At 46.0% G+C, this 134957-nt stretch overlaps 4 protein-coding genes, 3 long non-coding RNA genes and 3 pseudogenes across 22 annotated transcripts; 7 read left to right on the top strand and 3 right to left on the bottom strand.

Moving 5' to 3' along the window:
- The first annotated feature begins 3087 nt into the window (after positions 1–3087).
- On the top strand, positions 3088–3825 carry LOC136468988 (BTB/POZ and MATH domain-containing protein 4-like). The gene has a single exon (XM_066467360.1). The coding sequence runs from the start codon at positions 3088–3090 to the stop codon at positions 3823–3825; it is 738 nt and encodes a 245-aa protein (XP_066323457.1).
- A 3927-nt stretch (positions 3826–7752) lies between these two features.
- LOC136468987 (BTB/POZ and MATH domain-containing protein 4-like) lies at positions 7753–8490 on the top strand. Its single transcript, XM_066467359.1, has one exon. The coding sequence runs from the start codon at positions 7753–7755 to the stop codon at positions 8488–8490; it is 738 nt and encodes a 245-aa protein (XP_066323456.1).
- A 4851-nt stretch (positions 8491–13341) lies between these two features.
- LOC136468986 (putative disease resistance protein RGA4) lies at positions 13342–43891 on the bottom strand (annotated as a pseudogene).
- LOC136476280 (uncharacterized) lies at positions 19753–21594 on the top strand. Of its 2 annotated transcripts, XR_010763513.1 has the most exons (4): positions 19753–19847; positions 20611–20682; positions 21233–21310; positions 21459–21594. It is a non-coding gene; the product is annotated as an uncharacterized lncRNA (long non-coding RNA). The 2 variants fall into 2 exon arrangements; XR_010763512.1 differs by lacking the exon at positions 21459–21594 and having other exon boundaries at positions 21233–21362.
- On the top strand, positions 32587–41564 carry LOC136468985 (small ribosomal subunit protein eS8-like). The gene is made up of 5 exons (XM_066467358.1): positions 32587–32603; positions 40335–40395; positions 40500–40613; positions 41035–41210; positions 41486–41564. The coding sequence occupies exons 1-5, from the start codon at positions 32587–32589 to the stop codon at positions 41562–41564; spliced, it is 447 nt and encodes a 148-aa protein (XP_066323455.1).
- Positions 43892–62822: 18931 nt separating the features above from the next.
- Positions 62823–78316, top strand: LOC136476279 (putative disease resistance RPP13-like protein 1; annotated as a pseudogene).
- Positions 65442–68104, bottom strand: LOC136471850 (uncharacterized). The gene is made up of 2 exons (XR_010762131.1): positions 67553–68104; positions 65442–66673 (listed from the first exon to the last, which is right to left on the bottom strand). It is a non-coding gene; the product is annotated as an uncharacterized lncRNA (long non-coding RNA).
- A 2107-nt stretch (positions 78317–80423) lies between the features above and the next one.
- On the top strand, positions 80424–84555 carry LOC136476277 (uncharacterized). Of its 15 annotated transcripts, none has more exons than XR_010763507.1 (6): positions 80424–80863; positions 81155–81221; positions 81999–82150; positions 82635–82746; positions 83660–83874; positions 83973–84555. It is a non-coding gene; the product is annotated as an uncharacterized lncRNA (long non-coding RNA). The 15 variants fall into 15 exon arrangements; XR_010763502.1 differs by having other exon boundaries at positions 82635–83441; XR_010763506.1 differs by adding an exon at positions 81723–81823 and having other exon boundaries at positions 82635–83874.
- Positions 84556–93961: 9406 nt separating this feature from the next.
- On the bottom strand, positions 93962–94441 carry LOC136468984 (cold shock-induced protein TIR1-like). The gene has a single exon (XM_066467357.1). The coding sequence runs from the start codon at positions 94439–94441 to the stop codon at positions 93962–93964; it is 480 nt and encodes a 159-aa protein (XP_066323454.1).
- Positions 94442–121174: 26733 nt separating this feature from the next.
- LOC136468983 (uncharacterized) lies at positions 121175–126316 on the top strand (annotated as a pseudogene).
- Positions 126317–134957: the final 8641 nt, after the last annotated feature.

Below are 134957 nucleotides of genomic sequence, written 5' to 3'. Positions count from 1 at the left end.
GCGTGGAGAAGAGTGAGAGAGGACGGAGAAGAGAGGAGGGGAAGGAGAGGAGAGAGAGGAAGGGGAGGAGAGGAAGCGATGAGGCAGAGGAAGGAGAACGAAGGGACAGGAGGAAGGAGAAAGGAGAGCGGAAGGAGGGAAGCGAGGAAGGAGAGGGGAAAGAAGCGAGAGGAGGAGGGCGAGAAGAGAAGGGGGAAGGGGGGTGGGAGCGGAGAGATAGGAATGAGAAGAGGGGGAAGAAGAAGGAGAGGAAAGAGGAGGAGCGAAGGGAAGGGGAAGGAGAGGGGAGGGGTAGGAGAGAAGGGGATGGGGAAGGGAGGGAGGAAAGGGGAAGGGAGGGGAAAAGAAGGGGGGGAAAGCGAAGGGGGGGGAAGAGAGAGGGGCGGGCAAAAGAGAGGGGGGGCGGGCGAGAGGGGGGAGGGGGGAGGAAGAAGCTGCAGTGCAGGGGATGGGAAAAGAGAGGGCGGTGGGGCGGAAGAACAGGCGGAGGGAAGAGAAGAGAGGGGCTGAGGGAGAAGAAAAGAAGGGGAGGCGGGGGGGGAGAGAGGAAGAAAGGAGGGCGAGAGAGAAGAAGGGGACGGCGGGGCAGAGAGGAAGAAGGGCAGGCGAGGAGACGAGCGGAAGAAGGGAAGGGGAGAGAGGAAGAAGGGGAGGGAGAGAACTGAGGAAGAAGGGGAAGGGGAGACCCGAGGACGATGGGAGGAGAGATGGGGAGAAGGGGAGGAGAGAGCAGAGCGGAAGCGGGGAGGGAGGGAGAGGATGAAGGGGAGGGATAGAGAGGAAAGGGGCGGGGAGGCAAGGACGAAGGGGAGGGAGAGAGGGGAGAAGGGGAGGGGGAGAGGAGGGGCAGGGAGGGAGAAGAGGAAGAAGGGAGGGGGCGAGAGGAAGAAGGGGAGGGGGAGCGAGGCAGAAGGGGCAGGGCGAGAGGGGCCGAAGGGGAGGGGGAGCGCGGAACGCCGGGAGGGCTGAGACTGCAGGCCGAAGGGGAGGGGCGCGGGGGAGGGGGAGGGCGCGGGACGGCGTCGACGGCGGGGGCGGCCTGGGTGGCGGCGGCGGGCGAGCGGGATTTTGGGGGAGGGGAGGGCGGGCCGAGCGGATAAGGCGATGTTTTCCTTTTTTTATTATTTTTTTCCCTTTGCCGACTGCCAGCATGTGACGCAGTCGGCAAAGGTCTATTATTTTTTTTTTCAAAAATTTTTTTTTTTAATTTTTTTTAAAAAATACTTTGCCGACTGCTCTGCTCCCTGGCAGTCGGCAAAGGTTATTTTTGATTTTTTTCTCAGAAATTCTTTGCCGACTGCCATCCTCCCTGGCAGTGGGCAAAGGCTCTTTGCCAACTGCCACTGATGGCAGTCGGCAAAGAATTAATTTTTTTTTTCGATTTTCGATCCCAGTTTTTTTGTGTTGCCTTGCTACAGTAAGTACATGATATATTCCAAGTTTGGGGTCATTTCGATTTATTTTGCTATATTCCGTAGATTTTTTCTGTTTCTTTGATTTTTTCCGACAGCTCCAGATTTGAACTGCAGGTACATGAAATAATGGAATCCGGCCATTCAGAAAATGATATTCATGATGTTTGGAGCATGTTGAGGCCGTGTGCAGGGCCTCACGTGAAATTTCGACCGTGTTGGTGTCGGAACACGCCGAGCCACGCGCGTGAAAAGTGTTTTTAAATTTTATAAAATCGAAACGGAGTCCGAAAATGACGAAACTTGACGACGTGTCTTGTCATCGCATGCGGAGGCTGTGATAAAAATTTGAGAAAGTTTCGAGCAAGTGGCGACGTCGGGTGGCTAAAACCTGGACATCTCCACATGTGACGTCGCCACTTGCTCGAAACTTTCTCAAATTTTTATCACAGCCTCCGCATGCGATGACAAGACACGTCGTCAAGTTTCGTCATTTTCGGACTCCGTTTCGATTTTATAAAATTTAAAAACACTTTTCACGCGCGTGGCTCGGCGTGTTCCGACACCAACACGGTCGAAATTTCACGTGAGGCCCTGCACACGGCCTCAACATGCTCCAAACATCATGAATATCATTTTCTGAATGGCCGGATTCCATTATTTCATGTACCTGCAGTTCAAATCTGGAGCTGTCGGAAAAAATCAAAGAAACAGAAAAAATCTACGGAATATAGCAAAATAAATCAAAATGACCCCAAACTTGGAATATATCATGTACTTACTGTATCAAGGCAACACAAAAAAACTGGGATCGAAAATCGAAAAAAAAAATTAATTCTTTGCCGACTGCCATCAGTGGCAGTTGGCAAAGAGCCTTTGCCCACTGCCAGGGAGGATGGCAGTCGGCAAAGCCTGCGCCTTTGCCGACTGCTGACGGAGTGGCAGTCGGCAAAGGTGACGGCGTGGATGGCGTCACTCATGGCCTGCCTTTGCCGACTGCAATTCTTTGCCAACTGCCTGGCAGTCGGCAAAGCCATGGCTTTGCCAACTGCCTGGCAGTCGGCAAATCCAGGCAGTCGGCAAATCCTGCTTTGCCGACTGCAGGAAATTCCAGTTGGCAAAGGGACCTCTTTGCCGAGTGTCGAAAAAAAACAGTTGGCAAATAAAATTGCAGTCGGCAAAGAGCCAGTTTTCTGTAGTCATCCTGCAGAACCGGCTGGTTCGCTCCGGACTCCGGGCACCGTCAAGGCCGCTGCTCCTACAAACCGGCCCAGCAGCCAACACTGAAGCGTCGGCGCGAGGTTGCAGGAAGTTATTGGCGCGCGCGTTGCCGGCGCGCGTTGTTACGGTCCGATGATCGGACCCTAACACGCCCCGGGTATTTCCTCTGGTTGTAAAGCAGACATGTATTTATTTGTCAATTTTTTTAGAAACATGTATTTATTTGTTATTAGTTTTTTTGAGAGAAATTTATTTGTTATTAGTACAACTGTAGAGTGAAGATACACGCATTCTCGACATCCTGGGCCCATCTGTTGGCATCTCGGGTGGCCCCGGCCTCCAGCATAGAGTTTCCCAAGGACACGGGAAAAGACAACCGGGACATTGAACCGACGCCCTCTGCAGCTGTGCAGCAAAACCCTAGCGTCATATCTCTCTACGTGAGTCCACGGCCATGGCGGCGTCGACGGTGCCAGAAGGAAGGAAGACGACGTCGAGTTGCACCCCAGAGATTGAGCAATGCTCCCACGTGTTTGAGATCCACGGGTACAAACTCCACGAGGGCCTCGGCGTCGCCAGAGCCCTCTGCTCGGCTGCCTCCGCCGTCGGCGGCTACGAGTGGACCATCTCCTACTACTCCGACGGGTACTGGGGGCAAGAATCGAGTGGGTATGCCTCCGTATTCGTCGACTTCAGGAGCAACAAAGCCTGCCCTAAAGGGGCTAAGGTGAGGGCTTTCGTCCGCTTCGGTGTCGTCGACCCGGCCACCGGCGCGTGCGAGTACATCACCCGCGGCTTCCACATTAAGCACACCGTGCTGGACCCTACTATTGCAAGCCATTCCTGGGGCTTTGGAAAGTTCATCAAGAAGCTGCATGTTGTGTACCCGAAGTACCTCACGTTCGATGATCGCCTCACCATCGTGTGCAACCTTAGTGTTGTGGTGGGCGATCGGGTGTCGGGACCGGAGACGACAGCATGCGAGAATGAGATCATCGAGGTGCCCCCATCGAACTTGTCAGATAATCTTGGGAAGCTGCTGGACACGAAGGAGGGGGTGGACGTGACATTCCAGGTTAAAGGAGTGGTTTTCCACGCCCACAAGGTTGTTCTTGCAGCCAGGTCGCCGGTCTTCAAGGCAGAGCGCTTTATGGGCTCATCGGTGAGAGGAAGACCAGGCATGGCCACATAACCATCCAAGATATGGAGCCCGGTGTTTTCAAGGCATTGCTTCACTTCATCTACACCGACTCACTCTCACTACCAGCTGCCAACGATGATTGTGATCTTGATGATGAGGGAGTCACTACTGGAAACAGAGACTTTGCCGAGTGTAAATTTCTTTGCCGAGTGTCAAAAATCGGACACTCGGCAAAGTCCTTCTTTGCCGAGTGCTGCACTCAGCAAAGAATTGCACTCGGCAAAGATTTCTTTGCCGAGTGCCGGGCACTTGGCAAACACAGGCACTCGGCAAAGGACTTCTTTGCCGAGCGCCAAACTCTCGGCAAAATATATACACTCGGCATAGGCTGCCCGTGAAACGGCGCCGTGCCACGTTCTTCTTTGCCGAGCGCCTGCGGTTAGGCACTCGGCAAAGAATTTTTTTTAATTTCTTTGCCGAGTGCCCCAGATCTGGCACTCGGCAAAGATTTATTTTTATTTTTTTAAAATTCTTTGCCGAGCGTCTCAGATCTGGCGCTCGGCAAATAAAATTTTTTTATTTTTAAAATACTTTGCCGAGTGCTCCCTGGACGGCGCTCGGCAAAGATTTAAATTTTTTTTTTAATTATTTCTTTGCCGAGTGCTCCTGTGTATGCACTCGGCAAAGAGAAAATTTTAAAAAAAAAATTAAAACATTCTTTGCCGAGTGCCTGATGGCTGGCACTCGGCAAAGACACCCTTTGCCGAGTGCCATGCCCCGGCACTCGGCAAAGTTTTTTTGTTTTTTTTTTGTTTTTGGCCTCCAATTTTTTTGTGCAGCCTTTTTAAAGCACCAGGAACTCCTAGTTACAATTTGGAGATTTTTTGTGGCTTTTTGTTATATTTAGTTACTTTATTTCGTTTACTTGAATTTTTCCGGAAATTAGAAATTTGAACTGCACGTGGTACGAATAATGGAGTTTAATGATTCGAAAATTGATAGTCATGTTAGTGTGTGTTATGAGAGGCCGTATCCAGGAACGGACCCGAAATTTCAGACATCTCGTTCACGAAACATGTCCGCGAAATTGCGTGTGAAGTGTTTATAAATTCTATAAAATGCAAACGAAGTCCGAAAATCATGAAACATGTTGAGATGTCGTGATATCATATGTGGAGGCTATGATAAAAATTTCAGAAGATTTCGTGCACGTTGTCACGTACGATGCTTACAAATCAGGACATCTCCACATGTGATATCAGAGTAGGAAACGAATTGATGTTACCAGTCCTTCACTGAAATAGGTGAGGTTGCCTGCGCTTGTTTGGATCTCACAGTAGGAAACGAATTGATGTTACCAGTCCTTCACTGAAATAGGAAAGCTGGGCAGATGTCTGGTTAAATTCCATCGCAGGGATGCACCCTTTGTGGTTCTTACTTACGTATAAGATGGCATCCTCCCTGTCTCTTGATGCACACAAGATTTAATGGTACAATAGGATAACTTGCATGATTCATACTTCGAAATATGCAGTTCCACTTTCATAAAATAATTCTGGATGTAGATTTTACTATTTCAGCCTATGTACCCTGCTTTATTTGCTCCTGTTTACTAATTATTCAAAATGAGGGCGTTTGTTGATTGACCATGTAAATTTATTATTTTATAAATTTGGATATTATACATATTATTGTGGGCACATTAGGAGTTGTCGAATCTCTCTAGATCATATGTTTCTTGCATACATCTGAGGGTGAACTATTTTACGTCGATCTGAGCATGCCATCTTTAGTTCAGACAAGGGAATAGTTAATTTAGCATGAACTGTGATGATTTGAGTAGACAAATGATTCAAAGTTGGATGCATTACTGCTACTGGCACACACACAGTGTACTCACATGGTTGAGTTAATTCTTTGTCATTATTGCTTAAATAGTTCACCCATGTAATACCTAATGGTTGTCCCGTTGCAAAGCACGGGCACAACCCTATATGGGTAGTTCTAATGCATAGTGTTTTCAATGCTCAGGAAACTATAAATATGATGTAGACCTTGCTAAGTAGCTGGTGAACTCATTTTCTAGGAGAACACTGCGACACGTTGAGAGGTATAGGACTACTAGGGCCTCTGATATTTCTTTTCCTTTATTTTTATGAAGTGTTTCCACTTAATTTCTAAACCATTTATTGACAGATGTCTGATGTTATATTGAAAAGTTCAGTCCGTACACAATCTAAAATTTATATTTGGGACGGTGAAGGTACATTTGCTGATTCAGCATTGATTTAACCATGTGTCTAACACAACTGTATATTGTGCTCATGAAGGGTGGCTTCTAAAGACCACGCTGAATTCTACTTGCAGACATTTGGTAGACATTTGCAGATAGGGTAAATAACTCATCCTTTGTCACATAGCTGCAGTATGCGACAAGTATCATGTAAAATTTATACTGTCTAATTGCTATCTGTTTCATGGCTAAGAAATCAGAAGTGTGAACTGCTATGGGACAGATAGGCCTGATCTTTGGTTGGATTTGGAGCTAAAATATGCGAGGACTTGTGATCTTTCTGAAGACATTTTAAATTGTGATTTTAGCGATTTGATCAGTTAACTTATCTCCATAATTCGCATTAGCACTGCTTGTACTGTACTGATATATATATATATATATATATATATATATATATATATATATATATATATATATATATAGTCAGTGGCATGTTATTTTGATGTTATGCTGCTTTTGCCGTGTAGCATCCAACATATATGTTTAACCTATGCTAAAAATTCCTTTCCTTGTTTATTGGTCACAAAATTGATCCCCTCATTTCTTATTCGGTCAAGTGGTGTATTTGTGGGCAGTAACTTCAAGGTTTTTGTTGATGCATTGGAAAATTAGGTGTAATATATAGGCACTATGTGTTCCGGGTTGTGCCAGTGTTATCAAACACTGACCTGAAAAAAGGAACTGTTTACAATAAACTTCCAAATCTGGAGCCAAGAGCCAAAGTTTCCTAAAATTTTATGGAGAATGGTAAAAAATACAGAAGTCTTTGCTCTTCTCTTATCTTATACTGTTTGCGCCGGGTGAACAATCATCATCTAACCAGATTCTTAGTAAGAACACTTGTGATTTTTCCGTTTCCATAAAAATATGAAGAATGAAGATGGATCTAGCTAAGAACGGAATGTTGCAGTTATCTTGCTCAAAATATCATTTTATTGGTAATATAGTATCACACGTTTAAACCTAATAAATTACAGTAGTATTATTTTTTTCCCCATTGCAAGGCATGGGCATGGCCCTGATAAAGAGAAAGAAGAAAAGAAGGAATCAAGCAATGCAATGGACACTTAGACAGAACTACCTTCTTCCTATATGTTAAAAAAACTACTTTCTTCTTGTTGTTAATACGTATTTTTAAGATTCTCGTAGCAACGCAGGCATAGCAGCACGATCCGCTGTTCTATTCTAGGCATGCGGACTGCAAGCCCATCCTGCAGAACCGGCTGGTTCGCTCCGGACTCCGGGCACCGTCAAGGCCGCTGCTCCTACAAACCGGCCCAGCAGCCAACACTGAAGCGTCGGCGCGAGGTTGCAGGAAGTTATTGGCGCGCGCGTTGCCGGCGCGCGTTGTTACGGTCCGATGATCGGACCCTAACACGCCCCGGGTATTTCCTCTGGTTGTAAAGCAGACATGTATTTATTTGTCAATTTTTTTAGAAACATGTATTTATTTGTTATTAGTTTTTTTGAGAGAAATTTATTTGTTATTAGTACAACTGTAGAGTGAAGATACACGCATTCTCGACATCCTGGGCCCATCTGTTGGCATCTCGGGTGGCCCCGGCCTCCAGCATAGAGTTTCCCAAGGACACGGGAAAAGACAACCGGGACATTGAACCGACGCCCTCTGCAGCTGTGCAGCAAAACCCTAGCGTCATATCTCTCTACGTGAGTCCACGGCCATGGCGGCGTCGACGGTGCCAGAAGGAAGGAAGACGACGTCGAGTTGCACCCCAGAGATTGAGCAATGCTCCCACGTGTTTGAGATCCACGGGTACAAACTCCACGAGGGCCTCGGCGTCGCCAGAGCCCTCTGCTCGGCTGCCTCCGCCGTCGGCGGCTACGAGTGGACCATCTCCTACTACTCCGACGGGTACTGGGGGCAAGAATCGAGTGGGTATGCCTCCGTATTCGTCGACTTCAGGAGCAACAAAGCCTGCCCTAAAGGGGCTAAGGTGAGGGCTTTCGTCCGCTTCGGTGTCGTCGACCCGGCCACCGGCGCGTGCGAGTACATCACCCGCGGCTTCCACATTAAGCACACCGTGCTGGACCCTACTATTGCAAGCCATTCCTGGGGCTTTGGAAAGTTCATCAAGAAGCTGCATGTTGTGTACCCGAAGTACCTCACGTTCGATGATCGCCTCACCATCGTGTGCAACCTTAGTGTTGTGGTGGGCGATCGGGTGTCGGGACCGGAGACGACAGCATGCGAGAATGAGATCATCGAGGTGCCCCCATCGAACTTGTCAGATAATCTTGGGAAGCTGCTGGACACGAAGGAGGGGGCGGACGTGACATTCCAGGTTAAAGGAGTGGTTTTCCACGCCCACAAGGTTGTTCTTGCAGCCAGGTCGCCGGTCTTCAAGGCAGAGCGCTTTATGGGCTCATCGGTGAGAGGAAGACCAGGCATGGCCACATAACCATCCAAGATATGGAGCCCGGTGTTTTCAAGGCATTGCTTCACTTCATCTACACCGACTCACTCTCACTACCAGCTGCCAACGATGATTGTGATCTTGATGATGAGGGAGTACGTAGTCAATCATTTGCTCGTGGCTGCAGATAGGTATGCCATGGTCGATCAGGATGGGGTTGATGTGCGAGAGTATGCTCTGCAGGAGGCTTCACGTTGAGAATGTTGCTGCCACTTTAGCTCTAGCTGACCAGCATTATTGTTGCAAGCTGAAATAAGCCTGCATTAGCTTTATCAGCTCACGAAATAGGATCAAGGATGTTATAGCAACCAAAGGATATGAGCACCTCAAAAAAGCATGCCCTTCTATTGCCATGAATTTATTGGAGGAAGCTGTTAAGTCTTCAGTGTGCTGAGGTACGGTCATCGTCGGTAAATTAGCTTAGTTTGGACTACTGAATAGTTTTGACTTCCCTTATTTTACAGCTTGCATAGATATATTTTGTGTGACGAACTCTATATATCTAGTTGTTTCAGTTGATACGAATTCCTTTTCATTTGTACAAATTTCTTCTTCAGCATATTTGACAAAGTCATGTCCCAAAAAAATCATCTACATTAATCTAATGTGCTTCTTCCGGCTTCAGTTTAGCAATAGCAAGAGCCACTTTGATGGAGATACTTTAGAGGCCAGTTTGGAGCTTTAGAGGCTTGTTAGTGGCTTAATGCAGATACTTTAGAGCCCTGTTTGGAACAGGGTGATTTGCATGAGATTTTTTAAGATTTTTTTTAGAATTACACAGTACAATCATGTATGAGCTGCGGTTTCAGCCCATAAATAAACACGAATATACTGTGCCACAACATAAAAAAAAAACTTGACCTGCGGGTAAGACAGCCCCCGGGTATTGAATTAAGAAGAACACCTTCTCATGTAGGTCAAGAAAACCGCTGAACCTCTGTTCTACCCATACACAGCAGCACCGTAACCAATGTGAGAACAACCACGGCCGGCCGGGCCTTAAACTGGTTGGTGGGCATGGTTCTAATGGCGGCACTAGTGAGGAGGGTCCGTGCTTGGAGGTGCCGGTCGAGAGCCATCGGGGGCACCAATGGGGAGGCCGTTGGGAAGGAGAGGGCGGTGCCGATCGAGGGCCATGGTTGGGCAGTGCAGATCGAGGGCCGTTGGGTGGACCGGCTGGTGAGGACGAGGAACGGCTAGGGAGGAGGAGGTGGGCTTCGACCGGAGAAGACGATGAGTAGCTGGGGACCCGCTCGATGTTCACGAAATGAGGAGAATGTCAACGGGCGGCTGGATCTGACCGCGGCCAAGTTCGACACGCCGGCGACGATGGTGGAAGGGCACGGCAACGACCTTGCTTGTGGCGGCAGCTGGGGAATTTCCGCGCACAGGCTCAGGCCGGCGAGCACGGAGGGTGGAAATGACCCAAAAGATTTTCGGGTAGCTATCGCTTGGGTCAACGGAAGTGGGTAGTGGGAGGGAAAAAGGAGGGGCCCAACAAAGTTTGCTGGCCTTGTAGGTAGTCTGCTTGAGTGGGTGTTTTTTTTTTTGCCTCCACTGCTCAAAAATAAGATAGTTTGTTGGAGATGCTAGGATGGCTGCGGAGCTAGAAGGTCTTTTGCGCTGCCCGTCCTCGCTCCGCTGCAGTTAATATAATTGAAGGTCGCGATTTTTAAGGTACTAACTGTCATTGGAAGTCCAGTGTCTTTTGTCCTTGCGTCATGCATGGCAGCTTAAAGTTTCCGAATCTCTTCTGAAAACCCAAATCTTGAAAGATGAAATCCACATTGGTAGTTTGTAATTCGAATCGACAAGATTCGAGATGAATGGAAGGACCCGTCAAGTCACATGAGTGGCATGGTCTGTCAACGAAAACGCGTGGTTGCGTGGGTTGATTTGCTTGCCTCACTTCCCCAGGTCGTGCTTCACAGTTTCCGTAGGCTCTGCATCTACTCAACCTGCTCCTGCTCGTTAGTAAAACATTTTGTTTGAGCAATGCTCGTTAGTAACAACTCGGCTTCCTCGGAAGCCCACTCCCCAATCCACGTTACGTTGGCGTTGAGGGCACCAAGGGGCGAGTGAGCCCAATGGGCTTTTTTTTATCAAGGGAGGCCCACCTACTCAGGCACATTCAATTTGTAGTTGAAAACCTACTGCTCCCTCCGTCCCAGAAGGAAAGTCGTTATGTGATGTGTGCAGGTCAATTTTTTTTAAATTTAACTAGTTTATAGAAAATGCGTGCAGCATTTATATCTTCAAATAAGTTTATTATAAAAGTATATTCAAGACCAAGAGGGAGCACAAAAGGGGACGGAGAACCCCCAGCCCCCGCGTCGCTCTCTCAGAGTGTGACTTGGGCGGCGCCACCCCCTCCTAACCCCGAGCTCCTCCCTCAGCTCTCCATCCCCGGCCACCGTCGGAGCCCGATGCCGGCGGTCCGGCCGAAGGCAAGGACGGCGGTGGCTGGGACTTTCTCCCCTCCCTTCCTCCTCTATCTTCCCTCCCTCCCGGTGCTCCTATGGTGGGTCGTGGCTAGGGGGCGGCAGCCGGCAGCCGGATCTCTGGCCTGCTGCGCCGGATCCGGTGTCCCCTCGGCCAGATCCGATCGGCTGGGGTGCAGATCCGCGGTGGAGGCACATGCTCTCCCTCCTCCCTGTCTCCAGCCGATCTCCACCAAACCCTAGCCCTGACCTAACCGTCGACGGGTGGGCCGGACGGAGACGGAGTCGTAGCTACGGTGACGTAGTGGTGCGGTAGTCGTGTTGGTCCCTGGTCATCGGTGCTGTGTGCGCGGAAGCGGTGGTGGTGCGGTTTCTTCGGCGATGTCGTGGTGGAGTGGCCGGCCGTGGCTTTGGCCAGGTGTGCTCCAGCGATGCCAGGCCATGGTGAGGTTGCAGTTCCGCCTCTGCCGATGTTGGTTCTGTATGTCCCTAGGCCGGAGCTGCTCCGGTGGTGCTCGCTGGCGATGGTTGATGTGGGGCCAATGTAGAACGACAGCTCGGCGCGGAGGTTGCTGGAGGCCTTGCGCGGCGTGGTTGAAGCGGGGCTTGCTCGGCAGGGGTTGGGACGACGGTGGGCTGGGCGACTAGGGCTTCTTCTGATCCTGGCCCTCTTATCCCCGTCATCTGCCTTTCTCCTTCCTCGGGCTGGATCCCATGACGGAGCTGGCCGGATCTGCGTGCTGCTAGCCGGTTTTGCCGGTTCCGGCAGGGGCGGACTCCCCGACGGGCTTCTCCCGACACTTCTCCTGGACGGCGTCCCTAGGGGCTGCGGTCGGGCGGGGCTGCTGTTGAACCATTGCCGTAGGGTCTCTAGCGGCAACGGTGTGGAGTTTGCTTGAGGTAGGGGTGAAAGCTTTGGACGACGACGATGACTGCAGACGTCATTTCCTTCTTGGAGGCGTCCTTCGCCCTACCTCTACTCTTGCCATGCTGGATGTTGTAGGTAAAAACCTTCCTTTGGTGGGCTACCTTGTCGGTGCTTGTTAGTGTCATTTCCTCCTTGGAGGCATTGTTAGGCTTTTCAGTTCCACGGTTGCTCATGGTGGTGCCCCAAATCGCTCGGTAGGTCATTGTTTTTCTTCAGCCCTTATAGTTGTTAGTTGAGTTGTTAGTGGGGTCAGTTCGACCAAGTTGGAGCAAGTAGTGGTGTGAGTTGTGATAGTTGCTCCGGAGTTGTACCAAAGTTGTGTAAGTTGAGTGGTGCACTCTCCTCAGTTGTATAGTTTTTGGGCCTAGTTTCCATTAAAAACTAGATGGGCACTTGCCTTTTTTCTTTCTTCATCTAATAGAAATTGTAGCAAAGCTTTTGCCGTCCTTTCTAAAAAAATGAAAGTATATTCAACGATCTATCTAATGATATAAATTATGTATTATAAATATTAATATTCTTTTATATATAATTGGTCAAAGTTAAAAAAAAGTTGATTTCTCAGGAAGCGAGAACGACTTCTATTTTGGGATGGTCCTACGGTTCTTCCTCACCATTTTAACTGGAATTTTGATCCTCTAAGAAAAACCCAATTGAAAGCTTGATGAAAAATTTCTTATTCATCTCCTTGAACTGGTTTGTAGCCCCATCCTAATTCTAACTTCTCTGACTTCAATCAAATTTAAGAAATGAAGCATGCAAGGTCAGGAACTGACCAACACTCCAAGTCTCCAACAGTAATAGCAGTTCTTAATGGTACATGTTCACAAACTACAAGCAAAGCACGTACTCCTTCCATATTAGTAATTCAAGTCGTTTTGATAGCGATACGGTCTCCAAAGCATAACTTTGAATTCTTATTTTTATAAAAATATTTATTGGAAAGTGATATATGTATATTTTTGTGAAAGTACTTTTCAAAACAAATCTATTCATATGGTTTTCACATTTGCAAACTCAACAACTTAAAAATTATTCAAAATTTATATTTCCAATGTTTGACCCAAACCTTGTTCAAAACAGCTTTAATTACCAGTATGGAGGGAGCAAGGAATAACGGCAGATGTAGTTCTTGGCATTACAAGCAAAGGAAATCTCATCATATATGTATAAACGTCATTACAGAGACAAGATACCCGAGTAGCATACGCTTCAATTAAAAGGCCACATAAGCATGCATGCTTGCTGCTACCAGGTACGTCATGGATCATTGCAGCATAATGTAGACTTTCCTGCATGCATGCTCCTGCAATATTATGAATATAGCTAGTCAATGACTTGTGACAAGAAACAAAAAGTGGACAAACCGAGAGCATGCATGGGAGAGAGAATATGAAACAAAATTTCAGACATGGAGCCTACCGTCGTCATCTTGCATGTCAGTAGCTAATGATATTATTGCAAAAGCTATATATCATCATGTCCTATTATGACATCCAGATCTTGGCCATGAAGTTCTCTGCACTGTTGCTGAAGCCCTGGCAGCCACAATGAGAATGAGGAGACCTCTTGCATGCCCTCGTGTAGTCCCAGAAGCCGCAAGTTGACCAACTTCTCAACGCACGTCAAGCTTGGACAGCCCACCACACGCAGTTCTTGTGCTTGGGGACAATCAGTGAGGAATGGGAAGTCCTCCACTGACTTAATGCTTCCTGCACTTGTTAAATGGAGCTGCTTCAAGCTGGTGGCTATGTGTCCAAGCTGTTGTGGGAGAGCTCTCAACTTGGGGCATTCGTTAAGTTTGAACTCCTTCAAACGAGACAGTTGCATCCTTAAACCTGGGGCTTCTTCAGCATGTTGTATTTCAGCAGCTCCATCCTCTGATCCCCTTTCTTTACTACATGCTGTTGTTGCTTCTTCTCCTTCAGCAGCAAAGGTCCACTCCTCCCAGTTGGGCATATCCCAGATGATCAATGTTTCAAGCTTGGGGAAAGTTACTGCCTCTGTAGATCTATGATTACCCACCCCCTGTAGCCAGCAAATTCTGGTCCAACCTTGGAAACTGCAGTTGCTCCTTCGATTTTCAGATATTTCAGGTTGGGGAGCAGTCCAATTGGTGGAAGTTGGACACATGATTTACAACCTCTGAGCTGCATGTATTTCAGTGCAGATAAATGAGTAGTAGCTTTAGCTTCTAGTCACGGGGGATAATTTCGACCAAAGAATTGATTAATAACTAGCTCTTCCAGGTTCGGTGGAGGAGCTAGCTTCTCAAAGATCTTCTCAACGTTGCTTACATCCTCTTCAGAATATGGTTCATCTGTACGTTCAGTACACTCTAAATTTAATTCCTTAAGATAATATTTGTGTAGCAATGGATATGTACTACAAGGAGCTGATCTTTCCAATTTAATTATATGAAGCCTTCTTATCTTCGAAAGAGGACTCAGCTCTTCGAGGTTCCATCCATCTTGCATTTTAGTTTCATTATTATCACCACCACCACCAATCGGAAATCCACTTAAATCATTGAGAAACTTTAATCCACCAATCCCTTTTGGAACTTGTCTTATTGGTGTGTCCTGAAGGCCAAGGCGCCTCAAGTTCCATAACCGAGCGATTCCATAAGGAAGACTATGCAAAGCATAACACATCTGCAAGTTCAATATTTGAAGGTTCACTAGACAATAGATGGACTCCGGGAGACAAGATATGTCAGTCCCGTCAAGATCTAGTAGTCGTAGATGGATCAAATGTCTAATACAATGTGGAATACATCGTATAGTTGAACCACTCAGGTCCAAAACTCGCACCTTTTTGAGTCTTCGGAAAATTGTATTGTCAACTTCTGATGCCTCATGGCAAATAAAAGTCCTTACTCCAACCAGCTCCTTCTGCACACCTATGAACTCATTGCTTGGAACAATCAAAATATGTCGTAGCTTCGACACATATTTACCCTCCAATGAATATGGATCTCCATAAAAGAACCCTTCACCAGATAAATGTTGGGCGAGCTTCCTGAAAAGATCATGCATTTTACACCTAGAGTAATCAGCCAAAAAGCGAGGGTCTGGTTGAAGGAGATTCCTATATATTAGTTCATAGTAATATTCTTCGACTGTCTCCTCTAGAACTTGGTCCTCTTGCTCTTGCACAAAACCTCGAGCAATCCAGAACCTAACAATGTCATCACGATGGATGCCAAAATCTTCGGGATACAAGGCGCAAAATAAAAAACATTGCTTCAAATGCTGTGGTAGCTCATCATAACTCAAATATAAAGCACCACTCAGCTCATCAGGAAAATTGCTCATAGACCAAGCACTTTTGCTCATAACCTTTCTCCACTCGTTTTCATTTCTCCCTTTAGTTTCTAGGACACTAGCAGTAGCAGTAACCTTCATTGCAAGAGGAAGGCGGCCACATAAGTGAACAATCTCTAACCCAGTATTCCGTATAGGTGTTGTACTTCAAAATCTTCACTAATGTTCATACTCTTCCAATGTAGCTCCCATCCTACTTCTGGTGACATCAAATCAACTTGATGCTTATATTCCACCGAAATTGCATCCGCAACCATATTCTTCCGAGTCGTTACCAAAACTATTGCTGTAGCTGCAGTTCTAAACAGAGTTCTCAGGAGATTGGTCCATACCTCATGCTGCCAAACATCATCTAACACAAAGAAAAAACTTTTATTCTGAATGGCTATTTCTAGCTTTCCACCGAGTTCTCCAGGAGTTTCATCATTCTGATATTGCACATCAAGGTTTCGAAGAAGTTCTTAAAAGATCAATTTCATAGTACTTCTGAGAAACACAAATCCACACCCTTTTTCTGAAGTTTCTTACTATTTTTTCATCATTATATATTTTTTGACCCAAAGTTGTTTTTCCAACCCCTGCTGTTCCAATAATACCAAGCTTGTATGTTGTCTTCCCCATATTTTCCAGAATTAATTCTGTTAATCTTCTGCAAGCATGTGAAATTTCCTTTCCAACAATGTTTGGCTCCACAAGCTGCCAAGTTTTCACTCGCCACTACTGGAAACAGAGACTTTGCCGAGTGTCAAAAATCGGGCACTCGGCAAAGACCTTCTTTGCCGAGTGCTGCACTCGACAAAGAATTGCACTCGGCAAAGAGTTCTTTGCCGAGTGCCGGGCACTCGGCAAACAAGGGCACTCGGCAAAGGACTTCTTTGCTGAGTGCCAGACTCTCGGCAAAATCTCTACACTCGGCATAGGCTGCCCGCGAAACGACGTTCGGTCACGGCCTTCTTTGCCGAGTGCCTGCTGTTAGGCACTCGGCAAAGATTTGATTTTTTTTTAAAAAAATTTCTTTGCCGAGTGTCCCAGATCTCGCACTCGGCAAAGATTTAATTTTTTTTAAAAAAATTCTTTGCCGAGTGTCTCAGATCTGGCACTCGGCAAAGAATTTTTTTTAAAAAAAAAATACTTTGCCGAGTGCCCCTAACACGGCACTCGGCAAAGATTTAATTTTTTTTTTATAATTTCTTTGCCGAGTGCTCCTGTGGATGCACTCGGCAAAGAGGAAATTTTTAAAAAAAATTTAAAACACTCTTTGCCGAGTGCCTTATGCCTGGCACTCGGCAAAGACACCCTTTGCCGAGTGCCATACCCCGGCACTCGGCAAAGTTTTTTTTGTTTTTTTGTTTTTGGCCTCCAATTTTTTTGTGCAGCCCTTTTAAAGCACCAGGAACTCATAGTTACAATTTGGGGATTTTTTGTGGCTTTTTGATATATTTAGTTACTTTATTTCGTTTACTTGAATTTTTCCGAAAAATAGAAATTTGAACTGCACGTGGTACGAATAATGGAGTTTAATGATTGAAAAATTGATAGTCATGTTAGTGAGTGTTGTGAGAGGCCGTATCCAGGAACGGACCTGAAATTTTGGACATCTTCTTCACGAAACATGTCCGCGAAATTGAGTGTGAAGTGTTTTTAAATTCTATAAAAAGCAAACGAAGTCCGAAAATCATGAAACTTGTTGGGATGTCGTGATATCATATGTGGAGGCTATAATAAAAATTTCAGAAGATTTCATGCACGTTGTCATGTACGATGCTTACAAACCAGGACATCTCTCATTGTGATATCAGATCTCACATGTAGAGATGTCCTACTTTGTAAGCATCGTACATGATAACGTGCACGAAATTTTCTGAAATTTTTATCATAGCCTACATATATGATATCACGATATCTCAACAAGTTTCATGATTTTCGGACTTCGTTTGCTTTTTATAGAATTTAAAAACACTTCGCACGCAAGTTCGCGATCATGTTTCGTGAACAAGATGTCCGAAATTTTGAGTCCGTTCCTGGATACGGCCTCACACTACACTCAGTAACATGACTATCATTTTTTGAATCATTAAATTCCATTATTCGTACCACATGCAGTTCAAAATTATATTTTTCGAAAAAATTCAAGTAAATGAAATAAAGTAACTAAATATATCAAAAGTCATAAAAAATCACCAAATTCTAACTAGGAGTTCCTGTTGCTTTAAAAGGGCTGCACAAAAAATTTTGAGGCCAAAAACAAAAATAAAATAAAAAAACTTTGCCGAGTGCCGGGACATGGCACTCGGCAAAGGGGGTCTTTGCCGAGTGCCACGGATAAGGCACTCGTCAAAGAGGGTTTTAATTTTTTTTAAAATTTTCTCTTTGCCGAGTGCCTCCACTGGGCACTCGGCAAAGACATTTTTTAAAAAAAAATTAAATCTTTGCCGAGTGCCGTACCAGGGGCACTCGGCAAAGTATTTTTCCAAAAAAAAGACATTTTTTTAAAAACATCTTTGCCGAGTGTCGTGCCAAGGACACTCGGCAAAGTATTTTTCAAAAAAAAAATTTACCGAGTGCCATATCTAGGACACTCAGCAAAGAAATTTTAAAAAAAAATTTAAATCTTTGCCGAGTGCCAGATCTATAACACTCGACAAAGAATTTTTTTTAAAAAAAATAAATCTTTGCCGAGTGCCTCCTGATCTGGCACTCGGCAAAGAGCCGGTTCTGGGACTTAAGCAACTTCGGCCGGCCGGGCAGTCAAACAGACAGCCAGCCAGCCCAAGCGCCCACGCCCACGCCCACGCCTGCGCCGCCCCTGCCCCCGCGCCGCGCCCACGCTGCCACCGCCCGCGCGCCCGAGCCGCCCGCGCTGCCCGACCGAGCGCTGCTTTGACCGAGCGGGGGAAAAAGGCCCTATGGAGGAGGGCGCCGCCGACGCCGGCTAGGGGCCGCAGCCGGCGTGTCTGCCGCCGGATCCACGAATCCACGACTGGACGGCCCCCCTGCCATCCTCGGCCGGCGTCCTTCGCGAGGGGGAGGCGCCGCCGCCCGCCTGGTCCAGCGCGCGCGACCGAGGTTGGTCCGGCGCGGCAACAGGCGGCCCCTCCCGCGCCCATCCCGGCCTTTGCAGCGGCCATCGTGGCTTTTCCAGCGGCGCGGAGGAGGAGCCCGGCGCGGCCGACCTTTCCAGCGACACGGAGGGGCAGCCCGGCGCGGATGGCGCCTCCAGCTGCTCGCGTCGTAAGGTTCTCCATTCATTATGTAAAAAGCAGTGCACATCAAATAGAAGCTCGTAGATTTACATTTCTGTACGATTCACAGTTCACCTGATATCTTGATGTAGATGATTTTCTAAAATTTGCATCGGGCCATTACGAAACTATGTTTGTGGAGTTAGTACGGCATGTCTGTGACCATGTTGTTCTAGACAAGTTTATCTATTTCTCAGAAAACTGCATGACGGACAACTGTTGCCTATTATTTCAGAAAAAATGCATGCCGTTGCAGTTCTGAAAATGCTGCTGACAATTGAGTGTGCAGGAGTGCTTACCAGTGTTTGTAAAACTCTAGCATGGTGAATTTTACTTGCTGTTTTCTTTTCAGTAATATTCCTGTTAGTTAGCTAAGAATTTTACCATGTCTGTTGCTGCCATGAAGTGTTACTTGCTATTTTACCTTTCCAGACAATAAAGTTATGTTACTTAGCATGGTGAATTTTACATGGTCCTATTTCTTGCAGTTATGGCTACCTAGATAAAATGTGAACTATTTTCTCTCAAATGAACTTGATTTCAGAACTGTAGCTATTGTTCTCTGAACCTGATTTTAGAACACACGATGCCTGCCTGCAGCCAGCAGCCTCGACGATCACGTACTGATCGATGAACTTGTGTGTATGTATGTGATACCGACCAACAGTCCAACACCAGGTGGAGGCGAACATAGGCACCGGCCAGCCAGGCACAACCGTGGCTTCCCCGGCTTCCTCTTGTACTCTTGGTACATACATGCTCTTTAATCTCTCCTCTGAAGTGTTAGACTTTCTGAGAAAGCATCCTTTGATAATTGATAGCGCAAACTTTTTTCGACAGAAAAGAGAATAATAGTTCGACAGAAATGTGGGCATTCGAAATCCAAAGATATATTAATCTGAATATCACACTTTAAATGGATAGAAAAGAAAGATAGTTCACTCAAAATTCTTACTCATAATTTTTAACTTTACTGGTTTTTTTTAGTTGTATGCTTTTATCCGTGACTATGATAGCTTTAGGGGGATGTTCCTGTACAGTTCGTGGTAGAATTAGTATCCTATGTTGTCATAGTCAGAAAGGCCCCCATCAAATAAATTGTGCAAATGCATAACTACATAGTTTTCAAGACAATAATTATCGCAATAATGGCGCAATTGATGCCACAATAGGGAGAGCTGGTCAGGTCAGCGTGCATCATGCAGGTTATTGAAGGCCAGTATTCATCGGCAATCTTGATTTGTTGGTAGATCGATCAAGCACATATAGCTAATTAGCTAGCATATATAGTCAGCCAAGAGAAGAGATAGGTTCTATTCTAAAGCAGCAGGCACCTGACAACCATAGAGCTGTGTCCGTAGCGGTGGCAAGCTCCTGCAAGTGCCAAAAACCAAGCTACTATTGAGTAAGTTCTTCAATATGATGTACATAATATTCTGAACTTGACTGAATTTTTTATACCCAAATGTCTGACCAGCTGCACTTATCTTCAGTGGCCATTTATAATGGTTTTGCAGAACGTCAAGAACATGCCTTACTCAATGTAGTCACCTATAGTATGATAACAGTTGCACTTATCTTCAGCTGCAAGTACCTATAGTATGATAATTGTTCTAAAAAATATTGTCTGATCATAAAAAATTAAATATTAGTGAACTGATAGTAAATTCAGACCACTCTAACTCTTAAAATTATCTTGCAAAAGCAATGATATTTAAGATAGTAGCTGTAATCTGGAGACTACAACACAGAAAAATTAAGAATACACCTTCCATGCAAACTTCTGTACAAAAGAAGGAACTCTATGTTACTTGCTTGCTACCAATAGTGCTAGGGACATTCTGATTCAGATTATCATCGGGTTCTAATTATTGGCCTGAGCCAGATTGGTTTTTTTGGTGCCAAATTTGACAGAGAGGGACATAAATATGGTAACATATACCTGATTACTAACTGGCGAGCCAATATATGTTCTATTCCAGAAAACATCTCTTCTCTAGAATTGAGATCTCTTGGTCCAATTATTATTATTAATCCAGTAAACATGCATCCTTAGAAAGATCTATATAAATATTTGTGTACTTTACTCATTGTTTCTATTATATAAAAAAATCATCAGTTCAGTTAGTTTCTTCTTATTTCACTAACTTTATATGTGTATATATCAGGTGCTTTCTTGACCACTCTGAATACGCAACTAGGCTATCAAAGATTGCTAAAGAAAATATCCTGGTTGGCAGGTAAACTTTCTTTTTTCTCGCAAAAAATCGCACAATGTTTGTCCTTCTAGTGCCAATGCAGGCCGTGGGTTTCACATATTGAAGAACCTTGAAATCTTGCATATTCTACTGCCAGCTTTGTGTGCAGCAGTGGTTCTGACCACAAGTTGCAGGTTGAAATTTAAGCATACTTTTTGATAAATGAGCACCCTAGAACTTTCTCAATCATGATTTATGCCCCTCTTTTGGCAAAAAAACAAAAGATCACGTACTATTTACTGACACAGTGTATCACTTTGACACTTTCAATTGCATTTAGATTGTAATTGAATTTTTATTCAGGATAAATCTCATGTGTGAGTTGACACAGAGCAAGAACTATTGTTCTGTACATGCGAATTTGTGTAGGATACAATCCAAATGGAACCAGTTTATATATCAATTGTATTTCATTTTGTAATACTTTTCTGTATAGAGTGGCCTTCTATGTTAGAAAGGCCACATTTTGGATTGCATACCAAATTGTTATTTTCTATATCGAGTAAGGTAGGTCTTATTCCTTGCATTTCAGGTATGATTGAGCATGTTGGCTGAGACCTGGTGCCTTAAATATCTTAGGATGCGCTGCTGCTTCACTCTCTATGTCTAAGTAAGTTTGGTTGATTGATGGTGCAAGAGAGCTGCTGCATACTGCCCTTCTTTCCAAACATTGCCAGCTGCAAACCTTATTGCTTATTACAGTATTCTCTGTTGTTGGCACTTTTAAATTTGTACTTTGGTTTATAATGGTTTTGCAGGATCTCAAGAACAACCCTCATACTCAATGTAGTCACAGCTTATGTAGTGTTAAAAATCTTCTATGTTGCTGCTCATGTATTTGTCATGATGGAATGTAAAAAAAATTACATTTTTCCAGCTTTGCCGAGTGCTGTGACCATGGCACTCGGCAAAGAATTTTTTTTTAAAAAAAAAAATTAAACTTTGCCGAGTGCCGGTCAGAGGGCACTCGGCAAAGAAATTTTTTTTTAAAAAAAATTCCAAACTTTGCCGAGCGCCGGACAGGGGGCACTCGGCAAATAATTTTTTTAAAAATAATAAAAAATCTTTGCCGAGTGTATGAAGCGTTAGCACTCGGCAAAGAAATTTTGTAAAAAAAATAAAAAATCTTTGCCGAGTGCCTGCAGGGTTGGCACTCGGCAAAGAATTTTTTTTTAAATTTTTTTTTTTTGCCGAGTGCCTGAAGGGTTGGCACTCGGCAAAGTTTTTTTTTAAAAAAATAAAAAATCTTTGCCGAGTGCCTGCAGGGTTGGCACTCGGCAAAGAATTTTTTTTAAAAAAAATAAAAAAATCTTTGCCGAGTGCCTGCAGGGTTGGCACTCGGCAAAGAAATTTTTTTAAAAAAAATAAAAAATCTTTGCCGAGTGTCTGTAGGGTTGGCACTCGGCAAAGAAAATTTTAAAATAAAAATAAAAAAATCTTTGCCGAGTGCCTGCAGGGTTGGCACTCGGCAAAGCCACCGTCAACGGGGCTGGCGTCGTGATTGTCGCTTTTCTTTGCCGAGTGTCCCCGGGGCACTCGGCAAAGCCTTTGCCGAGTGCCCGATAAAAGACACTCGGCAAAGAAGGCTTTGCCGGTCAATTTTTTGCCGTGTGTTCTTTGCCGAGTGCCACACTCGGCAAAGGCTTTGCCGGGTGTAATTTGACATTTGCCGAGTGCCTTAGGCACTCGGCAAAGAACCTGAATCCAGTTGTGCGCTCTGCTGACACTTCCGTATTAAGTTGCATTTTCTGAAGATTTAAGATAATCTCACCATGCTTCCAAATCGTGTCAAGTTCAGTATTGAAGTTCTTGATATGGACAGCAATATGATGACGTCTTTGAATATTAGGTAGGCAACGGAAAAATGAAGAACATATAAATGATTCAGAGCATATATATGATAATGGATGATCTGGTAGCAACTTTGTTTCCTTCTAATCTTGTCAGGTCAATAATATCATCAGCTTCATACGGAGCATCTTTTAGATCAGAAAGCCAATTGTTAACCACAGATTCTGTTGTTCTCCTTTTATCAGCATCATTAAGAATAGATTTTGCCAGCTCTTCTTTTACCCCAATAATCAGATTAGCCTCCTCCAAAATTATTTCTTGAATTTTCCTTGCACATGATACAACCAGATGTTCTAGTACTGTTGTCATTGGATAGTCTTGTGGGAGATGCAGCAAATATACCAGCTTATATGGGAGAATGGACAACTTGTAGGACTGCAAGCGGCAATGCATAACATGTGTTAATATGGTTTCAAATTAGACAACACTGTGGGAAACAATATGAATAGTGATGTGCACCAGCTTGATAGAGTCATGGGCAATAATGGGCTTGTTAGCGCGACATGTCAGTATTGATACGTTAAGGGCGATGGGTACTCTCATTTTTATAAAAACTCATAACACAAGTACCACAACTTATTCATCAAATTTATGCACAACTCTCTAATGCTTACTAACCCAAGCTGGAACATGAGTTGATGAACTAGTAACCATAACAACAGTGGCTACCTTAGCGGATAACAAGAAACATATCATTGTACCAGAAAACCAGATAGTGGTCAACTGATATGGGAAAGAAAAGGTGTAAATAATTTTTTAATTAAGGATATTTCTTTTTCCCTACCCAGTTTATATAATTGCTAGCTTACAATACGCTGGAGGGAAATTAGCTACAGGGATATTTGGCAACCTAGCTAATGATACATCAATGCCCTTAGCTGCTTGTTGTGCACAACATAATGCTGCTTGTTGTGCACAACATAATGCAAGTCCCCAAGTCTAAGCAAAAATATAAGTTGAAATGAGCTCTCTATTTGGAGTTATGTATAGCATAATCCTGCTCTACTAAACCTGCAAGGGGTGCAGGTCGAACTGGCAGCGAGCACACTCCGCTCCTAAAAATTTGCCAAGGGTCGGAGCGGATCGACCCCAGACAAGAGGATATGCTAGGGTCACGAGGCCATCGACCCTAGGTCGACCCAAACCGAACCTACTGTCGCTTCAAGGTCTTGGCTGCAACGCGCACCATGAGGTTGACAAGTACCTCCGCGAAATCGTCGTCAGCTTCCTCCTCGCCGGTAGTGGACATTATTGGTGCCAGCAAGAGAGGGGTCAGCCTTGGCGATGATCTTGTTTACACCAAAATTTGGAAAAAGATGTTGCAGGGACTCGAAAGCTCCCAAGATCATGTCACCAAGGAATCAATTGCGTGCAGATCGGAACCAGCTGATTCAGATGCAGAAACTGGAATCGGCTTTCCACAGATAGCGCCAGCGGATAACAACAAAGGCTACGTTCGGCGCCAGGACGAAACATGCCGGGCTCTACAAAAAGGTAAAGATTAGAGTCTAAGTTATCTTAAATTAGGAATGTTTTCTCTAGGGTCAAAAATTATAATGAGTCGTGCTTAGACAGGAGTCATGCACAGGGCCCGGGTATAAGTACCAAACCCCGACTATTGTAAAGAGGACAACAATCAATCCAATATACACGTTATTTACTTTTTTTTTTGGCTCCGGCCACCCCTTAGGAGTAGGAGTAGAGTAGATCTCGGTGAGTTTTTCAGCAAGTACGGCTGCATCGATCCGGTCGACCTCCACTGCTTGTTGTAAGTATCGTCATGGCTTATACCTCTGTTCGTACGGCTGCATCGATCCGATCGACCTCCACCGTGACTCTGGTATAAGTTAGTTATCGACTCTTGCCTAGTTCAAGTATGGCTGCATCGATCCGGTCGACCCCCACTGCATGAACTAGATCAAGGTCAAGTTATCGGCTCTACCTTAGGATGGCAGCCTTCGGTAGATTCATTAAGTTACCGATATTGCTTATTGCTTTCATTATTTATCTAATTACAGCAATATCACTCTGCCCGATTGGGATTGATCTAGATCAGCCTTATATCTTGTTCAGTCCATCGTTTGCTAATCTCAAATTGATCTAATCTACACCTTAAACGATGAGTTATATTTTATCGGCTGTTTTATGTCAATCCTGATCGTGCATAGCGTGCGGTTAAGGCGTGTTGTGTCTTGAGTAGGTTTATTGGCTAGCGAGAACCATTCCATGGCCCGTTATCATGGCTTGTGTGATTCTGCCTCACACCCCACTGTTAGCACCGTGGAGTGGGGACCGTTATCTAATAGATTTGTTCCTGATAAGGCATGACTTTAGCTGTGCGCTATGCCTGAATCGGCTATTTTACTCGATATCGAGTGCTTTCACGAACAGTTCGCATCACGAGACCATTGAAGTAAAGATAGGTTGAAAGATATGTTAGCCCCATGACCTTATTATTGTATTACGGCCTGCATGATTCTGCCTCATGCCCCACTGATATTAGTAATGAGTTAGAGTCATCGAGTCTATTGTTATTTCTACGGCCTGTATGATTCTGCCTCATGCCTAACTGGTCATAGTGATAGATGAGATCTAACATGTTCATTAGATTTATCTTTATTAAACGGTTAAGTGATGTTGAACTATTTCTTTATATAAAAAGGGGTTCAGTTACTTATAATCATTGGCTCAGCACAAACCGATCGTTGTTGACATCTTATTGCCATTGATTAATATCTGTTCGATTAATGATATTTGCCCTGAATGATAACCGATTCTTCTTACACAACCCAATGAGCTTTAATCGATTTATTCTCATGAATATGTTGGAATCGACTATTTAGTTGATCTCGTTTCATATCGGCTCTCATAGCCGCACATTCGGGACTATCTGGCAACACCAGCAAGTTCCACCCTTAATTACTGATGAACTTTCTCTCATTGTCAATTATAGGGTCAAATTGTCTGGCACGTCTCGGGAGAAGAGTGCAGGATCGACCATCCCTGCGCTGAAGCTAGGCGGAACTATAGCTCTATCGAGCAGACCCTTCCGGCTTGCTGCGTGTGTCCTCGGCACGGAACAAAAATTATGTGTCGACACACGTTTCTGGCACGCCCGGTGGGACCCCACAATCATCATGGCAGTTCACAACAACAACGACATCCTTATGCTGCATTATGAAGATCTGCCTGATGGGGATAAGGGTATCATCACCAAAGCTATAGAAGAGTTTTAGAACAAATGTTTGTTGTCCTACACCAAAACATGTGACAATACAATTGTTCAGAAATTTCCACTACCAAGAGTTCTGTTACACGGGCAGACAGACACAACTGAAGCCAAAGACAGGCGTTTCTTTAAAGAAGTTGTGGACAGATCTATTCGTGATGCCATATCAAGCCATAACGAAGCTTTCGTGGACGTATTCCGCAACGCCATGAAAGAGGCGATTCATAGATTTCTAGTTGGTCAAGGCGGACCGGCTTATTACAACATTCCAGATCCGTCGACCCAAAGGACCAATCAAGTCGGTACCAGCCATCAAGAAGTAGCACCAGCTGGCAGTGGTGATGTCCAGACAGTTCAGGGTTCATCTAAACAAACTCAAGCAATTATTGCAAATCAGACACAGTACAATCCTGGACCATCAGTACAGCATGTGCAACAGCCGTCGGGGCAAAGTCAGAACCAGGTGATCAATTTTGGCACATCAGGCCACATACCATCGTCGGCTCAAAAAATAGCACCATCAATTCAAAGGATCCGTAGGGATATAGATCCTTATATCTATAATCAGAGACTTCAAGCAGCAAGCCAGCAAAGGACCCAGCAGATTGAGATTCCACAAGGGTATCACTATGGCACAGATTATAATACCCTCCACATGATGCCAAATCCAGGATATTAAGGCACGCGAGATTTCAATCTACAGATGGGTCAGCAGGTGCAGAGGAATCCAAATCCGCAAGCTGATGAATTATTGCTAAGGTGACCGAGATGATGAAGAATCAGTTCGGTCTGAAACCAAAAGGGCTGACCTTTTCGTACAAACACCCATATCCAGAATGGTATGATTTGGTCGCTCTTCCAACAAATTATAGGCTCCTAGAATTGGCTAAGTTCACTAGCCAAGATAGTACAAGCATGATAGAACATATCAGTCGGTATCTTACATAATTGGGTGAAGCGTCAGTTGAGGATGCCCATCGAGTTTTTTTCTTCTCTCTGTCCTTATCGGGGCCAGCCTTCACTTGGTTTTCATCATTGCCAGTCAATTTCATTGCCAATTGGGCTGACCTAGAGAAGAAGTTTCATACATATTTTTACACTAGGACTGGAGAAAAGAAGATTACCGATCTGACAACTATAAGACAGAAGACTAATGAATCGGGCACCGAATTTCTTCAGAGGTTCTAAGAAACCAGGAAATTGTGCTTCTCCTTAAACTTGGCTGATGATCAACTAGCTGCTTTAGCTATTCAAGGAATGCTGCTGATGTGGAAAGAAAAGATGCTGGGACAAGAGTTTGACAACTTGGGTCAATTGGCTCAACGAGTAGCAACGCTCAATAGCCAATTCTAGAGTATGCGCAGAGATACTCGATTTCAGAAGAGTACCACACTAGCCGAAGCTTATGATCCATACTCAATCGATGACGACTATGAAGATGAAGAAGAAGAGGTTATTGCGGCTGAATGGAATTGGGGCAAGAAGACAGTGATGGTGCCCAATCCTTGGGGAAGAGGAGTCGAGGAAAGCTATGACTTCGATGTCACCAAATCAGATAAACTCTTCGATTTCTTGCTGGAGAAAGGGTAGATCAAGTTGCCTGATGGTCATGTCATGTTGCCCCCTAATCAGTTGAAGAATAAGAAGTTCTGCAAATTCCATAATGCTACTTCTCATTCTACTAATGAATGTAGAATCTTCAGGCAGCATATACAGAGAGCTAATCAGTAGGGGAGGCTCAAATTTGATATGCCTCGGAAAATAAAAGTTGATGATAATCCTTTCCTAGGAGATCAGAACATGGTTGATGCTGGGCTATTCAAAGGAAAAACTAAGGTCCTAACATCAACCAAATCAAAAGAAGATGGAACAGTCGATCCCGAGATGCAAATATCGGTTGACGAGTACAGAGAGATTAGAAGACGTCGTGCTGAGCAAAAAAAATGATACGAGCAGGGGAAGATGTCAAAAGCAGAGACGACAAAGCCGCAGGTCACATCTCGGATTCTGTTGAATAAATGGCAGCGGCAGAAGGAAAAGGATTATTAGCGTTGGTTAAAAGATCAAGCGTACCAGCATCAACTGAAAGAAGAGAGGTATCAAAGGGAACAGGCCGAATTACATTGGAATTGTCCCTTCTTCACACATTGCTGGAATGAAGGTTTGAAGTTGCCTACCAGACATGACTGTCCAGAATACAGCAATCAATATCAGGAGTATAGGCAGTCTCAAACCAACCGCCAGTCTATCCATGCTCAAGATGCATATCATCATAATAACATGGATTGGCGCTTAAAAATAGAAGTGTTCATGATCGGTTTGGAAAAAGAGTCGTTGGTCAGGACTGGGCTGATCATGAAGAAGAAGGCACTAAAAGAAGATATATGTGGTAGGAAAGCCAGTGGTGCCCAGGAGGTTTAACAAGAAGCCAGAAAAGAAGGGTGCAACGCCTAAGGAATAAAGAGATGGAACAGGCTCAGGCATCCGGTAAAACTTGACGTACCAAGCAAATAGCCGATAGAAGGCAACCATCGGCTAGTATCCAAATGGCTTTTTTGTTGCCATCGGAATTCAGAGCTCTGGCAGATCAAGAAGTTTACTCGGATTTCGATGAATCAGAGTATGAGGAGATAGGTGCCAAGTTAACGGTTGTACAGCAAGCAATATTTGACAAACCAGTCAAACATCGGTACTTAAAAGCGTTATATATGAAAGGTCTTGTCGATAGGAAGCCGATGAACGAGATGTTGGTGGATGGAGGTGCATCTGTCAATCTTATGCCTTTCACTACTTTTCGTAAACTTGGCAAAGGACCAGAAGATCTGATGGAGACTGACATGATGCTTAAGGATTTCGGAGGTAATACGTCTAAGACCTGGGGGGCAATAAACGGCAAACTAACAATTGGAAACAAGACTCTGCTCACTACATTCTTCGTCATCGATGGGAAAGGGTCTTACAGTTTGCTCCTCGGTCGTGATTGGATTCATGCGAATTGCTGCATACCATTAACCATGCATCAGTGTTTGATCCAATGGCATGGAGATGATGTCGAACTGGTTCGCGCTGATGAGTCCGTGAGCATCGCAACGGCCGATCCGGTCTTTTGGGAACTAGGAGACTTCGAATGTTTTTCTGGCAAGTCATGGGAAGGAGGCTTCATTAAGATCAGCAATGAAAGCCAACAGTCGATGAAAGCGATCGGCTCTGAAAGCTTGTTTTAGTAGAAAAATCACGACTTGACGACAGCCGTTGGATTGGAGGAATAATAAGCGTTGAGTCTTGGAGATAAACTTAGGCCGACGTATGTGAATGCCGAATCAAAGTATGAGTGCGATTCAGAGTTAATGGATTTCTTAAGAAGTTTTGTAGGACGCTTGACCTAGGTTGATTGATCATTTGACCTTTGATATGAAAAGTTATGTGGTACGTTATCCTAACACCCAGTCAACATTTGATAGCCGATTTGTTCTCGGCTCTAATAGCCGGTACCAGAAAGGTATCGCCTCTAGTTCAAAAAACGAAAAACTTCAAAGACAATAAAAGCCGATATGATATGTATCGCCTATAGAGCAAAAACGAGAGATGAAAAACAGTCATACACAAAGACATTACACTGGGGTGCATTCATGAAAGAACAGGAGTCTTTGTTCATCGAATTACCCTAAGTTCGAACTAATCAAAGACCTTGTTCACCACATCCTGAGCGGATGTGATGCCTACTACGGCCTCTGCTGCCATGGTGAATTCTTTGAGCAGGTCCTCATGATCCTCAGGGTCGTCGCCCATTGGGAAACCAGTCTCCATAGCATAGAGCTCATACCCAGTTCGTACTTGTGCCGTGGTTAGCGCCACTGCCACACCATGACGCACGCCGTGGAGGGCGATCTCCCAAACGTAGACCGGGACGTCCTGGAGATGAGCGTCGATAGGAGAACCTTGTGCATTGACAGCGTCTGTGGCCACGTTCACCGCCAGTTGGAGAGACTCCAACTGCACCGTCAGGGCTGGCTGTTACAGGAACAAAAGACTATCAAGATAAAGATGATGGAAATCGGAATGAAGTATTCCTAAAATTTGTCTTACCCGCCACCATGGCATCAGACTCGGCTAACCGCGCTCGGACGGCACTGGCCTCCTCCTCAGCTGCTTGAAGGGTGGCCTGAGAGACCCCGAGGTGAATCTCCAGTTGGCCGTTCTCCCAAGTCGCCTCGGAATAGCGATTCTGAGCCATTCTCCACTCATGAAGGTAGCGCCGGGCGTTGTCGCCATTGTAGGAGTCGGGAGAATCCGACGACGAGGCCGGCAGAGAAGATGCGTCGTCAGAAGGCCCGTCGGCCCTGGGAAGAGGACGGAGACTATCGTTCACAACAAACCTATAGTCGAGTTGGAACTGTTCATCATCACAAACAAGAAATGTCTATCTCACCTCATGCGTCGGAGACGCTGGTTCATCGGCATATTCTCCTCTGGGATTTCCTCCGCCGCGCGCTTGCCTCGGTTATCTTCGCCAGCCATGGAAGATGATTGGATCTATGAAAGGGAGAAAGAAAACCGCTACAGGGTTTCGGTAGGCAGAGAAGAGCAAAAGAACAGTTGCGAGTGGAGATGTGTTCGAGGCCAAAACCACCGGCTGGTATTTGGAGACCTGAAGCGAAGAGGCGGATGCCTCGGGACGTGTAAAAGGCAATCGCAATTAATGGAAGGCGAAGCACCACTTCACTAGTGCCGATGGGAGTACGACGTTGAGTAACTGAAGGTAGGAAATCGATGGGTTCTCCTAATAAAAGTTGTGTTTTTAGACTTGATTGGATTAGAAGTCTGGGATCGGCTGTATCGAATTGGCTCTTTAGCCGAAAAAAGAAGCGTAATTAAATAACAGAGAGTATGATCGATTCTACACAAGATACGCGTTGACATGCAAATTTCAAGTCTAGAACATCATAGATCGCTCTTAATATTTCTAGCTGGATAGCACTAGCTCCCGCAATCTATTTGACTTCTTCGGCTGATCTGGGGATGCTCTCAAAGACATACTTACAACGGTCAATGGCAATGAGACTCCAGAGAATGCTGGGGATGGATTACCCTTGACAGCCAAAAGCGAGATATCCGGTATGGTCACCTAATCGGGAGAAACCCTATCGGATCAAGCGTTGTGCGCTTGGTACATCTTGGAAACACTGAGAGGAGAAGAAGAATTTGGCAGAGCAATCGAATGGGGAATATTTGAAGGAATATTACCCTAATGTTTGGATTAATACTTGACAACCAATTTGCTCGATTAGCCGATACCAGAAGGGTATCGCTTCTGGTGCAAAAATGAACCCAGAAGGGTAAAAGCTGGTACAATGTGTATCGCCCGCAGGAGCAAAGCAAACATGGACAGAGTGGTGCATATAGTATGAAGTATGAAATAAAAGGAAAAATCACTCAAGACAGAAGGAATTGTTTGCTAATATCACCTATTACAAACTACGGGTCGAAAAACACTTTGGCTATTATATCATCGGCCTGAGAGATAAAGGTTACAGAGTTGGCGGCGTCGGAGAAATCCTCGACCAGACACTCATGATCCCTAGGGTATCTGGTGACTAGAGCTTCACGAGGAAGAAGCCGAAGATCGTGGTCGGAGTGAACTTGTGTAGTAGCCAACGCCATGGTAGCACCATGACGAACGTCGTGAAGAGCGACTTCTCTGACGTGGTTTGAGATGTCATGCAAACGAACCATCGGAATGGCACCCCTGGCATTGACGAATCCTGCCGCGTGGTCCGTAGCCGAACAAAGGCTTTTTAGCTGAGCCGATAGATCTAAAGGACTTGAAGAAGAGGTGAGCAGGATCTTGAAGGATAAAAGTTGAAGAAGAAACAGAAAATCATGGTAAATGTCTCACCAGCAATTTTGCCTTCAGCCTTGGCCAACCTCTCCCATACCGGGTTGGCCTCAGGAGGTGATCGGCCTTGAACTATGGCCAGGGCTGACTCCGCAATAGAGAGGCAGTCGGCAAGTTTCTCGCCGGTCCGGTCAATGGAAGCGATCAGGTCGTTGTTATCTCTCGGTCTCCTCGGGTAGCAGGGGAGCTGGCGACAAATTGATGCCGAGGATGACCCCAAAGGCTGAGTAGAGTCGGCCCTCTGCTCTAGGACGACGGGAGCATAGCAAGTTGCATCCTCTTGACGGTGGATGCGCTGGCGCGATGATGCAGATCCATCGAGGGCCTCCTCAGCAGATCTCTTGTTGTCCTCCATGATCTCAAAACTACGAAAAACAGAAGTTATACTAAGGATGCAGAAAGTTTGAGACGAAGCGAGTTGTTGTTCAATCCATGGCCGTGGCCCGTATATATATAGCCCAGGAAGGCAAGAAGATAGATTTCGCTGGGGGTGTGAATTTGGAATCAGAAATGGAAGCGGAACTACACTCCGGGAATTCAAGGGACGGATAACGAAGAGATAACAGATTCGAATTTATTGCTTCCCCAGATTACAAAATATCATGAGACGGATTCAAAGATTTTACATTGACCAGGGATCAACCTTTCAAGGCTTCTTTGGATTGAAGGGAGTCTAGGCCCCCACGAGGCCAAAGGTTGTCATGAAACGAATCGACATTGGCCCTTGGTAAAATTGTGCCCGAGAAGAGGAAAAATCACCCGCCTAACATGTGCTCAGCCGATTTCTCGGTAAATTGGGAAACTATGGGAAAGAAGCCTGTGGCTTTCCCAGTGGGCGTTCAGTGGAACAAACAAGGGGAACGTGTCCACACATTTTAGCCCTTGCAAACACTAGAACAGCTTTGCGGGCATGGAGAGAAGACTCAGGTGATATCACAAGAATTCTTCTAACCGCAATGGTTGATCCTCTTGCTCGACAAGGCGTTAGAATAAGCGATACAATCACCCTATGCACAAGAATTCTTCTAATCGCTCAAGATTTTCATGGCAAAAGACTAGACCATGGAGGGTCCAGCGGAGTTAGGAGCACTCGGGGAGACAGGTGGAAGAAAAACATGGCTACATTGTTGAGCTGCTCTCACCAAGGTCAGATAGGCCTTTTATAGCCGGCTTGGGAAGATGAATCGAAGTGCCCGTGAAGAAGTGACGCTCTTGTAAAAAGTTTTGAGGCACAGGCTCATGAGTGCACGCAAGCAACAAACAGTGGACCCCAGATCAAGGTTCTCTACCCGTGACTGTAGACCAATCAGGGATACAGACATGATAATTTTGCAATAAAATTACTTTTATCCCAAATTTGGGGGGCATGTGTTTACACCAAAATTTGGAAGAAGATGTTGTAGGGATCAATTGCGTGCAGATCGGAACCAGCTGATTCAGATGTAGAAACTAGAATCGGCTTTCCACAGATAGTGCCAACGGATAACACCAAAGGCTACATTCGGCGCCAGGACGAAACATTGCCGGGCTCTACAAAAAGGGAAAGATTAGAGTCCAAGTTATCTTAAATTAGGAATGTTTTCTGTAGGGTAAAAAATTATAATGAGTCGTGCTTAGACAGGAGTCATGCATAGGGCCCGGATATAAGTACCAAACCCCGGCTATTGTAAAGAGGACACCAATCAATCCAATATACAAGTTATTTACTTTTTCGGCTTCGGCCACCCCTTAGGAGTAGGAGTAGAGTAGATCTCGGCGAGTTTTTTGGCAAGTACGGCTGCATCGATCCGGTCGACCTCCACTGCTTGTTGTAAGTATCTTCATGGCTTATACCTATGTTCATACGGCTGCATCGATCCGGTCGACCTCCACCACGACTCTGGTATAAGTTAGTTATCGACTCTTGCCTAGTTCAAGTATGGCTGCATCGATCCGGTCGACCCCCACTGCATGAACTAGATCAAGGTCAAGTTATCGGCTCTACCTTAGGATGGCAGCCTTCGGTAGATTCATTAAGTTACCAATATTGCTTATTACTTTCATTATTTATCTAATTACAGCAATATCACTCTGTCCGATTGGGATTGATCTAGATCGGCCTTATATCTTGTTTAGCCCATCGTTTGCTAATCTCAAATTGATCTAATCTGCACCTTAAACGATGAGTTATGTTTTATCGGCTGTTTTATGTCAATCCTGATCGTGCATAGCGTGCGGTTAAGGCGTGTTGTGTCTTGAGTAGGTTTATTGGCTAGCGAGAACCGTTCCATGGCCCATTATCATGGCATGTGTGATTCTACCTCACACCCCACTGTTAGCACCATGGAGTGGGGACCGTTATCTAATAGATTTGTTCCTGATAAGGCATGACTTTAGCTGTGCGCTATGCCTGAATTGGCTGTTTTAGCCGATATCGAGTGCTTTCACGAACAGTTCGCATCACAAGACCATTGAAGTAAAGATAGGTTGAAAGCTATGTTAGCCCCATGACCTTATTATTGTATTACGGCCTGCATGATTCTGCCTCATGCCCCACTGATATTAGTAATAAGTTAGAGTCGTCGAGTCTATTGTTATTTCTACGGCCTGCATGATTCTGCCTCATGCCCAACTGGTCATAGTGATAGATGAGATCTAACATGTTATTAGATTTATCTTTATTAAATGGTTAAGTGATGTTGAACTGTTTCTTTATATAAAAAGGGGTTCGGTTACTTGTAATCATTGGCTCAGCACAAACCGGTCGTTGTTGACATCTTATTGCCATTGATTAATATCTGTTCGATTAATGATATTTGCCCTGAATGATAACCGATTCTTCTTATACAACCCAATGAGCTTTAATCAATTTATTCTCGTGAATATGCTGGAATCGACCATTTAGTCGATCTCCTTTCATATCGGCTCTCATAGCCGCACATTCGGGACTGTCTAGCAACACCGGCAAGTTTCGCCCTTAATTACTGATGAACTTTCTCTCCTTGTCAATTATAGGGTCAAATTGACTGGCATGTCTCGGGAGGAGAGCGCAGGATCGACCATCCCTGTGCTGAAGCTAGGCGGATCTACAGCTCCATCGAGCAGACCCTTCCGGCTTGTTGCGTGTTTCCTTGGCATGGAACGAAAATTCTGTGTTGACAGATCTGAAGGAGATCCAGGATGGATCCTTGGCAAGTTTCAAGGAAGAGCTACATTTGCACAGTCAGAGAAGGCAGCAGCGGCGGTGGTGAGCTCTTCTTCTCACCGAAAACGAGGTGACGAGAGGCTGCCATTAGCTTGTAGATCGGACTTTCTGCTTCTGCGCCATGCCTACTGCCGCCATTGCTGATCGCTAGACGGTGAAGAACTAAAGATGCCCGAGAGGCTGAGATGGCTCGTTCATCCCCGAGGCCATCGACCTCGAAGTACCGAACCAAAGAGGATAGGCGGCCATCAACCATGGCTTGAATAAGGGGCGGTTCACCCATGGGTCACAGGGGCGAACGAAATTAAAGGTGCGGTTCGACCCTGACCCTGCTAACGACTGCCATGGGGCGATAGTTCAACAAAAGGGTCGCCCCAACCCGCACCGTTTGTAGTTTGATGCTCTAACACCATGTGTACTACTAGTATTCCTGTGTGTACATGACTATATATATGAAAGTCACCCACCATAATGGGTGTATGGTGTTCCCCAATACCTTTCTATATGGTATCACGAGTCCTAGCCTAGGTCTTCTATCTATCCACCCACCATGGAATCCAAGTCGCTACCCTACCACTTCCGATCCCTTCCCACCCTTGTTGCCTTCCCTGTGCCGCCGATCCCTACCGCACTAATCGTTGTACCTCCCCGCATGTGATTCCCCAACCATAACCCTTGCCCCATGTGCACGATTCATGTGTACATCAGCATATCTGGATCCTCTCCTACCTCGTTGCTACGCCTCCTCCATCTCTGATGTCAGTGGACTGCTCCGCCTTGAGTGCCAACATGGTCTCCACTTGTATGGGCACCTTGCCTTCATCTGGATCAGACATTGCACTACATGTCTACAATAGCCCCTATGCAATAATCACTGTCAAGTCACATGTAACGTCTACCCCACATCCAAACTTCAACTAGTGGTCTCCCTTCTTCTTGTCCCTGTGCGGAAAGTTCAGCACAGCCTGAAGATCCTCAATGGCCCATCGATGAATCCCACGTCCACAGCTGGCTTCTTAACTCCATCGCAGATGGCGTCCATGACCACTCTAGGAGCTCAACCAGATCACCCTAGAGATCTAAGCCATTGCCGTGGAGGCCCTATTCTAGGTGAACAGGGCTATGCCATCTTCTTGAGTCATGAAATCCACTATGTGACTCAGGGCGAGCTCTGTAAAACCCCACATCCAAAATATGATTTTGACATAGATCCTCACATGGAATATGCCTGTATACGCGTAGCACACTACTTACACTTTCGCCTTCATTTTGTGTAAAAGGTTTTGTAAGGAAAATGGACACGGTGAGCCATTAAGTTTCATTTTGGTGTTTGATGAAGAACATGACCTTCTAGATTCATCACCCAAGGCTGGTTTTCCAGGCTTGAAACAGAGTACCATGAAAACCAAACTGTATTTTCTATCGCCTCCTACCTAGGTTGGTCTGCCTACTATCCCAACGTAACTCAATGGGGCTATGGTCTAAAGCCGCAGATGTATGATGGTCAACTGATGCCATTAGGAACATGGCAAGTCATGCTGCATAAGCAAGTGCTCGATCTAGCCTGATTCGATAGTAGGATCCTCCTGCTACCTTCTTCTCAAAGGTCCATCCGTATCCCTTGAAACCAAGATCGACAAGATCGTAGATGTCTATTGCCTCTCAAAATCCACCTATTTGGCTCCAACTCTATTCTTGTGCGCCTTCATGTTCTGAATGGTGAAGAACTTCATTAAAATCCCCAAATTACATCCAAGGCAATGACGAGGATGCCTTGATGAACTTCAACATCTCCCATGTCATCTTATGGTGTTATGCAACCTACACCTCACCATAGACGCACGTCAGACACCATGGTTCACCCCCACACTCTATTATGATGGTATCAATGTAGTATTGAGAGTACGGTAAAAGATCATCTCTATAGTATTATCGTTCCAAATGATGTCAAGGTTTTGATGTTGGATTGCGATCCAAATCACACACCAGCAAGGGCTAGCACGCCCTAGGTTGTAATCAACCTATCACACTTAGCAAGGAACTCCAAGAATGACTAAACCAATATAAAGAACAGTTAGGCCGACCTAGAGCTCGTCCTTCACCGCAAAATCTTGGGAACACCTCCTGGGAGGACCCGTCGGGGAGGAGCACGCCTAGGGTTGTTCTAGGATCAGCAAGGCTACCTAGAATGCTGATGAATATCCTAGAGAGATGCAGCAAACAACAAAGGGTTGGAAAAGGAAAAGATAGGATAAAAGATGTAAAAAAGACGATTGAGTGTTGGATCCTTCAATTGATCATGATCCTCTGATATGTATATATAGAGAGGTGGTCTTATCCCAGCAGAAAACAATTTCAACTCATGTTTTCCATGTTTCCTACACCAAATCCTATCCGAAGATCAAATTGGAAAGAGTCCAACTCATACTATGGCAGGGAAATCGTCCTAGCCGGTTCTATCGGGCTCAGGTAGGAGCCGAGCTAGCTGGATGAGCAGGCAAGCCAGCCTAGCCGGTTCCCAACCTGGCTAGGCCAGTTGGGCGACTGATGCCATAGGTGAGCCAGCCTAGCCAATTCCCAAGCCGGCTAGGCTAGTTTTGCGGCTCGCAATGCAGCAGGGGGTGACTCATCTAAGGGCGCAGGGGTAGGCAATCGACCTAAATGGAATAAGGACCGGCTAAGCCGGATTGATAGCGAGCAGCACCATCTTGTTGTTCTTTTTTCTCAGGACTTTGATGCAATATTCCAAATATATTTTTGTGATCACATTATTGCTAGAAATATTTCCTAAAAATCCATTTATGCTTCCTAGTCATTTTTTATCGTCAACACAAGGCCACCACTGCACCCTGAGCTACTTATAGCAAAGGCATTATCATAACCTAGAGTACTTTTGAGACCCTCCACCCGTACTATATGGACTTGAGTTTCCAAAACACAAAGCACGCTAGGGGCAACATTTTTCACTATATCACGAAGCTCCTTAACTGTCGTGACATTGCCCAAACCTTGACTTTTCCAGCTGAGGCAACTCATTGATCTAGGCAGCCATCCCCAATGGAGACCACCGACTAACCCTCTACATCGCTCTTCGTCAGATCTCCTCCAAGCTTCTTCAGCTTCTTCTTTTCCCTAGCACAGACATACTATGTGGGAGGAGGTGGGATGACCGCCCGATGAGGCCCCACTCATGGACACTATTAGTTGTCTCCATGTGTTATTTGCCACCTCCTCTTTCTCAGATGCTTGGACTATCTTGAGTGGGCTGGTTGCCGAGTTGGCAAGATCAGCGTCTAGGGCATCTCCCAACCCATCCTCCATCAACCCTCTCTTCCAAGAGCCTATGCTATCTTCACCCTTCATCCTTTTCTCCTTCCACACACCATCTCTCATCCCCCGATCCTACCACCACAGCCTCTCACTCGCCTGTGGTCTCGCATCTCAGATCCTCAACAGGTTTAGGTCTCCCCAGCTCACCTCACATAGACGACCAGATACGAGGTGTGCCCACTCGTCAGGAGTCTCCCCTAGCTATCATTTAATCATCGAACGAAGCTCTTCGTCTGTAAACTCACCAGTCCCGTACTCTAGGTGAACATGATGCATCAAGCCACAATGGGCACAGTAGCGAGGCATCCCTTCATACTTCACTAGAAGTAGCATCAGAGCACACGCTTTTAGGACAAAGGTGACAAAGCATACTAGATGTCTGATCGCATCTAGGCTCACGCTCGACCTATGAAAATCCCCTCTGCCATTCGACACCACCTTCATCTCCACATCAAGAACCTTTCGTACCTTCCCTTCTAGCTACTTATGATCTCTTTTGTCCTGTATAGAGGCAAGATTTTATGTATCTGAATCCATGCCTGCACAATGCATGGAAGCCTTGCTAGGACAAGTGTAGCCACGTCAAACTCCTACGTTATCAACACACACTACACCACAACCCACCTTTCCCTACAATTATGTGTTGGTAAATCAAGGGTTTTGGCAACACATAATGTGTTGGCAATTCTTACATTTTTTGCGTCACTTAAACTGTCGGCAATAGTAATGTAAGGCTACAACTTATATGTCGGCGTTTCTCCTTCCAACACATAAAGTGTCGGCGAAAGTTTTTAGACAAAAAAGTGTCGTTGTAGCCTACCTAAGCCACTGTCCAAGTGTCGGCGAAGGGGTAGGCGCCGAAGCAAAATAGAGATGCCTGTGTGGCGAAGGGGAGACAGCGCGTCGAAACCTCTTTTTTTATCGGAAAAAGGCTAAGCCACTAAAACAGGAGGCCCACCCTTCATTCTCCACTCACGCAGACTTTAGAAAAAAAGAAAAACCTCGCTAGTAGGGCTCCGCTGCCGGGCGCCTCTAGGAGCCAGTGACGGAGGCTAGCACCCGGCACGGCCGCCGCCCCTAAACAGAGCTGTGAGTTACTGAGGAAGAACAGAGCATGCTCCTTGGCATGAAGGCCATGACGACATGCATCTTTGCACAGACATGTACAGAATATGGCTAACAATTCAGAAAGATGCATGTGTGTATGTACATAGTGTGTCTACATTATTTTCCTGCATATGAAACAAGCACGTTAGGGCTAGCTCTTGGAGTGGTAGTGGAGATACTGTTGAAGTGTTAATAATCTGATATTTGTGCCTGAAATGATATATGAGATCATTGATTGAACTATGTATTTGACATGCATTCAGTCATTCTTATACATGAATTTCAGGATGCTGCCTATGCCTGCCAATAGGTTAGGTGCCTAGAAAAAGTTCACCGTTAGTGTTACTAAAACTAAAGCTCTTTTGGTTGCTATCTCCCCTGTTTTAGAGAATTCAGTGCATACTAGCTAAATAAGTATGCTCTGTGGATCTACTGTTGCCCAACCTTGAGAAGTGCTCTGTGGAAAGGTTGTCATAGTTCACCTTTCACCTACATCTCTTGCCTAGTTTAGACTTCCATCCATCTTTTGCCTATATTCTTTGTTATAAAATTTAGCAAGTTGACTGAGTGATAATTTTTTCAGGGTGATAATTTGTAGTTTTCCACATGTTCTGGGCCATGTGTTTTTTGTTTGGTCCTGTAGCAATTCCTTCTCTGAAAATGGGAGAATATTGGTCAGGGACTCAGGGTATTAGCAAATGGGAGAAGGTAGTGCACCTATTCTAGTATTATACCTTCCCAATTTTATAAGCCTCACTACCAAAATTTGTTATCTAGTTAATTTTCATTAGTGCTGGAATATGAGTGCAACAACTCTGAATCACGCTATGTGCACTTTATTTGCCAAGATAAATAGTTTCCTTTTTATCAGTATGTGCTAGAAAAGAATCATTAAGTAATATTTTGTTGTAATTATTTAGTAATCAGCATGAACTGTTGATTCCAAATATTGTTGGCTTAACAATGATTAACGAAAATGATTCTTAGTTTGTTCTGGTAGGATATAGCTATAATGTAGCTGAACTCTTCTCTTGAAGGTATGAGCTTGGGCGCCAGCCGGCCAACACCAAGTTGTCAAGCAACAAGACAGTGAGGAGGGTTTGTGTTCGTGGAGGTAATGTGAAGTGGAGGGCTCTTCGCCTGGATATGTGGTCTACAATGCATCAAACAATGAGCTTGTGAGGACTCAAACCCTTGTGAAGAGTGCCATTGTGCAAGTTGATGCTGCCCCATTCAAGCAGTGGTACCTCACTCACTATGGAGTTGACATCTGTAGGAAGAAAAAGGCTGCTGCTGCAAAGAAGGAATCTGCTGAGGTATTATTTCTTGCAACACAGTGTCTCACTATTTACTATTAAATGTTTTTAATAAGGGATTGGCTTCATAGTTCATACATCATGTTTTTGTAGCTAGCAAATATCAGCTCTTTCTGTTCTCTCTTTTAAAGACAACTGACTCACCTCATTCTTGTATGTTTATATTGTCTACTCCTGTGCCTTGCAGATTCTTAGAGAACTCTTCTTTTCTTATCCACGTTTCACATTTGAATTGCATATTTTTGCACTATGAGTTTTAGATTTCTATATGGAAAATGTTAAATTTGATTGTTTTTATTAATATATTTTGCTTGAAGTATTTCCATAAAGCAGAGATCTATAGTTAATTAGTTTTCTATCTTTAGTGTCTGTTATGTTTCCTCTGGTGGATCACTTATTGTTTGAGATTCATTCATCCAAGGACAAGAGGGGTGAGGCAGCAGCTGAGGAAACAAAGAAGAGCAACCATGTCAAGAGGAAGCTTGAGGAGCGTCAGAAGGGACGTGAGCTTGACGCTCACATTGAAGAGCAATTTGGCAGTGGAAGCTTGCTGGTGTGCATTTCTTCCCGCCCTAGACAGTGTGGCCGAGCTGATGGGTAAGAAATAATGGACTTCCACCAGACTTTCTTTATTTTTGTTAGAGCAACTTATTTGTTTGTGTACCATTTAACTTTTGTAGCTTAAAGCTTAATGTTTGTTTATACTCTTTATGTTACAATCACTGTGAGTCTAGACATTTTAGATATGTTGGCAGCTGTCACAAATTTATCCTTCTAGGCTTCAAGTAGAATGGAAGTTGTCCCCTTATCTTCACTTATATCTTATATTGCAGGCAGCTCCTTACAATACACTTTTCTTTTTTGTATAACAGGTACATCCTTGAGGATAAAGAACTTGAGTTCTACATGAAGAAGCTTCAACGCAAGAAGGGCAAGGGCGCTGCAGCTTAGAGCATTCTCATGGATGGTCCTCCACGGAAATGTGTGGCCTATTAAATATTACTCTGGCTTTTTTTGTTAGTCGTCTCAAGTTCAGAACGTCTATGTCATGTTTTGCAGACCTGATGAGAACACTGTTTTCCGAAAATGAATCAACTCTATCTAGCGCCTAAGAATTCAGATTTTCCTTCTATATGAATAACAGTGGATTTGTCAAATTATTCAAATTATATATATATATATATCTATATCTGCAGTACAGTTTTGCCGACAGTTTAGTTGTTGGACAGGGCATGATTCACAAAATACCTTGAAAATGGTTTCGCCAACACACAAACTGTCGGGAAAAGTTCAAACTGTCGGCGTAGGTCTTAACTGTCGGCAAAGGGTTAAACAGTCGGCGTAGGTCCACCATTTGGCAACACAAAAAGTGTCGGCGATTCCTTTAACTGTCGGCGAAAGTTTCGCCCACGGCTTATAGCGCGACTGTTTCTAAACTGTCGGCAAAACCTTTTGCGAGAGGTTATATGTCGGGAAAGGTACCCTTTGTCCACTATAAAAAGTGTCGGCAAAGGTATGTTGTGTTATAGTGGTACATAACCCTTGAAGATCCATGGTCCTTCCTCCATGACCCTCTTCTAGTCTCCAGGGCAGAAAGACTGCACTAAGAGCATATTCCTCCTGATCGCATGGAATGAGACTTCTCTGGTTGTGTTCCACTCCGCTCTCATCATCGAGAACATGGACTGCTCACTGAACTGCTTGGAAGTCAATAGCCTTGTCGCCGCCAATCACTTCACCTCAGACAAAATACCCCGTCCCTCTTTGCCTCGCTTAGACATATAGTCCCGAGAAGTCTCTCCACATCGTCTTCCATCTCCTTCGATCTGCCACTGGAACCTTCCGCCGCCATTCCTTGCCGACCGCCAAATGAAATGCTCCCGAGGAACCTCCGCCCTCTCACCAAGGCCGGGTAGCTATGCTAGGTAGCCTCGTGATCAGCCCGAGCAATCAGAAGGGGGGTGACGGTGAAGCTGTCCGAGATCCTCCTATGGCAAATTGCCGAGGAGTCACCAAAACCTACAAATCCTAGGTGAGCCGCCTCGCTCTTTGGTGTCCAGACTATAAACGATCGTATTTATATATCTCCACATATTGGGTCATTTGGGTTTTGGGCCCATTTTCTAAGACAGGCCTTTTAGCACGCGCTAGTATAAATGTGCACAACTATGATGAAATTTTACTGAAGAAGCAAAATCGTGTCGCAGAACAGCACGTAACTATGGATTTTTTTTTGTTTCAACATGGATCATTGGTGATGGGCCTCGGGCACACTGACTGTTAGTGACGAAGCTTGATACTGTCACAAGTATCATCACTCGTAGATCACACGCGCCCCTCGCCTACGTACATCTGCCTCTTAAAATAGGCTATATTGTCAGAGACAAGCCTATGAAGAGGCTCGTCTCTATAAATAGATTTACAAAGACAGTCATTTTTTACTATGTCCTAAAATGATTCGGCTGTCTCCGATGTTCACTAGGTATTTTAGGAGATGTGGATATTTTTGTGCCTGCTTCTGTAAATAAAAAGCCTTGTCTCCAAAAATCAATTTTGTGCTAGTGTTTAGGACTAGTCTGTGTGTCTGTGATTCTACCGTTACCACTGTGGACGAATATTAGGAGTTACCGACAGGAACATTTTTGTTTCCAGCAGTGATTGCTTGTGCCTGCTGTACCACCACGTGTACTAAACACTTATAGTAGCCCTATGTGTATATGGCTATGCATATGAAAGCCACCGGCGTAACAGGTGTGTGGTGTAACATTTCTAAATTGCCTCTACACAACTTGTGTGCTTATCATTAGCTGGTTGGAGTCCTAACTTATATAAGCCACAAAACAAGCTAGGTTGTTTTTTTTTCTTATATATGTTAGGGTGATACCATCAGGACCTGCAGGCCAACAAGGCTTCCGTAGCAACCAACCTAGCATAGTCTGAGCAAAGCAGAGTTGAAGGATGAGACAGGTGGTTGATACTGACGCATGTTAGCTACCCAACGGAAATGTGAAGAAACAAGTTCGTTGTATATCAAGACATATAAATTAAGTGTAACCTTAGCAGAAGAGTCGAAGAGAGAGGGAAACAAAACATCTGAACCTTTTATGGGAGCAGATACAACTTTTTGCTTACCAAACTGTAAGGATGTAGAAACAGAGCAGCCGACTGAAAACCCGAAGTACACTTCCTACTGAAGTAGCATCGCTTCAGCAGGGACAAAACGGTACATTGCAGAAAACTTGTATGTAGCTAGGAGATAAGTCTACAGACTCACCAATGTTTTCACCATGCACCGGTGCTAGCTTTGAGGCCTCGTGTAATGTAACTACATATATAAGCCGGGCTTGCAACCTCAGTGCAGTCGCAGTCGCCGGAGCCTGGCACTTAAGAAGATTTGGAAGGATTCTTTGAGCCTTCTTCCAGTTGACGCACAAGTCATGTGCAGTGTGCCATCACAGTATTGAACGCACGTCACAGCAGCCACATGCCCACATGTTTAGGCACGTCCATTGGATTACATTTCCAGGCAGACGATGAAATTGAAAGGAATTAAATCTGCGAAACTGAAAGCAAACAGCCATTGGATCACATTTAATTTCCACGCAGAGGATGGAATTGAAAGGAGTAAATCTATGAAATAGAAAGCAAGAGTGACTGTTCGACGGCTTAATTTAAAAAAAAAAGAGTGACTTGTTCCACGCATGCCATGCACTCCCCCTAGTCCTGTACTCCTCCTGTCCCTGTTATTGCAGTTTGCAGAATTTAAGGCAGTGCCAAGTCTACGGAAGGCAATGAAAATTGGCCTCTCAGTGACAGCCCAGCGCAACCTTCTTTCTTTTTTTTGCGAAAAATGCAAACTGCTCTACCGATCGAGTCTTGAGAACTTGAGGTGACTTTTTTTTTTTTTAGAATTACACAATACAACGTAGACGTTCAATACGTACGTACACTCACCCCTATGAATATACGTATGCAAACTCTATCTCTATGAACACCTCTGAAGAACTGAGCCGGATCTAGGAGTTGCTAGTATACCGCGGTAAAATCTTTGATCTTTGATGCCGAGTGCACCTTGAAGGCGTCGTTGCAGCCATCGAACTTGGGCCAGAAGACTTAGAAAATGGAACCGCGGCTTGCTACACTGGTCCGGCTTATTGTTTGGCGGAAGCCTAGTATTCTCTTTCTGGGCCGGCCTACTGCAGCTGCCGATGCCAGTGAGCTGTGAACCACTTTCCCGGCCCACCAAGGCAGGGGAAGACCTGGTGCCTCTCCTGTTCCGGAAGGATGGATGAGGACTGGCAGCGGCCCTGCCTCGGCCTCCGTGGCCGGGGGCTCACTCAGGCCCACACAGCCAGCAACCGAGCCTCAGGCCTCAGCTTGGCATACAGTATCTCCTATCTATCTATTATTCACACTATAAAAAACTAGTTTTTCTTGAGAGGATCCTCTCCCTCTATAATAACCGTTAGATCTATCTGTCGTGTTATACGAGCCCTTCATCATACGTGATCTTACTTTTCCTCTATAACAACGTTCGATCTAGAAGTTATAGAATATGAGCGCTCCGTCGTATATGATCTTACATGTAAGACTCCTATTCACTGTGCGTCCCCCTCATAAGTCACGTTTATTTTACGTATATGAGTCAAGTACGTATAGGTGCACGGTGCACCAAAGAAAGCAAGCAGAAGATAGAGGACACGGCTTCCTATACGTGCAGTGCACCAAAGGCAAGCAAGCAGAGGACAGAGGAGACGGCCTGGATTTGGTCTGGGCCAGGATGAGGCTGGTTTCCGTTTCGTGCCGTGTGGGATGTGGGTGAGTGGCTTCTCCGGCCTCGTCGCCCCATAATGATTCGCAGCGGCACGACACGAGTCAGCCAAAAATAGCTAGCGTGGCCTCGACGAGCACCATCTTTTTTTTACGTTTATTTTAGGTATACATGAAGTCAAGTACGACTTCTATCTTTAATCGACAACATCTTTTTTTTCTTGGACTCCTGAGTCCTGAAGGCACGTCAATACTAAAAATTACTTCATTCCGGCACAATCTTATTACATCATTAATAAAGTCGTAATCCCTTACATTGTTTGTACGTGGCTACAGTAAATGTTGGGTAGCCAAATATGGAAAGGATAACTGCTAAAAACCTATAAGTAGTAAGCTCATTCCAAGATGAGTGTTCTCTTTTCCGGCCTCCCTAGAACCTCCAGTAGCATAACTGAGACTACGACGGATTCTCCACCTATGATTTGGGTTGTCCACACATACGAGGATGGATCGACAGAAGTATGCAAATAGGGGCAACATGAGCCGTTTAAAAAGGTGTCCAAGTCAAAGTGCAGCAATATATGCAGCTGAGGCAACCTAACGGAAAAGCGATTTGAACCTTGTTCTACACAACCCTATCAAATCAAACAAGCACTTAGCCATCTACCTTTATTGTATATCAATAATTCAATAAACATTTTCATTGCATTTGAAATAGTTTTTATAAACACGTGCGTGTCATACATATTTGCTAGTTACTATAAAAGAGCACATGAATTAAAAATAGCCTCTCACCCTGATATTTCTACCACCTCGATCATTGTCCCTTAAATCTACCTTAAAGTCAGATCCAACGCATCTAAATCATCCATCGTGATTTGACAAGTAGATCTAGCCAGAAAACTTGTAAACGTTTACGCGTGTTTCTCTCATGTCGACCAACCCGCGCCTGTTTTTTTCACCGATGAAAAATTACCCACATCAGCCGCCACCCCTCCGACTCCGCAAAAATCCCCGTGTCCCGTCTCCTGATTCTTTGAAACGCTTACTCCCCGTTTTTTCTCACCGACGAAATCTACCATGTAAAAATAACCGCCGCGTCCCTCCGTGATCCACGTGAAGGCCGAGACGTACGAGAATGTGGAGGTTCTTCCGTACAAGACGAACGTCGCACTGGTCGGGAAGGGCGCGACAGGTCATCACCGGCAGCCGCAGCGCCGCCGACGGCTGCCGGCTGGCTCCATCCCCATCCCGTGCTAGCGTCTGTTTCCTTCGTTCAGATTCAGATGTTATTGATTCCATCCCCAGGGCACGGATGAAGTTGCCCAGGCGGTGCCGGCCGCCGGCGCCCGGCGTGCAGATTGACCCGCACGAGGAGTTATGGTGCCTGGGACCGTGCCGCACAGTTTTCTGACATAGGTTTGAATCCTATTGCGCTTCAATTCTTGCTTCTGCATGTTCACTTTAATTTTGCTTGCTCCACTACCAGATTAGATTGGCATGCAAAGCAATGTTGACGAGTTCTTAAATAGGAAGCGTTCGAGTTCTATCGAGCTGACGAGCAACAGTTGAATCCAAGCGATAGATATCGGCGGATTCAGATCGACAGATAGTCTACCTAAAGCAGCCCTGTGCTTATCATGCATGAATTAACTTAACGAACTATCATATTTCTTATGCCCTATGCTTATCATGCCTGACTGATCTCCGTAAGTACTAGGATTTATTATTTATCTTCCTATCACTTTTCTTATGTGTAGGATCTGAACATATATATATGAATGATGCTATTGTGATTTCTCTGAATTGCAGATAGAGAAATTGTTATGGTGGCGCTGCTTCCAATATAAGCAGTGTTGCAGCCATCATTGTAAAATGACCTAGGCTGGATTTTTTTGTGACATATCTGAAAAGTGCTATAAAAGAAATAATTTATAAATTATTGTCCTGAAGTGATTACAAGAAAGATTTCTCAAGATAGCAGGATGGAACATAATTCTTCTGTTTGGATTGATCCACCTATGGCTAGTGCTTCTATCCATTTATAGTTCATAATTCAAAGGAATTAGAGTTGCAAAAAAAAAAAAAAAAAAAAAAAAAAAAAAAAAAAAAAAAAAAAAAAACTGCCATGCAAAGTTTATTGGCAACCAACAGCTAACACATCTTATTGCCTATCTCCACTCACGAGCAGTCATTGTTACTTCAATCAACTTAAATTGACCTTCATTAGTGTCATTGTATCATAAGGCCATGATCACGTCACTACTATTGTGCAGGTTTTCGCAGGTGGGCGTTTTGTGTTTTTGGAGGTAGGTAGGGCATCTGCCTCTGGCTCAGCACCTGTGTTAATCGCACTTTCCGGATGTAGGCGCCCTAACTGCCTCCGTTAATCCAAAAATGATTTCACGCTTTCCGAAGTCGTCGTCTTCGCATGAACCCTTCTATCTGTGATGCTTCTGGTTCACGCCTCTGCCTCAGTTCCACGACTTGAAGATCTCAAGAGAATAGGTGCTTTTTCTGTGTTTCTTCTATTCATATCTATGCTATCATAACCATTTGTTTTGTGTCAAAGGTATATTCCCTCAATGGGTAAAAGATAGGGATCACTCTATCAATACAAGATGGTCATTGTGATTCTCAAACTAACAAAAATAATGAGAAGATCATTTTGGGACCTTCCTGAGGTACAAATGACTTGATTTCTAATGAATGGGTGTCGCTGGTCAATTTGTAATTCTGTACACTACATGATAGAGCTGTGATTGTAAGGAAAGGCTATTGATTAGGTCTTTCAGGTTTATCCATGATATCTAATCCACTTTAATAGTGCAAGCAAAAATTTTGCATAGTGTTGCGCATCGTAGAGTTTTGTAGATGTCTGGCTGATGACCTTGACCACAATGACATTTGGGTTGAACTTTCCTATCCAATATTGCAGGTCACTGAAAAAGTACAAGAACAGGCTTGTAAAAAATTGATCATCCTTCTTGCTTCACATAGAAATCAGGTATTCTACTGCTGGTAAAATTGGAATATTGAATTTATATTTCTTGCTTATGATGATATAACATTTGTGCACATTATTTTCTCAGTTTGGCACCTATATTTATTTCTCTGGAAAAGCATTGACAAAAAATAAAAAATAATCCTATTACTGGTAGCCTTAAAAATTAAAATATCACAAAATTAAATTCTTACCTAACATAACTATGCTCCTTATCTTAATAGCCACATTACATATGAACATGATATGATATTTATAAGCACGTGCGTGTCGCACGTGCATGTCCACTAGTTATTAAAAAAAAGGCTAGGCATAAAGTATGAGGTAATGACTGATGATAAAAACACACACAAAAGCAACCAACTATTGTTTATTTGTACTAGTAGTCTAGTATGAGTAATACTAGTCCATCAAGACATAATTAATCATTGATTTTTAAGCCTACATCATGTCACTTAAGATTATTAGTGAAGTAGGTTGAACTGAGATTTACGATGTGGAGGACGTGGGCACCTATGGTATATACTAACCTCCTCCTTTTCTCAAGATGTTGATTTTTTATCAATATAATTTTTATGTAGTAATGGTTATATTATCAAAATTGTAGCACCCGGTTTTAAGGATAAAACCAGATACACACCATATGTGAGCCCAGGAAGTCAAATCTCACATATAGCTACAAATAAGGGTAACATCAATTGACAATGCTTAATTACATAGCGTATTAGTATAAAGAATATAACATCAGAGTATAGACAGCGGAAAGACAACTCCGATCTTCAGGCGAAGACTCCAAATCCACAGGGACAACTGACTGGTTGATCACAAGCCTAATTCCTCCAAACTCTAGCAATCTGGTACCCATCCGGGATTTTTCCAAAGATTTAAAAAGTAAAGCAAGCGTAAGTACATGTCGTACTCAATAAATATAACATGGGGTTCATGAGGCTCAAAAGGCTGACACTGGTTTAACTGCGGTTAGATTTTAATGAGTCATCTTTTAGCAATCGAGTAGCAACAAGTTTATCACAAACCCATAAACACATGATCAGGTAAACATGAATAATGAATAGCATAAACAGTCATCATTAGAGAGCATTCTCATCATCAGTATCATCTGGGTTCATCATCATTAACCATTAGTGATCATCTATTCCGTAAGGGTTCCAAGTCCGCTCGTGACCGCGAGCATGGCTGATATACCAGTTTTACACTCTGCAGAGGTTGTACACTTTCACTGTGAGTCGTGATTTACCCTTTCGCCCGAGGTGGCCAACCTCTTGACCCACTACCAAGGAAGGTCGGCAGGGTTCACTATAAAGCCTTTCAAAGGTTCGTCTAACAAGTTAGGGCCGCTAGGTTTCTGTGGCCTGCGAATGTAGAGCTCCCCTTCCGGCAGGCACAATGACGCGCAACCTATACACTAACGGACAGAGGCCACACTATATCCAACCCGGAACACACCTCTCTTGCGCCATAAAGGTAACCTCTAACAAGCTAGAAAATGTCCTCATACTGAGCTAAAGCCAGAGCCATGTAGCCCTCACAGTTGTACTGTAAGTCCCGGATGATCACTTACAGATAAGTCCTTAGGGAGAGGAATCCAGAGCACCATAAAACAGCCCAATGCTCTAGCCCCATGGTTTCATGTTGCTAAAAAGCATCTTTTAGTGTTTATTGCATATACCATTAGTCAAGTTACAAGATCATGGTTGTTGTTGAGCACTAGCAAAGCTACCCAATGCAATACCCCATAGGTGTCAAGGCACAAGGTACAAAGTACTAGGATATCCTTAGCGGTAGTCAAGGTAGACACATGCAGTATGAATTAAATGATTAAAGGTGTATAGGACAACAATGATGATCTCATGCTATACTTGCCTTAAACACCGATCCTTCGGTAAGCTTTAATCTTCAACGTTCTTCTTCTTTTTCTTCTTGATCACCACGTATATCTCATCGACTGGACGAAATCATAAAGCACCACACAAGCATCCATACAATCATACACGAAGCAAACAATAAATCTAAATTAGAACAGTACATCAAACATAAAATCAAGATGAAAAGTTTGTAAAATGAATCTACGTCTCGCTATGAATACACAGACGTGAAGAGCACGCTAGTCGGAGCTACGGTGGAAAAGATACATCTACCGAAAGATCTACTCATAAAACTATTAGTTTCATGTGTTTTAATTATGTAAAAACATATATAGAGGATATTTTATAGGTAATATAAATTAAGTCAAATTTAAGTTTGAATTATAATACTAAAGTGAAACAAATTATATTTTATTTATAAAACCCAGTTGCATAGTTATTATTCAAGATATGATTTAAACCATGAAATTCCAGAAATAGCGACATGGTAACCATTATTACTAACGTGTAGATCTTGTCGCTATGAATCTAACGCAACTTGAATGGGCTTAAACGGAGCTAAAACGCAGAAGATATGATTTAAACAAGATTTCTTTTAATCGAATAGTAGATTAAATCTAATCATGAATTTTAAAAGTTGAAAACATACTTAATAGTAGTATGAACACGTATATTATGAAATTACGAACCTAACATGATTTGAACGGGTCAAATCGGAGTTAAAACGGAGAAGTTACGGCCTAAACAAATCTAGTGGCAAAACTGTAAATAGCTGAAAACGTATTTTTGAAGTCAATTAAATGAAATACGTTTTTAAAAGAAGAAAACAGAAGCTATGGAATAAGAAAAGGACGGTGGGTTCTATTTTGAAAAAGTGAGGGGCTCTTTAGCTAAACTTCCATGTGAAGGGGTATCGGCCATCTGGGGCCGTCCGATTAGAAACTGGCAGCCATGATTGGATCGGCGGGGAAGAGAGAGAGAGCTGGACGCTAGCGATGACAGGGACGGCGGCGGCGCCATGGCCGGGTGAGTACGGCCTCATCGGAGTTCACAAAAAAGGTCCTACGGGCCACGGTTATCAACGGAAAAGGTACTGGGTGAAAGAGGAGGTCGATGCGAACTCGTTCGGATGATTTACGTCGGCGTGGAGGGCAGCGCAGCGCTCGGCGACATCAAGCTCCTTCGGTGGGATCCGAGCGACGGCGCTAGGCTGGCTCGGGTCGAGGGCAGAGCGAGATAGGGCGCGGGGTAGGTAGCGGCAGGCACGGGCATCAGATATTTAAGGGACCAGAGCCTTATGAGGCACGGCAAGCGGAGGGAGCCGTGGGAGGGGCAAACACGGCCGACGACGGTGGAGTCCGCGTCGGTCACGAGGTAGGAAGCGGAGCTGATGGGTGGGCCAGGCATGTCAGCGGGGTGGAGAAGGACACGCGGGCACGACGCGGCGTAGACCTGGGCCGGCTGCGCTGCGGGGCCATGCGTAGTGGCGGGACTCGGAAGATGGGCCGGCGTGGGGGAAAGCGAAGCCACGCGGGACGTGGCCCACGCGGGATGGGAGGCACGGGGCGCAGGCCCAAGCGGAAGAAGAAGGATGGCCTGCGGAAGGAGAATGCTGGGCCGCGAGAAGGAAAAGAGAAATGGGCCATGGAAAAAAACAGGTCGGCTGGCCCAAGGGAGAAAAGAAGAATAGAGTTTTCTTTTTCCAAACATCTTTCCATTTTCCTTTCTTTATTCAAGCCAAATTTTAAAACATAAACCAAATCGAATGCCGATGTAGTTTCAAGTATACTTTTCAACTCAAATAAAAGTGAGCAATTTTGATAAGTTTTCATAAATAAATTCCTTTATTTCCTAATTCTCTTTTCTTTCTTTTCTTTTACTTCAAAGCCATTTTCAAATTTATTTTTCAAAAGCATTTTGAATGTGTTCAATTTGAATCAAATCCACACAGTTCAAAGAAACAAATGCACCGGCATGCATGCACATCCATGTTGCTAGCTTACGATGAATTTTAATTTAATGAAAAATTATATTTTCCTATATTTTATGAGCACCAAAATTCAGAAATAAACCATTTTATCCTATTTTCAAAAGAGGCAAATTTTAGGGTGTTACAATTCTACCCCCTTAAGATGAATCTCGTCCCCGAGATTCGAAAGACGTTGACTAAGAGATAGGGATACTCCGTCTTTGGGTTCTTCTTTACTTCATCGTGTAGTTCCATCGTCTTAATAAGGATCCCACTTTACTTTGCATACCTGTTGACCTTACTCGAAGTAATTTGCCTAACTAACTCCAAGATTATGATAGGTACCTTGAGAAATTCCCAGGTAACTCCAATTACTAAGCCACCTTTCCTTTTTAGTCCATACTTATTAGGCCTTCTTACTTTCTTGTTCTAAAGTAGGTTCTATTACCAACTTTAAAACATTAATGATTCCAGTCAAGTTGCTCAAACTTGGAATATAATTCTTAGTCCTTGGTGTCACCCGAACCTTCTTAGCATGACTCTCCATTGCTAAGGGCATCGGCTGCGACTTTTACTTCTCCAAGTGTTAGCACTTCTCCAAGTCAACCAATTTCATTCCAACGAGGATATCATAAGCTCAAGACCAACTTAGTAAAGATGTCCGATAGATTCTTGTGATCCCCTTAGATACCACTTTTACTTCTAAAAAGACAGTGCTTCCATGCTCCACAATGGATAACTCTAGATGCATGTTATGTAGTTTAACTCACACTTCCTTAGTCGACTTAATGAACTAGCCACTTCTTTTCTTCTTGTATAAGGACACATTCCACACCTTGACAAGGTGCATCATTGTAGATATGAAACTCTTGTCTGGATCTAGCAAAGCTAATACTTGGGTTTTACTTCAACCTTTTCTTAGACTCCTTCAAACATTTGCCTGAGGTCACTTGATCCAAACGAACTTAAAAGCTTCTCCAGTAGCTCTACCAAAATGATGATCTTGGATAAACTTCCCTTGAACCTTTAATCAAACCTCATTGAGATTCTGAGTTTCTCTCACATCTTTGAGTACCACCACGCTTCTACTGCGCAAACTAGAACGTATGATTCCTCTTCTTACAAATTCTTCAACTTGGCTACCCACCTTAAGAAAAGATAAACTAGGGGACACCAAAGTATAGCTTGCACCTCCTTCTAGATGAGTTAACTAATATCAAGACGTTCTGACATCCCAACGATACTCTTGTGTATGGGTAAGAACAAGAAATCTGAAATTCCTCGCGAGCAGAAAAACAGCAGCACAGTAAAACAACTGTAACTCTCATTCTGTTAATCCAATGAAGTTGTAGCTTACACCGTTGGAAAGCTTATAAAATTATCCACAACTTCCTTATAGAACACTTTTCTAAATTCAGCAGTTAACTTGGTCAAAAACAGTGCACAACAGAAACTGTTCCAGGTTCCAAACAGCACAGACGCATCGCTTTGTGATTTTTATATCTCCATAATCGAAATAGATATTAGGGTGATTCTTACGCTAAGAGAAAGAAATTGAAGTCTACTATTGTCCAGAATTTTCTTATGATTTTTGGTTGTCCAAGAATAGAGATATAGGCTGAAGAGTGCAGACTGCTCTGAAAAGACAGGATCAAGAGAAAAGAAGAAAACCATAACCCAACTATTTATTGCACTGATCCTTATACCTTAGGCCTATAAACTAAATGAAATTATGGGAACATCCAACAAGATCACTGCAATAATTACAAAGATTCAAAACAATCATAAGCATAATGACAGTTCAACAAGCAATAAGGGTGCACAACTCAATCATTGACTCAACTTGCGATACTATCGTCCTCATTGTACTAGGGTAACAATCCTAAGACTTATCTTCAGATTACGCAAGAAGATAGTGAGGGTCAGTTCTAAAAGCATATCAAATCAAGGATTGAAGATGAGAGCAAAGGCTTTAAAACAAGCATCAAGGAGGAGATAAATATCAAGGATAGATATACAGTAGAGAAGACAATATCAAGATTTATAGAACAAGGATTTTATAGCAATTTCAAAACCTTAAGACGGCCAATTTCTAACTAGGCTTGCGTCCTACAGTCAGCATTGCTCTGATACCACTCTGTAGCACCCGGTTTTAAGGATAAAACCAGATACACACCATATGTGAGCCCAGGAAGTCAAATCTCATATATAGCTACAAATAAGGGTAATATCAATTGACAATTCTTAATTACATAGCGTATTAGTATAAAGAATATAACCTCAGAGTATAGACAGCGAAAAGACAACTCCGATCTTTAGGCGAAGACTCCAAATCCACCGGGACAACTGACTGGTTGATCACAAGCCTAATTCCTCCAAACTCTAGCAATCTGGTACCCATCCGGGATTTTTCCAAAGATTTAAAAAGTAAAGCAAGCGTAAGTACATGTCGTACTCAACAAATATAACATGGGGTTCATGAGGCTCAAAAGGCTGACACTGGTTTAACTGCGGTTAGCTTTTAATAAGTCATCTTTTAGCAATCGAGTAGCAACAAGTTTATCACAAGCCCACAAACACATGATCAGGTAAACATGAATAATGAATAGCATAAACAGTCATCATTAGTGAGCATTTTCATCATCAGTATCGTCTGGGTTCATCATCATTAACCATTAGTGATCATCTATTCCGTAAGGGTTCCAAGGCCGCTCGTGACCGTGAGCACGGCTGATATACCAGTTTTACACTCTATAGAGGCTGTACACTTTCGCTGTGAGTCGTGATTTACCCTTTCGCCCGAGGCGGCCAACCTCTTGACCCACTACCAAGGAAGGTCGGCAGGGTTTACTATGAAGCCTTTCAAAGGTTCGTCTAACAAGTTAGGGCCGCTAGGTTTCTGTGGCCTGCGAATGTAGAGCTCCCTTTCCGGCAGGCACAATGACGCGCAACCTATACACTGACGGACAGAGGCCGCACTATATCCAACCCGGAACACACCCCTCGTGCGCCATAAAGGTAACCTCTAACAAGCTAGAAAAGGTCCTCATACTGAGCTAAAGCCAGAGCCATGTAGCCCTCACAGTTGTACTGTAAGTCCCGAATGATCACTTACAGATAAGTCCTTAGGGAGAGGAATCCAGAGCACCATAAAATAGCCCAATGCTCTAGCCCCCTGGTTCTATGTTGTTAAAAAGCATCTTTTAGTGTTTATTGCATATACCATTAGTCAAGTTACAAGATCATGGTTGTTGTTGAGCACTATCAAAGCTACCCAATGCAATACCCCATAGGTGTCAAGGCACAAGGTACAAAGTACTAGGACATCCTTAGCGGTAGTCAAGGTAGACACATGTAGTAAGAATTAAATGATTAAAGGTGTATAGGACAACAAGGATGATCCCATGCTATACTTGCCTTAAACACCGATCCGTCGGTAAGCTTTAATCTTCAACGTTCTTCTTCTTTTTCTTCTTGATCACCACGTATATCTCATCGACTGGACAAAATCATAAAGCACCACACAAGCATCCATACAATCATACACAAAGCAAATAATAGATCTAAATTAGAACAGTACACCAAACATAAAATCAAGATGAAAAGTTTGTAAAATGAATCTACGTCTCGCTACGAACACACAGACGTGAAGAGCATGCTAATCGGAGCTACGGTGGAAAAGATACATCTACCGAAAGATCTACTCATAAAACTATTAGTTTCATGTGTTTTAATTATATAAAAACATATATATAGGATATTTTATAGGTAATATAAATTAAGTCAAATTTAAGTTTGAATTATAATACTAAAGTGAAACAAATCATATTTTATTTATAAAACCCCGTTGCATAGTTGTTATTCAAGATATGATTTAAACCATGAAATTCCAAAAATAGCGACATGGTCAAATAGTAGATTAAATCTAATCATGAATTTTAAAAGTTGAAAACATACTTAACAGTAGTATGAACACGTAGATTATGAAATTACGAACCTAACGCGATTTGAACGGGTCAAATCGGAGTTAAAACGGAGAAGTTACGGCCTAAACAAATCTAGTGGCAAAACTGTAAATAGCTGAAAACGTATTTTTGAAGTCAATTAAATGAAATACGTTTTTAAAAGAAGAAAACAGAAGCTATGGAATACGCAAAGGACGGCGGGTTCCATTTTTAAAAAAGCGAGGGGCTCTTTAGCTAAACTTCCATGCGAAGGGGTATCGGCCATCTGGGTCCGTCCGATTAGAAACTGGCGGCCATGATTGGATCGGCGGGGAAGACAGGGACGGCGGCGGCGCCATGGCCGGGTGAGTACGGCCTCATCGGAGTTCACGAAAAAGGTCCTACGAGCCACGGTTATCAACGGAAAAGGTACGGGGTGAAAGAGGAGGTCGATGCGAACTCGTTCGGATGATTTACCTCGGCGTGGAGGGCAGCGCAGCGCTCGGCGACATCAAGCTCCTTCAGTGGGATCCGAGCGACGGCGCTAGGCTGGCTCGGGGCGAGGGCAGAGCGAGATAGGGCGCGGGGTAGGTAGCGGCGGGCACGGGCATCCGGTATTTAAGGGACCGGAACCTTGGGAGGCACGGCAAGCGGAGGGAGCCGTGGGAGGGGCGGACACGGCCGACGACGGTGGAGTCCATGTCGGTCACGAGGTAGGAGGCGGAGCTGACGGGCGGGCCAGGCATGTCAGCGGGGTGGAGAAGGACACACGGGCACGGCGCGGCGCAGACCTGGGCCGGCTACGCTGCGAGGCCATGCGTAGTGGCGGGACTCGGAAGATGGGCCGACGAGGGGGAAAGTGAAGCCACGCGGGATGGGAGGCACGGGGCGCAGGCCTAAGCGGAAGAAGGACAGCCCCGCGGAAGGAGAATGCTGGGCCGCAAGAAGGAAAAGAGAAATGGGCCACGGAATAAAATAGGCCGGCTGGCCCAAGGGAGAAAAGAAGAATAGAGTTTTCTTTTTCCAAACATCTTTCCATTTTCCTTTCTTTATTCAAGCCAAATTTTAAAACATAAACCAAATCGAATGCCGATGTAGTTTCAAGTATACTTTTCAACTCAAATAAAAGTGAGCAATTTTGATAAGTTTTCATAAATAAATTCCTTTATTTCCTAGTTCTCTTTTCTTTCTTTTCTTTTACTTCAAAGCCATTTTCAAATTTATTTTTCAAAAGCATTTTGAATGTGTTCATTTTGAATCAAATCCACACAGTTCAAAGAAACAAATGCACCGGCATGCATGCACATCCATGTTGCTAGCTTATGATGAATTTTAATTTAATGAAAAATTTTATTTTGCTATATTTTATGAGCACCAAAATTCAGAAATAAACCATTTTATCATATTTTCAAAAGAGGCAAATTTTAGGGTGTTACAAAAATAGATATGTCAAACATTTTAGATAAATATAAAAAATATATCTTAAGTATGTGTTTGTGTGCATGTGTGATTTGCATGTTGGCACAATATGTATGTTTACTTTAATCAATTTTATAGTATTAATATTTATAAAATGAGCAATGGAGAACACATTGGTGCTTTATGGTTATTTAAGTTTTTTTTATAAGCTATTATAATTTAGAGACAAATCTAAATATGTTACTTTATATTATCTTTCGTAATGGCATACTACAACATCATTTCCTAGAATATAGAGTGCTTAAAATTAAATTATAAATATTTATATATTATAATGTTTCAGTCAAAATGTGTACACTTATCTTGAATAACAATTTGCAAAATTTATTATCTTGGAGTATTAATATAACTTAATTACTATGTCATTTATAAAAAGAATAATTTTCACGCATGATAAGTTGTTAAAATAAATAGTTATTCTAATATACATGTTTAGTTGGTCTATATGGTGGAATATAACATTATGCTTATTTTTAACTCAACAATTATAGAAGTATATAATTTAGAAATATATAGCTACTTTATAGATAATTTTTTTGTGATAGCTTATATTAGTAGTTATACGTTGCATGGGGTCTTTATTTTAGTTTTATTTGTATGCTTCACTCAGGAATTATTATGTAGGCATAATAGTAGATTGCATGTTTGCACAGGAGTTGGTTGCCAAAGTATATATCATCTGGACCTATTGTCTACAAATATCAAATATTGTAATCCTACTAGATCCAAAACTTTGTAATTGAAAACTTGATGCTCCGAATTTAGAAACTTTATAATATTTGGGGGTTTTTTATGTGGTAATCATCTTCAATCTTAGTCTATACCATTTGTTTGCCATATTATCGATTATGTATGTGCCGAACCAATATAATAATACATTGCCCGATCGATGTGTTGGTGAAGTTTGGTATATATACAGTGTTCCACCCTCATAATTTTTGTTGGGTCTGCGACCGATTGACTCCATCCTGTGTTATTTGTGACTTTATATACCTAACACAATTTACATCTCTTAATGTCGTTGGTGTCAATCCGAACTCATTCCTCGAGTCGTGTCATGTATAAATCCGGCGGTTTTCTTAACATAGTGTCAGTATAAATAATTTCAAATTTAGTTTTGGAATTTTACAATTAATTTTAGATGGAGAAAAGATCTAAACCAAAGTTGTAGTACTTGAAATGATCTACAACTTTGTAGTTCACTATATTTCTGGTCGAAATCATTTAGAGCCCAGAAATTATGTTTTTAAATTTCATAATTTTTTGTATTTTTTAAATGACTTCGGCGATTGAACGACTGAAACCGACCAGAAGGGTGAATGAGATCCAATTAAATTGTTTGCAAAATCTTGGACTATATCCCAAATACAACCCAACACACCTCTTAAGTTGGAAAATCAAGTCCTCGTGGCCATAGCTAGACAATTGAACTAAGAGCCAATTTATCAGGCTTGTAAAAACAAGTGAAGGAAAAGGCTCGGATACATAAGAAGATGATTTTGAGCTCTGGAGGTGCGGAAGTTCTGCGCAGCCTGTTTTGAGCCTGAAGAACCGAGCAAGATAAACCCAAAATCCAATCAAACAAAGTCCAAGGAGCTAAAATTTTGCACAAACCCTGCTTAGAACAATGTTGTAGAACAATATGTCCTCCTATGTAAATTAGATGGGGTGTCTCCTAAAATTATTTTTGTAGTACTGATGTTCCTGCCAAGTTCCAGGCCTCTAGCCTGTGCTATTTCAGAAAATTAATCCCCATCTTTGCGACAACCTCCTAATAACTACAAATTTTCCAATACCAAGTTATTTAATGATAAACGTTGCTTTCTAAACATGAAATTCAACGGAGTTGGTAGCTAGTTTGGTACCATGTAGCTTTCTCTCTGTGTGAGGTTAATCTATTCTCTCCCCTTTTTTTAGACTCTAACAGATCCTTCAACTTAATTTGCAGCTTCGATTAAACAATGACAGCTACGGAGAGGGTGGAACAGTCAGTCGTGTCCATTTGTCATACTCGATGGATCGAACAAGTTTTGGTTATGACGCCATTTATATACAGCTGTATGGTAGGCATCCTTGCGACGCAAACTGGATATATATTTGTTTATGATGCCGTGACGAGGGAGCTGGTAGCTTGTTGCTCTCGTAGACATTTTTCGCTCACCAGCTACGTGGATGGGCCGGCCCTTATAATCTACATTATACAACTTGCGCCGATGATTATCAGCGACATATTGTAATAGGGCCCTCCGATCCTCAACTTCTCCTCAGGGTAGGTCTTGGACCCTCGGTAAGATGCTTTTATTAGGTTGGCTGCCAAACCATGCCATGGCACTGGGCATGCCAAGGCTTGCGTCTCAAACTACTACTCTGCTGTTGTATTGTTTCTCTTCAGCCAAGCCCGGTTCTGTTCACGGCGTGCAATTAGCGGAAGCTGTGTGGCCACCATTTAAGCAACTGAGAGTTCTGATTCTGACTCCGTCCTTCCTCTTCAATGTAGATATTGAGCACGAAGAGATAGCCTGCATATTTGAATTGGCCTTGTCTCACGAAGCTGGGTGAAATATATGTGTACTAAATTAATAAATAAACTTGCTTGCGTGTTCATCCACTCCTAACGTCAACATACCAAGTGACAAGTTGTGACAGTGTCAACGTGTAGTTTAATTGAGCTTCGTCATCATGGCATGGAATAGGAAACCTGGCCTTGGCAGCATGTTCAGACATTTTCATGTTCACTCCACGCAGACTAATTACAATCCAGAAAAGCAGTCTTCGTTTGGGTTAGTTAGCGAAACCTGAATCCAATCGTTAGTCAGAAAAACTGGCTTGGTTTGGTTAGAGTGAGTGCTGGTTTCACATGTGCTCGTTGAATCGCGAGGTAAACAGATCACATGTGGACAACCAACCTTAGAACTATTGATGCCAATAAACAGCGAATAGCTAGGCTGCTCGTTTGTATTCGCAATACTCAAATACCATAGGTTACCTGTCTTTGCAGACACTGCCTTTAAGTCCACGTTTTATACACAGATTATTTTCCACACATAACTCGTAAGTCATTTTGCCACAAGGTCTCTCTAGTTTCCATTTGATCCTCCACTGCTGCATCATTTGCAGTGCTCTTCCCAAGGTATATATGTTGCCATCAATGGAAAACTTAATGGTCACCACATAGTCAACAAGGTGTTCTGACTTCATCGGTTTTGTTCTCATACAATACAATTGCCTGGTGATGCAGAGATAGCAGAACCTTGATGCTGGACAGTACACCCGTGTTTCTATAGGTCTACAGATTGAAAAGATCCTAACGGGTGCAGGACAATCTACATTTAGACAAACTGATCCCCATAAGCAGCACTCTGACCAGTGCCTTTCCAGTTGTCCTGTGTTGACCTACGTTTTCTACTTGTAATTGTTCTGAAAATTCTGATTCAGTGGTAATTATTCTACCTGCTAAGCAGTTGTAGTTATTGGTATTGATCAGCCAATGTGCCGCTGAACCAGCTAAACTGTTCTAGTTGTCCCCAGATTTTGCAGGAGCTGCCATGTGATCTGTGGTTTTTGCATCTTATTGTGATCGAGGGATTGTCCCCTGTCATTAATTCCCCTCAGTCTTGAAGATATGAAAAGTACTCACTGGTAATGATCTGCGAACTGCTTCTTCAAAACAGTTACTACTCACTACTGGTTCTTATTGGCACAAGTGCGATAGTGAAGGTTGGATTGCCAAATCTAGGAGTCGTTTGAGAGGTTTGCGCCGAGAAAGTCGATAGCTTTCTACTAGTTCACACGGGACACGGTGTGAACACTCTGTGTGCCTGCCAACACTCACGCTTGTATTAACACTGAGCTGAGCCGGCCGTTACTTATGCGCATTTCTCCTGCATGGTGGGGCCACACTCAACGCTAACAACGGCGCTGCTCCAATGCCAATATATTACCTCGGCGGTCGGTGCATCGTGTTGTCACTGCTGCCATGTAATTTTTTTTTCATGTAACCTAAAATCAGTATGAAGCTGGCCGGTATGAGTAGTAGGTATCAAATGCACACTGACAGCTCGTGGAATCTCTAGGAAAAAGGCGCACATGTGCACTAACCTTAGGAATGCTACCGCCTGTATATACTTAACTAATGTCGATGGCAATAAGCAGGCAAAACCTAGGCTGGCGTCCTAGTTTACAGTTCTTAGGCAGAGTGCTAATAACTTCATTTCTCATACGAGTACTAATTATTAGTTTGTAAGCAATGGGCTGATGAAGTGAGAAGTGAGAAGACGACGGACTAGTTTATTTTTCAAACCAAACACTCTATTAAAGAAACCTGAATCCAATCCGTGGTCCGAAAACTGTGTAGGTTCTCGAGGTAAACACATCACATGGGCAACTAACCATAGGCTTATCGATGCCATTAAACAGCCAATAGGTTGCTTAGTATTCTCAATAATCAAATACCATAGGTTCAGCGGTCTTTGCACACACTGCCTTTTAGTCTACGCTTTTCCACACATCTTATTTCCCACTCGTAAGAGGCATTTTGCCACAAGGTCTCTCTAGTTTCCATTTGCTCCTCCATTGCTGCAACCTTTCGTCGTGCACGATGCTCTTCCTAAGGTATGTTGTCATTTCTTGAAAAACCTTCATGGCCTCTACTTAGTTAAGAAGGTAGTCTGATTTAGTTGGTTTCTGTTCTCATAGTATTGCCTGGTGATGCAGAGATAGCAGAAGCTTGAGGCTACATCCGTTTCTGTAGGACTACAGATTGAAGAGATCCTACTATCGGGACCACAACAATTTACATCGGGACAAATTGATCTCCATAAGAAGCAGTCTGATCAGTGCCTTTCCAGTTGTCCTGTGTTGACCTACGTTTTCTAGTTCTAATTGTGCTGAAAATTCTGATTCAGTGGTAATAATTCTTCTAGTTGGCTGTCCTAGTTGTAGGTATTTATCAACGAGGCTGTCACTGATCCTACTAAACTGTTCTAGTTGTCACCACATTTTGCAGGACTTGCCGTGGCGTCCGGTGATTGTCCTCCATTATTTATTCTATACATTGGTGTCTAAAGACCTTCCCTCAGTATTGAAGATCTTAAACGAACTCACCTGTAATGATCTGGATGAACTGCTTCTGCAAGATGGTTACTACTAGTTCTTATATATTGTCACACTCATTTCCTTCATTGAAGATGATCCCTAGACTTGCATGTGCTGATCAAGCAGAGCTGGCACAGGTTTAATGCTCTGTGTGCCCATTTCTGTTGAGCGAGTTCATCTCTCACCAAAGTGATCCTGTTGGGAGCAAAAAAAGGAAAAATAGCATCGACACATACTGATCTATTTGATGTGTACCATCTCATTAGTGGCTTATCAGTTGACCTGTAATCAGGTACTTACTGCTCCACCATCATAGCTTAAATACAGTGATACTCTTCTTGCTTTAACTTTCTGCTGAACTATTCTAGTTATGGGTACCATCTAATAATTGCCAGTCATTGAACAACCTTTGTTTTGACAAGCAAGAGGTTTGCCATTTAATTCTTTCTCGTTTTTGCAGGTTTAATTAGCTGTGATATCTGTGTTTCTCTGTTGGTGATTGGCGGATAATTTCTTCTATCCACTTAACAAATTGTTTTTTTTCCAAAGGATTTACTTTTTGATCTGCACGCATAGCATCGGTGCAGCACGCTGGATGGGTCAACAATCCAAACGAACTGTATATGCCAACAAGAGGATTACTATTGACTCTAGTTGGAAGATAGATTTCTAAGGTAAGACATCCAACATGTACCTGCAATCTGACCATTATCATGTTTTACCAGATCGAAATGTGTAACTAATGGAAGTATTAGTAGAGGTTTTACGTGCAAGTGCAACATGCCAAGTACTTTTTTGAAATTGATAACATCAAATCTAGAGTACCTTAACTTACAACACTTGAAATAGAAAGGGACAAGAATGAAGCTAAGACAGGGGTTTATACCTCAATATTTTACCTTACTACTCATTTTGTCAACCACCAACGTTATGTACCTAGTGTAGGGCAATGCTACGGCACCCTCTTTACTTATTAAGAGGTAATATCTCAAATAAATCTGAGCCATTGATTTTTTAAGGATTTTTGAGTTAATTATCTAATTAATTAATATAAGAAAAGAAAATAAACATCATTAAATCTCTAAATCCTCACATCATGGAAGAGAGAATCAAGCGCATGGCGCCTTCCTTTTCCGTGTAGACGGACCCTTCCTTTTGGGTTCAACGTGAATAAGTTGCTTTTTTAGTTCTATTTTTACTTTTTGCTAATATATACATGTATACACTACACGTACAAAAAAATTTGGACTGATGTTTGGATCCTTTCATTTGGAGGAATTGAAATCTACCTAATAAACTAGGCTATTTAGCTTGAAATTTGACATTCCACCACTTTTCAAAGTTCACATATAAGCCTATCTCAAATTCATAAGGTGTGAGATGGAATTGGTTCTATAGATCGCTACGTTATATTTCTACTTTGCAACTTATAATACGCTCTTTAACTCGCTCTCCTACGATAGAAATGCAACACATAAGTATCTCTCTAGTATAGTCAACAATAATATACAAATATAATTCATATACAACCATATTAACATAATTAATATGTGTCTAAATTATGATTCTTAAAATAAATTCAATTCAAGGATCCAAACGGGGCCTCCCTGTTCGCTTGAACTTATCAGCCATGGTTCAGTGTTTTCCTCTCAAAGTAAATCAGCGAACAATACTTTTTAGCCTAGCTTTTCAGCCATTACGTTAAAGTTGTACACCATTCATATGATATACTCAGTTAAAAAAATATGTTACATACTTGAATAATATCAACAACGTGAAGTTTTGTGTCCAACGTTAATAGCTGTCACATTATATATTGAGCATGTAACGTGAAGTTTTCCGTATACACGTAAATTTCATGTATGTTGGACACGTCTTTTGGCATGTACACGTACACGTTGTAGTATGTCTTGTGGACATGTACGTACGACAGGGTTACTTGCATAAACAAATAGGTAGTTTATATATGCTACCTAAATTATGTCATATCCAAAGTTACAAAAATAAAAAAATTTATCACATTCAATAGATCTTGAATGCATCAAAGATCTAAAAATGATCTTTACATCTAGAACTTTCCTTATTTTATCATATTTTCCAAAATTAAAAATTAACTAAATATTTATTTGACCTATTACCTCTTAGAAACTAATAGATGATTCTAGCCGTCTGATCTAATGAAGGGCTTACAGTCATTTGGAGGCACAATAGTAAATCTCCTTAGTGTATTATTAGTTTCTAATCCATATGGCAAGGCATTATGCATGATTTACTAACAGTAGACAAAAGATGTTTATTCCTGTATATATCATGTCAACCACCACCGTCATGTACCACTACCGGAAACGGTGACTTTGCTGGCAAAGACCAAAAAAACACGCAAAGGCTTTGCCAAGTGTAACACTCGGCAAACAGCACAGGGCATCTACAGTGTCGGCAAACAGCTATTTGCCGAGTGTTTTTTATCGCGCACTCGGTAAATGGTTTACCGAGTGTCAAATTTGACACTCGGCAAACCTATTTTCCAAAGAAAAAAATATTTTTTTTTCTCAGCATACCATTATTGTTTGCGAGTGTTTTTGGGAATTACACTCGGCAAACCTATTTTCCAAAGAAAAAAAATATTTTTTTCTCAGCATATTTCAGTTTAATAGCTGCCATACAAAACACTCTTAGTACACCATATCTGCATGCACATCATGCTCCTGGCAACATAATTCTCATAATAACCACATGAACATAGAAATGAAGATAACAACATAATTCATACATGAAACTGCCAACCTAAGTCATACATGGAACTGCAAGTCAGCAGAGAACCTAAGTTGCTAGATAAGTCATACAACTCTCAGTATGAAGTTACTACCTCCCAAAGTCATAAATCAGAGGCAACATGAGCTATTGCTTACTAATAGTCTACAATCTAGATGGTAGTAGCTAGATAATATTTATAATAGTCTTTGCTGTAGCACAACCAAGACAGCCATGAGAAAGGATCAAAGGTTGCTACCAAAATACTTTTGCTCCACAGCACACACGCTGATCAAACATGCTGGTTGCAGCCCAAATGCATATTACCATGAACAAATATGCTGGCTCCATGAAATACTTCCAACCATCACTAGTCAATGCCATCACAATTGTGGTCCAGATTTGCTGAAACATGAAGATCCATCTCCAGTTGCCATCTACATCAAAAAGAAATGATCTGAATAATTTACATTTGGCACATGAACCATGAAAGATGGAAACAAGAGTTATATTCATGTTTGGTGCGTATATAGTAAATCAATACTTGTAGGAACATAAAAAATTCAGAATGGTCTAGTTGTTGGATGGTTGCCGTATCACCAGTGATGTAACAATTATTGTGATTCACAAGGGCTAGTTAATTCTGGTGGTATGCCTATTTGAACCATTTGACAAATGAGCCGCAAGCAAAGTACCAATATGATTCATACATATTTTGGGCATAAGGCTGCAACCAAATAATTGACCAAAGTAGAATTGTACCTCAAGTACAGCCTGCTAAAGCAAATAACTAACAAGCATTCTAACGTTAACTAAAGCGGTAAAAAATTAACCTGATATTAACAGTAACAATTTTCTATAGACCAAATAAACAACTAGTAATAACAAGCAGTTTATCACCCACAAGCAATCCATAGAATGTCATCACACCCTACTAATTTTGCAAGAGCTAAAGTCTCAATTTTTTATGAGAGGAACATCATCACAGTTATAGTGATGTAAGGCAAGATATCAGAGGAAAAAAACTTATTGGCTATTTAAAATGTCTATCATTTAAGTGAGGTCTGGAAGGAGATGGCAGCAGTGCCTGGACAAATCTGAGATCGACGATTGGAGCTCAAGCAACTGAAATAAAATCAACACTTCCCCTTTCCCACCTGCACAATCTGCTTCAGATAGTCAGATTAAAACTGTCATGTTTCATGCAGCATTAGAATATAAGTTGATATTTAATTTTGTCCCAAAACAAATTTAAGACCACCATATGCCATACACTACTTGAACTCAGGAAGCAAAAATTAGGTTCTGCACTTACAATTTAAGAATTTTTCATCCCGATTACTAATATATGTACACGAAGCTTTCCCGTCTTTTGTTATTCAATCATAAAGCTATAAAGTTAACAGCAACACCTAGCACTATCAATGTAATCAGAGAAAAATAACAAACGATCTGCTCAACCTAGATAAACATGGAGAACAGTTAGATCCCACATTATGAGGAAAACAGTATCTTATCTTTCTCTAAATGGTACCGACCAAAATGCCGGATGGGTGTGACCATAGACACATGATAAATGCTCAATTTAGTGTTCTATAGTATTCCCTGATATAAGAAAACAGCCAATGTTATGATTTAATAGCAGTCGAAAGATAGTAGGCAGATGAAGATTAATAATCTGAAAACATATATTTTATTTTACAAGAAGCATCATTGTGTCATGTGCGCACTGATGATTCCAGTGTAGTATTAAACAGCAAAAAATACTGAATACATGGATTATTTAAATGCTTGCTGGTACTTGATGGATTCATTTGCATTGTTGTACAACTCAGTTTTTTTTGACACAGAATGAGTTATGCTTGCTAGTACTTGATGGATTTTCCACTAAACCAAATGTCAAATAATTGACTCTTTTAACTGGAAAAATGAATCTGAGCATCAAATCAAAAAAAAAAAGTTGAAGCGAAATTCAATTGGAAGTATGGGGAACGAATCTGTGCATCAAATTGAAAAAAATGGATGAGTAATGGAAGTAGAAGTACCTTTCACGAAGGGCAGGTGGCCCTAATCTGAGATTGGGCAGGGATGGCCCCCAAAGCCTGATGCGGAGGACGGAGTGCACCTGTCCACTAAACCTGATTAGTGATTTGATTGAAGAGAGAAGGGATTAGAGTACTTGGGGAAGAACAGATGGGGTCATGGGGGAAGGGCGCAAGAGGAGCAGAGAGACACAGAGGAGCACCATCTCCGCAACGCTGCCATCAGCGCGAAGCAGCCGCACCTTCTCACAGACGTTTGCTAGGCTGCCACCGCGCCCTCCACTTCGGCGGGGTGCTCCTCCTTGCGTGCTCGCAGGTCGCCGCCGGCTCGTGCCACAACTACTCACAAGCGGATCTGGATCTCGTGGGTGAGGCGAGGGAACAGAAGAGAAAGGAGTCTAGGAGGAGGGGGATTATGGGGGGTGCGGTGAGGAGCAGAGAGCCCGCAGAAGGTGGCCGGGGACCGGTGGTGAGGAGGGGAGAGCTGCGGGGGGCGGCCGGGGAGCAGCGATTGGCGAGGAGGAAGATTGGGAACGAATGGATCTGGGGGATGAGCATGTTTTTAGTTCGTGAAATGATTTTTTTTTTTTTATGTCGCATCGAATATTTTAGAGACGTTTGAAGGGGTTTTCGGATACTAATAAAAAAACTAATTACATAGCTGGTCTAAAAACTACGAGATGAATTTATTAAGCCTAATGAATCCATCGTTAGCACATGTTAGATACTGTAGCACTTATGACTAATCATAGACTAATTAGTCTTAAAACATTTGTCTCGCGATTTCCAACCAAATTATGCAATTAGTTTTTTTTCATTTATATTTAATACTTCAAATATGTGCCGTAAGATTTGATAGAATAGTTTGGGGTGAAAAAAATTTTGGAACTAAACCACGCTGACTCATGGGCGTGTGCGGAAAGGATAAGTCCGGCAATTTTTCGCCTCGCGCGTCCGTCTACCTCCGCTGCGCGTATTTTCACCCGGCTCTCGGAGACATGGGCCAAGCCATACGACTTGAGCGCGGGCTGATGTATTTTCGGGCGTGGGGCTGGCCTCCTGACGGTGTGAAAAGTTTTCCTGTCAGTGGACCGCAAACGCAGGGAAAGAGAGGCTCTCGTGACGGGTGGTGCCCGAGTTTGCCTAGTGTCCTACATCTACATCTTACACTCACAAATAAAAGAGTTTGCCAAGTGTTAGATAAGGACACGTGGCACGATGTTTGTCGAGTGTCGTAATTTGCCAAGTGTTTTTCTCATATTTATCGAGTGTCGGAGTTTGCCGAGTGTTTTTTAGTAGAATTGCTGATTGTCAGAATGTTTGCCGAGTGTTTTTTAGTAAGGCACTAGGTAAACAGAGAGTTTGCCGAGTGCAAAATCTTTGCCGAGTGTTTTTAGTTTGGCACTCGGCAAAGAGATGGTTTGCCGAGTATCCGATAAAATACACTCGGTAAAAACTTCTATTCCGGTAGTGTACCTAGTGTATTATTAGTTTCTAATCCATATGGAATGGCATTATGCATGATTTATTGACGGTAGAGAAATGATGTTTATTCCTATATAACTTAATAACAAGGTGCACGAAAATTCTGGATGTGAGTTCACTATACTCATATAAAACCTATTGTACAAGGGCTTTGCTCTGACACTCCCAAATGACTACTAGGAAGTAATATGTAAAATATATATTTATTTCAATTTTTTTATTTTGTAAAATATAATAAATAAGGTAATTTTTAGATATATAAAAATCTTTTTTCTACATCTAATTGATGCTTGTGTAATCTATTAGATATGGTAAATCTTTTTATTTTGGAACTTTGGATTGATCTATTTTAATTAGCATGTTAGTCTTTTGACGATGCATGTAACGCTCCGTGTTAGGTACCGTCGTCATGTTAGCTCACGATTTTTTGATGCAACATGTCCCTCCTGTGTTAACTTGCGTATTTAAATGTATGTAAGATGTATATGCATGTTAAGATTAGGTGTATGATGCATGTATAACATGTATACGCATGTAACATACATCTCCTGTGTATTGTGTTAGCTAGCGTTAAGATGTATATGCGACTTAAGCTTAGGCGTATTATGCATGTATAATATGTATACACATATAATCCGAGTATCGCAGCATTGCCCTACAAATCAGTAGTGGTGGTATATGTTAAATTTAATGAATGTTATCACATTTGGAGACCAAGTTAACATGTCTTCTCATTCATTGCCCAGCCTCCAACTCTTTATGTGGATCTCCCTAACCATCTTGGTCTGATGGCAACCATACTTGAATCTTTTGTCGGATCATGCGCGAAGAAGTTGCAAGATATTGTTACAGAGGAGGCCATACTAATTTTAGGTGTTAAAGAAGAGCTCATAGAGCTGAAGAGAAGAATGGAGCAAATATGGTACTTTCTTAATGATGCAGAGAAAAGGAGCATAAAAGAATCTGCTGTTAACAATTGGCTTGGTCAGCTAAGAGATGCTATGTATGATGCTGATGATATCATTGACTTGGCCAAATCCAAAGGAAGCAAGCTATTGCCCGACCATTCTTCATTAGTATCAAGCAGTTCAAATACATGCAGTGGCCTTTCTCTTTTCTCTTGCTTTTTTAATATCCAGACACGTCATGAGATTGCAGTTAAGATTAAAAACTTAAACAAAAGAATTGATAATATTTCAAAGGATAAAGTATTTACTTCACTCAAGAGTACACAATCAACTGTAACGGTTTCTGTACCAAAACAGAGAAGAAGTTCCAGCCTTGTTGAGCCAAACCTTGTTGGTAAGGAGGTCTTACATGCTTGCAGAAAAGTAGTAGATTTGGTGCTTGCACATAAGGAAAAAAGGTCTTATAAGCTTGCTATCGTTGGAACAGGAAGAGTTGGTAAGACAACACTAGCACAAAAAATATACAATGACCAAAAACTAAAAGGGAGCTTCAACAAACAAGCATGGGTTTGTGTTTCCCAAGATTTCTCTGAAATAGCTATTTTAAAGGAGATTCTACGAAAAATTGAAGTACAATACATGCCAGATGAATTAACCGATGAGCTCCAAAGCAAGCTAGAACTGTCCATTAAGGATAAGAGTTTTTTTCTTGTGCTGGATGACGTGTGGCAGTCAGGCATATGGACAAATCTACTAAGAATCCCACTACATGTTGCATCCTCAGTAGTAGTTTTATTGACAACTCGATTTGACACTGTTGCTGTAGAAACAGGAATGGACTATACACATCGAGTTGATTTAATGTCACTGGATATAGGATGGGAGTTACTATGGAAGAGCATGGGCATCAACGAAGAAAAAGAAGTACAAAATCTACATGACTTAGGGATCGATATTGTTCGTAGATGTGGTGGTCTTCCCCTTGCAATTAAAGTCATTGCTAGAGTTTTGGCAACCAAAGATCAAACTGAGAATGAGTGGAAGAAGATTTTGGTAAAAGATGCTTGGTCCATGAGTAGTCTTCCTAGTGAAATAACAAGTCCTATATATCTAAGTTACGAAGAGCTGCCACACCATTTGAAGCAATGTTTTATCTATTGTGCTATTTTCCCTGAAGATTCGGTAATCTACTGTGATGATATTGTAAGGATGTGGGTCGCTGAAGGCTTTATAGATGAGCAAGATGACCGAGTCCTTGAAGATATAGCAGAAGAATACTACTATGAGCTGATCTATCGAAATCTCCTCCAACCAGATTATTACTCTTCTGTTGATCTTACTTGTAGAATAGGATTATGCAACTGGATGATCATATTCATTATACACAGTTTACATATATAGGCCTTTGGCCATGGCTGTACAAGCGGTCTGCACAAGAGCGAGCGGAACGAGCGGCCTAGCGCGAGTGGAGCGCGTGAGCGGAGCGAGCGGCCTAGCATACGCAGCGGGAGCGCGGACGCCGTGCGGCAGCGCGCGCTCTACGGAAGCTGGAGCCGTTGGCGTCGTGATGCTGAAGACCCGGGCGCAGGGCGCTAGCCACCGTTGGTGGTATTCCGCTGACACCCCCCCGCAGTGTCGACGTCGGAAGTCGTGACGGAGAGGCTGTCCCTGAAGTCGAAGAAGAGCGCCGAAGGCAGACCCTTGGTGAACACATCCGCGAGTTGTCGCGCACTTGGAACATGCGTGACACGGAGCTCCCTAATGGCGACCTTTTCCCTGACAAAGTGTATGTCTAGTTCGATGTGCTTGGTCCGGCGATGGTGGACGGGGTTCTTGGACATGTACACCGAGGAAATGTTGTCGCAGAACGCCACAGTCGCTGATGGCACATTGCACAGCAGCTCGCCGAGGAGATGCCGTAGCCAGGAACACTCGGACACAGCGTTGGCGATGGCGCGGTATTCCGCCTCGGCGCTCGACCTTGAAACCGTGGTCTGTCGTTTGGACGACCACGAGATAAGGGAGGAGCCAAGGAAGATGCAGTATCCCGACGTGGAACGCCTCGTGTCCGGGCAGCCCGCCCAGTCTGCGTCCGAGTACGCGGTGATCGTCGGCGAGGAGATGGCGCGTAGTTGAACACCGAGATGAGCCGTGCCCTTGATGTACCGAAGAATGCGCTTGAGCATGGTGAGGTGCACATCCCGCGGCGCGTGCATGTGGAGGCAGACCTGTTGCACTGCGTACGCGATGTCGGGGCGGGTTATCGTCAGATATTGGAGGGCACCGGCGAGGCTGCGATAGGTGGTGGCGTCGCTGATGAGTGTGCCGTCCGCCACCGAGACCTTGCCCTTCGTGTCTGCTGGAGTGACGACAGAGTTGCAGTGCGCCATGCCGGCGCGTTCTAGCAGGTCCTCGGCGTACTGCATCTGGGAGAGGAAGAAGCCGTGGCCGGTTCGTCGAACGCTGATGCCGAGGAAGTGGTGTACGGGTCCCATGTCCTTCACCTTGAAGGCGTCTTGTAGCCGCCTGACAAACTGGTGGAGCAGTGCTGTAGACGATGCGGAGAGGATCATGTCATCCACGTACAGGAGCAGGTAAGCCTGGGCGCCGGCGCGGTTGTACACGAAGAGCGAAGTGTCGGCTCTGGACTGCACAAAGCCAAGCGAGGTGACGTGCGCGACGAAGCGGTCGAACCACGCTCGAGGAGCTTGGCGTAGTCCGTAGAGGGAGCGCGACAGGAGGCAGACATCATCGGGCCGTGCGGGATCGGCGAAGCCCGTGGGTTGCTGACAGTATACGCGCTCCTGCAGATTGCCGTGCAAGAAGGCATTGGAGACATCGAGTTGATGAGCAGGCCACTTGCGCGATGCCACGAGCGTGAGGACGGTGCGGATGGTCGCCGGCTTGATCACCGGGGAGAAGGTTTCGCCAAAGTTGATGCCGGGCCGTTGATTGAAGCCGCGCACGACCCATCGAGCTTTATAACGCTCAAGAGTGCCGTCGGGGTTCATCTTGTGCTTGAACACCCACTTCCCAGAGATGATGCACGCGCCGGGTGGCCTGGGGACGAGGGTCCAGGTCTGGTTGGCCTGCAGGGCGTCGTACTCAGCTTTCATGGCCGCGTGCCAGTTGTCGTCCTTGAGAGCCGAGCGGACGGAGCGGGGCATCGGCGAGAGTGTGCCCGAGGCCGCCAGGGCATACTTGGGGTTCGGCTTGTGGATCCCATCACGTGCACGGGTGACCATGGAATGACCGGTGGTGGCAGGTGGACGCGCCGGTGCAGCCGGTGGCGATGACGGGGACGATGCCATGGGCGACGTGGTGGGCGACGTCAGCGTTGGCGTGGACGATGCCGCGGAAGTCGATGCAGATGTTGAAGACGACGCCACGGGCTGTTCGGAGGCACCTCTCGAACGCACAGTCCATGCGCGCGTCGGGTGCGGAGGCAGCTCGGTTACGAGTTGTGGCGGCGTGTCGTCCTCAAGTTGAGCTGGTGGTGGACGGGGCATAGGGTCGGCGATGTGGTTGTGGCGGAAGGGGAAGACCGCCTCGTCGAAGACGACGTGCCGAGACGTGATGACGCGGCCGGTGGTGATGTCGTAGCATCGGTAGCCGCGATGATCAGCGGGGTACCCAATGAAGACGCACGCGGTGGAGCGTGGGGCGAGTTTGTGCACCGACGTGGCGAGCACGTTGGGGTAGCAGCGACACCCGAACACCCGGAGCTCGTCGTAGCTTGGTGGCACACCGAAGAGGAGGGAGTATGGCGTCGCAGATGCCGTGGTGCGGCATGGACGCCGATTGATCAGGTACGTGGCCGTGGCGAGCGCCTCAGCCCAGAACGCCAGGGGAGCTGCACTGTGAATCAACAGAGTTCTAACACAGTCATTAGTGGTGCGTAGGATGCGTTCCGCCTTGCCGTTTTGCTGCGACGTGTAGGGACACGAGAGTCGGAACTGAATGCCGAGAGTGGACAGAAGAAGGCGCATGGCATAGGAATCATACTCACGGCCATTATCTGTCTGAAATGAGAGAATGGGAAGGCGAAACTGAGTCTGAACATAAGCAATGAAGGCGCGTATTGTCGTAAAAACGTCAGACTTATTTCGTAGAGGAACAGTCCAAAGATAGTGGGTGTAATCATCAAGAAAAATAACATAGTATTTGTACCCGGAATGACTGTTAACAGGAGAGGTCCAAACATCTGAATGCACTACTTGAAAAGGAAAAAATGTTTGGGATGCAGAATTGTGGAAAGGTAAACGGGTGTGCTTGCCCAAACGGCAAGAACTGCAAGAGTGGCCATCAGCCTTATTACAGGAAAAGGAAAAAGTGTGTAAAATCTGAGAATTAACAGGTTGTCCGGGGTGTCCGAGCCGCTGATGCCACAGGGACGCCATTGATGATGCAGTGAGGGCTTGATGGTGAGGAAGGCGCAGGGGGTAGAGATCGCCGCTGCTCTCACATCGGAGCATCTCCTCCCTGGAAGGAAGATCCTTTATGGAAAAACCAGCAGGGTCAAATTCAATTGAAACATTGTTTTCACGGGTTAATTGACGAACTGAAATCAGATTCTTGATGAGTGAAGGAGAAACAAGGACATTGTTTAAATGTAAAGGAGAGGAAGCTGTGGGGATTACAGTGTGTGCTCGGTGAGTGACAGGCAACCGAGCACCATTGCCCACTGTGATGGAAGAAGACGAAGGACGAAGTGTATGGGAGGGGAGATTACCGGGGTTGGAGGACATGTGTGACATGGCACCGGTGTCGAAGTACCAGTCGGACGTGCTCTGCGGCTGATGTGGAACGCCGGCTGACTGGAGTGCAGCGTAGAGGCCCCCGGTGTCGAAGGAGTTGGCGGAGCCGTGCGGGGACGGTGGCTGCAGGTGAGAGGCCATCATCGCCTGCTGAGGCTGGAAGGGCGGCCGCGGACCCAGGACTCCCGCACCCGGAGCACGGAAGGGCATCGGCCATGCCTGCACCATACCTTGCCATGGGTTGAAGCCCGCGGCGTAGGGCGCGCTCTGGGCGTTGGAGTTGTTGAAGCGCGCGTTCCCGCCGCTACCGCCGCCGCCGTTGCCCTTCTGGCGGCGCCGATCGTTGCGGTTGTTGTAGCGGCCGCCCCCGCCGCCGTTGTTGTTGCGGTTGGAGCGCGGTGCGGACGAGCCGGAGGAGCCGTCGTTGGAGCCAGTCCCGCCGCCATTGCCGGAGGAGTTGGAGGATCCGGCGGAGCGGTCACCATGGGTGACGGTGAGCGCCTGCCCGGCTTCGGCGTTGACGTCGTGCTGAAGGCCGAGTTCCTCGAGGAGGAGGAAGGAGCGGGCGCTCTGGAAGGTGTGTGGCGGGTACTTGGAGGTGATGACCGGCTTGACGTAGCGAAAGCGCGGGCTGAGGCCGCGGAGGAGGTTGAGCACCATGCTTGGTTCAGAGACCGCGTGGCCGATGTCGCGCAGCTGATCGGCGAGGCGCTTGAGCTTGGTGCAGTAGTCGCCGATGGACATGTCACCTTGCATCAGGGAACGAAGCTCGGCCTCCAGGTACACGGCGCGCTGCATCTCGTTGTCCTGGAAGAGGCTGGCGATGGCGTTCCAGAGGGTGATCGCGTCGTGGCGGTCGTTGCGCACGGTGTCGAAAACGCCCTTGGAGACGGTGGCGAGGATCCAGTTGACGACGCAAGAATCGATCTTGCGCCACTCGCCATCACGATCTTCATCAGGGGTGGAGGTGAGGACATGGCTCTTGAGCCCGAATTTGCCAAGGGTGGAGTCGAAGAAATGGCGCCACTGGCCGAAGTTGGCCTCGTCCATGTCAAGGATGACATGAACGTGGTGACGGATGGAGATGCCTTGGATCTGGGAGGAGGTGGAACGGACGGAAGCGGCATCCTCCTCGCCGGTGGAGTCAGAATCAGAGTGATGAGAGGAGGGAGCCATGGGCAGCGGAAGAGGAGATGTGGTTGAAGGACGCGAGAGGAAGACCTAGGACGGTGATACCATGTAGAATAGGATTATGCAACTGGATGATCATATTCATTATACACAGTTTACATATATAGGCCTTTGGCCATGGCTGTACAAGCGGTCTGCACAAGAGCGAGCGGAATGAGCGGCCTAGCGCGAGTGGAGCGCGTGAGCGGAGCGAGCGGCCTAGCATACGCAGCGGGACCGCGGACGCCGTGCGGCAGCGCGCGCTCTACGGAAGCTGGAGCCGTTGGCGTCGTGATGCTGAAGACCCGGGCGCGGGGCGCTAGCCACCGTTGGTGGTATTCCGCTGACATTACTCAATGTAGAATGCATGATCTACTAAGGCAGCTTGCTTGTCATTTATCCAGAGAAGAACTTTTTGTTGGTGATCCAGATTCAGCAGGGGTTACTGTTATGAGTAAATTCCGCCGTATTTCAGCAGTCACTATGAATGATATGGTTGTGTTACCTAGAACAGATAAGGGGAAATGTAAAGTGAGAACTTGGAGAACATCAAATACAAAGTCTTTGAGAGTTGATGATACAATATTTGAAAGATTACCATGCATTCGAGTTTTGGATTTGACAGGTTCACAGATACAACCTGTTCCACCTTGCATTGGACGTTTGATCCACCTACGGTTACTAGACCTTGATGGGACTGACATATCTTCTCTTCCAGAGTCCATCGGTTGTCTCATAAACCTTCAGATATTGAATTTGCAGAGGTGTGATTCTTTGCATAGTCTTCCTTTAGGAATAACTCAGCTATGCAACTTAAGGCGACTTGGCCTAGGGAGCTCACCAATAAATGAGGTTCCAAAAGGTATTGGCAGATTAATTTCTCTCAACGATTTACAAGGCTTTCCTGTTGGTGACGGCTCTTATAACAATTCTGTAATGCAAGATGGATGGAATATAGAAGAATTGGATCCCCTTTGGCAGTTGAGGAGGCTTTATATGATCAAACTGGAAAGAGCAGTTCCTCCTAGTAAAGATTCACTGCTAGCAAACAAAAAACATCTCAGAGAATTAGTGCTACGTTGCACTGAACACATAGGTGAGCCATATTCTGAAAAAGCTGTAATCAATATTGAGGAAACCTTTGATTTGCTAATCCCTGCACACAACCTGGAGGGTCTCTGTCTTGTGAATTTCTTTGGTCGGAGGTTTCCCGTCTGGCTAGGTAGTGCTGCCCATTTGCCTTCACTGACATACTTGAACCTCATAGATTGCAAATCATGTGTTCATCTTCCACCAATCGGTCAGCTCCCCAACTTGAAATATCTGTACATCAAAGGAACCACTGCAGTCACCATGATTGGACCCAAATTTGTTGGCTCTGGGATGGGTAATCTCAGATCTACAGAGGCAGTAGCTTTTCCCAAGCTTGAAACATTGGTCATCAGGGATATGCCCAACTGGGAGGAGTGGTCCTTTGTTGCTGAAGAAGAACAAGAAGCAACAACAACAGGTAAGGAAGGGGGAGACGATGAGGCTGCTGCAAATCAAAAGGGAGATGCCCCACTTCCAAGGATGCAGCTGCTGCCACGATTGAAGGAGCTGCAGCTTGCCCGCTGCCCCGAGCTGAGAGCTCTCCCACGGCAGCTTGGACAGGAGGCCACCAATTTGAAGGTGATCCATTTAAGAGATGTGCACAGCCTCAAGGTGGTGGAGAACCTCCGTTTCCTCTCTGAGTACCTTTTAATCTCATATTGTGAAGACCTAGAGAGGGTCTCAAATCTTCCCCAAGTGAGAGAGCTGCGTGTACAGCTGTGTCCCAACTTGAGGTGTGTTGACAGGATGGACAACTTGCACCAGCTGTTTCTGACAGAGGATATGGAAGGTGCTTCCTCACAGTGGCTGCCTGGGCTCCAAGAGCAGCACCAACAGCTGCACGGAGAAGACATGGATGTCTACACTTGATATAGTGAACGTACAGACATGCCGAATGAGATGGCTATGAAGATATATGTAAGCTATGACCCTTGTCTGAATTTTCTAATTTGGTTAGATATTTATCTTCGCTGCTTTTAATTATCCATGCCTGTTTTCATTTATTTATAGGTAATCTGGCATTTAGTGCGGAAGAGACGACTAGAGTCTAGAATTTGTCTCATTGATATCCATCAGGTGCCTTATTACGCTGGGCTGAATAGCACGGACGCGTGTCTCGTGTCAAGCTGATTCCAGGAGTTGAAGAATTTGGTGCTCTGCTTATCGAGGATGGAGAAGATCCGTTTTGGTGTCTCCTGATCAAGTGGCGCATGTATCTGAATAACCAGTGTTTTGTTTGCGTATGTATCTGAATAAGGTCGTGATATATACTGCTGGTGTTTTTTAGTCTTGTTTTTTCTTTTAAGTTGTGCCAAAAATTACATACGTTGTTTGGAGCCCCGGGCTGTACTTTTGTTACTTTGCACTATTCTTTTTTTTTAAAAAAAAACTGTTGCTAAGCTGGATTTTTTTTTTGTTCAATTGTCGCCAGCCCTGTGAAGGGCCCAGGAAAAAAAAAGAAAATAAGCGAGGTACATTTTGTTTTGAGGAATGCTCTGTGTATATGTTTCATTTAAACAGATGGTCAAACTTTTTCTTTGGCGGAGAGGCCAAACAACCAGTTAAAGTTTGGATTGCTGAATTAAATCAAGAAACGTCTTTGTTTTGACCCTGGTGAGGCGTTTTCTACGTGCATGACCTCATAATTTTCAAGGACCTTGCCTTCATATCCTCCACTCCTGTCGTCCTGCAGGCCCGCTCGAGGAGGCTCTTGCTGACATTGAATTTCAGAACAGTGATATTACCGTCCGCCACTGCAGTCGTTTTAAATTCGCGTGCTATTTGTACACACGCGACACGGCGTGAACACTGGGCTGTGTGCCAACACATCTCACGCAGGCGTCTAACAGGTCTGGCCCGTCACTTGCGTGCGTTCGTGCTGCTGGGCTTCACCCGACGGTCAACGCTGACGACAGCGCTGTGCTTTAACCATATGTTTCTTTGTCTTTTCCATGCGTCCGAAGAGTGTCATGGTAGTAGGGGGCTTGCCTTGCTCTGCTTTTGCTCCTATCGTGGCCCTCCTGTCCTGCTGACAGAGACAGAGTAACACTCTCCTGTGAGTGAGACGGTGAGCAGAGAGCAGAGCAGAGTGCAATTTCAGGCTTGGAAGCTCATCATCTTCTGGTACAAGAAAAAGAAAGAATAAGAAAATCCAAAATCTTGGGCTACATAGGAGTAGATTATTAGGAAAGGGACGATAAATGAACCTGATGGTCAGTGGTCACAGCAACAGCAGACTCACATTTCCTTCCATGTCTTCCTTGGGATACAATGTGTTGTTCCTCCATGCACCATGCATGCATGTCCGAAAAAAGAACAGATAGATTTTTCTCATGAATCAATCGATCGATCTCTTGGGCTTGGACAAAGTGATTAAGAAACGGATTGCCACCTCGTCAAAAAAAAAAAAAAAAAAAAACGGATTGCCACGGTGAGCACATGATTCCACCAATCAATGATCAGCTCCCCGCCGACGGCACAACTTCATGGTGCCAGCCCATGGGCCGTGGCTGCTACTCCTGCAGTCTATCAGCTCCTCTGCTCAAAAAAGCTCCTCTGCTAATTCTCAAAAAAAAAAAAAAAGTTCCTCTGCTCTCAACTGTATCGGTGGTCGAGCTGAACCCAAAGAGGCAACCAAGTGTGATGCGATTTCTTTTAAATTTAAAAGAGAAATCAGATATGGCAAAGGAAGAGAATAACTGTAAGAAGAGTTTAATAATAAATTATTGGAAGAAAATAGTTCGCAGTCTCACAAAATGAGGTCACCTGTAAAGCCCCTGTTTGGATGGACTATGCTAATTTTGGATAATTTTTAGCTTGCTAATAATTAGACTTTGGTAGCCCAACATGTTGTTATCCTAGTACAATTTTTTTTTTTAAAAAAAATCGTGCAATTAGAAATTCTAAAAATTCAGTCGCCAGTATTAGTTTGACTATTGAAAACCTAATGTGGCACAGGTGCATTTGTCCTCGAGCCAGGCGTACATGGTTTTCCTTGTTTTTTTTTTTTAGAGTTGGGGCCAATTTTGGGGTGTGTCTGGATCTGGTTTGGGCCGAATTACTGGGGACTAGCCGAACGCACTTTTCTTCCGAGAAAACGCCCATCAGCGTGATGCTAACACGTGTGGAGCAATCACAATAGCGTCACGGTTCACGGGTTATTAACCCGCTCCACACCTTGACCAATAAAAAAAAAATACCCCGCTCCGCATAAACACCTCCTAATATTTTTTTACGACTGTACCACTTATAGGCACGTACATCTCCTACAACTAAAAAAACAAAAATAAGACAATTTTTGTTGTGACATTTGTTTTGGGGTCGCTGCTCTGCCGAGTCGTGCGATCGCTCGGATCGTTAGGCACCGGCAGGTGGGACATCCCTCCAAATGCCACACTTCCACAGCCACACGTGATCCATCTCCGCTGAATGCCACCCGGTAGCCACGCAACTCGGCCAAGATAAAAAGAAAAAGAAAAAACTCCCGAGCGTCTCCACCGCCGCCATCCGCGCTCCCCTCCGTCCTCCCCACCGCCGCTGCCCTGGCCCTCGCAACGCCTCCAACGACAGTGGCCATGATCTCCGCCGCCACCTCGATCCCTACCGCCCCTGTGCCATCGCCGAGTCCCGTCGGAGATGATCCCCCCGCTGTCGTGGTCGTGGAGGCCGGCTGGGCGGCAGCGGAAGCCAGCAGGCCGCGCGCGCGTCCCTCCCCCGATCCGGCTCGTGTATTCGTCGGGCCCTTCACCGGTGACGAGCCCCGCGGCAGCAAAAGCCGGCAGGGTGCGAGCCCGTCCTACCCCCCGATCCGGCTCGTGTCTCCATCGGTCCTGCTGCGCTGCCAAATCCTCCGCTCCTGCCGCACTTCCATCTCCCTCACGTCCTGCGAGGAGCACCACCAGGTGTGCCAATCCCTTCTCTTCCCTTCCTGCTGTGCGAAACCGACCACCCAAACCCTACCTTAAGCTAATTGGCTATTTGTATTCGGATCTGATCTAATTACATGTATTATGCCTGCTAACTTGGATCCCTTTCAAAGGTTATCATCCGTACATGTGCACAGCCATGTCCTTTACTGGATCTGTGCCTGCAGATCTATGTTCTTGCACTGAACCGAGAACTTCTGCTCTTCATCCTCCCCACCTTGGTGATATCTTTATTTTAAATATTTTGTCATGTGCACTATGTTGCAGGTTAAGCAAACAGTTACTGTTTAATGTTTGGAAGCAAAGTTGGGAGCGATCCATGCTCCTACTGTAGGTACCTTCCCGATCTTCCTTCTCCCTCTGTCTAATTTGTGGAAGGATTGGGATGGGTTATGACTAATATTTAGTTCAGTTTATATTCTATTCGGTAGACCGTCTACGAATTGGCTCTTCCGGCATGGATGGCCAGGGCGATGTCAGCATGAGTTAAAACAGATTATTTTATCTTTTAACTTTGTACACCTTTTGGTTAATTGCCCAAGATAGCTTTGTGTTTACAAACACAGAAGAAGTTTTTGTAATTCAGTGCATTGGAAATAAAAGAAGTCACATGTTTTCATGTATTTTCATATGTCCTGTTGTCAGCTTATTATGATTCTACATCTCATAGCCTTTCATTCAGCAAAGTTCTCCAGATATTACATTGGTTTTAGTGATTCATTGATCAGTGCATTGGGGAAAAAAAACAAGCCACATGTTTTCATGTATTTTCATATAATATCCTCTTGGCAGCTTATGAATCTACATCTCATAGGCTGCCTTTCACTCAGCAAAGGTGTCCAGTTATTACCTGATCCGTCCGCCCTTTGGTACTTATGCTGAAGTCTAAAGCAAGCATAGCAGATAAAAGGATTGTGAAAAAGTTTGCCTTGCAATGTGAGAACTGTGTAGCATTGAGTCTCCAACCTACATATTTTTTCGCATCTCTGAATATGTCTATCTTTTCAATTTCATTTCTGTTTTGATAGTACAATGGAGGATTCATTTAATAGCCAGCTAATTGCAATACCTCCACCATCTAATGGATGATGTTTTGCTGTTTTTTATTCAGATAGTGAACCATGGTAATAGGCCGCCGATTTCTCAAGGTCTGGCGCTGATTCTCGTCCTCCGCTAAAGTAGCCTTGCACCAACCCATTCTTGAACGACGCCTCTGCTCAGCACCTCTCATCCCCAGGCATCATGCCAACTAGCAGGCCAGAGGTACGTCCCCAGAGAAGCTGCTGGCAAAGTATGGATGCATTAGATTTGTACTTTTCTATTGTTGATACATATGAAGGTATTTTAACACAATCTATCTATTTAATCAATAGACTTCATTCAGTAAGCTACTCTGAATTATTCTGTTCGGCTGGTTGTTTCAGAGCATCGGCGGTAGTGTGTGGTTGTTCTCTGTCTTACAAAATAGTGTGCATACAGAAGCAGCCGGCTAGCTTTTAGTTACGGACAATGGGTTGATATTCTGCTTTATGGCAACAGAACATAACTACAGATTAATAGCTCTACTAAACTTGGAATCTTCATGTCCTGTGAACGCACCGACCTTATGGCTTCTGATGTCTTTTTTTATGTTATTGTTAGTGCTTGTGCCATGATGAGAACATATCTGCAGCATCTTTAATTTGTTCTTTCCAAGCACCTTCTACAGTGACAAGTCAATAACACAAAACGTTCGTGGAATCTTCAGTCCCACTCTCTGCGTGCGCGGCTGCTGGAGACCGGCGAGGAGGATTGTCGCGTCGCGCTCCGCCGTCGTCGCGCTCGTGGTCTCGCTGCGCCTCACCCTCACCCTCTCGACGGTGCGTGCGCTGCTGGGCTTGGCGACGAGGGCTGCCGCGGCAGCGCTCACCGTTGCCGCTGTTTCTTTTGTTTTCTCCCCACCGACTTTTGCGCCTGCGCCTAGCTCCACGGACGGAGGATCCATTGCGGGATATGGCTAGCTAGGCTCTGTTTGTTCGTCGATTTGACAGGTCCTCAAATGGAGTGCGAAGATAATGTCCCCCTCCCCCACCGAATTTAGATCTATACAATAGTGATGGATGCAGCATGTTCATATTAGGCTAGCTATGTTTACCATGCTTATAGACCTTAGGTAATGTTCTTGGAGGCAGCACGTCAAGGACTGGTATGTTTGTACAGGCAGACATAAGTTTAGTCGCATTCAATATTTCATGAACACATAGATTTGTGTCGATTTCGTGTACAGCTCTGTGTTGGCATGCCATTTGTCTCTGTGTCGATTTTGGGAACCGAAAAGCAGATTCTTCTGCTACTTGCATAGTTAGTAAATACCAATTGTTTAATTTGCATTGTGGTCGTCTGTGGCAGCTGCTCAAGCAATTCTTAGGGATCTCCTTTCTCTCAAGAGAGAGCAGCTCGTCTGCTTCTTTATGGGAAAGCCAGATTTATCCAGGCTCTAGGTGTCAGCCGTTGGTCGTGAGGAGCAAGGGCTGTGCGGCAGCAATACTTTTTACCTCTCCAATTCTAATAATATGTATATTTCTGCAATTTGTTTAATTTTTCTTTACTTTAGTACTGCAGTTTCAGGGCATGTTTTTATTTTTAAACCTTGTCATTCTAGATAGTAAATTGCTTCTTGGTGGATTATTTATTGGTGAGCTCTAGGGGTACATTTTAGATCGGATTCTTTGTCATTAGATAGTTTAGCTTAAGCGTGGTGCCAATTCTCAATTAAGTTGTCGTAAAATGCAGGGTTCAGCTGACATGCACACAACAACATATTTGGTGCTGGACGACACCTTCCCCCACACTTGACAAGGCCATCCTGGAAGGGTCTGTGCACTTTGATGGCTATCTCAGGAGCCGAGGAGCATGTGTGGACTGGTACCTGAGCAAATTTTCCACTATACCATATCTGTTGCTATCATGGCTGCACAAGCACCACAATACACATCATATAAATGATGGTCAGTATACTTGCTTTGTCTACAGCTGATCTGAATTTGTCTGTCTTCAGTATGTGTCCGCAAAGTGTCTGTTTCATGTTCGTTTTTCTGCTTACCAGGGAAGGGGAAGATACAATGTTTGCTTCCTTATGATTGTTGCCCAAATTTCTCTACTGTAAACACTACCCAGCAGAAGGTGATCCATAGTTTTCGGCGCCTGGTCACAGATGATGCACTCATCAGAGCTCTGCAACCCATGACAATGTCTTCTAGCAGCAGTCCAACAACATCCATGCATCACCAGCTAAAAGAAAATTTGGACTCATGGGAGGACATCGCTTTTCCAGATTTGCTTAACCCCAGGCGGTTTTGATGAACCATAGAACATTGCGACATAGGCTGAGGCTGTAGAATACTGCTGGTTGCTGGACAAGCACCAGGAGGTCAAGACACTGGTAATGTCACACACACATGCCTGTTGTGGAATTGCTTCCGCCGCTCCCTAGCCACTGCCGCGAACAGCGCTATAGGAATTTCTGAGTTTGGAGTTTTTGATATTTTGTATATTTGTCCCAATAGGCTTCACTTGAGCAAATCAGGACGCTATAGGAATTTCTGAGTTTGGAGGTTTTGATATTTTGTATATTTGTCCCAACAGGCTTCACTTGAGCAAATCAAGATAGAAGGCATATGTGTTACTGAGTTCGGGATATCAGATATCACAAATGCACTGGCTTAGAGCAACATAAGAGTCGTGATGTCTAGTTTGAATTTTTTTGGCGGAGATGAAGGGACCGTGAAGCCTAAGAGGGGGGGGGGGATTAATTAGGCAACTTAAAAATTCTAACTCTAAACTATGGCCTCTTCTTCTAACCCTAGCAAAACCTATGTAATAGATAAACTATCTAGATGTGCAACTATGGTTTTGCTAGTGTGTTGCTATCTCTACTGCAAACGTAGTAAAGTAATCAATGTAAATGCGGAAGCTAAAGAGCAAGGTAGAGATATGCAAACTTCCGTCGACGACTCCGGTATTTTTACCGAGGTATCGAGAAGCGCGCAAGCTTCCCCCTAGTCCTCGTTGGAGCCCCTCATAAGGAATCCCTCGCAAGGGCCAAGCTCCCGGTCGGGTAACTCCGTGGATAGCCTCGGGCCTTCCCCACGCGCAAGTGGGTCTCCGACGTGCCTTCCGGCAAGCCTCTCCCGGATGCTCCCCGCCGTCTTCACTATCAAGCTTTCGGCCGAAACGCCGCGGGCCTTGTTCCCTCCGGTACACGGTGGTGGCCACACCACAAACGCGGTTGGTGTGATCTCGCAAGACTTCAAGCCCCTCCGGCGTACAACAATGGTGCTCGCAAGCACCGAGTGGTAAGAGGTATGCAAACCTCACTAAACACTAGGCCTAAACCTAGAGCAAGCGCATAAGCGGTGGTCTAATCAACCTAAGCACTTCGCAAAGCACCTACGCTAATCACCTGATGAATCACTAAGCACTATGCAAGTGGAGATCACTAAAATACTGTATCAACACTCTTGGTATGTTTCCTCAGCTCCACACAGCTCAAATGGCCGGTTGGGGGTTATATTTATAAGCCCCACTGAGAAAGTAGCCGTTGGGATCGAATTCTCATGAAACTGCTACTGACCGAACGCTGAATCGTCCCGACCGGACGCGTCCGATCGTCCCGACCGTTGAGCCGGCAATATACTGATCGGACGCTGGCAAGCGTCCGGTCGCCTGCCATCAGACGCGTCCGATCGCAGATTTGCCGCTCTGGAACCTTACTGTACTCGATCGGACGCTACTGTCCTGCATCCGGTCGGTTGCCGCCAGCGTCCGGTCTAGTGTCCAGTCGCCTGTCTGCCGAGCCACTTGCCCAGCGTCCGGTCGCAGCGTCCGGTTGCTTGTCCAGCGTCCGGTCCAGCATCCGGTCACCCTAGTGAGCTCATTTCTTCGTGATTTTGCATACGGCTTGGTTCCAATCTTCATGCTTGGACTTTGCTTGACCTCTTGGGTCTTCTCTTGTGCTCCTAAGGTCTTGCTTGAGGTGTTGATCATCGGATCATCACGTCGCCTTCGTCCAAGTTACGTCTTGCACCCTATTGAACTACAAAACAAACACCTTCAAATTCATTAGTCCAATTTGATTGTGTTGGTCATCAAACACCAAAATCCAAAGTAAATGGGCCAAGGGTCCATTTTCCTTACAATCTCCCCTTTTTGGTGATTGATGACAACACGACCAAAGCAAGCAAATAATAAGAGTTTGGAAGTTAAAAACTACCTACTTGCTAGGATGCAATGCAAAGGGCAAGTTTATTTGATACTTAAAGATACCAATTGAAACTACATGAAAGCTTATCTTGCCCTTGCAAAAATCCCCATGTGGCATTATGGATTCCTACAAATTTTACCATTACTTAGACTAATCCATAATCCCCTTTCCTCCCTTTCTCGGACCATTACCACTTATAGACATCAACTTGATGCTTGCCTTTGGTCCTTCAAATTCTCCCCCTTTGGCATCAAACACCGAAAAGGAAGACATTAGTAGCACACGGGAGGGTCAAATTTCGTGATCCTTTGTGTATAGAGTGAAATGGATCACAAAATTAGACTCTCACATTATATAGACTAAGCTCCCCCTAAATATATGCATACATATGCAAAGTTAGCAATTTATTGTACAAGAGAGTTTAATCTATATAATGCATGGAGAAAGCATATAAATATGAAATGAAATAACATGATGATGCCAATTGAGGAATGATGCTTAACTCCGGGGACTCCAATTTCCTTACAATGAGACTACTACACATGTGATAGGTTTGAAAAATTGATACCATTTGAAAAAGTGTTAGTCTCAAGGCATCCAAGTTGTAGAATTACTCCCCCTAAATATGTGCACACAAATGTGGAACACTTTGTAGGAATCATGCACATTGTTTTTAGAGTCAAAATACCACTTGAAAGATGACTTCTCATGAATGTGAGAATCATTTTCAAAAATGATATTCGGGAGAGATTATCTACAATTTGGACTTTGGCACATATTAGGTAAACAAAAGTAGAACAAGCTATGTGCCGTGCTCCTAAACAATTTTAAACCATGTAGGTTTGCTCCAAGGGTTGATAATGAAACCGAGCAAGCCTACCATATGATATACCTATTGAATGCATGGCAAAAGATTTAAACATGTAAATGCAAACATAGGCATGAAAGATAACTAGATGCTTTAAGAGTATAACAATTGAAAAACAATACCAATTGAAATGAATACTAATTGAAAGTAATGACATCTAGTTACCTAACATGGGAAGAGGAATTTGGGTCCATAGTATTCACTAACCTACTTGGCAATGACTTTGTCCATCATGATGCACCCCATGAAATGCACCCAAACTTAGCCAAGTCTCCAAATTCCCCACGTCCGACGGACTTCTCACTTCTCTTTCGGGATCCAAACCTTCTTGGTGCTCTTCATATTGGAAATGATTTCCTTTGGCACCCAAAAGCATTTGATCCCATTGTTGGCTTGCTTGTTCACCTTGATAGCCACCACCTTGTCATTTTTCTTCTTCTTCAAGAGATAAGGTGTGGAGGCCTTCTTGTCCACCTTGTTGGTGTAGGTGTTGGAGAGCTTGCTTGTTTGCTTTTTCTCCTTCTTCTTTGCTCCTCCCCCATTCTTCACCTTGCACTCATAGGACTTGTGACCTTCCTTGTGGCACACGTAACAAACCACGGTTTCTCCTTCATCAAGCTTCTTCACTCCCTTGACGGTGTTATCTTGATGAAGTTGGGTTTGCTTCGCCTTGCCTTTCACTTGAGTTAAGTCCTTGGTGAGGCGAGCTACTTCTTGCTTGAGTTGCTCATTCTCCTTTGCAACCTCTTGTGTGCATGTATCTACAACAACTTTCTCAACACAAACTTGGTTACACAAAGGTGAGTCTAAACATAAATCATTGCAAGAAGTAGAGGCATCCTTTTTAGACATGTTAAAGATAGAACTTTTCCTTTTAGGTGCCTTGGTGGGGGTTGTGCTAACGGCTTCAAGATTAGCAACTTTATTAGTTAGCTCATCACAATGTTTGCACATGGTTTCCATTTTAGCAAGCAAACTATTATATGCTTCTTGTGAGCTAGCTAACTTTTCTTTTAATTTTTAATTTTTCTTTTCAAGTTGCTCATCATTGATTGTGCATGCATTTGTTGTTGCACTAGTCTCAAGTTTCTCAATTTTAGTAGATAGTTCAACATTGAGATTAGCAAAGTTCTCATATTATTCAAGCAAGGTTTTGTATGCTTTTTGTGAACTATCTAGCTTTTCTTTTAAACTTTTAAGCTTCTTTTGTTAACTAGTGCAAGCTTTAGCAAAATTAAGATTTTCTTGCACAAGTTCATGATAAGAAGGCATATCATCATCACTATCACTCTCACTAGAGGAAGAGCTTTCGTTACCTCGTGCCATAAGGCACACACGAGAAGAGCTTGATGATGATTGCTTGTGGCCTCGCCTCTTGTGATGGGGTTCTTCTTCACTTGAAGAATCATCCCATGACCTTATTGATGTGAGGGCTTGGTTCTTGCATGCCTTCTTCTTTGTCTTGGGTGTGGGCTTGTTTGGACAAACTTCCACAAAGTGCCCTAACTCACCGCATCCATAGCATCCTCTCTTTCTTTGCTCTTTTCTTTGATTTGTGAAAATGAAATCTTGAATTTGGATGGGCACACCCTTGACATTGAGCCTTTGGATCATCTTCTCCACCTTGTTGATCACTTTGATTGATTCTTCATCAAGATTGGAGGTGGAGGAGGAAGATTGATCATCACTTGAATCTTCATCATCGTCCTCATCTTCTTCTTCATCTTCACTTGTGGAACTTGAGCTTGAGCTTGTCTCAACTTGCTTGCCCTTCATCTTCTTTTTCTCGCTACAAGCGAGAGCTTTGCCTTGACTTGATGAAGAAGCTTCTTCTTGACCCATCTTACGCGACATTTCAAATGCCACTAACTTGCCAATGGCTATGCCCGGGGTCATGTTGCTCAAGTCCTCCATGTTGTGAAGGATGGTGATGATGCTTGCATATTTCTTTTGTGGTAGCACGGAGATGATCTTCCTCACGATGTCCACATCATCTAGCTTTAATAATCCTATAGAATGGAGCTCATTGATAATTAGATTCAAACAAGAATACATATCATGAACAAGCTCATCATCATTCATAGTAAAGGAATCATAGTTTTGCTTTCCTAGAAAATGTTTTTCTCACGGACATTGCTTGTGCCGTCATGGAGCTCTTGGAGTTTTAATCAAATTTCATGTGCCGTATTTAAAGTGAATACTTGGTTAAAAACATCCATACTAAGTGATTCAAATAAGCAATTTTTAGCTCTAGCATTGAAGTGCATTTCTTTTTCATCACTCTTTGTGGGTTTTTTGAGATTCTTGATGGGTTTCATCCCGTCACGAGTGACTCTCTGTCGGTGTTTTGGACTGGCGGGCCCTCAACCAACTAGTGAAAGTGTACTGCGTGCCCCTAATCCCGGATGGTGATGCAAAGAGACATAAGGTTTATACTGGTTCAGGCAATAGGTGCCCTATGTCCAGTCTGAGAGATCGATCTTGTATTCCTCGCACTAAAGTGCTTGTAGTAGGGGGTTACAAGCAAGGCGAGAGAGGGAGCTAGTGCCAGGTCTCTGCGTGGAGCAGTGTGAGTTGCTTGAGATGTTGATCTCAGGCAGCGGGGAAGCGTGCGTATTAGAGAGTGTTGGGCATGTGTTCGTCTGAGCGTCTATGCGTGAGTTCGTGAACCCATGAGCTCATGTGCTCGTGAGCTCGTCTCAGCCTCTCTGTGTCCTGTGAGTGTCTGTCTATGTTCTGTGAGTGTCTGTCTGTGTTCTGTGAGTGTCTGTCTGTGTTCCGTGAGTGTCTGTCTGTGTTCCGTGAGTGTCTGTCTGTGTTCCGTGAGTGTCTGTCTGTGTTCCTGTCTAGAAACGGTCCCGGTCTCTCCCTTTTATAGTTGAAGGGGGAACAGGGGTGATACATGTGTTCGCTATGTGGCATCTTGTGAGCGGAGGTGGCGTGTCCGAGCCCTGTAGCTTGCCACTGTGGCGGCATGGTCAACGGAGCGGTCTTGTCCTTGATGCACTGGAGCGACACGCCGGTCACGCCCGATCCTATGCGACGTGGGAGCTCAAGTGATAGCTTGACGCAGGGCATGGTGGACGACATGCTGGTCGCTGTATGTCGACAGCGTAAAGAGCCGAGGCTCAGTTGGTGTAGAGGCCAAACCATCGTGGGGGGCTCGGCGGGCACGAATCTCGAGGCTGCCGAGGCCCTGAAGCGGATTGCCGAGGCTCGGAGGGAGCAGTTGGTCCTATACACTGATTCCAAGGCTACAGGTACCCGGACATGACTCCCCATGCCACGCTGTCCTCGGAGCAGGGGTTAGGTAGCACAGTGCAGTACGGGTGTCAGTCGTGGGCACAGTGCCGAGCACAGCGGCCGGTAACCCCTGCCTCATCCTGTCCCGGATGGCATGGTGTTGATGTGACTCCCATCCCGTCGGTCACTCCGCTGTGTCGAGCCATCGTTCGGCTGACGTCACGGGAGTGGTTGATCGTGTTAGTTGGGCGTGACGTTCTGTCAGGGAAATCGGTCGAGGCAGAGGCGACGGGGTTGTCGCCAAGCCGGCCTCGAGTGAGGTGGAGAATCGGCACCTCGTCCGAGGCATTATGTGCGGGGCCTCGAGCGAGACAGAGAATCGGTACTCCATCCGAGGCCATACGTGCGGGGCCTCAAGCGAGATGGAGAATCGGTACTCCGTCTGAGGCCTTACATGCGGGGCCTCGAGCGAGATGGAGAATCGGTTCCCCGTCCGAGACCTTACGTGCGGGGCCTCGAGCGAGGCAGAGAATCGGTAGCCTTGGACGAGGTGGGGTTTTGCCGATAGTTGTCCCTTGGCTTCGATTTTTGCAGGGTCTAAGCGATTTTTTCGGTTTTTGCTTAGGGGACCCCTTTTTATGGTACCCGATAGTAGCCCCCAAGCCTCGGGGAGAGTGTGAGCGCTCTCCCTGAGGTTTTGACAAGACTTGGCTCGTGGCAGCTCCTGGCGGGATGGTGTTTCGTACTCGAGGCCTCGGTGGGTGCGTGCGAGTGCACCCGCCAGGTGTAGCCCCCGAGGCCCTGGAGGAGTGGATTTATTCCTCTAGGGGCTTTTCTCATGTTGAGTGAGGGGTTTTATCGCGTTTGCCGAGCCCACGAGTGCGAGTTCGGGTCGCTGGGTCTCGGCTTGGTTGTAGGAAGAGCCCCCGAGCCTCTGCGCAGAGCAAGAGGGTGATTAGGAGTTTCCCTGTCTTTTTTTGTGTGGCCCTCACGCATCCTTTTCATTCAGAAGGAGGGGTGGAGTATGCCAGGCTACCCTCGGTGGGTGCGAGCGGTGACACCTCCGGTGCGCTGTTATCAGGTAAGTCCGAGTGGAGGCCCGTGCCCCGTTCGATAGGGGTCGGCTGGTGGTCCAGAGACGCACTCCAAAAGTACCAGAGGGCTTCTCTAGTGGGTCCCAGGGCCGTTCGATTAGCCCCGGGGGCTCGATGCCTCCCTTCGGTGGGATCCCAATCAGAGACCTCCCTGCTGGTCTCGGACATGACTTAGGGCATCCTGAGCGATCGCTTGCTCGGGCCTCGGCCATGTATGGGCTCGCCCATAGTCATCCCTGACTCTGTTGTCCTGGGGCGGCTGTCGAGACCCTCAGGGGCCCAGCCTTCAAACCCCTGGACCGTAATGGGCTCGGTGCCCAGTTCCTTCGTCTGAAAGGAATCGGGTGGGGGATATTCCCCTCCCATCGGCTGACAACGGCAGGTGCGCCTTTTGAGGCAGTTTTCTTGGAGAGATGGAACGGCGCCTGCCGTTGCTGTGGTTGGATGCGACGCGATGTCAGCGGATGGGACGTTACTGTGCGTGCACGATTAATAAGGAAAAGGTGGGCGCGTGGGCGGTTTAATCGGATCCGGATTAACTACGCCAGATCTGAGGGAAACTTCCCCGATTTTGTCGCCAGTCCATTTCACCCCCTTCCCACATAAATATGTATCAGGCCTCGCCCCTCTCCTCCTTACCTTGCCTACATTTGCCTTTGCTGCCCTTGAGCCGTTGCTAGGAACAGAGAGCGCTGGGGAGAAGAAGGGAGAAGGGGGGGGGGAGAGAGAGAGAGCCTTACCGCTATAGCCGCATTCTCCACCGCACCCATGGCCGGTGGCGCTGTTGTCCTTTAGGCGGATCCTTGGGGTCCGTCCGACGTGTCGGTGGAGACGCTGTAGTCGCTCGTTGATGACGGCCTCCTCTGCCCAGTTACCGACCCCACCAGGCCGGAGTGGATTGCTCCGGGGGGTGAGCCAGAGCCGAGGCCACGCGATGGCTACGTCGTGAGCTTCGTGGCCTTCCATGAGTGTGGTCTCGGTCTACCGGTGGACCGGTTCATGCGGGTGCTCCCGTACTACTACAGCATGGAGCTCCACAACTTCAATCCCAACTCCATCGCGCAGGCGGCCATCTTCGTCGCTGTCTACGATGGGTACCTGGGCATTGCCCCCCACTGAGAGCTGTGGCTCCACCCCTTCCGGGTGGGGCTCACCACCAAGCCGACGGGCACGACGGGCACGTGGAAGGCAATGACGGCCAGTGGCTGCACTCTCCAAGTGCGCCAAGACTGGCAGCCCCTCTACATCCCGGCTCAGCTCGCGTCGTCCAACCATCACTGGTACAACAGCTGGTTCTACCTCCGCAACGACAACGGCGGACTTCCCCCCTACACCAAGCGGGTCGTGGAGAGCCAGCCGGAGAAGTGGAGGTACGGCGTCCCGGTGGTCGATCAGCCCAAGCTACAGCCACTCCTAGAGGGGCTGGAGAGGCTACGCAGCCGTGGCCTTACGGCGGCTATGGTCGTGGCGGCCTTCCACCGCCAAAGGGTGCTGCTGCTGATGGCTCGGCGGTAGCGCCTATTCGACATGACACCGGACGAGCCGATCGATGGTGTCCGGATGTCCGCCATCGCCCTCTCCGATGAGGAGATTCTACGTTGGGTGAGGGAGATGGTGGAGGGGTGGCTAAGGAGCAGTGGTCTAACCCCGTTCGCGATGTGCCCGTCGTGGGGGTACCTCTCTCTGGTAAGTCACGTGCCGCTACGGCCCCCGAGGCCTCCTTGCTCCTCGCATTTTCCTGTTCCCTTATTTGTGTTCGCCGTTCCTACAGGGGATGAGGGACGTGCGAGCCTCCCCACCGCCCGTTCCCAAGGACGTAGAGCGGTGGGCGGTGAACCGGGCGCATGCCGAGGCTCAAAAGAAGCGGAAGGACGCCGAGGAGGCAAAGTGCAAGAGGAAGAACCTTAAGCGCGAAGAGCTAGAGAAACGTCGCTGGCATTAGAGGCACGAGGGTCTCCCGGTGGAACCATCTCCATCACCGTCGTTGTCGGATTCCTCGAGCGATGACGACGAGAGCGAGGTGGGGCGGGTATCCTGGACCATCTCCCTGACATCAGGGGGACGGCGTTTGAGGCATCGGCGAGCAGCCCAGCGTTTCTAGGAGGAGGAGGAGAGGATGCCTCGAGGCCGGCGATGGCCCGCCCTGGGGCCAAGGCCGACGTGCCCGAGGCACGGGCGTTAGGGAAGCGTGCTGTTAGCCCAGTGGGCTCGACGGCGGAGGTGGAGTAGGCAGCAGCGGGGACGACACAACCACCTCTGCAGAGGGTCGAGGGGCGCCGGAGTCCGGCGAGGGCTGGCCGGCGTTGGTGGACACAGAGGCCATGCCACCGTTGCCGCCACCGCCATTGCAGAGGAGGAGGGACGCGGTGCCGAAGCGGCTGTGTCCCCGTTCGAGGTGATTGTTTTTTGGCAGAGTTGGCAGCATCTCCCATTTGTTCCTTGGTTGCATGCTGACCTTGTCGGTGCTTTGCCTTCAGCCAGAAGCGTCAGGCGGAAGTGTTTGCCCTGGCGCCACGTAAGGCACTCAAGGTGAGCACCAGCTCCACCGCCCAATGGGTGGTGGAGGCGTAAGCCGCCATACAACGTGGCGCGGCGTTGGCGAGGGCCAACCCGAAGGAGCCGGTCGCCTAGGGAGAGGCTACCGAGGTGGCCACAGAGCAAGCGGAGGAGGAGGAGGAGCTGACCCATGAGGCCGAGGCCAACGAGTTAGATGGGGCCGAGGCGCCCTTAGTTGCTGAGGCCACCGAGGGCACGACCGAGGCCCCCTGGACCTCCGAGGTCGAGGCGACGGGGGCCGGGGCGTCCAGGACCACCGAGGCCGAGGTGGCGGAGGCCAAAGCCCCCAGGACCACCGAGGCCGAGGTGGCGGAGGCCGGCGTGGGCACGATGAAGCCGACGGCCCAGGAAGCAGAGATGGAGGCGGGGCAAGCTTCAATACCGCCCCCGGTCCAAGGCCCGCCACCATCGCAGGAGAGCACCCGGGAAGTGGAGGTCCATTTGATCTTCTCCAACGATACTTCCCGGGGGAAGGAGGTGGCAGATGCCGAGGTGGCCAGCACCGTGGAGTAGCCAGCTCCAACCTCTGGCGAGGGAAGCTCGGCCCTCATGCGGGCACAACCCGAGCCCCACGGGTGGGATCACCCATGTGTCTTGTGGCAGAGTCAGGACGACCCAGAGGGGGAGCCCCTGTTCGCCCTAGAGGACACGGCCGAGGGGGGGCGTTGGGGCTCCTTCAAGCAATTCCGCCAGCTAGCGGAGCGGTCGCTGCGGATAGCGTTGTCTATCATGGCCGACGATCTGCCCGGCGTTGCCCAGGTATGCGCCTTCTTTTCTCATGCGGTGTCGTCTTTTTTCCGAGTTTTCTCGCAGTGCTTGATGTCTGTTCTGCCTATCTAGGAGCTCAAGGCCCGGTCCCTCAGGAAGTCGTTGTTCCTCCGGCGGGAGAGGGACGTCTAGGACCAGCTCTGGTAGCAGAAGGACTTGCTCACCAATGCCAACGAGCTTCTGTTGGCGCGGAGCGCGGAGGTGGAGGACCTCCGCCTTCGCTGTGCTGATATGAAGGCCGAGGCAGTCATGGCTTGGGAGCAGGCCACCCCTTTGGCGGCGCGGATCAAGGAGCTGGAGGAGGAGCTAACCCGGGTGGCCGGTGAGCGGGACACCTTCAGGTCCCAGGCTGAAGAAGCGACGGCCTCTGCCAAGGCCATCGTTGGACAGCTGGGGGCAGAGCAGGGCGCGCACCTACTGACAAAAGGCGCCCTAGCGGAAGCCCTCAAGGTGGCCGAGGCCTCCTGGGCCGAGGCTTTAGTCTGGAAGGGAAAGGCCGAGGGTGTGTCCTGTTCCCCTTGTTTTATTTGTTTTTCTTGCGTTCGACCCCTAACTCATCGATGTGATGTAGAGCTGGAGAAGGGGGCTTCCAGGGCGGCCGAGGCCTCTCGGGTCGAGGTTTAGCGCTAGAAAGAGAAAGCTGAGGCCTCTCGGGTCGAGGTCCAGCGCTGGAAAGAGAAAGCCGAGGGTGAGTCCCGTAGGCCCTCGCCCTTGTTCGGCTTATTTCCTTTGGTGCTTAACCCCATCCTGCTTGTCTTGGTGCAGGGTTGGAGAAGGAGATCTCCCGGGCAGCTGAGGCCTCCGTTGAAGTGTAGGCGGTGCTTGAGGCCGAGATCAGGGAGCACAACGCGCTGTAGAGCGCCGCCCGTACCGTCTGCGAGGCCCTGGAGGTTGAGGGGGTCAAATCGGGCAGCTCTCTCAGGAGCCGCTTGACCGTGTTGAGCGGCCAAGTGCGCGAGCGACTCTGGGGGGCCTTGCACACGGGCATCAAGCGCGCCCTGGCCATCATCTCCTTGCACTATGCCAGCGTCGACCTCGAGGCCATTAGTGACGGTTATCTCTTGGCTGAGGATGACGAGGAGGCCGATGAGGAGGTCACAAAGCTGATGGAGGCGGCTGAGGGCCCCGGCACGGCGCTGGCCAAGCTGTTCGAAGAGGAGGTGGTTCCTCCCACGCCGTTCGCTGACGCATGAGACCCTGAGCCTTGACCTGGGCCAAAGGGGCCATGTAAACAGATTAGGATTATTATCGTACCGTGACACTTGTGGCCGTCGAGGCCTTTTTTTAAAGTACTTATGCGTCTACGCTTTTTAATCGTTTTTATTGTATTTCCGAGCCTCTGCCCTCTGTCTCGTCCCTGAACATATCACTTGCAAAAAACTTCCTCGGAACCTAAGCTGCCCCTCGGGCAAAAGGTGGTGAGGGAGTGCCGTAGCCCGGAGGCGTAGGCCATCTCGCGGCTTGGCCGACCTTTTGGCCCTGAGACAGACTTTCGGTCCTTAGGTTTTTTACAATCGATTTGTCAGAGCACGCTAGAGAGTTTGGCGTAGAAATTTATTCGAAAAACGATTAAAAAATGGTGGCTGGGACTTAGGGGGGTTCCCCCCATCTAGCCCCCGAGGGAGGCTCGGTTCTGTAGAGGCAGAGCCGAGTCTTGTTCGAGCCCCACGGTGGGCACCTCTGCAGAGGCAGAGCCGAGTTTCCCTTGCAGCGTTATCGTAATGCTGATCCCCCATAGATAGGTTCGAGGGGGTTTCTCGAAAAATTAGAATAACAAAACAACGCTTCTTTATTGTATTTCGAGAAACAATGTATACAATGCTTGAAATTTAAGGGTAGAAGCGACGTAGCTGTTCTATGTTCCAAGCGTTGGTGAGGATTTCGCCCTTCTCGTTGGCTAGCTTGTAGGTCCCAGGCTTTAGCACTTGGGCGACGATCTACAGCCCTTCCCATGGTGGGGTTAGCTTGTGGCGGCCCCTGTTGCTCTGCCTCAGTCTCAGCACCAAGTCGCCCACCTTTAGGTCTCAGCTTCGAATACGTCGGGCTTGATAGCATCATAGGGCTTGCTGGTACTTGGCCGAATGTAGCAGCACAAAATCTCGGGCTTCCTCTAGTTGGTCAAGGGCGTCCTCGCGGGCAGTGTGGTTGCTTTGCTCATTGTAGGCCTGTAGCCTCGGAGAACCGTACTCCAAGTCAGTGGGGAGGATGGCCTCGGCTCCATAGACCAGGAAGAACGGTGTGAACCCTGTGGCTCGGCTCAGAGTGTTCCTCAGGCTCCAGATGACCGATGGGAGTTCGGCAAGCCATTTCTTGCCAAATTTCTTCAACCGGTTGTATATTCTCAGCTTGAGGCCCTGTAGGATCATGCCGTTGGCACGTTCTACTTGGCCATTTGTCCTAGGGTGTCCTACGGCTGACCAGGCCACACGGATGTGGTGGTAGATGCAGAACGTCAGGAACTTGTGGCCGATGAATTGTGTCCCATTGTCAGTGATGATGGTGTTTGGAACCCTGAACCTGTGGATGATATCAGTGAAGAACAACACCGCTTGCTTGGATTTGATTCGATTGATCGGACGAGCCTCGATCCACTTGGAGAACTTATCGATTGCTACCAGTAGATGGGTGTAGCCCCCGGGGGCCTTCTGCAGAGGCCCAACCATGTCGAGCCCCCACACGGCGAATGGCCATGTAATGGGGATGGTCTGGAGGGCTTGGGCCGGGAGATGCATCTGCCGCGCGTAGTACTGGCATCCCTCGTAGGAGCGTACAAGCTTGGTGGCGTCAGCAACTACCGTTGGCCAGTAGAACCCTTGGTGGAAGGCGTTTCCGACGAGCGTCCGAGGCGCTACATGGTGCCCGCAGGCTCCTGCGTGCAAGTCCCAAAGTAGGGCTTGGCCTGCCTTGGTGGTGATGCATCATTGGAGGACGCCAGATGGGCTTCGCCTGTACAACTCGCCGTTGCTGAGGACATACATTTTGGCTCGTTGCACAAGCCATCGGGCTTTGGTCCTGTCTGCAGGAAGCTATCCTCGAATGAGGCAATCAAGGAACGGGACTCGCCAGTCCGTGCCCTGGTTGGCCTCGGGAGGCTCTACGTTGACTTCCATGACCTCAGGCTCGGCCGAAGGGGTCTCGGTGACAGAGGGGGCCTCGGGCCCTGCGGTGGGCTCGACCGGTGGGCCCTCTTCTGCTGCCGAGGCGTAGTTGATGGAAGGCTTGTGGAGGTCTCTAGCGAAGATGTTCGGGGGGACCGGGGCCCGTGCCAACGCCATCTTTGCCAGTTTGTCCGCGGCCTCGTTGAATTTTCACACGATGTGGTTGAGTTCGAGACCATCGAACTTGTATTCTAGGCGATGTACCAACTTGCAGTACGCCTCCATTTTGGGCTCATGGTAGTTCGACTCCTTCATCACTTGATCAATGACGAGCTGTGAATCACCCCGTACGTCGAGACGTCGCACTCCAAGTTCGATGGCGATCTGCAAGCCATTAACGAGGGCTTGGTACTCGGCTGCGTTGTTGGGGGCGGCGAAGTGGAGCCGAATCATGTAGCGCATGTGCACTCCGAGGGGTGAGATGAAGAGCAGACCCGTGTCTACCTCGGTCTTCATTAGGGACCCGTCGAAGTACATGGTCTAGCATTCCGCCTGGACTTGAGCAAGTGGCAGTTGGGTGTCGGTCCACTCTACCACAAAATCAGCCAAGACCTGGGATTTAATTGCTTTCCGAGGTGCGAAAGACAGGGCTTCCCCCATGAGTTCCACGACCCACTTGGCTATTCTACCCGAGGCCTCCCGGTTCTGGATTATCTCTCCCAGAGGGAAAGACGACACCACGGTCACCGGGTGGGACTCGAAGTAGTGACGTAGCTTGCGTCGAGCCAAGACTATGGCATAGATCAGCTTCTAGATGTGGGGGTAGCGTGTCTTAGTCTCGGAGAGCACCTCACTGATGAAGTAAATAGGTCATTGGACGGGTAGAGCATGCCCATCTTCCTGCCTCTCGACTACTACGACCGCGCTGACCACGTGGGTCGTTGCGGTGACGTAGAGTAAGAGGGCCTCGCCCTTGGTCGGTGGCACCAGGACGGGGGGATTGGTGAGCAGTGCCTTGAGCTTGACGAGGGCTTCTTCAGCCTCAGGGGTCCATGAAAAGTGTTTGGATGTTCTCAAGAGGCGGTATAGAGGCAAGCCTTTTTTGCCAAGGCGCGAGATGAAGCGGCTCAGGGCCGCAAGGCATCCCATGACCCTCTGCACTCCCTTGAGGTCTCGGATTGGTCCCATGTTGGTCACGGCCGAGACCTTCTCTGGGTTGGCCTTGATGTCGCGCTCTGAGACTATGAATCCCAAGAGCATGCCTCGGGGGACCCCGAAGACACACTTCTCGGGGTTGAGCTTGATGCCCTTTTCCCTGAGGCATCTGAAGGCTATTTCCAAGTCACCGATGAGATCACTGGCCTTCCTGGATTTGACCATGATGTCGTCCTCATAGGCCTCGATGGTTCGCCCGATGTGCTCGCCAAAGACCTGGGTCATGCACCGCTGGTATGTGGCCCCTGCGTTTCTGAGGCCGAACGTCATAGTCAGATAGCAGTACATGCCGAATGGCGTGATGAAAGAAATCGCGAGCTGGTCGGATTCTTTCATCTTGATTTGATGGTAACCGGAGTACGCATCAAGGAAGGATAGGGTTTCGCATCCCGCAGTGGAGTCAATGATTTGGTCGATTCGAGGTAATGGGAATGGGACTTTTGGACATGCTTTATTCAAACCGGTGTAGTCTACACACATTCTCCACTTCCCATTTTTCTTCTTAACTAATACAGGATTAGCTATCCACTCTGGATGGGACACTTCCTTGATGAATCCGAGCGCCAAAAGCTTCTGCACCTCCTCGTCGATGGCCCTGCGCTTTTCCTCGTCGAATCGGTGCAAGCGCTGCTTCACCGGTCTGGAGCCGGCCTAGATGTCCAAGGCGTGCTCGGCGACCTCCCTCGGTATGCCTGGCATGTCCGAGGGACTCCACGCGAATACATCGTCATTTACGTGAATAAAGTCGACGAGCATAGCTTCCTATTTGATGTCGAGGGTGGCGCTGATCCTTAGCGCCCGGTCGTCGGGGCAGGTGGGGTCGACCGGGATGAGCTTGACGGCCTCCGCGGGCTCGAAAGTCCTGGCACGACGCTTGGAATCAGGCGCCTCGCTACCAAGTCGGTCGAGGTTGACAATGAGGGTCTCGGCCTCCACGAGAGCCTCGGCGTACTCGATGCATTCGATGTTGTAGTCATATGCATGCTCGTACATGGACTCGACAGTGATGACGCCATTGGGGCCTGGCATCTTGAGCTTGAGGTAGGTGTAGTTGGGGACCGCCATGAACTTGGTGTAGCACGGCCGCCCCAGGATGGCGTGATAGGTTCCCTTGAACCCAACCACCTCGAAGGTGAGGACCTCCTTGCGGTAGTTGGAGGGAGTGCCGAAGCAGACGGGTAGGTCGATGCGCCTGAGGGGCCACGTGCGTTTCCCCGGCACGATGCCGTGGAAAGGCACGGCATCACCCCGGAGCTGCGACTGGTCGAGCTCTAGGAGCTCTAGGGTGTTGGCATAGAGGATGTTGAGGCCGCTGCCTCTGTCCATCAACACCTTGGTGAGCCGAGTGTTGCCGATGATGGGGTCGATGACGAGTGGGTACTGCCCGGGGTTCGGGACATAATCGGGGTGGTCATCCCGATCAAAGGTGATCGCTTCCCAAGACCAGTCGAGGTACCGGGGAGCGGCCACCTTCACCGAGAAGACCTCCCGGCGCTCCCTCTTTCGCTGGCATGCCGTGAGGCACGCTGAAGGCCCGCCAAAGATCATGAAGGCATTGTGCACCTCAGGGAACCTGACGTCCTAGTCGTCGTCCCTATCGCTGGCATCTCTCTTCTTAGCATCGTCGTTGGGGAGTCCGAGCTTGGCGTAGTAACGCCGGAGCATGGTGCACTCTTCGAGGGTGTGCTTCACTAGGCCATGGTGGTAAGGTGGGGTTTCTTAAGCATATCGTCGAAGAGCCCAGGGCCTCTGGGGCCTCGGGGATTCTTGCAATCTGCGGCCGCGACTAGACCGGCCTCGAGGACCTCCTGCTTCCCTTGGTGACCCTTTTTCTTTTTCTTGGGGAGGTGGGGAGCTGAGGCCCTAGGGGCCTCGCCCCTCCACTTCCCCTTAGCGTCGTTGGTGGCGATGTCGAGGAGCACGGCCACCGAGGTCGGCATGTTCTGACCTAACTCTCGGACCAGGTCTCGGTAGGTGGTGCCAGAGAGGAAAGCCTAGACAATTTCTGAGTCGCCGACGCTGGGCAACTCAGTGCACTGCTTGGAGAAGCGTCGGATGAAGTCTCGGAGAGACTCGTCTGGCCCCTGGCGACAACTCTTGAGGTCCCAGGAATTCCCGGGGTGCACGTATGTGCCCTAGAAGTTCTCGACGAAGACCTTTACCAAGTCACGCGAGTTGTGGATCTATGAGGGAGGGAGGTGTTCGACCAGGCTCACGCCGAGTCTGACAGGAACAACGGGAGGTTGTGGATGATGAGCAGGTCATCGTCCACACCACCTAGCTGACAAGCCAGGTGGTAATCGGCTAGCCAAAGCTCGGGGTTGGTCTCACCGCTGTACTTTGTGAGGTTGGCTGGTTGCCGAAACCGGGCTAGAAAGTGAGCGCTGCGGATGGCCCTGCTAAAGACTCGAGGGCCAGGTGGCCCAGGAGAAGGACTGCGGTCCTCCCCACTATCGTAGCGACCGCCTCAGTGCAGTTGGTAGCCTTAGGCGGGCCCCTCATTGTCGTGGCGCCGTCGCCTGCTGACCACATCGTGGTCGCCTTGTGCCTCGCGTCAGTCGCCAAGGTGATCGTGCACCGAGGGGGCCCTGTTGGTCGTCGGTGCCTGAGCGGGCTCAGGACAAACCGAGGCCTCCCTATCCTGCCGAGGCGGTGCCGTGGGAAGTTCCCAGGCGCCTCCGCACCATCGAGAGGTGGAACTTTCGGCCTACTGTACCGCAGTGGTCTCAAGGAGGTCTCGGAGCTCGCCGTGGGCCCGTCGCCCCTCCGTGGTAGAGGGCTCGTGCATCGTTCGGAGTAGCATCGCTGCTGCCGCGACATTCTGGCTAGCGCTATGAAAGATAGGGGGTTGATCATCCCCTTCGTCGTTATTGATGTGGTGGTTGACGTTGCGAGCCCTCTGCCGGGCTGCTCCGCCATCACCGTGACCCCGCTGCTCTCGCTCGAGAGTGTCTCGGAGCTGCTGCAGAAGGAATCGGTCTTGTTCGACCTTGGCCTGAAGCTCACGGAGCTGCTCCAAGTCAAGGCATCGAAGTTCCTCGTGGGCGGGGTTCTCGTTCCACACCGCGAGGGGCTCGACACATGGAGGTGTGGCGTCGCCTGCCCCTTCGCGGTGTGGGGAACGGTTGCCTGCCCCTTCGCCCTCATCGCTCGCTCTTGGCATCCTGAGCCCGATGTGGAAGCACTCGCAAGTGGGGTCATAAGTGCCTTCGTCGTCGGAGTCGGAGTAGCCAAAGTAGTAGTCGCTCATGGCCAAGAAGCGGCGCATGGCTTCAGGGTCGTGAAGCCTAGATAAGTCTGCTCCGGCCCATGCCTTGTCCTCCTCCGAGGAGTCAGCGTGGGTGTGGGTCGAAGTCGTAGTGTCGAGGTCAAGGGCGAAGCATTGGTGGTGTCCTGAGGGCTCCGCGTGAGCAGAAGCATAGGCGGAAGCGTAGGCGGCGGTGGCATTAGTCAACCCAAAGGGGTATGGAGATGGTGCCATCGCTGGGCTTTGCTCCGCTGGAGTCGACTCCTCAGGAGGTGGCGGGGCAGAGCTTGATGATGGGGCATCGCTGCATGCCACCGACGTCTTTCCCTTTCCCAGGCTTAAGCTAGATAGGTCCCCAACCAGGGACTCTGTACCAACAGCCGGGCATGGGGTACCGGCAGAGCACAGTGCGTTGCCCTGAGCTTGCGCGATGTCTGGGTGGTCCCGCCCGCGTTGTGCCTGGCTAGCGTGACGAGAGCGGCGGCCCGGGCGCCGCCTGTGCCTAGGCTGCTGGTGCGTGGTATCATCATCGGTCGGTGGGGCTCTAGGTGTGAGGAGTACCATATCATACTCACATCCTAGATCATGAACTCTAGGCTCCCGAACCAGATCACCGTGCCGAGACGAAGTGGTCACACGGGGTCTGCCATCCGAAACTTGTTGGGTTGACGAAGCTAACACGTAGTAGAGCCCCTACCTGGCGCACCAACTGTCGGTGTTTTGGACCGGTGGGCCCTCAACCAACTAGTGAAAGTGTACTGCGTGCCCCTAATCCCGGATGGTGATGCAAAGAGACAAAAGGTTTATACTGGTTCAGGCAATAGGAGCCCTACGTCCAGTCTAAGAGATCGATCTTGTATTCCTCGCACCAAAGTGCTTGTAGTAGGGGGTTACAAGCAAGGCGAGAGAGGGAGCTAGTCCTAGGTCTCTGCGTGGAGCAGTGTGAGTTGCTTGAGATGTTGATCTCAGGCAGCGGGGAAGCGTGCGTATTATAGAGTGTTGGACGTGTGTTCGTCTGAGCATCTATGCGTGAGTTCGTGAACCCATGAGCTTGTGTGCTCATGAGCTCATCTCCACCTCTCTATGTCCTGTGAGTGTCTGTCTGTGTTCTGTGAGTGTCTGTCTGTGTTCCGTGAGTGTCTGTCTGTGTTCCGTGAGTGTCTGTCTGTATTCCTATCTAGAAACGGCCCCAGTCTCTCCCTTTTATAGTTGAAGGGGGGAACAGGGGTGATACATGTATTCGCTATGTGGCGTCTTGTGAGCGGAGGTGGTGTGTTCGAGCCCTGTAGCTTGCCACTGTGGCGGCATGGTCGATGGAGCGGTCTTGTCCTTGATGCACTGGAGCGACGTGCCGGTCACGCCCGATCCTGTGCGACGTGGGAGCTCAAGTGATAGCTTGATGCAGGGCATGGCGGACGATGTGCCGGTCGCTGTATGTCGACAGCGTAAAGAGCCGAGGCTCAGTTGGTGTAGAGGCCAAACCATCATGGGGGGCTCGGCGGGCGCGAATCTCGAGGCTACCGAGACCCTAAAGCGGATTGTCGAGGCTCAGAGGGAGCAGTTGGTCCTGTACACTGATTCCAAGGCTACAGGTACCCGGACATGACTCCCCATGCCACGCTGTCCTCGGAGCAGGGGTTAGGTAGCACAGTGCAGTACGGGTGTCAGTCATGGGCATAGTGCCGAGCACAGCGGCCGGTAACCCCTGCCCCGTCCTGTCCCAGACGGCATGGTGTTGATGTGACTCCCATCCCGTCGGTCACTCCGCTATGTCGAGCCGTCGTTCGGCTGACGTCACGGGAGTGGTTGATCGTGTTAGTTGGACGTGACGTTCTGTCAAGGAAATCGGTCGAGGCGGAGGCGACGGGGTTGTCACCGAGCCGGCCTCGAGCGAGGCAGAGAATCGGCACCTCGTCTGAGGCATTATGTGCGGGGCCTCGAGCGAGATGGAGAATCGGTACTCCGTCCGAGGCCTTACATGTGGGGCCTCGAGCGACGCCTTACGTGCGGGGCCTCGAGCGAGGCGGAGAATCGGTAGCCTCGGACGAGGTGGGGTTTTGCCGGTAGTTGTCCCTTGGCTTCGATTTTTGCAAGGTCTAAGCAATTTTTTCGGTTTTTGCTTAGGGGACCCCTTTTTATGGTACCCGACACTCTCCATACACCCAAATCAACTACCTCAAGGTGGCAAGCCATTCTAGCTTTATAGTAAGGGAAGTTAGTGCCGTCAAAGTGCGGAGGCCTAGTGGTATCCATCCCAACCACTCTAAATAGCGTCGGCTCAACGACGATTAAGCCAAAGGTCTAAAATGAGCCAACCGGCTCTGATACCAATTGAAGGGACCATGACGCCTAAGAGGGGGGGGGGGTGAATTAGGCAACTTAAAAATTCTAACTCTAAACTATGGCCTCTTCTTCTAACCCTAGCTAAACCTATGCAATAGATAAACTATCTAGATGTGCAACTATGATTTTGCTAGTGTGTTGCTATCTCTACCGCAAACGTAGTAAAGTAATCAATGTAAATGCTCTAGGGGTACATTTTAGATTGGATTCTTTGTCATTAGATAGTTTAGCTTAAGCGTGGTGCCAATTCTCAATTAAGTTGTCGTAAAATGCAGGGTTCAGCTGACATGCACACAACAGCATATTTGCTGCTGGACGACACCATCCCCCACACTTGACAAGGCCATCCTAGAAGGGTCTGTGCACTTTGATGGCTATCTCAGGAGCCGAGGAGCATGTGTGGACTGGTACCTGAGCAAATTTTCCACTATACCATATTTGTTGCTATCATGGCTGCACAAGCACCACAATACACATCATATAAATGATGGTTAGTATACTTGCTTTGTCTACAGCTGATCTGAATTTGTCTGTCTTCAGTATGTGTCCACAAAGTGTCTGTTTCATGTTCATTTTTCTGCTTACCAGGGAAGGGGAAGATACAATGTTTGCTTCCTTATGATTGTTGCCCAAATTTCTCTACTGTAAACACTACCCAGCAGAAGGTGATCCATAGTTTTCGGCGCCTGGTCACAGATGATGCACTCATCAGAGCTCTGCAACCCATGACAATGTCTTCTAGCAGCAGTCCAACAACATCCATGCATCACTAGCTAAAAGAAAATTTGGACTCATGGGAGGACATCGCTTTTCCAGATTTGCTTAACCCCAGGCGGTTTTGATGAACCATAGAACATTGCGACATAGGCTGAGGCTGTAGAATACTGCTGGTTGCTGGACAAGCACCGGGAGGTCAAGACACTGGTAATGTCACACACACATGCCTGTTGTGGAATTGCTTCCGCCGCTCCCTAGCCACTGCCGCAAACAACGCTATAGGAATTTCTGAGTTTGGAGTTTTTGATATTTTGTATATTTGTCCCAATAGGCTTCACTTGAGCAAATCAGGACGCTATAGGAATTTCTGAGTTTGGAGGTTTTGATATTTTGTATATTTGTCCCAACAGGCTTCACTTGAGCAAATCAAGATAGAAGGCATATGTGTTACTGAGTTCGGGATATCAGATATCACAAATGCACTGGCTTAGAGCAACATAAGAGTCGTGATGTCTAGTTTGAATTTTTTTGGCGGAGATGAAGGGACCGTGAAGCCTAAGAGGGGGGGGGGATGAATTAGGCAACTTAAAAATTCTAACTCTAAACTATGGCCTCTTCTTCTAACCCTAGCAAAACCTATGTAATAGATAAACTATCTAGATGTGCAACTATGGTTTTGCTAGTGTGTTGCTATCTCTACTGCAAACGTAGTAAAGTAATCAATGTAAATGCGGAAGCTAAAGAGCAAGGTAGAGATATGCAAACTCCCGTCGACGACTCCGGTATTTTTACCGAGGTATCGAGAAGCGCGCAAGCTTCCCCCTAGTCCTCGTTGGAGCCCCTCGCAAGGAATCCCTCGCAAGGGCCAAGCTCCCGGTCGGGTAACTCCGTGGATAGCCTCGGGCCTTCCCCACGCGCAAGTGGGTCTCCGACGTGCCTTCTGGCAAGCCTCTCCCGGATGCTCCCCGCCGTCTTCACTATCAAGCTTTCGGCCGAAACGCCGCGGGACTTGTTCCCTCCTGTACACGGTGGCGGCCACACTACAAACGCGGTTGGTGTGATCTCGCAAGACTTCAAGCCCCTCCGACGTACAACAATGGTGCTCGCAAGCACTGAGTGGTAAGAGGTATGCAAACCTCACTAAACACTAGGCCTAAACCTAGAGCAAGCGCATAAGCGGTGGTCTAATCAACCTAAGCACTTCGCAAAGCACCTACGCTAATCACCTGATGAATCACTAAGCACTATGCAAGTGGAGATCACTAAAATGTTGTATCAACACCATTGGTATGTTTCCTCAGCTCCACACAGCTCAAATGGCCGGTTGGGGGTTATATTTATAAGCTCCACTGAGAAAGTAGCCGTTGGGGTCGAATTCCCGTGAAACTGCTACTGACCGGACGCTGAATCATCTTGACCAGATGCGTCCGGTCGTCCCGACCGTTGAGCCGGCAATATACTGATCAGACGCTGGCCAGCGTCCGGTCGCCTGCCACCGGACACGTCCGGTCACAGATTTGCCGCTCTGGAACCTTACTGTACTCGATCGGACGCTGCTGTCCTGCATCCGGTCGGTTGCCGCCAGTGTCCGGTCCAGTGTCCAGTCGCCTGTCTGCCGAGCCACTTGCCCAGTGTCCGGTTGCCCAGCGTCCGGTCCAGCATCCGGTCACCCCAATGAGCTCACTTCTTCGTGATTTTGCATACGGCTTGGTTCCAATCTTCATGCTTGGACTTTGCTTGACCTCTTGGGTCTTCTCTTGTGCTCCTAAGGTCTTGCTTGAGTTGTTGATCATCGGATCATCACGTCGCCTTCGTCCATGTTACGTCTTGCACCCTATTGAACTACAAAACAAATACTTGCAAATTCATTAGTCCAATTTGATTGTGTTGGTCATCAAACACCAAAATCCAAAGTAAATGGGCCAAGGGTCCATTTTCCTTACAGGAGAGAATATGGTCCAAGAAGGGTGGGCCTGGTGCAAGCGGTAGAGTGTTACCGCCTGTGACCGGAAGGTCCCGGGTTCGAGTCGCGGTCTCCTCGCATTGCACAGGCGAGGGTAAGGCTTGCCACTGATACCCTTTCCCAGACCCCGCACAGAGTGGAAGCTCTCTGCACTGGGTACACCCTTTAGAGAATATGGTCCAACAGTATTGCTATCTCGAATTCTAGAATTTTTTTGGGGAGACCGGGAGAGAATATGGCCCCCTATTTCTCTGCTCCGCCCGCTCCATCGGAATCAAATCGGAGACGGAGAGAGCCCAAACCCTAGACCAGCTCATCGTTGATCTCCTCCTCTGCGACCTCCTCGCCGTCGATGGCCGCCTCCGCGCTGGCGGCCGCTCGCGCGGTCATCCATCGCCTGGCGGTTGCGTCGTTCCGAGGACATCTGCCGAGGAACTTGTCCCTGGATGCCTACTACGCCGCTTTGCTTCCTCTGCCGACCGCGGCTCCTGCGTCTATCACGGAGATCGACCCTTCTGCTGCATCCTCCCCTTCATCGACAAACGGCGACCGTGACCGACCGTTCTGCTCCATCCGCCCCTTCATCGACGAAGGCGACTGTGACCCCACCACCACCGGCGCTTAAGGTATACATGTTCGGTAAATCAGAATGATGGTCATAGGGGAGTTGTAGCATCTAGTCCACATCTTTGAATTGTACGAGTTACAGTAATTGCCTACCAAAATCAGATCAGGGTGCATTGTGAGTACAAGCGTAGTATCCAGTGATTATTTAGCTGACTGGGTAAGTTGAGTGGCTGTTTTACCAACAGATGAGCTGTTGTGGTCTTGATGTCAATTTACACTAGGAGGCTCTGGAGAATTGGTGTTGAAATGTCACCCTTTGTGGGTCATATTTTTTTTATTGCTGGGTTCTTAGAATTAGGGTCATACATTTTTTTATTGCCGCAATGCTGCATCCTGGAGCTTTTACAAGCCCCTCTTGGACAGCTGAAGGTATATCACCAGCTGACCCTTTAGGCAACTAGTGATGTTCTCTTGAACTGTTTTGGCATTTTATTTGTTTATTTATGTCATTCTGTGGTGCTCATAAATCATAGTTATCGTGAAAAGGTAGTGTTTGAGCAATCGATGGTGCAGGTGAGGTTTCTGTATTCGGGACTAAATTAACACTGTCTTCTATATGTACAGAACCTGTGCTTCTCTACCGCCCCCCTCAGTGCCTCACGGTCGTTCTCATCAGCGACGGCGACCCCAACGCCACTTCCGCCCCCTACTTCACTAAGCCCAAGAGTAAGCTTTGCATGCCTCAATATTGCTTTGCATGTCTGTATAATAATCCTGCATTAGACCTTATGTAGCTACATGACAATTTTATTTCAGTTCAGTGTTCCTTAACTCTCCAGTTTCGCTTTAGGAAGAACATAGGAAGCAAAAATTCCGTGTCAAGTAGCAGTACAGCAGTACTGATCTTTGGCATAAAGTAATTTGCCTTGCTGCTTTGCATGTCTCAATATAATTTGCCTTGATGCTTTACAGAGAATCCTGTTAATTTGTCATTGACTTGCTCAACGGACTGGTGCTAACTAAAGATGAGGAACTTATGTTTAGAAAAGCTTTTAACGAGAAGTTCCCTCACTTCAAGGTTTTATTCTGAACTATTGTAAAATAATTGTGAAATTTAGTTTAGAATCAAAATTATGAATCAAAATAATGAATATTTTTTCCTTTTATATTTTTAGGTCGGTGATATCATCAACCACCTTGAGAATGAGAAGTTCACAGTTGAGGAGTACTCTTTCCTGCTGAGAATCATTTACTCCAAATTGGGTTAGAACAAGGAGCTAGCAGACTTGCTTACGCAAGAAGTACTTGAGAATTAAACTGAACTCACTTTATTAAATACAAATCTCTATAGCTCTTGTTTTTGTTGACTTGGCTTGTGTAAAATTCTTTTAGGATATAAATCTATCTTCCAGCAATGATGAGATTGACAATGATCCTATGATGGCACGAATTGGGGCTAAGGTTGATCTTCTTAACAAGAAGGTGACTGAGGGAAATGCGGAAATCCTCAAGTGTGTGCAGGTCTCCAATAAGGGAGAATGGGGAACTATTGAAGTCTTCGGCAAGAAACTGTAAGACTTGTGAAATTCCCTATTTTATTTCAGTTGATTTTACTGTTGTATTGATACAAGCATCTTTACAGGGACGTAACGAAGCTCGAATTCCCCAAGAAACTCGTTACTATTTTTACAGGACTGTAGGTAAGAAAAGTTAAGCCATATGATGCATTTTTAATGTTGCTGCTCAGATTGTGAATGGACTGCTAATCCCGTGTTAAATTACTTGTGACCTCCAGTATTTTCTTAATGAGATCTGAAAAACTGTACAGGATGCGTGGAGTGTACAGCTTACACCTGCCCGAAGCATTGGTAAACTTGATTGACCAGTGGACGCCCACAAGGAGTTTAGCTTCAACTGAATGAGTTTTCTTTTTCCCTGGCACAAGTTACCGAGTGTAAACTGAATTTAGGATAAGAAGCGAATCTAAGGTGGAGGAACCTAGGAAGGTTTTTGGCCGCACTTGGCACCAGTGGATGACTTGTCTTTCATATAAAATGCTTGATGTTTGTAAGGTTGTGGCACAATGTCACTTGGTTGCTTTGACTTAGTATCTGAGTAATAGGTGCCATCCCGACATGATTTGTCTAGAATAGATATTGCTGTCCTCGCTAGGTTTCAACTGAATGATGGTTCATAATATCTGCACTTCTTTGCTTTGCGTGATCTCACATGTGCGCATTTTTGGACGGAAATCTGATTCTTTTTGCTGATGAACACGCTGGAGGTTACTTTCTTTTTGAACATGAAAATTGGGATTTGGGGCCCTCATAGAACCAGGCAACCAGCGCACCAGGTCCAGGACACGAAAATACCATGTTCCTTATTCATCTTTTTCATCTCTCCCCGGCTCTTCTTTATTATTTATATACTATTATATATATATGTCTATATATGATGAAAAAATCAATTTATATTATTTTATATGTTTTTTTATTATGCATATATATGGGGAAAAAAGTTTATAAGAAGGTTTCGGCTCGCTCTTCATTTTCGTCAAAGCTCCCTCTGTGACCATAACGGCGTTATCGCATCGCAATCTCTGGCGTGCCGCTCCACGCGACCCGTTGCCCGCCAGAACAAAAGCGCTTGCCACCACCGTGCCGCCACTGCTCTCCTATCCGCATCATCACCGGTCACCGCCCATTTGCGTCATCTACAGGGTTGTCGAACACTTCGGGTCGGGAGGTATCCCTCGTACTCCTGCAGTCCTGCTCGCTCCTTTCTCCTGGTCCAGGCGTCCAGCGTGGACGTACGTCGCCCTCCGGTGGCGGAGACGGACTCATATCCCTGATCTGTCTCCACCGGGGGACGGCGAGCCTCGAAAGTCGGAAGGACGCGGTCGACCGACGGCGAGGCCCAGAATGGTGAGCCTTCGAGGGGCGTGGCCGGGAGCCTCCATCCCACCGGCACCGGCGCTGGGTGGCCCCGCCTGCCCTCCGCGTGGGGACTGGGACCATCTGGCCCGGCGACGACGGCCGTAGGCAGCCGTGCCCGGCCGTGGCTGAGGTCGCGCCACCCGGTCGGCCTCGAGAGCGGAGCCAATCTGGTGGTGTTGCCCACCCTCGCCCATCACCGGCCACGAGCCGGCGTCCACGTCCTACATTTCATCCTGAGTGAAATTTACACTTGAATGAATTACATGCCATTGATCAATAAAGAGAGCCGCATGTGTTCTAATTTGAACTAACACAAACCCCCTGTTGAAGCCTTAATCATACCTTGTCATTTGTGGTTTCTATACCTGCTATGGTCATTTAGATACAACTATAGACAGCACAGTTCTACTGACATTAGGATGGGCACATAAATTGTTTGTATGATTGAGCAAGGGTGAAACTGAACCCTCTCATTGCCTCAATATTGACAGCACTATTTTGCTAGACATTTAAAATATTTTCTTTCTATCTTTACATCTTTGAAACTATTGTCAGCTTAAAAAAAATCTAGAGAATTGAACACATGCTCAATTCAAAACTGAGTATTGAGATATGCTCTTCCATGCATTTATACGGACACCCTTTGGGGGCTACAACAGGAATCAAACTAGGAGAAGAAGTGTTCCTTTTTTTTGGCTGAACTTAGACATGAGCATTTGAAAATAATATCTATCCACATGTATGACATACATATAACATTTAATCAATGATGATACTATAATTGTTGTCATCTCCGCCATCCTTTGTGAGCAGACACACACAGGACATAAGAGGTGAAAGATAGAAAAGCAGTACTTGATTAGCCATAGGCTCACTCCAAACACTTACTTATTATCTGTAGTTATCTCAAATCACATCCAACCATATGCCCTTGGATACAACATTTCTGTACTTAATCGTACACTTTTACTGAAAATGTGATGTTGTCTTATCCTATTTCTCTGCAATCGATCTGAGCAGTTCACTCATCGTGCAACTAAACTTATATACTGTCTCTCCATTAAATTCTAAAGCTCTTTGACCTAATACAAAATCAATATTGGCCATATACACATGTTTTGTTGTTTTCCCAATAATTTTTGGATTTATAATGACTGTGCTGTTCAAATTTTCACATAGAAAATTAGTCTATCCCTTAGGCTTTCTCTTCTCATAGACCATCTATATTCGTGCAGTTCATGTTTATATATAAGACATTAACACCCATCTGCGCTCGAGTTGGGATTGCTCCATGAGTCACATCTGTTCATCCATATATTGTATTGGATATAGTGGCCTGATTTTACTCCTTTTTTTTAAAAAAAATTGTCTACTTTGTATTTTACCACCTTTATGATTCTGCATATAAGCTCATGCAGAGGAAGGCACTCACAGCAGTTTAAATAATCTTCTTGATGCCATTTTTTGTGTTGCGCAAAGTCACCATTTCAAATGCTAAATTAAATTGAACTAAGAAGCACTTGTTGCCCTGTGCCAAAATAGAGTGACCTGTGTTTTTCTACAGTGTGTCCAATATAAAACAATTAGTGTAATGTGTAAACCAATTTCAATGGTCCATGTTGCTCCAACAATCAACTGGTGAGGTAACCTTATACCATTCCCCTTCGATTTGTTGATTCACCATCATCTCACTGGTTGTACATGCATTTTGTTCACTAATTGGAAAGCTCGCAATTTTTCCTTCTAACAGAAGTGTGACCTGATGATTAAAATGCATACATTGTACAATGACATGTAGAGTTGGGTGAGAAAGGAAAAACAGCAATCTGAATTATACATCAATCACCACAATGGTCTATCACTGTAATACTCTCTGAATTATCATATCAATGATGCTACAGTTTATGCCACCTTATATTCTTCCATGTTTCACATACATTTTTCTGGAATTACATAACTCATTGTCGGCACAATTTGTGTTGAACAACTGCCTTGAGAAGCTCAGGGTCTTTGGCTATGTGTCATGCATCACTACCCCAGATCTGGACATCACTGTTGGTTCGAAAACCCCCTTCACTGCCAGATTTTGAACCGACAGTGGCATACCGGCAGTGATGGGGGTTGACATCACTGTCAGTTCTTAAAAACCGACACTGATCTACATGAAACAGTGTCGGTTCCTGGCTCCACCCGACAATGTCTAGTTGAACAACACTGCCGGTTTGTAGTCCCAACCGACAGTGATGTTTGCTTCAAGAGTGTCGGTTCTTGGCTCAAGCCAACAGTGTTGAGCAAGCCTACACTGTCGGTTCATGGCTCAAACCGGCAGTGTTGAGCAAGCCAACACTGTCGGTTCATGGCTCAAACCGGCAGTGTTGAGCAAGACAACACTGTCGGTTTGTTGATAACCGGCAGTGATGGTTACGACAACACTGCCGGTTCGTTGCTAACCGGCAGTGATGACCCATTCGCATTTTATTGTTTTATAATTGATTTTAATTTATATTTTTTCGTGGAATCGGGTTTCGCTTTATATACGCTACGTAGACGACAGATCCATCAATATTAAACATTACAAATGTTACGGTTACAGTTCAAATGTTCGTATCCAGATCTCGATCCCTGAAAATAAAAAAGAAATGTTCTCGGACTTCACAGATTGTGCAATGCTTCTCGAACTTCTTACAATAATCTGACGAGCCACTCTGGGCCATACTGGTCCTTGTACTTCACAGATTGTGCAATGGAAAATACTCCATCTTTTTCCAATACCTCGGCTAAGATGAATTTTGCGAGCTCCGATTGCAGTGCGACGATCTCCATGTCTAACAGCCTTTGGTGGTTATATTTCTTGCGCTGTCGTTCAAAAAAGATGATATCCAAAGAGGAACAGTAAATCATTTTGTTGAATTATTAACAGACATAAATGAAATGGGGATTATACACACCATCTTATCGGCTTCTTCCGATTTCCCGCCGATGTAGCGAAGCATTGTCCACATTACATAAAACCCGCATTCATTGTTTTCCAAGGGCTGTGATAGGTACTTCCCCTCCATTTCGACAACCTTGAATGGGACCGGCATCCCACCGATATGTCTTCTTCGGACACTGAGCAACATTAAAGGGAGAAACATTAGAAAGCGGTATGTGTGATTAGAAAATAATATGTTATTAGGATCGCTTACTAATTCAGCACTGCCACCAGTGCATCCAGATGATGAAATGGTTTTTTTCTTCGAGTCCCACACCTCGATCAGATTTTTGGCAAGATTGACACAAATGAAGACGAAATAGTTGCTACAATCATAGAATCCTCTTCTTCGTCGAGCGGGGTCGATCCACAGCTACTGCGACCCCTAAACTGTGGGCTAAAGGCAGTAGGAGTAGGGTTTTGTGGTAGTCCTGACCCCTTGGATAGCAAAATTTGATCGACTCGCGCTTCAACAGTTGCCTCAATCCGTGCTTCCATTTTGTCTTCCATCGCTTTTAGTCGCCTCAAATACTCTGCCTCATGTTCCGCTCTACCTCTCGAGCGGCTCCGGTAAGTGTTAGATTTTTGGGGGAATGCTAGTTTCCAAGGAACAACACTGGTTCCTCTAGTGCGACCAGGGTGCTCCTTGGTTCCGAGTGCTTGGGTGAGCACGTCTTTCTCCCTATTAGAAGTGCGAGTCCCTTGCCTCACCTCCTCAGTTACCTGGGAGATCCTCTGGATGAGTTCGCTCATGGGTTGATTTGTGGAGCTAAAGCTCCCGTCCTCGGCATGCCATACATTCCTCCCCATACAGTATAATACCGATCTGGCCTCCCAATCAGCGGTCTCAACCTGAACGCCTTCCTCAATAAGGCGATCCATCTTTTGAAGTTCTGCATCAAATTCTGCCATCTTTTTGGCGTAGCCACGAGAGCCAAGATGATGAGGATTCGTCGCTTTCTATGAGTTCTCCGTATTCTTCCTGCTCAGTGCTAAGTATTCCTCGGATAACCTATATTCCTTGAAATCCTGCTAGAAGTCCTTCTGCTTGCTAAACTGTCCACCATCGAAATCTGGCTCTTTATTTTGGAGGACAAAATTCTTGTACAATGTCCCCTTGAAATTCTTGAAGCATGTCCCCATGATTTCTTTTGCTTTTCTCTTGACTAACTCCCTGTCATACTCGGTTGGAAAAGTGAAATACTCTGGGATCTCGATATTTTGGAGCTAAGCGTTTCTCAATAGTACTGTTGAAATCTTTTCTGTTCGTGTGGTAAGGGTGATCCTTAGGTAGAAACCTATGGTGTCCCATATAAATTATCTTTGAGTTATTTGGTAGATTTACCGCATCGGTGTCGTCCAAGCACTCGACACATCCAGTATAGCCTTTTGTCTTCTCTCCGGACAACGAACCTCGACCTGGCAGGTCGGTGATTGTAGCGATAAGTACTCCCTTGATTGTGACATGTTCCTTTTTGTACTCGTCCCAAACATCTGGCACACCCTTTTCAAACATCTCCACTAGTTCATCGATCACTGGTTCCAGAAACACATCGATGTCATTCCCAGGTTGTCTTGGCCCTTAGATCAGTAATGGCATCTGGATGTACGACCGCTTCATATAGACCCAAGGTGGAAGGTTGTATATACAGAGCGTCACTGGCCAGGTGCTATAATTGCTTCTAACCTGGTCGAAAGGATTCATCCCATCTATGCTCAAAGCAAACCAAAGGTGCCATACCTCTCCACCGATGTCCTTATAGAACATAGTATTGATAGTCCTTCAGTCATGCCCATCGGCGGGTTGCCTCATCATTGTATCTTTCTTACGCTCTTCGCCATGCCAGCGCAACAGCTTGGCTGACTTTGCACATGCAAACAACCTATGCACCCGGGGAGCTATAGGAAAATACCAAACGACTTTTATGGGACCTTCTCTGGTCTTGGTACCCTCATCTGACGGCCCTTCCTTGTACCGTGGAGCTTCACACTTAGGGCACTTGTCCAAGTCTTTGTATTTTTCTCCACGGTACAATATGCAATCATTGGAACACGCGTAGATTTTTTCAACCTCGAGGCCGATGGGGCAGATCATTTTCTTGGCCAAGTATGTCTTTTCTGGCAACTCGTTTTTTTCTGGGAGCATTTTCCTTATTATACCTAACAACTGATCGAAGCCTTTATCGCTCAATCTGTTTGTCGATTTGAACTCTAACAGCATGATGTCGGCTTCCAGTTTGCTCAATTGACAATCCCTATACAGTGGTGTTGTTGCCATCTTGTCTCATTTTCTCTAGCTTTCCCAGTTGTCTTTCACTAAGACATCCGGTCTCTACATTACGTAGCAGCGGAGAAATGCTATCATTATCCTCGGTGTCGTCAGCTAGCGTGTTCCTAAACACATTATTAACTGTGGCCATAGGTTCCGTATTGATACCGGGTTCCTCGTCAACATCGTGGATGGCTACATCAGGCATGTCCACATCATCATCATTTTCCTACAGAACATTCACACCAACCTCGCCATGCATAGTCCATATCGTATAGTTTGGCATGAACCCCCTGGTAATCAAGTGCGATCGTATAGACTTAATTTGATGAAAGTTCCTATGATTCTTGTAATCTTTACATAGGCAGAAGACAGGGTTCCCATTCCCAGCATGGGCTTTGGCATCGGTGATAAACTGGCTGATGCCATGCATGTACCGCTTGTCCATTCAGGACAGATGCATCCACTCTCGATCCATCTCTGCACAAAAAAATACTGAGATAGTAATTACAAAGAATTAATAAGAAATCAAGCTTCATGAACAACAATTGTAGCTCAAAAGTACCATTTTTGGAAAACATTATTGTACACTAATTATTAGAAAATTGAAATTGGTAGCCCCGTCCCTGTAAATTGAAAATCGTAGTAAAAACAAGGGGAATTTTGCTGTGGGACATCGGACAAACGTGGTATTTGCCGGTGGACACCGCCAACTCGAAAATATGCCCAGTACCATTATGAAATCGCGTTTCTTTGCCACCAGACACCGCAGCAATTAAAATATTAATTTTCACAGTTTGGGATTGAGAAAGGGAAGTGAAAAGACCATATTGCCCCCGTGGTCATCTTCCTCCTCAGGCTCCACCCCATGAGGTCTGTCCATGTCCTCCAATCGCCGGCGAGCAGGAATCGCTCTGGCCAACTCCAGCACCACCTGGTCCGCCGAGTTAGCCACCACCACATCCGAATCTTCCGCCGCCGCTGCATCTGACGGCTGTGCCCATGCCTTCGCTGCCCCAGCAGCGCAGTCCGAGGCGGACCTCGCGCAACTCCAGTGCCTCCTGGCCGACATTGATGCCCAGGCCGCAACACCGGGTGCTAGCCTCCATCTGCCCCATGCCCAGCACGCGCTCCATCCACCGGCACCTACCTAGGCCGCGTGCCCGCGCCCACCATGGCCAACTCTGGTGAGGCCACGGGGCCGCCCGCAACTGCCTAGGCCGCGACGCAAGCCGCGACCTCCGTCGGCCCCATGCCCAGCCCATGCTCCGTCAGCCCGCGCTTGCCCAGGCCACGAGCCCAGTCCCGACACCGACCGCGCCCACCATGGCCAGCTCCGGCGAGGCCACCCACACCTGCCCAGGCCGCGACGCCGGCCGTTCCACGCCCAACCTACGCTCCGTCCGCCCGCCCGCCTAGGAAGTGAGCCCGGGGAGCTCGTGCCGCCGCCCGCACGAGGCCGGGGAGGCCTCGTCGCCACCCGCGCAAGGATGGAGAGGCCCGCACCGCCGCTCGTGTGAGGATGGAGAGGGTCGCGTCGGTCGCAAACGTTGTTCGTCGAAGAAGGACGACCAAATCGGCGGCGGCGGTGTGTTATAGCAAATAGCCGGTGAACAACGGTTGAAGACGAGGGCAGTTTAGACATTTGCCGTACCTTCTCTCTCCTCAAAACTGAAAAATGAATAAAATAATTAGCGTGGTGTCTCTCGGCAAAGAATCACAAATTTGTAATGTTCGCCAGCAAATTTCGACATTGGCGGTGTTCACTGGCCAAATTCCTGTTTCTCTAGTGTCCCACGGCAAAATTCCCCTAAAAACAATTATTGCGCAATAATGAAGAACATCTATTCTACTCTACTTCTAAGAACTAATTATAGCATCACATACTAACAATGATGATCTTGACCACCATGGAATAATTAGCTAGGAATTTAAATGTGTTCATAGACACCAACCGTTTGGATGATAGATTCACCATAATTTAAGCCTTGCACAAATGTCCAATGGGAAAAGTGCTCTCTAGAATGGAGAAAGAACTAGAATGAGAATCAAGCAATGTAGCCATCAAAATGAAGCTAATTAAGCAACAAAATCAAAGGAGTGGATGTTTGTTACTAACCTTAAAGCAAAAAGATCAAGCCATTCTTCAAAATCCAAGCACTAGCTTCATGGTGAAGAGCAGCCGCAACAATGGAGGGAAGGGTCCAAACGCGCGCCTCTGTTCTCGGGATGGAAGAGAGGAGGAAGGAGAGGACGGCTGCAGCCTTTTTGTGTTGTAGGCTTATCACCGTCGGTTCTTGGCTAGAACCGACAGTGATAAAGCCCAATCACTGTCGGCTCTTGGCTTAAACCGACAGTGATGAGTGGCCGCCAAAACACTGCCGGTTCAAGCCACAAACCGGCAGTGATGTGGTCCTTCACTGCCGGTTTTAGCCCAGCCCCAATCATTTTTTTATTTTCAAGCTCATAACCGACAGTGAAGGTACATCACTGCCGGTTCTCATAAATCCGGTAGTGATGATGCCGGCAGTGATGTGCAAATCTGGCGTAGTGCATTGGAGGTGTATGAGGGAGGGAGGGAGAGGTAGCAGATATATTCATATATGCACTGAAGGACAATGTAAATGCTTTCATATATATATGCACTGAAATCCATGGTTGCTATTCCTGCAATACCTCTTGCATTGTGCATGCTTGTGTGACACAAAACTTACCTAGATCTTCTACAGGTAGCTCTAATTAACTCAAGCTTCCTAATAGAACCATGTCAATAGCTCAATTCCTTCTGCGTTGCTGTATGAGTTTCAATTCTCTTGATTGTTTCCATGGTCTGTTATTGCAAACAAGAACTAACATATTACCGTGGAAGGTTAATAATGGTTTGTTATATGTACCCGTGGTTATATTCAACAAGTCTTGTGACAAAAAAGATATATTCGTTGTCCCCTTAATGCATTGATCTTTCCAATTTTTAGTCGAATATAGACCTATGTGCAGTGGCGCTTGATAGTAGCCCATAATTCCAGAATTTGTGTTGACATTCACATTGTGCACTTCTTTTTGGACTACAAACTTTGCTTTCAAATCCCAACAGTTTTATCTGTTTAGAAAGCATAGACTAGATTAATACAAAATTGTCGGTGGAAAATGGACTACAAACTTTTCTTTCAAATCCCAACAGTTTTAATCTGTTTAGAAAACATAGATTAAGATTAATACAAAATTGTCAGTGGAAAATGTCGCACATTCATGAATTATTGCCTGCCATTAGAGTACTATTCTTATACCTGCTCATTTTCCTAGAGCGCAGAGGGTTGTTAGATGAAATGAAGGCACACGAGAGTGTTTATATACCCAAGTGGTTGAGGCTTATTACTACTCTTTCTGCTCTCAAATTGATATTTTACCTGTAGCCAGCTTCTGTTTTTTTTTAACTTTTGTACGCACTTCTCTTTAACATCAGTGTCATGAGCACTACCTTAATATATTTTCAGCCACTGTCAATCAAGTTTAATGCTGAAACTATTACAAAGTGCTCCTGATGTCTTAGTTCTAGATCACCTCTTTACAATTTTGTAGTACCTGTGCTATTTCAAAACTAGAAGTCTGACATTTTAGCTTGAAGGTTCAATACTTTTTAGCTAATAATTGTATTATATTGTTTTCCTACCTATACACATCACTGTGAATTATGTTCTGTGCAACTTCAAAAATCAAATTGAATACTTTGTGAGAAGTATATATTTCTTTCTGGAGAAAATGTTTTGTGCATATTGTTGTCATGGTATACTCCAAAAGTAGCTTTGTGACTAATGGAGTCTGCAGGTTCTCCATTTAACAAATCTGAGTAGATGCAGTGGATAGCAAAAGGCACAATAGGTTACACCGATGACGGCCAAAACCCAAATGGAACAGTGTCTCAATGAGAAAAGGTCCAGGATACAGTCAAAAACTTTGGAGGTGTCCAATTTAAGAAGAATATTTTGCCCTTTTTTCCAGTGCAAACTCTTGGCCATTTGCTGCACCACCAAAGCATTGTCCTGAATACTTCTCCCCTAAAAAAACACTCTGATGGTGGACAATAAATTGGGCAAAATGGGCGCAATGCGATTATCCATGAGCTTAGCAACCAACTTAGCGAAACTGTGGATAACACTTATAATGTGAAAGTCTTTTGCTTGGATAGAGTCTGACTTATTGGGGAGGTGGTTGATGAAGTCAGTTTTTAAGAGATTGAATTTAAAGACATGGCTATGCTCTGAGCAGCCAGCACGTCTCCTTTAATGATGTCCCAGCACGTTTTATAAGTACTCTTGTGCTTGGCTTTTAGGCCTTATCATGGAGATGAACTAGTAGGCCTAGTGCCTGTAGCGGTAGTATTAGCTATCGTACTGGAGATCATGTACTGGTGATATTGATAGATTATCAGTTAAGTTGCTACTGGGTCTCAGTTCTCCCTTCTATTTGAGTTCTTGTGTTGCTTTTTCCTACTCTTGTACTCTGATCCATCACAATGGTATCCTGAGCCTCGGTTCCTTGGATCCCTCCCTCCCTCCAAATTTTCTTCCACAGCCAGATTCTCGGGTCTAGTCCGATCAGTGCGGTGGTTCAGCGGTTGCGGCTCATCCACCAAAAATCCCCACCGTCCCACCCGGATCTGTGAACAAAACCCGGGAGATTTAACTTTTTACCATTATAAGAATCGGCACCTCCTGAGATCTCACTGCAACGGCTGGCAATACAAGTTTGGCACGCAACGGAGAGAAGAGATACATAATTTTCACTTTTGCACTCGTGGCACGACAGCGCGTCAGTCCAGGTGGGATCCGAGTCAGCATGGGGGTGGCAAATGACCGCGGCTGCCCCTACCCTCTGCTGCTAACCCAGTCGGGCCGCACTCAGTCGCCTCACCCAGCCCATTCGCTCGTTCTTCGTCTCCCCGCTCTCACCGTAGCCCTCCGCCGCCGCCGCCGCCTTCCTCTCCCTCCTTCCTCTCCCAGCTTTCTCGATGGATTGAAGGTACGTGTGGATCGCCATTGTCGCCATCCCGCTCGTTTTATTGCATTGGTTTTGATGGGATTGTAGGTTAGGTTAGGGTTCCTACCAGTGATGGTGAAATTGTTCGCCTTCCTTGCTTCGTAGGCCGTTGATGTAGTGGCTTCTGTTGCGGTGGAGATTGGAGACGCAATGGATAGGAGTGGTTGCCCTATTTGGTAAGTTAAACTTCAGTGCACTTCATCCTTGCTTTGATTCCGGATTGGGAAGATGTTGTGTAGTAGGATACCGTCTAACAGTTTGATTTGTGTTTCTGTTCGTTATTGTGTCAGGATTGATCCTGGCAACGCTTTAGATTAGTTGTTAAGGTTTCTAAGTATGTTGCTGATGGTGAGTACGGGCAAGTAGAAATGTCACCGCAGGAGCATGAACTATGGCTGGATAGGACTGTGCAGTTTTCTCTGTCTAAATTTATGATGAAATGGCCAGTAAGATAATCTGGGGACCTTCACAGACATTGGATGTTTGGGTGGTTGACAGTGACAGTGAATCTGAATGGAAAGTTAGGAGGGATGAACATTTTGAGCAGCTAATAAAGGATAGATGGGATGACAGGGTAGCTGTGCTTGTAGTGGATGTAGTCAGCAAACATGCTCAAACTGCCAATGCTAGCTCTGGTGTTAGGTGTGCATCTGGTGTCACTTCTGCACAAGGCAGTGCTGCTCCTGGTAATGCATAAGGCAGTGGTGCTCCTGATAATGTAGAAGGCAGTGTTGTTCCTGATAATGTTGAAGGCAGTGGTGACACCGGCAGCTCTCCACCTCCATCTGTGCCAGTGGAAGAAGCAGAAGAGGTTGATTGGGCTGAGTTGACTATATTGGCAGAGCCTAATGAGGATGGAGAGGCCAAGGAAGTTGATGATGAGGACAAAGTGTATGAGGCAATGGGTTTCAAAGCAGCAGATGAAAGAGCAGAGGAAGCAGCTAGGGAAGCTATGCCTATCCCTACCATGACAGCTGAGATGTAGAGTGATATGGCAGATGGAGCTGTACCAGTTGATGATCATGTGGGTGAGGAGCCAATGTTTGATTGGGACAGGGATAATCCAGATATGTCTGTAGGGGTTTCTTACCCTTCTATGGATGATTTCAGATTAGCTGTGAGACAACATGCAATTGTCAAGGAGTTTGAGCTTCACACTGTACACTCTGATACATCAAGGTTTAGGGGAAACTGTGCTTCTCTTGGATGTCCTTGGATTATTAGAGCTAGAACCCAACACGATGGGAGTGTCAGGGTATTTTTTTATAGATTTGTTTTGTTTCATTTAAACTGTCTGGATGTTATGTTTGTCTGGTTACTTATGTTTGGCTGTTTTGTGCATGTGTAGGTGCAAATAAATGAAGGGCAACATAATTGTGCCTCTAGAAGCAGAGTGGTTGGCAGGATGGCCTCACAAGCTTGGGTGGCAGAGAGGGCTATTCCACTACTCAAGAAGAAGCCAAGCATGGGTCCAAAGGAAGTGCAGGAGGAGCTACAGACCAAATACAAGATTGAGATCCCCTACCAAACTGTAGTGTATGGCAGACAGAGAGCAGCCAACAAGCTTTTTGGTAAGTGGGATGACTCCTTTGATTGGTTGTATAGATTTAAGGCAGAGGTAGAGATGAGATCACCTGGTACCATAGTTGAGATAGCTACTGAAGAAGTTGATGGGAAGATTCATTTCAGCAGATTTTTTTGTTGTTTCAAGGCAGCCATAGATGGTTTTAGAAATGGATGTAGACCATACATTAGTATAGACTCCACAAACCTTAATGGGCTATGGAATGGCCACTTGCCCTCAGCCCAAGCATTAGATGGTCATAACTGGATGTATCCTTTAGCATTTGGATTGTTTGACTCAGAAACCAAGGAAAACTAGATCTGGTTCATGGAGCAGCTTAGCAAAGCAATTGGACCTATGGACAAGTTAGCAGTATGCACTGATGCTTGCAAGGGTCTTGAGGCAGCAGTGGCTCAAGTGTGGCCTCAGTGTGAGAAGAGAGAGTGCTTCAGACATTTGATGGAGAATATGAAGAAATATTACAGTGGAGATGTCTATGCCAAAAACATGTGGCCTGCAGCTAGGGCCTATACTCCTCACAAATTCAAGTATTTCTTTCACAAGGTTGTGGTAGCTAGCCCTGGTGTGCTTACTTGGTTGAAAGAGCACCATAACCTACTCTGGGCCAGGAGCAAATTCAGCAGTGACATCAAATGTGACTACATCAACAATAATTTAGCTGAGTCCTGGAATGCATGGATCAAAGAGCACAAGGATCTGCCTGTGCATTGTTTGGCTGATACTATCAGGAGAGAAAACAATGGTCCTAGTTTGCTAAGAGAAGGAAGATCTCCACTGCCTTGACTGGAGGAACCTTACCTGCTGTCATACACCAGCTCAATGCAGCTTTCAAGGGTCTAGGCCACCTCAAAGTGACCAAGGGGCATCCAGAAGAAGCAGAAGTCACAGAGATATACAAAGATGAAGAAGTGAGGAGGCATGTTGTGTATCTTACAAAGCATATTTGCACCTGTAGAGAATGGCAGGTAACTAGGAAGCCATGCCCACATGCACTTGCTGTCATCACCACTATGAGGCAGCCCCAAATGGACCTATATGTGGACAAATACTACTCTGTTAAGAAGTTTTAGGCTGCCTACCATGGTATTATCCCAAACATCACTGACAGGGACCAATGGCCTGAGGTTGACAAGGGTTTCAAGTTGTTGCCACCACTGTCCAAGAAGAAAAAAGTACTCAGGCAGATTGAAGAAGAGCAGGTACCTATCTCCAACTGAAAGAACTGGAAAAAGAACTAGGCAGGTAAAATGTACTGGTTGTGGTGAGTATGGCCACAGAACTGGTAGCTGGAGGTGTGCACTGACAGGGACAAAGAAAAGGTAAATACTGAACTGTTATCTTATTTCAACAAATAAGCAACAACTAACCTAACTGTGGTGTTTATTTACAGGAAGAGGACCAAGAAGACAGCACCTAGACTAGGAAGAAAGAAGGCCAAGAAGGACCAGCCACCAACAGACCAAGGAACACCGAGGACAAGAGCAGCAGTGGCTAGAGAGGCAGCTGCAAAGGCAGCAAGAGAGGCTGCAGAAGCAGCAGATAAGGCTGCTGCTTGCAGCAGAAGCAGCAGAACAAGCAGAGAGGCATCTCCTGGATGTGCCACCACTGGAGACAATTCCACCATCAAGCCCAAAAACACCTCCAAGGTATGATACAACCTTTACAATTCTATGCTTGCCAAAGAATGCAACCCTGAACTCCTGGATGTTTGAACATAGGAACACCTACCTTGATTTGCAAATTGTAAACCAGATTCAAGACATGCCTGCTGATGGTGCTCCAAGGAAGATGACACCAAGGAGGAAGCAGCTGGCATCCAAGGTCAGGAAGAGTCCTAGGAAAGAAGACTCCAGCAAAGAAGGGGAAGAAAAAGTGAAACACCTGAACATTATGTGCTTTATGTGGCCATAAGACAATGTGATGTGTGGCCGTAAGCTTTTGTATTGGAACTGGCCAAATGACTATGTAATGTGTGGCCTTAAGCTACTGTGATGTAAGTGGCCAAATGTCAATGGATGTGTAGACATCCCAACTATCTGCCTGAACCTGTTATGGTTTGTATTAAATTATGTGCCACTGCTCTATGAAATGGTGTGTATGTGATCTGTTTTTATCATACCTCTATGAATTATGTGTCAATTCATCATTTTAGTTTTAGTCATCCATCAGTTTCATTCATCCATCCAGACAATAAAATTATGGGGACAACATTTTTCAGTTTCATTCATCCATTACTTCATTACAGCATACATCACTACACACCCAAAGACAACACATACAACACAAGCAATGAACATGTTCATCTTCAACATCAGTTTCTCCAGCTTGTGCTCCAATTCCTTCCTCTACTTGTCACCATCTGGACTCCCCACTGAAGCTTCTTCTTCCACCACCTCTGCCCAGTTCGATGGCTGAACAATGACGATGCCGAGATCCTTCAACTGCTGGAAGTACTGCTTTCTCGAATCGATAGTACCCACACAACTTGGGGAACTAAAAAAAGGACACAAATTACAACCCTAATTGTGCTAATTTAGGAAAATCTAGGAGACAACTCACCCCATTCCTTGCACACTTGAAGTACAGACGGCCATGATTCTCATTGCTCCTTCTTGGTCCCGCCCTTCCACCACTCGAGCAAGATGGCAATCCGGGCAAGGATCAACGAGAAACCGCTGAGCTCACCAATGGGATCGAGACCGACCAAGGCAATGAGGGTGCTCGGGCCACCGTGAAGCCTGCTCCTCGCCCGTCCACCTCCAGACGACTCCGAGTAATGCTCCATCGAGAAAGATGGGAGAGGAAGGCGGCGACGGCGTAGGATGGTGGCGGCGGCGGCGGAGGGCTACGGCAAGAGCGGGGAGACGAAGAACGAGCGAATGGGCCAGGCGAGGCGACTGAGTGCGGCCCGGCTAGGTTAGCAGCAGAGGGCAAGGGCAGCCGCGGTCATTTGCCACCCCCATGCTGACTCGGATCCCACCTGGACTGACGCGCTGTCGTGCCACGAGTGCAAAAGTGGCAATTCTGTATCTCTTCTCACCGTTGCGTGTCAAACTCGTATTGCCAGCCGTTGTAGTGAGATCTCAGGAGGTGCCGATTCTTATAATGGTAAAAAGTTAAATCTCCCACAAAACCCTATTCTTCCCCTAAATTAGCAGTAGATTCTGTCCAGCAAGGGTTGCAAGGTTTTGTTCTTGTGTAAAATTCCGTAAGCTGGCCTAGATCCGATCTGCGATGGTGTTGCAGTAGATCACTCTTTTGCAAGGGTTGCAAGGCACATCCTTGTGTAAAATTCCAGAGCCAAATCCATGGTCTAGGTGGCTGGTAGATTGAGCCTAGTGGATTGATTTAGGGGACGGCTTGCCTGAAACCGAATCCACAGGTGGCGACGCTGATACTGACCGCTGGATGGTTCTCCTGGTGAGATGCAGTTTGCAACTGCAACAGAAGTCGATGGAATTCGTCGTACCCTGGATTCCTTCATGAAGCAGCAAGAAGACCACAACCATCAGCTGAATTCCAAGTTCTACCAAGTCATGTCCTATCTGACCAAGATGGCTGACAAGTCTAATACTGTTATTGTTGAGGATGCTAGTTCCAACATCAATGAGACACACCCTTCTGCCCTCAAAATTTTGGACAGGTTCGACCCACTGAATCTTCACCTGCATAAATCCCAATTTGTTGGAGATAGTGGTTCCAAATAGAGTCCATCACTTAAATTCCTCTCAGCCCGAGTCTAGTATAGCAGATCATAAAGATAATAGTTCCCAGGGGTTATGGTCAACAACTCAACACAGGGCATTCAGAGCAAGCCACTGATGCCTATGATGATTGGACTACACACCCGTGGAATCTATATGATCATGAAACCCAATTTGACACAGCATCTTTTGACCACTACCTTGATCCCAAACACAATGAAAACAATTTGACGAACCCCCCTCCTGATCCTTGGCAACGCCAACAAGGTACTACAAATCACTCACCCAACCCTTCCCAGCCTGAGGAAAATCCAATACCAAGACATCCATCCACCACCATACCACACATATCTCTCAAATCAACAGCAAATGGTAGCTCGGGGTCCTAAAATCCATTTTCCTGAGTTTGATGGCACCGATCCAGAAGGATGTATAGGAAATCAGAGAAGTATTTTGAAATGACTGATGTTCCAACAGAGGATAGAGTTTGACTGCAATAGTTGCCAGGCCAGATCTCAGGTTCATGTCTGCTTTGCACATTATTGGTTGTGTTTTGCTGAAGCCATGTTGGCATAGCTGCATACATCAAATTAGCTTAGCTTTGATATATGTCTGTCCAAATCTCTTAGGGCACCAAGGTGTTAGAATGTAATTGATTGGTGAAAGTTGTTTTGCTAGCAGCAGCTACTTTAAGACGCATTTTTAAGACTCCCGTGTTGTTCTACCAAATTGGAGTGACAACTTTGTGCTCTTGATAGGTTCTAGATATGGCTTGGACACATATCTCCATGGATTTTGATGAAGGGCTTCCCAAATCCAATGACAAGGACATAACTCTTGTTGTGGTTGATAGGTTCACCAAGTATGCTCATTTCTTGCCACTTAAGCACCCCTTCACAAGCAAAAGAGGTTATCAACCTGTTCACTGATAATATTTTTAAGCTTCATGCTCTTCCAATAGTTATTGTTACTGATAGGGACCGGGTATTCACTAGTCAAATTTGGCAAGCCTTGTTCACATCTTTGGAAATCAAGCTTCATTATAGCACTTCTTACCATCTAGAAACTGATGGGCAGACTGAGAGAGTCAACCAATGCCCCTAGAAAATTACCATAGATATATGTGGTTCACAGCACCCACAAAGTGGTATTACTGGTTGTCTTTTGCCGAATGTGGTGGTATAACACTTCTTTTCATACATCTCTCAACATGACACCATTCCAAGCACTTTATAGTTTTCCACCTCTAATGGTTGCTGACACTGTGCTTCCTGATTGCCCTGATGATTCAACTAGAGAAATATTGCAGAATAGGCAACTTGCCAACCAAATTATTAAAGACAACTTGACTAAGGCTCAGACCAGGATTAAATATAAAGTTGATAAGCGCAGGAAGGAAAGAGAGTTTGAAGTTGGGGACATGGTCTACTTAAAGATTCAGCCTTACAGAAGAGCATAGGAAGCAGCTAGGGAAGCTATGCCTATCCCTACCATGACAGCTGAGATGTAGAGTGATATGGCAGATGGAGCTGTACCAGTTGATGATCATGTGGGTGAGGAGACAATGTTTGATTGGGATAGGGATAATCCAGATATGTCTGTAGGGGTTTCTTACCCTTCTATGGATGATTTTAGATTAGCTGTGAGACAACATGCAATTGTCAAGGAGTTTGAGATTCACACTGTACACTCTGATACATCAAGGTTTAGGGGAAACTGTGCTTCTCTTGGATGTCCTTGGATTATTAGAGCTAGAACCCAACACGATGGGAGTGTCAGGGTATTTTTTTTATAGATTTGTTTTGTTTCATTTAAACTGTCTCGATGTTATGTTTGTCTGGTTACTTATGTTTGGCTGTTTTGTGCATGTGTAGGAGCAAATAAATCAAGGGCAACATAATTGTGCCTCTAGAAGCAGAGTGGTTGGCAGGATGGCCTCACAAGCTTGGGTGGCAGAGAGGGCTATTCCACTACTCAAGAAGAAGCCAAGCATGGGTCCAAAGGAAGTGCAGGAGGAGCTGCAGACCAAATACAAGATTGAGATCCCCTACCAAACTGTAGTGTATGGCAGACAGAGAGCAGCCAACAAGCTTTTTGGTAAGTGGGATGACTCCTTTGATTGGTTGTATAGATTTAAGATAGAGGTAGAGATGAGATCACCTGGTACCATAGTTGAGATAGCTACTGAAGAAGTTGATGGGAAGATTCATTTCAGCAGATTTTTGTTGTTGTTTCAAGGCAGCCATAGATGGTTTTAGAAATGGATGTAGACCATACATTAGTATAGACTCCACAAACCTTAATGGGCTATGGAATGGCCACTTGCCCTCAGCCCAAGCATTAGATGGTCATAACTGGATGTATCCATTAGCATTTGGATTGTTTTGACTTAGAAACCAAGGAAAACTAGATCTGGTTCATGGAGCAGCTTAGCAAAGCAATTGGACCTATGGACAAGTTAGCAGTATGCACTGATGCTTGCAAGGGTCTTGAGGCAGCAGTGGCTCAAGTGTGGCCTCAGTGTGAGAAGAGAGAGTGCTTCAAACATTTGATGGAGAATATGAAGAAATATTACAGTGGAGATGTCTATGCCAAAAACATGTGGCCTGCAGCTAGGGCCTATACTCCCCACAAATTCAAGTATTTCTTTCACAAGGTTGTGGTAGCTAGCCCTGGTGTGCTTACTTGGTTGAAAGAGCACCATAGCCTACTCTGGGCCAGGAGCAAATTCAGAAGTGACATCAAATGTGACTACATCAACAATAATTTAGCTGAGTCCTGGAATGCATGGATCAAAGAGCACAAGGATCTGCCTGTGCATTGTTTGGCTGATACTATCAGAGAGAAAACAATGGTTTCGTTTGCTAAGAGAAGGAAGATCTCCACTGCCTTGACTGGAGGAACCTTACCTGCTGTCATACACCAGCTCAATGCAGCTTTCAAGGGTCTAGGCCACCTCAAAGTGATCAAGGGGCATCCAGAAGAAGCAGAAGTCACAGAGATATATAAAGATGAAGAAGTGAGGAGGCATGTTGTGTATCTTACAAAGCATATTTGCACCTGTAGAGAATGGCAGGTAACTAGGAAGCCATGCCCACATGCACTTGCTGTCATCACCACTATGAGGCAGCCCCAAATGGACCTATATGTGGACAAATACTACTCTGTTAAGAAGTTTTAGGCTGCCTACCATGGTATTATCCCAAACATCACTGACAGGGACCAATGGCCTGAGGTTGACAAGGGTTTCAAGTTGTTGCCACCACTGTCCAAGAAGAAAAAAGTACTAGGCAGATTGAAGAAGAGCAGATACCTATCTCCAACTGAAAGAACTGGAAAAAGAACTAGGCAGGTAAAATGTACTGGTTGTGGTGAGTATGGCCACAGAACTGGTAGCTGCAGGTGAGCACTGACAGGGACAAAGAAAAGGTAAATACTGAACTGTTATCTTATTTCAACAAATAAGCAACAACTAACCTAACTGTGGTGTTTATTTATAGGAAGAGGACCAAGAAGACAGCACCTAGACTAGGAAGAAAGAAGGCCAAGAAGGACCAGCCACCAACAGACCAAGGAACACCGAGGACAAGAGCAGCAGTGGCTAGAGAGGCTGCTGCAAAGGCAGCAAGAGAGGCTGCAGAAGCAGCAGATAAGGCTGCTGCTGCAGCAGAAGCAGCAGAACAAGCAGAGAGGCATCTCCTGGATGTGCCACCACTAGAGACAATTCCACCATCAAGCCCAAAAACACCTCCAAGGTATGATACAACCTTTACAATTCTATGCTTGCCAAAGAATGAAACCCTGAACTCCTGGATGTTTGAACAAAGGAACACCTACCTTGATTTGCAAATTGTAAACCAGATTCAAGACATGCCTGCTGATGGTGCTCCAAGGAAGATGACACCAAGGAGGAAGCAGCTGGCATCCAAGGTCAGGAAGAGTCCAGGAAAGAAGACTCCAGCAAAGAAGGGGAAGAAAAAGTGAAACACCTGAACATTATGTGCTTTATGTGGCCATAAGACAATGTGATGTGTGGCCGTAAGCTTTTGTATTGGAACTGGCCAAATGACTATGTAATGTGTGGCCTTAAGCTACTGTGATGTAAGTGGCCAAATGTCAATGGATGTGTAGACATCCCAACTATCTGCCTGAACCTGTTATGGTTTGTATTAAATTATGTGCCACTGTTCTATGAAATGGTGTGTATGTGATCTGTTTTTATCATACCTCTATGAATTATGTGTCAATTCATCATTTTAGTTTTAGTCATCCATCAGTTTCATTCATCCATCCAGACAATAAAATTATGGGGACAACATTTTTCAGTTTCATTCATCCATTACTTCATTACAGCATACATCACTACACACCCAAAGACAACACATACAACACAAGCAATGAACATGTTCATCTTCAACATCAGTTTCTCCAGCTTGTGCTCCAATTCCTTCCTATACTTGTCACCATCTGGACTCCCCACTGAAGCTTCTTCTTACACCACCTCTGCCTAGTTCGATGGCTGAACAATGACGATGCCGAGATCCTTCAACTGCTGGAAGTACTGCTTCTCGAATCGATAGTACCCACGCAACTTGGGGAACTAAAAAAAGGACACAAATTACAACCCTAATTGTGCTAATTTAGGAAAATCTAGGAGACAACTCACCCCATTCCTTGCACACTTGAAGTACAGACAGCCATGATTCTCATTGCCCTTCTTGGCCCGCCCTTCCACCACTCGAGCAAGATGGCAAGGAATCAACGGGAAACCGCTGAGCTCACCAATGGGATAGAGACCGACCAAGGCAATGAGGGTGCTCGGGCCACCGTGAAGCCTGCTCCTCGCCCGTCCACCTCCAGACGACTCCGAGTAATGCTCCATCGAGAAAGATGGGAGAGGAAGGCGGCGACGGCGTAGGATGGTGGCGGCGGCGGCGGAGGGCTACGGCAAGAGCGGGGAGACGAAGAACGAGCGAATGGGCCAGGCGAGGCGACTGAGTGCGGCCCGGCTAGGTTAGCAGCAGAGGGCAAGGGCAGCCGCGGTCATTTGCCACCCCCATGCTGACTCGGATCCCACCTGGACTGACGCGCTGTCGTGCCACGAGTGCAAAAGTGGCAATTCTGTATCTCTTCTCACCGTTGCGTGTCAAACTCGTATTGCCAGCCGTTGTAGTGAGATCTCAGGAGGTGCCGATTCTTATAATGGTAAAAAGTTAAATCTCCCACAAAACCCTATTCTTCCCCTAAATTAGCAGTAGATTCTGTCCAGCAAGGGTTGCAAGGTTTTGTTCTTGTGTAAAATTCCGTAAGCTGGCCTAGATCCGATCTGCGGTGGTGTTGCAGTAGATCACTCTTTTGCAAGGGTTGCAAGGCACATCCTTGTGTAAAATTCCAGAGCCAAATCCATGGTCTAGGTGGCGGTAGATTGAGCCTGTGGATTGATTTAGGGGACGGCTTGCCGAAACCGAATCCACAGGTGGCGACGCGATACTGACCGCGGATGGTTCTCCTGGTGAGATGCAGTTTGCAACTGCAACAGAAGTCGATGGAATTCGTCGTACCCTGGATTCCTTCATGAAGCAGCAAGAAGACCACAACCATCAGCTGAATTCCAAGTTCTACCAAGTCATGTCCTATCTGACCAAGATGGCTGACAAGTCTAATACTGTTATTGTTGAGGATGCTAGTTCCAACATCAATGAGACACACCCTTCTGCCCCTCAAAATTTTGGACAGGTTCGACCCACGAATCTTCACCTGCATAAATCCCAATTTGTTGGAGATAGTGGTTCCAAATAGAGTCCATCACTTAAATTCCTCTCAGCCCGAGTCTAGTATAGCAGATCATAAAGATAATAGTTCCCAGGGGTTATGGTCAACAACTCAACACAGGGCATTCAGAGCAAGCCACTGATGCCTATGATGATTGGACTACACACCCGTGGAATCTATATGATCATGAAACCCAATTTGACACAGCATCTTTTGACCACTACCTTGATCCCAAACACAATGAAAACAATTTGACGAACCCCCCTCCTGATCCTTGGCAACGCCAACAAGGTACTACAAATCACTCACCCAACCCTTCCCAGCCTGAGGAAAATCCAATACCAAGACATCCATCCACCACCATACCACACATATCTCTCAAATCAACAGCAAATGGTAGCTCGGGGTCCTAAAATCCATTTTCCTGAGTTTGATGGCACCGATCCAGAAGGATGTATAGGAAATCAGAGAAGTATTTTGAAATGACTGATGTTCCAACAGAGGATAGAGTTTGACTGCAATAGTTGCCAGGCCAGATCTCAGGCTCATGTCTGCTCTGCACATTATTGGTTGTGTTTTGCTGAAGCCATGTTGGCATAGCTGCATACATCAAATTAGCTTAGCTTTGATATATGTCTGTCCAAATCTCTTAGGGCACCGAGGTGTTAGAATGTAATTGATTGGTGAAAGTTGTTTTGCTAGCAGCAGCTACTTTAAGACGCATTTTTAAGACTCCCGTGTTGTTCTACCGAATTGGAGTGACAACTTTGTGCTCTTGATAGGTTCCAGATATGGCTTGGACACATATCTCCATGGATTTTGATGAAGGGCTTCCCAAATCCAATGACAAGGACATAACTCTTGTTGTGGTTGATAGGTTCACCAAGTATGCTCATTTCTTGCCACTTAAGCACCCCTTCACAGCAAAAGAGGTTATCAACCTGTTCACTGATAATATTTTTAAGCTTCATGCTCTTCCAACAGTTATTGTTACTGATAGGAACCGGGTATTCACTAGTCAAATTTGGCAAGCCTTGTTCACATCTTTGGAAATCAAGCTTCATTATAGCACTTCTTACCATCCAGAAACTGATGGGCAGACTGAGAGAGTCAACCAATGCCCCCAGAAAATTACCATAGATATATGTGGTTCACAGCACCCACAAAGTGGTATTACTGGTTGTCTTTTGCCGAATGTGGTGGTATAACACTTCTTTTCATACATCTCTCAACATGACACCATTCCAAGCACTTTATAGTTTTCCACCTCTAATGGTTGCTGACACTGTGCTTCCTGATTGCCCTGATGATTCAACTAGAGAAATATTGCAGAATAGGCAACTTGCCAACCAAATTATTAAAGACAACTTGACTAAGGCTCAGACCAGGATTAAATATAAAGTTGATAAGCGCAGGAAGGAAAGAGAGTTTGAAGTTGGGGACATGGTCTACTTAAAGATTCAGCCTTACAGACACACATCCCTCAGTGTCCACAGATCCTTGAAACTCCATTCCAAGTTATATGGACCTTTTCATGTCATGGAGAAAATTGGGGCCATCACATACAAGCTACTCCTCCCAGAGGGTTATCAATTACATCCTGTTTTTCATGTCAGTCAGCTAAAGCGGCACTTGGGACCAATTGTTGTACCATCCAAGGAATTACGTCTTGTTGATGAGAAAGGAAACATCAAAGTTGCCCCTGCTGAAACTCTAGAGCGCAGGTTCATACCTCTCAACAACGAACCAGTAGTACAGTACTGCAGTGGTTCATTCGCTGGACAAACCTTCCTTCAGAGCAAGCAACTTGGGAGGATGCCAATTTCATTTGCAAGATATTTCCATTTTTTCATCCTTGAGGACAAAGATCTCAAGAGGGGGGCATTGTCAGGACTTACAGTAACTCTCGGAGGTGTCCATCGTCGATCCGAGGGCTCTCAGATGCAGGCTGTCTCAAAGGCATCTCAGCACAACTTAAATTAAAGCTTCCTTTTAGTTTAACTGTAATAGCCTGTCAGTGTTAAATCTTCTTCATTGTATAAATACTCTTGTGCTAGGCTTTTAGGCCTTATCGCGGAGATGAACTAGTAGACCTAGTCCTGTAGTGGTAGTATTAGCTATTGTACTGGAGATCATATACTGGTGGTATTGATGGAGTATCAGTAAAGTTGCTACTGGATCTCAATTCTCCCTTCTATTTGAGTTCTTGTGTTGCTTTTTCCTACTCTTGTACTCTGATTCGTCACACCTGCCCTGATCCATTCCTATGCAATGCAGTCCGTGGTATGACGCGGATTAGAACCTTCAGTTGCAGTCTGTGAGTTAGAAGGAACATCTATCTATTGTGACTGCAATAGTTGTCAGGCGCACTGACATAGTGATGACTACATTGTGTTTTGTTGAAGCCATGTTGGCATAGCTGCATACACGCTTCCTGAAATTCAAATTAGCTTAGCTTTAATATGTGTATGTCCAAATCTCTTAAGGCACCGAGGTGTTAGAATTTAATTGATTGGTGAAAGTTGTTCTGCTAGCAGCAGCTACTTTAAGACGCTTTTTTAAGACTCCTGTGTTGTTCTGCCGAATTGGAGTGACAACTTTGTGCTCTCAACTTTTTCTTCATGAGTAATCAATCTTGTACTATTGTCATTTAATTAAAAAAAATGCAGATATCTTGTTTAAGCTCTTGCGGATCAACTCACTACTACAGAAGTTAACTGTAGGGACAGCTCTAGAGCCTCTGTAGGGACGGCTACGCCAGCCGTCCTTCCCAGGGTGTTCCTACAGAGGGTGCCTCTATAGGGGTGGTTTCCTGACCGCCCCTGCAGTGCCCTCTGTAGGGGCGGCTGGTGTTTTCAGCCGCCCCTACAGT

The sequence above is a fragment of the Miscanthus floridulus genome, chromosome 8 (assembly GCF_019320115.1).
Source record: "Miscanthus floridulus cultivar M001 chromosome 8, ASM1932011v1, whole genome shotgun sequence".
NCBI classification, from domain to species: domain Eukaryota; kingdom Viridiplantae; phylum Streptophyta; class Magnoliopsida; order Poales; family Poaceae; genus Miscanthus; species Miscanthus floridulus.
This window is presented reverse-complemented; position numbering and strand designations above follow the sequence as displayed.

Excerpts from the sequence above, each read along its gene's own strand:
- LOC136468987 (XM_066467359.1), top strand. The coding sequence starts at position 7,753 with ATGGCGGCGTCGACGGTGCCAGAAGGAAGGAAGACGACGTCGAGTTGC.
- LOC136468984 (XM_066467357.1), bottom strand. The coding sequence starts at position 94,441 with ATGAGGGCCGAGCTTCCCTCGCCAGAGGTTGGAGCTGGCTACTCCACG.
- LOC136468985 (XM_066467358.1), top strand. Across the intron at positions 40,396-40,499 it reads GCAACAAGACAGTGAGGAGG|AGTGCCATTGTGCAAGTTGA; the intron begins GTTTGTGTTCGT and ends ACCCTTGTGAAG. Across the intron at positions 40,614-41,034 it reads CAAAGAAGGAATCTGCTGAG|GACAAGAGGGGTGAGGCAGC; the intron begins GTATTATTTCTT and ends CATTCATCCAAG.
- LOC136468988 (XM_066467360.1), top strand. The coding sequence starts at position 3,088 with ATGGCGGCGTCGACGGTGCCAGAAGGAAGGAAGACGACGTCGAGTTGC.